This window comes from Dermacentor silvarum, chromosome 1 (genome assembly GCF_013339745.2).
Source record: "Dermacentor silvarum isolate Dsil-2018 chromosome 1, BIME_Dsil_1.4, whole genome shotgun sequence".
In the NCBI taxonomy this organism is placed as follows: domain Eukaryota; kingdom Metazoa; phylum Arthropoda; class Arachnida; order Ixodida; family Ixodidae; genus Dermacentor; species Dermacentor silvarum.
The window spans coordinates 310083684-310227862 of NC_051154.1; positions in this window are offsets into that span (position 1 = coordinate 310083684).

Sequence of the window (144179 nt, forward strand, 5' to 3'; positions counted from 1 at the left end):
ACAAAGGGTGGTAGGTTGTTCTAAATATTTTGCCATATAGCAATTTGTTGCTCGCGAGAAAAAGATCTAACGCAGCGGTAAACCTGAAAAGTACAACCTTACAGTGTATTGAAGTGAATGCGTAATATGTTTGTTTGCGCGTTGCCACGAAGGTATAAAACGGTAGCTTTGTGTGTAGTAGATGGTGGTTTTCCTGCGTCGACCCCCATTTCATCATTGTTGCATGAGGCAAACAGTACTGTGTCACTGTTTATATATGCTGTGTGTGCTTTGTGTTTTTAAGCCAGCTTTGTGTTTTAATAAGGTTTCCTTATTGTTCAGAATTGCTGAAAATTTACTTGGAAACTTACTTTTTTTGCGCAGGTACAGCATTATACTGCTGGTGTTAGTGCACCACAGGTACATCCGTGTTGGAAGCCCGGGGAGGTGCCATCACGCGAGTGTATATGTAGATTCGGAAACTCAAAAACCTTGTTGAGAGTGCTCACTTCAAGACTCCTCCGGCAATCATTGAGGGCACTCGTGTTGCACCCGTCATATTGTGCGATCAGGTATTTCCCTTGACGCAGAACCTCATGAAGCCATATGCAAATCCTCAAGATGGAACACCACAACAAGTATTTAACTACAATCTCTCAAGAACAAGTAGAATAGTAGAGAACGCGTTTGGAAGAATGAAAGCCCTTTTTCGGTTTGTTGCAAAAAGAACAGAATGCCGCCTGCCTAACTCGAGGAGAGCAATCAGGGCTTCTTGCATTTTGCACAACATCTGCGAGGAGTTTCGGGACAATGTCGAGCAACCATGGGAGCAGGAAGCACAACAACTTGCCGCTCTCTATGTACAGCCTTTTCACAACACACAAGCTCACACAGAAGTGGGTAAAGAAACAAGGACTGCATTCGCAAAATACTTTTCGAAGCGAGCTCCTCATTCCTCGGGAGCAGGTTCGGATCTTTGAAATGTAAACATGCATTTAGATATTTGCCATAGCTAGTGTGGTTGTGCACAATAAAACATGCATGAAATTCCTCTTGATGTATTCACAGTTCATTTATTCGCCAGCTTCTCCAGCACAGACAGCAATCTTTCCTCTATGCTAGCTATCTGCTTGAACACCTTGAGCAGTTCTTCTCTGAGCTGCAGCTCCCTATCTTTCCTCGGTTCCGAGGAAATACGAAGCTGGCGCTGCTCGTCCAGCAGCTGCATCACGAGGGTGGACGGAGTCGGTTGCCGCTTCCGTTTTTTTGTTGCTGGATTTTGACAGCTGTCATCCAATCCAGTGTCAGGGTGGGGGGGATGGCAGAGAAGAGTACCGCGCCTCAGGTGGCGATGCGCATGGTGTGGGGCAGCATGCCATTTAAGGGAGAGGTGACGGGCACCCGTCACTTGACTGGTTACCTTGCATGGGGGCCCCCTTGCTATTGCTTCAAGGATCTGCAAAACACAAGAAATGCACATTGTTTTGCATTCGGTTAACTGCACCAGTGTATGTGCTAACATATAGCAAGATTTAATTGCTTTTAAAGTATTATTTAAATTAAGCTGAAGTGGCACAGTATTTCCTATATAAACTGACATCAAATGAAGTAAGTTTTGTTTTGTGCCCAATTATTTCAGTAATTCGCCCAAAAGTTGTGTTGTGCCGGAAAAGGACAGATCACCAAACACCATTAGCTTCGACATGTGGTATATAAGCTCAGGATAAAAGGCAAGACACACACACACATGGTTTAGAAGAGTTTGAACCCCATTTAGATTTTTTACAGCACATGCCCACCTGCTTGATTCTCCGACTGCAGTACACCTAAAATTTAAAAAATGCACTTTTTGGTATTCAGCGTTCATCCGGTCTCATCTTTCTTGTCCCGCTTTATTTCACGCTGTTTGTAATAATGAAAATGTAGCAACTAGGTCAAGTTCAGACGATGAAATCACAGTCACACTGACAGTGAAAGTTGCATATAACACGTTTCTTTTTTGTGCAGTTTATTTTAACGGCAACGAAAAATCAATATGAACAAAAATAAATCTTGAATTGATCGACATAACTACCCGCTGAAGGGTATAAATCACGAAAGGTACTAGCACACTCACCACCTCTGCCGGGGATGTTTGGCTGCAACTACTTTCTTGGGCCAGTGTTTGGTCGTGAAGTGGCAGTGTGCCCAAAAAACGATGTATGTCCCAATAATAGGGCCAACTTATGGCCCCCGAGCCAGTCCCGGTTTCTTTTCGCTTGATGAGCCTGCAAGCAAAAGTAGGCAGGGAATACACACGTTTCCCACGCGAGATCTGAAATGCGTTGCCGGATTAAGGACAAAAACAGAGCCGACAGATGCACAGGAGAGCGTAAATAGACGCTTTGTGCAAACGGAGTAGAAGTAGCGGGTCAGAGAGAACCCGGAGCCTGTTCTGAATGTAGTAAACAAAGCAGAGAGAGAAAATACTGCCTAAGTCATCGTGTCTCTCAATGCCGGTACTCTAAATGCTCTAAAAGCGATAGCAACATGCACACTGGTGTTCTTTCTTTTTTCTGGGGTTTTACGTGCCAAAAACGGTTCTGGTTATGAGGCACGCCGTATTGGAGGGCTCCGGATTAATTTGGACCACCTGGGGTTCTTTAACGTGTGCTATAACGTAAGCACACGGGTGTTTTTGCATTTCGCCTCCATCTAAATGCGGCTGCCGCAGCCGGGATTCGATCCCGCGTCCTCATGCACACTGGTGTGAAGCGCAGTTTAATCCAACACCGTGCAGACAGAGTGAGCTCAATGCGGAGCGGAGTCCCCTATGACGTCGGCCGTTTCCAGGCAAGATAACTGCGAACTGCCCATAAATTTCACCTTAGGCGACGCTTGGGGGCATCTATCCAAACCTTCCTCAAAGTTAAAAAAAAACTGATTATGTGGGTGCAGCGGTCCCTGAAAGCGCTCCCAAAGAACCAGTGGCAAGCAAACAAAGGCTGTCATAGACGGCTGTAGTCGCCGCGAAAGAGCGTCCCACAATAAACAATATGCATGACAGCACACGAATGAGGCAAGATGATGTGTTTGAGAAATGTTTGAAGGCTTACCTGTATTTGTTTCCTAGATTTTCTATCTTTTTCTTCACCTCCTTCGTACTCTTGTCAAAACCTAACGCTTGTTGGTTCTCCGCGATCGCAGCACACACCTTCAAATTGCGCTTCGCATGGCGTAGGTCCGGCAAGTGTTCCTCCCAGAGGCGTATGGCTGCCCTCGTTTCTGCGTCAGACCACGTTGTGTTCGAGGCACTGCTAGAGTCCATTGCACATGGCGGGGCTGATAGGCTAGCCTACACTGCCTACACATGTGCAACGAAGTAAACATCATGGCATGCGCGGCCATGTGCTCTGGATGTATGGATGGATGGATGAGGCTGAACCCTTTAAATCGGGTGGTGGCATACGCCACCTAGCCATGGCTATTAACATATTTTGTACTTTGTGGTGGGTGAAGTTTCACCCCTGCCTTGATTTTAGCCACCAATCAGATAACCTCCGTTTGGTTATTTCTACCCGCTTAAAGTCTATTTTGCCTTCACTGTCCCTAAACCCCAATGCTTTTAAAAAAACAGCCCCGTTGCTTTGCACTGTAGGGTTAAGCCCTTTACAGAAAAGTATGAGGTGTTCAGCCGTTTCCTCTTCTTCTCCACACGCACCGCACAACGTGCCTATACCTTGGTACTTGACTCGGTACATCTTAGTCCGCAATACTCCCGTACTGGCTTCAAACAACAAAGAGCTTCCTCTAGAATTATCATAGCTGTTTTCTTTGGCAATTTCTTGCTTGAAAGTTCTGTATGTTCCCAGTGCTGATTTAGTCTGCATCCCTGTTTTCCACAGACCCCTCTTACTTCTTTAACCTTTTTCTTAACCGCTGTTTCCTGGTTTGCACCCCTCCTGCAGTCCAAATATTTGATTGACAATTTTCTGGTCAGCTTCCTCCATTTTGTGTCAACATTCCTCATGTACAAATAACTGAAAACTCTCCTTGCCCAACGCTTTTCTGCCATTTCTCTAAATCGCTCCTCAAATTCTATCTTGCTGCTGGCTTCCCTGCCCTCGAATGACGTCCATCCCATGTTACCCTGTACCCCCTGATTTGGTGTATTTCCGTGTGCTCCCAGAGCAAGTCCACCTACCCCTCGCTGCTTAACTTCAAACCTTGCTCGAACCTCTGATCTCATGCACAGGACCACATTGCCGAAAGTCAAACTAGGGACCATCACCCCTTTCCAAATCCCTCTCACCACTTCGTACCTATTGTAATTCCACAGTGCCCTATTTTTCATTACAGCTGCATTTCTGCTACCTTTAGCCGTTACATATTTTTCATGGTCCGTTAGGTACTCAGCCCCATTGTTTATCCACACTCCAAGATACTTGTACTTATCCACCACCTCCAGCGTAACCTCCTATATCCTATGCTCGCTGCCCTGATTATCATTAAAAATCATGACTGCCGATTTTTCTTTACTAAAGTTCAAACGGCTCTGGCATGGCCCCAGCACGCCCCCAGCGGCCGTAGCCGTCAACAGCCTGAGAGCGAGAACACTAAACTAGTAATTTTTGTTGTAAAGTACTTTTTAATACGTATTAGTATTCCTAATAATGAAAAATGCTTTAAAAAAGAGAACTGACTTGGATTTCGATATTAGTTTATTTGTTTATGAGCCCCTGCTGCCGAGACTACGCACTTCGGCGGAGCGAAGTGTGTTTGGCGAACGCACTTGCCAGCGAGTGCGCTTTGCAGCAAGTGTCACTACGCGTGCCGGTGTAAAAGCTTGCGAATGACACTTGGAGCGAAGTGCACTCGCTCAAAGTGCACTTAAGTTGTCCCGTGTGACAGGGGTATTAGCAAACAGTTGTAGCAGTGACAGCAATATGACTCGGACAGATGCCTTCAATATGGCGCCGCATCGGTAGCTTCGTCAGACCTCCGACAGATGGCAGCAATTTCGCATAAAGCCTATATAAGGTGCTTTAGTGCCGTTAAGTTTGCGCAGATTCGTTTTTTTAGAAATGAAGGCATGGGATGCATAACGCAAAGCTATTTCCATTAGTTTCCATTAGTTTCATACACAAACATACTGCGCTCGTGGTGTCGTGTGTGTTTTCCTTCTTGTGTCTTCGTTTTCTTGCGCAGTTTATAAAACTTCTAAAAGCTTTGTTTGACATTCGTGGTGATTTTCTTTCGTTCTTTCTCGCTTTCTTTTTCTGACCTTCGTGGTAATTTTCTATTTCTGTTTCTCTCTCTCTCCTCTTTCTCTTGGTCTTTCTTTCTCTATTTATTTATTTCTCTCTCTATCTTTCCTTCTTTCTCTCTCTCTCTTTCTTTCTCTCCTTCTCTCTTTTTCGTCCCTGGCATGTGCCAATGAGCTTGGACCCTTTCTGCACTATCGCCAGGATCGGCCCACTTTGGCGGAAGTTTTTTGCTGGGCACACGAAACAACAATTCGTTGGTAGAGGTATATAGCTTCGCTATAATACTGTGGCGGCGCTGCGATAGAAGTGGATTGGGCCGCATCAAGGTCGCACCGTTGGAAAGTACTGGCGATACTGCTCGGCAGGGTCATTCGTACTACTTCGCGCGCCGGTACTTGCGTTCAGACCGCTCAAATGATGTTCATAATTGCATATGACATGTATTTATGCCTTAAGACTTGCTTTCTTTCTCTTCCTTTCTTTCTTTTCTTTCCCTTCCATTCTTTCTCTTCGTCCTTTCTTTCTCCTTTCTTCCTTTCTTTCTCTTCTTTCTTTTATTTATTTTTTAATGCCGCTCGGTCATCTTTTTTCGGTCTCGGGCCGGGTTTGGTTCAAGCTCGGGCCTAAAGTAAAGGGGTGGTGGGCCGAGCCAGGCGGGTAACGTAGATTATTTCCGGGCCCGGGCCAGGCCCGGGTCTCGCCGTAAAATTTTTGTCGCGCTCGGGCGGCCAGCCCAACGTAAAAACGGGCCCGGGCCGGGCCCGTGCAGTGCTTTAATAGGGGCTATGGCGTTGCGCTACGAAGCTCGAGAGCGCCGAATCGAATCCCGGCCACGGTGGCCGCGTTTCGATGGGGATGAAATGCAAAAAAAAAAAAATACGTGTACCATGCGTTGAGTGCATGTTAAAAAGCCCCTGGTGGTGAAAATTATTCCGGAGTACCGCACTACGGCGTGACTTATAATCAAATTGTGCTTTTGGTACGTAAAACCTTCGAATTTGATTTTTCTTACAGTGGAGCGTGAGATAGGTGAACTTGTCGACGCGCACGGTACCGTGTACTTATCCGAATACTTGGTCAGGGATTCTTTACTTAACCATTCGTAAAGCGCCGTGTTGAAGACAAATGGTTCACATTAAGACGCAGACTTGAAATGCTCAACAATGGGCGGTTAGCACGGGAAGCCTCAGCATGGAGTCGACGGGGCTGGAGTCATGACGGAGTCACGTCCCCTTGTCAAAACGTCTGCTGGCGTGCTGAGGTTTGCTTCTTTCGTCAGCTGTCGGTCTATATAGTATATCTTACAAATGTCAGATATACTCAAGCGGAATAATCCCCGACCAGTCATGTCAGTCGACATGCCGGCTAGCGTAGGTGAAATTAGCGCTTTTTAAATAGAAATGTGAGAATCATTGAGAATGATTGTGAAATTGTTATGAGTTTCATATTCTGAACGAAGGAAAAGGGAGATGAAACAAGGCGAATGCTAGAGAAAAGTGACGGAGGGCCCACCGCCACCGTAACTCGATCATAGGTGTCGCACGCATCATGGGAAGGTTAGTGCGGCGGCGACCGACGCGAAATTTTCCTTTTCTTTCTCTTTCATTCGTCTTCTTCTCTCTCTTAATAATGCAAAACGTATCCCAAGTTAACCCTCATTCATATTTATTGCTGTATTTCATGTAATAAAAGAGCTAATTTCCTCTGTGCTTTCCATGGCTTCGTTGTCTATTAGCTTCATATGAGTCGTATGGTTGTTAAAATCAATTCCCTCGGTTCCCTTGATCCTCCTCGCACAGTAGGTAGCGTGGAGGTATAATGATTGACTCCGAGGAACAAAGTTAGGTGTGTGTGGCAATGTTCTTTCTTGCTTGAGGTCTCGCAGTTGCTGCGAGACCGTGCGGTAGACCACATAGTAGACCGGACAGAACTCACAAGTCCAAGACCGCGCGATTATGGTGTCCACTGCCTTCTGTCTTGTTTGTCTTCTCCTGTAACAGCACAAATATGCATAATCTTTTTTTTCCCCTCGTTCTGCGTGGAATGCAAGGAGGCACTTGTAACCCGAGCTGTTCTGCTGATTTAGCCGAGGGCCAATGAGATAATGACGCTAAACAAGGAAATCACGCAAAACGGTGGCATGAAACGACTTATCAGAACCAGCTTCCATAGTTTCAACTACTTCCGCCATTTGTGAGTGACAGGCTGGCGTCCGTAGCTTGCAGCGCCCAAAAACTATTTCCAGTAGCACTGGTTTCTTGCACGTGCACTGCGATCACTTGGCAATTTCACAAGCTCGGCTTTTTTTTTTTTTTCCCTTGAAGGTTGACACTGCATGCGACCTCCTTTAGTGCGAAGCATCTTTTTATAAACTATTTTTCTATCCTCAGATAATTCTTACAAAGCACACAAATCATACATCGCAGACTCAGTGGCCCGAGGTTGAGAGGAGCAATTCGACCAACCTTTACTCCGCACAGTGCTCTTACAAGGAAAATAAACAAATTTCATGCAGATTTATGTAAATAGACATAGATATGTAATATGTAAGCAAGGAAATGAAGCCATGAACAATAACACCCATCTCACATGAAGTAGACAAAATAAAACGACCAAAACAACCGTGGCGGCGAGCCTGCGAGTAATTTACTCTCACGATCAAACATTGCAGTGGCCGAGACTACATCGGGGACCGAGTGTTGTTGCAGCAAGCAGCAGCTGTCGGACGCATTCTGTATTTCTTTCACCGCATGTTACTCTGGTGTAAACACCATATCTTCTTTGTATGGATCTATGTTTAGGCGTCGTACACCAGTAGATCGCTTGTGCACCACTGTCCGGCACGCTGTACCCATCAGCGACCGGCTACAAAGGGAGGACCGATGGAATGTTTACAGTCTGCCCGCCCTGTGACGAGTTGAATTTCAATGGAAGCTTCTTTTTTTGCGCGCCGTGTGCAAACCTATTTTCTGCATTTTCTGACCTATAGAAACCAGAAGCTCAGAAAATCACTTCCCTACATCCGCGACCGCTTTCGCGGCTTTAGTTTCTTTTTTCTCTGTATACTTGTGCGGACTTATGTCGACTGGTATGTGCGAATGAATGCGTATGCCTGCGTCATGTTGTATATCTGCATTTTGTTTAGGAACCGGATACGCTAGAGTGAACGCAGGTGCGCGGTTTGAGGAATTATGACCCAATTTCTGGTGACCCTCTTGGGAATGATTAAAACTGCGTCGAAGTTGGCGCGGTGTGGTAAGAATCTGAAAACCTATGTGAATAACAAAAAATCGGAACACAGCATACCATAAATTCTTCACATGCGTCTACATACAAGCTGCTACTGAACAGTTTGTGAAAAAATCGCATCAAAGATAACAGCTCAGCAAGTAATGGTTCAACAGCTCATGTTTGGCGTAACTTTAGCTTTACTTGGAAATTGCAAGGGCGGGCATCTGCGCTTTCCAAAAGGCCCGCAAGACGTTATATGAACACTTTTTCTAAATGAGTGAGTATTATCATGCCTACCCCTACCCATGTCTATCCGGCTGTGTGGCCTGGATACGAGCCACACGCGAGGCTATGTGCGTCGCCAGAGTAGGAGACGTTATGAGTCACACACCGAGCGTCGCACACACCGAGCGTCGCAGCAGTTGAGATGGATCATATAGGAAAAGACCCCACTCAGTAGAAGATACAGAACGTAGCGGTCACGGTGGTAGAATAGGAGAGGTGGCTAAACGAGCCCCGCAAGCGCGTCGTCTAACCTCTCGAGTTTTTACAACGATCGCGAGGGGGCGATAGGGGTTTTATGGGCTCAAAGACACGCAGCGCAAGCTTTTGCTGCGTTGTATAAGGTCGGTTATTATCGCAAATTTTTGTGGCTCGAAAACGTTGTTTATGTTTTCAATAGATTGTATAGGCTACCCGCCGGGGTGGCTTAGTCAGCTAAGGCGTTGCGCTGCTGAGCCCGAGGTCGCGGGATTGAATCCCGGCCCCGGCGGCCGCATTTCGATGGAGGCGAAATGCAAAAACGCCCGTGTGCTTGCGTTGTAGTGCACGTTAAAGAACCCCAGGTGGTCGAAATTATTCCGGAGCCCTCCACTACGGCGTGCCTTATAATCAGAACGGGTTTTGGCACGTAAAATCCCAGAAAGAAGAAGATTGTATAGGCTGTCTGCCGGCCTTTCCCACAAAAAAGAAGGTATCAGGATCTATGCAGCTTAAAAAAGTTGTCGCAGTTTCACCTGAAAGGCGAAGCATCAATTGCGATAGCAAATTTGTAGAGAGCTATACGGAGTAATGATAGTAGCTTTATCAGCTGTATAAACTTGGACATGCAGCAGCACCGGCAACATGCAGAACTGTTGTCGACGCCTTCGGCGTTTTGCCCGCATTCGCACAAATCGCGTGCGGGTTTGGTGACTGATGCCGAAGCCTCTGATATAAATAGGCACTTGGTGCCGCCGCTAAACGTCGCCTCCCTTCCCTCCCCCCCCCCTCCCCCCATGGCTTTTCTCGCGTCGGAAGAAGGCGCGTTTGCTCTACATATATGGTGATTGTAAAGGAGGAAAGAGACGCCTACTTCTGCCGCCCTTAAGGGAGCGCGGCGCAGAACGCGCGTTTGTTCTCCGCCGTGGGTTCACTCCCCGTGAAAGCGCGCGTCCCTCGCGCCCTTTCACGCTCACATACAGCGTTCGGTGCGCGGCGACGATTTCATCTTCATTGACGTCATACGGAACCTCACGGCGACGGCGACGCCGACGGCAGAAATCTGCTTTGGTGTGTCCATATAATTGCTATCGCAATAAAATTTCTAATCGGCGCGGGTAATCTGCACAAGACTGACACATATCGCCGATCGCAAGGGACGCGCGTGTATTTTTATGGAAGCGTGAAAAATCTTGCCAGCGAGTGTACAACATAAAAAAATATTTGGTTTTTCACGTCATTGTGGTTAGCATTGGACTTATGGACGTAGTTGATTTATGATCACCTGGCTGTAACTATATTTCACTGTTGCGCGGTCACCAATTGTTTAATTACTGTTCAGCTCCCTTCAGGCGCCGTTCAGGCACCTTCGCCAGTAGCATCAGATGGCGAATGCAAACATGCACGCGCCTACGAAATGCTAGAGACTGCAAACGACGGGAGTAGACGCTGTTCTATCTACACAGAGCGGCGCCGCCGCGCTTGCGTGTTCGCGGCCGACTTTGGCCGGCCACTCTCAGCAACAAGGAACAGAAACGGCGTGAAACACGCCCGTTGTAGACGCGGCGCAGTGGACTTCACTTGGGATGTACACTGCAGACAGATCGCGCGCGCTGAAGCTTCTACAAGGAATATTCCGGTGGCGCAGAAAGCGTCGATGAACTTTGATTTTTAAATCAACCCGTCCTCCCAGTGATTTAATCTTTCAGTGACGTGCTTGGAAACTGACGATTTCTCAACCCAACGTTTTTCATTAATAGTAATATTAACACTAATATATATATATATATATATATATATATATATATATATATATATATTGGTGGTTAGCACGGCAGTAGTAGTTTTTGAAAGAAAATGAATACTGTTTCTGCATAAAGGAGTGTTTACTGATATTCTAATGAGGAAGGAGAAACCAATGTACTCAATCGCCAACACATAAAAAAAGATATTCGTTGCAAGCGTGATGCATTTGTAAATGACGCATTAGTCACCGTATTGTTCTCAGAACCAATTTGTTCCTTCAATATAAAGAAATAAAACAATCAAATAAACAGGGAATACACGACGCGTCTGAAGTCACGCTGCATTCGTAAATCCGCGCGAAAAGTCCGTTTTAAGCGACGGTAACTATTAAGTGGTATTGAAGACCTCCCTGGTGTACGGCTGTACGACGCAAAGCTTTGTCTCGAAAGTAGGAGACGTAAAAATACAGTTTGAATGCTCGCGACGCCCGCCGACTACGTGCTTTCAAGCACAGCGGAGCGGAGAAGTCAGCCCAGACTACCCCTGCTGCCACCTCACGCAAGGCGGCGGCAACTCGAGAGCTGTCGCGTCATGCGCGGCGCATTGGCAGAGCGGCACCGTTTGGCTACCTCTCCTATTCTACCACCGTGGTAGCGGTCAATAGATAGAATCCAAGCCTCAAATAAGTTAGCGTCTTAAACAAAATAGATGGCAGGGCGATTAAGTAGTGTACAAATTTATGCACCGCGAAAGCTCGGCTGATGAGGGAAGCTGGAACAGAACACCAACGTTTACGTTAAACTGTAGGTGTTGTTGGTTTTATTTGATAGGAACCGTATTTATGAGAAGTTTATCACTAAAGGAACACAACCAAATGAGCAAACACGTAGTCAAAATGGCAAAAGGTCAAAACAGGCGTTTAAAAATACAGCTCGTGCTGGGTGAGCACGTGTGCTTGACAAATTGAGAAGTTCCTTTTTGTGGGTTAAGTGGCACGCTTAAATCGTCTAATAAGTGCCGAAAAGCATAATTGATGGCAACAGCAGTCCCATTATCCCGTCGTTGCTAACGTGATGTTTCTATAGCTATGTAATCACTGATTACATATCACGATAGTGTCGTCGGTGCGAATTCTGGGCGTTACCCTGCAGGAGAATGGCAAAAACGACTTAACAGTCACACATCTCACCAAAAAAGCTGAAGCAGTCATTCACCTCACCCGACGCATCGCTATAGACACGCGGGACTCACAGAAGAGAGCTTACTACGCATCTTTCACGCGTTCTTAATGTGCCACGTTCACTACGTTGCCTGCGCTCACCCGTGGAAGCAAAGGCAATGAAAGTAAAGTGGACAACCTCATCCGAAAATTCACGAAACGAATACTTGGTCTACCCATGACGGCAAGCACGCAGCGCCTGCTAGGCCTTGGTTTACACAATACGTTCAAAGAAATCACAGAATCACAAAGAATGTCGCAGCTCATACGCCTGTCCTCGACAGCTGCAAGCCGGGAACTCCTCTCACACATGTCTTCCTATCCCAACTCAAGTCAATGATCCAACACCACTACCGCAACACTTTCGTGCTAAAATCACAGTACTACCCTTCCCCAGGAATATGCACCCGGTGCATAATCATACTCGAAGAAGGGCACGCGCTCAAGCCTTACTGAAAGCGGCCACCCTACACGCGACAGACGTGGCTGTCGTAGATGCCGCTAAATACGCAGAGAAACCCTACTTTGCGGCTGTGGCGGTCGCCCCTGACAGGACAGCCCTTAATGCTCTTACCATACAAACAAAGAAAAAGCCTGCGAGGCCGAACAAGTAGCCATTGCCCTTGCTCTAGCCCTCCCTCAGCGCGACACAATATTTACCGACTCCAAACCCGCTGCACTGGCATACCGCCGCGGTACACTATGCCAGGCGGCCTTAAGCATTCTAGCATCCACTCAAATAAACGTAGACAAGCACATCGCCTGGTTCCCGGGCATGAAGACCTCAGTGTTCAACCAGGGGTCTCCAACGGTAATGAGCTGGCCCATAACCTCGCGCGAGATCTTACGCGCCGCGCGGGCACGCGGGCCGGCTCACCGGCCGGGAGCCCCAACACGCACCCGCAGCCACTCCTCTCCTATCACGAGATTTGCTCGCACTATAAGTTATCGAGAAAGGAATCCCCTCACCTCACCCAACACTAAATAAAGCACAACAATTAACGCTTAGATTGCTGCAAACGCACGCCCTATATATGCAGCAAATACCTCCCAGATATAAGGCCAGAATGTCCTAAATGCCAAAATCCAAAGTGCGACTTAGATCACAGGCTGTGGCAGTGTCCCGCGCTAAACGGTTGCTTCGGGTCTCCTGCCACCGAGGACGACTGGATCAAACACCTCAGGAGCCCCGACAGGGCCCTTCAACACCAGGCCGTCCAGAAGGCCCAACAGGTGGCTGGCGAGCTCCGACTCCCAGTCCCCACATAGGCGGAGCCACCTGGCCGGCCCCCGTAAGGGGTGCCCAGGCCCCTTCAGGACATTTAATAAAGTAAATTTTTTCTCTCTCTCTCTTTCATTATTTCGCTAGCGAGGCACGTGCATCGCTTACAGACGCAATTTTGGGTGGTTTTTTATCCCCGAGAGAAAGTTCTACAGATTTACCATCGGATAACTTTGAGCGGTGATTTCGACACCAGTTAGCATTGTGCTATGGGGGTTTGTAGGGAGCCTTCACAGACACGCCGTATGAATTCTCCTGAGCGGTTTGACTTTGCAACAGCACTACAAATTTTTGCCCAATGACACAGAATGCGCGAGCTGATTACAGTGCAAGCCCTCAGAGCGAGCACCAATCGCTAATGATTTAGAAGCAATCGCTTCGCTGCTGACCCAGCCATGGACGATGTTGCGCCAACAACCTTCTTATTTATAGAGGAACGCGATGCTTCCCCGAACCGTGCGCTCATACTTGATAGTTAAAAAATTACCAAAAGCAGGGAATCCTGCGCAATCCTTCAGACACTGACTTAGTTTATTCACCGAATAAGTGTTACCTCACCAATTTTTACATCAATGGCACATTTACTTTTCAATTAATGATTAAAAGACTTTATTGAAATTTTTGTCAACTGTTGTGTTTCGTTTTTACTTTCAAATGAAGCGACTTAATGGACATCCTCTTGTTTATATATGTCTTCGCATTTCAACGTTTCCCACTTTTACCACTGTCGATGCCGAATGCAGGTCACTGTCGCTGCGCGGTTCATGCTCATCGTGCCCGTATGGCCCGTACGCATGGACGAGAAAGCGACCCTGAAACAAGCGTTCTTATTCGAGAAGCTTGCACGTTGAAACCTCTCCATTACCGCGTTTTTCGTTGGGCTATAACAGGGTACGTGTAGCAAGAGCCATTAACAGCTATTTGTTGCAGGCTGTGTCTCAGTTCTCAGCAGTGTGGTTCTTCCGAGATGCGGCACTCTAAACAAAATGTGGATCGCATGCGATAAAAAAAGAAAGAGAGAGAGAGAGAACTCCCAGTATTTGCAAATACTGGGAGTTCTCTCTCTCTTTCTTAATTTTAGCTTCGAAGTGCCGTTCAGGTTGTCGAGGAAACTATTCGACTGAATAAAACCGCTCTAAACAGCGGAGGACGGTATCGAGCGGCCACCCCGACACGTAGTAACCGCAAAAAAAGAAAACCGTACCAGGAGCCATTGAGGAGACGCGTAAAAGGGTCGTAAAACGGAAAGGTCTAATGGCCGCGTAAAGTGCACGTGCCAGACCGAGTGTTAGGCTTGCGACAAATTACTTTGGTTACGTTCAACGTATCCCTGTCTGCGCACACGAACCACAAGTAGCCACGCACGACACATTTGGTACGTTTGCCGCATACGTGCATTTTTTACCAGCTTTCAACACTTCGGCACGTACGCGACACTTCAAGAATTGCGGAATTTAGTATTTCCAATGTTTGAACCACATTTCATTCCACCGTCGCGGCTTAATTCCGGCAGCCTTGCAAACTATTCATCGTCTCAAGCGCATACATGTAAGCGGCGAGCTCCGCAGTGAACCGAAACCTTTTATACCGTAGCGGAAAACACGTTGTTGCTCACGCAGGACACTGTTGAAGGCCTCGTTCGGCACGGCAGTGGGATCACGCGCATGGATACTGTGGTGGAAATGACGGCTGCCTTGGCCTTATATATCGAGTGGGTATTTGGTTCACGGCTGCACGTTAAAAAAATCGTGGACCAAAAATGAAAAGGTTTAAAAGGTTTGAGGTTTTTTTAAACCTTTTCATATATGGGTCGGCGTTTGTCCGTTTTCCTTTGCGTAATGCCTCCTCCCGAGCAGACGAATTATCGTCAAACCATCGCTTTCATTTTACGGCATGTTTGGGTGCCATTTTTTGAACCCGGAGGAAAGTGAAATGAAGAAGCCGCGTGTGACTGAGTTTTCTTCAAAGCGCTGCCGTTTAATGTGTGTTGACACCTTTTGATGTTGCACGCTCTAAAAAAAATTTTACACTCTATGGAGCTCATGTTGTCTGCCAATAGTGATCATCATCACCCTTCCTTTATTTAACGCTATGCCTGCGCTCGCTACTTTCCTGTCAGGAATGCTAAAATGTCATGCTTATGGCCTAATACACGCATGTCTTTTGTGAACTGAAGGTGTACTGAGCGCGCAGAGTGAAAGGAAGAAGAGCTAAATGAGGATTATTGTCAGCGACAAGATGTGCCCCAAAGGGTGCACATTTTCCCTAAAGCTTGCAGTTGACGTTGATAAAGCGAGCTTGGAACTTTAGCTTGAAACTTAAGGTTATCTGCTTCATAATGCTGAAATGAATTGAGCTAATGCGTAAGTACCCTTGTCTAAACACGTCAACACAGATTGTACACAAGTGCTGGTAGTCGAAGAATCAATGCATGCCAGATTTAATTTATTTAACTGCGTCAAGATGAGAAGATAGGCTACTGATCGAAGAGCCCGCTATACCAAACTCACAGTTAAAAACTATACCCCGCAATCTGAACTCATGACAGAAATAAGAGGCGAGAGTGAATATTATATTAAGGCCGAAGCAAAGTCAGGAGCCTTCAGTGTAAACCGAACATTGCGTTAGTGTCTCCAGGGCTGCTTTGGAGCCTGAGTTGATGACACTGTATTTAGTGCATGCACACCCGACCATAGATGTCTCAGTTTGAAGAATGCCAAATAATTCTGCTTTTGTATATTATGTGTTGTGAGAGAGATAGTAACTTATTTGCATTTTTTTTTTCGTGATGTGTCCGCGAACATAAACGTGCCGGTCTGTGGTAGTAGGCTCATATGCGGGATCGTAAGAAATTTCGCCGCCGAAGGATGAGTCGAGAGATGATTTTCCTGTCCAAAACTTCGAACATCTCTGAAGGCGTGCTTAGCCACCAAGGAGAATGGTTTATGTCTGGTCGCAGGATATTATGCCCTCGGGAAATTGAATTGCCTTTGACTACTTCTCTGTGGGGCTCCCTAAGAGGTTGCCTTTGCGGCATTTGAACCCACCCACAATTTTACGTTGTGAACCAGTTGCAGGGAAACATGTGCACTAAATACACCCAAAAGATGTTCCGTAATTCGTCCACAACCGGAACGACAATTCAGCTCCGGAGTACGCAGTCATCTGTCTTTGGATACATATGAACGGTCAGCTTCGAAGATATATATATATATATATATATATATATATATATAGATAGAGAGAGAGAGAGAGAGAGAAACATTGCTGATAAGGTAAAATCAGACTATGGCTAAAACTATTTATCTTTAGCCAGCTGCTCAGCGCTCAGGTAAAGGTAGAAGAAGCCATAAGAATATTAAAGGAATGTCGGGGATGACGTTTGTGATAGAGAAAGTTACTTGCACATCAGTGACAAAAAAAAAACCCGTCAGACTCAAGTAGCTCATATTCTCTAGAGGTAAGCGTAATTGATTGTTCCCTTAAAAATAAATAAAGTAAAGAAATGAAAAGGAAGGGGGAAAATTATTCTGACCGCATTGTTACTGTTTATAGCGCACTCTGCTGGTACCTGAACGGTAGTCAGCAGTGGGGGAGGGGAGCAAAAGGTAAGGGATAGAGGATGGGATAGAGTAAAGAAGAGCACTACGTGCATATATACAACAGAGCAACTGGGTAAACGTTTATCCATAGTTCGCTTGTGGAGTGACATCCTCAAGAGAGATTGTCACCGGGCCCGCACATCGGCACGTTAGGCCCGACATCTGGAGGAAGTCATACAGTGTTTCCTGAGCTGCCTTCCGCGCACGCCTGGGACTGCATGGTCATGAGAGCGCCTTCGTGCATTTGGCCGGTAGCCCGTGCGCGGGCTTGCAGCTCAATGGTTCCTCCCGCAATGGCTCAAAAGCACTGCACCACAGTAGCGGTTGTTATAGGGTCTCCACTTCACCACATTTGTTGCGCTTGTCCGCAGCGGCGAGACCGAGGCGTTTCCAGCGCGCTTGCGTCCACAGGCATCCGACACGCAACCGTGTAGCAACCCCGCCTGTTGCTCCCGTGAAATACTCCGTGCGATGATCACGGTCATCTTCTGCGCGCTAGCGATATGACATAGACCAAACGCTGCTATTTATATTTAAACACCCTGCGTGTTCTAAATATTGAGTCTTAATGACGCTTTAGATTCCATATTTCCTTATAGCATCCGGTCACCACTCTTACTACGCCAGCTTTATGTGTGACCACGGTGGAAGAAATACACTACAGGTGTTGACACTCGCCGCCCGCCGCGGCGGAGAGCGCGGACAGATCGTGTTCGCTGTAGCCAAGCCCCATCGCTCCCTGCGCCGCAGCGCCTCGCCCGCCCCCTCCCCACGCACACAGCTGCGGCCCGCGCATGTGCCATAGCCACGGTGTAGCCACGCCCCATCGGCCCCTGAGCCGCAGCGCCCCCCCTCCCGCCACACAGCTGCGGCCCGCGCATGTCCCATAGCCACGATGTAGCCACGCCCCATCGGCCCCTGAGCCGCAGCGCCCCCCCTCCCGCCACACAGCTGCGGCCCGCGCATGTCCCATAGCCACGGTGTAGCCACGCCCCATCGGCCCCTGAGCCGCAGCGCCCCCCCTCCCGCCACACAGCTGCGGCCCGCACATGTGCCATAGCCACGGTGTAGCCACGCCCCATTGGCCCCTGGGCCGCAGCGCCCCCCCTCCCGCCACACAGCTGCGGCCCGCGCATGTCCCATAGCCACGGTGTAGCCACGCCCCATCGGCCCCTGAGCCGCAGCGCCCCCCCTCCCGCCACACAGCTGCGGCCCGCGCATGTCCCATAGCCACGGTGTAGCCACGCCCCATCGGCCCCTGAGCCGCAGCGCCCCCCCCTCCCGCCACACAGCTGCGGCCCGCGCATGTGCCATAGCCACGGTGTAGCCACGCCCCATCGGCCCCTGAGCCGCAGCGCCCCCCCTCCCGCCACACAGCTGCGGCCCGCGCATGTCCCATAGCCACGGTGTAGCCACGCCCCATCGGCCCCTGAGCCGCAGCGCCCCCCCTCCCGCCACACAGCTGCGGCCCGCACATGTGCCATAGCCACGGTGTAGCCACGCCCCATTGGCCCCTGGGCCGCAGCGCCCCCCCCCCACACACACAGCTGCGGCCCGCACATGTGCCATAGCCACGGTGTAGCCACGCCCCATCGGCCCCTGAGCCGCAGCGCCTCCCCCCCCCCACACACACAGGTGCGGCCCGCGCATGTGCCACAGCCACGGTGTAGCCACGCCCCATTGGCCCCTGAGCCGCAGCGCCCCCCCCCCACACACACAGCTGCGGCCCGCACATGTGCCATAGCCATGGTGTAGCCACGCCCCATCGGCCCCTGAGCCGCAGAGCCTCCCCCCCCCCACACACACAGCTGCGGCCCACACATGTGCCATAGCCACGGTGTAGCCACGCCCCATTGGCCCCTGGGCCGCAGCGCCCCCCCACACACACACAGCTGCGGCCCGCACATGTGCCATAGCCACGGTGTAGCCACGCCCCATTGGCCCCTGAGCCGCAGCGCCTCCCCCCCCCCACACACACACAGCTGCGGCCCGCGCATGTGCCACAGCCACGGTGTAGCCACGCCCCATCGGCCCCTGAGCCGCAGCGCTCCCCCCCCCCCCCACACACACACAGCTGCGGCCCGCGCATGTCCCATAGCCACGGTGTAGCCACGCCCCATCGGCCCCTGAGCCGCAGCTGCGTGGGGGGCGGGGGGGAGGGGCGCTGCGGGTCAGGGGCCGATGGGGCGTGGCTACAGCGAACAGGATCTGTCCGCGCCGTTGGGCGGAGTGTATTTCTTACACCGTGAGTGTGACTGAGATATACGTCTATCGTAATCTTTGTCGGTGGTGCAAAATGGAATCATGTGAGAGATAAATGAATGCACAGTCAGCCATAATAGTCTACGGAACACGAGTGCCAAGACAAATGTCAACTTCTGGTAAAGGGTCTCACACCAGGCCCCACAGAAAATTTTGTTTATAAATTGGAAGTTGGTCGCATATAGTGAGGCTTCTACCGCGAGAATTTTTCAAGGTTGTTTATTAGAGTACATAGGAGGAATTGAACTGTCGCGTTGCCATGCGGCCAGGAGGCGAGCTTCACTGTCAACATATACACTATCTTCGTTTCCTTCCGAGTAAAGTTCACAAGCAACATTCCTTCCCTGCCTTATTCTATGCTAGAGCCGATGGGCCGCGTCATGTTCACGTCACGGGCACCGCCTGTTTTTCTTCTTTTCGTTCTTCGCAGCGCGGCGCACTTCAAGTGGTGGTCTGGCGCGCTCCGCATATGATTATTTACCAAAGTCACGTGCCAAAATCGGTGACCTTGCAGGCAGTGCGTCAGACGTAGTCACGTTTATGCGTGTTACCTTGATTCCCCGGCAGAAAGCGCGGCTTGCTAGGGAGGAAGAGCGCGCAGGCTTTCATTTGAAATTTCTGCATTTTCGTGCCGTGGATCGATATGATACCTTGCAGACACGATCGTCAGCGCATGATCTACGCATCAAGCTTTTTTTTAACAATGAAAAAACCTAGTGAGGGGCCTTTTGAGGCATGGGCGTCTAATTTAATGAATCACTGAGCAGGTCGCAGAAAGTAGTGATGACTGAAATTCGGAATTCAAGGCTTTGTGCCCAGGCTTCACAGCAGTTCATGTGGGACGCGAATCTAATGTCCCGTAATCTTCAGCGGGGGGTGGGGGGAGCAGGGGGGGGGGGGGGCTGCACGTAGTAGGTAAAGTCCTGACCTACAGTCCACGTTAAAAAATTTGCGGGCACCAGGATTTAAACAAAAAGTGGTATCTCCAAGCAATTTGCGACCGTACGGCCAGTGATACTGCACAATATACTGTTTGCATATACTAGCTAGTACAGACTGGAGATCCGAATACGCCGCTACGAAAATATTAGGATATTTCTCGGATCCCGCGTCACGGGAGCTTTCGACGCGGACTGTAATTCTGCAAAGTCGCACCAGTTCATTATCACTGCTGAACATCATTCTTCTCGGCAGGAAAGTGGGATGTAAAGTTTACTTAGAATTTTTTTGGTAAGAAAAAATTTACGCAAGCTGAAAAAAAAATAGGGACAAAAAGTTGTTGCTCTTGGATTCTCTCGTGTCTTTCGTAAGCAACAAGCTTGCGCGTTGGACAATGATGTAAGGTTTGCCGCGTGGCGCGGCATATTTTATTTATAAAAAAAAAGATAGTGTACAAGTTCTCTCATCTAACGCTTTTTCTTGGGTATATAAAGGATACGCGGGAGACATTGCCTGTGCTACTTTGCGTTTTTCGTGTGCTTTTCCCAGTGCCTCTGCCCAAGATTGCGGGAATACAAGCATAAGCAGAGTGCTGATTTCGCTGCTTCAATTCTTATTTGGCAGACAATTATGTGGCGAATACAAACCGTAGTATAGAATTAGTAAATGCGATATTGCCTGCAGGCCGATGCATCGCAGTTCCATAGCCCTGTCGCAGAAGCAGCAGGGAGGGAAAGCTGTTTTGCTAAGAAGATTCCAGTTACAAATGAGGAAAAGGATTTCTTTCTGGCGTTCCTGTTTTCATTGTGCGTCCACAACTGTTTTCGTTATGTACTGCCGAGATTTCTGCCAGAGTTAAAATAGCCATGCAATCTTATTAGTCGCAAGGGTTGAGTTTCTCAAAAGCGCATTCCGTTAAGTGCGTCGGATCACGTTCCCTAGGAAGGTGAATGGGGACGAGTGGCATTTAGCCTCCGCTAATGAATGTGCCAGCAATATCGCTGTCACCTACCGCAGCGGCTTAGGAGAAATGGCATTCTGCTGCTGAGTACGTGATCATGGTTTCGATTGCTGGTAGCAGCGGTCGCATTCCGACGGGAGTGCAAAGCAAAAATGCTCGCGTACAGTGATTTGGGTACACGTAAACTACCGAAGGTTTTGAATATTACTTCGAAGCCCTGCACTATACGGCGTCCGTCATAGGGTTTAATTAACGTCCCGAAGCGCCGTGTAGCTTCGGCACGTTAATTAAACCCCAGAATGTAATTACCTACATAGTTTTGTCGGCGCGAAGGATTTTAACTTTTTTAACCTGCAGCAAGTCTCCGTCGATTCCATAGGTCAGCGTGTGGCTACACATAAAATATCACCCAAATATGGTTGCAGATTTGAAGAAAAAATAAACTTTATTGAAAGAGCCCGCAGTTTGGTTTTGGTGGCCTCAGGTGGCGGCTCGAAATCCTTGGACTCGGGCGGCATCTTCGGCTTGCCGGACGGCCCAGAGCTGGTCTTCCAGCTCCGAACTTTTCAGGGCCACCTCCCAGCGGCGGCGACGCCGACGGAGAAGGTCCCCGGCGGCCCCCGCAGCCAGGGCGACGCCGGGAAGGAGCGAGCTCGAGGCTTCCTGTAATCTGGTAACGCCTGTCGTTATGGGCGCGTCGCGAACGGCGGCGGTTTCGGTACCGTTGTTGCCGGCACATTCCCAGAGCATGTGTCGCAGCGTATCTCTGTGTCCACACGCTTTACACGCATCAGTCGGGTATAAGCTCGGGTAACAGTGGCGTAAGATGGCCGGGCTAGGGTAACTGTGTGTTTGCAGTAAGCGTAAGGTTACGGCCTCGTTCCTGTTTAACCTAACATGCGGTGGCGGGAATTTGCGTCTTTCGAGTCCGTAGTGTTGGGCGAGGTCTCTGAACGTGGTCAGAAGATCACCCCACAGCCATTGTGATTGTTGTTGTTGCTGCGTGTCTGTCGTAGTGATTGAAGAAATGTATTTGTTGTGCGTTATGCTTGATATGTTTATTAGAGGCTCCTGGTCTTATAAATTTGTAGCGCGTGTTAAAAATAAACAACACATTTGCTTCTAAACGAATGTGTCAAACATTCGATTGTTATACGTATAAATGTATTCTTTTGAAACATACAAAATTGTGTTTGTAAACATTTGTTCACTTGGTTACGTTTAAGTTGCTGAATTTCTTTGCATTTTAAAGAGCGGGTGGCTCAACTACTTGCCATAGAAGGCGAGTGGGACAGCATCTACTGCAGCACAAAATTTGGGATACACTTTTTCACTGTATCTATTAAACACGTTCATTTACTGCTGAAGGAGTTATAAGCTTGACACTGGGTTTTTCTGTACCCTTCGGCCCAATTTCACCGTCCTTTCGTCAGGCCACCTCCTCATGCTCAGTTACAATATGACTTGCAAAAAAAAAAAAACCTTTCGCCCACCATCAGACACTGAACTCTCATCTCAGTGGCACACAATAGAACGCGCTAACCACTTAGCAACATCGCAACTGTTTTTCTTTATTACACGGAACACCTCAAATGCAGACATCAGAAAATATGAATAAAAAAGAATAGTGCATCTTAAACAGAAAATGCCTAAAAACCAGGCAAGCATGCGCATGAATTTAGTACCACCATCAAATGTTTCGGATGCTCCTGAGCAGCGTACTCCTGGCTGCGAACTCCAGGAAAAATGATCAAGTATATCTCAGACTATCGGCATGTCTATCGCACATTCTCATCCGCCAGAGGCTATGCTGATCGATGAGTGTAATCGTATTGTAAGTAAATTCACCGACATTTTTTAAAAGCCTAATAACAAAACGATTACGCGGCGATCTCCATGTTTATCTTTAGTGTTCGCTGCAGGATCTCCTAAAACAACGCAGTGTCTCGACAATCTACGAAACAATGACCAATTCTTTCAGATTAAGGACACTGGCTGCAATTTGTTGACCGTGGAACAAAACAAGCACGTGCTCGATCCTAACTACATTTTAGCCGGAAGTGTTAATTAATGCATTTAAAAATGTTTTTGTCCAAGGAGTATTACGCATACGGCGGACTCACTTAAGTCTATGCTGATGACGACATTGCGCGTGGGGTGTACGACAGAGGAGAGCCAGAAATAGCACTTTCATGGATGCATGAGTGATCGCTTTGCGGTAAGCACTTTAAATAAATGCCCGTCTAAATTGCACTTTAGGAAATTTAACCATTCAAACTATTTCATTAGGAAAACCCTAAGTTCTACTGGTAGTGTTTTGACAGTCCATGACACAACTACTTCCGGTGGGTGTTTGACCTATACGATACTGTAGCATTTCACACAGAGATTGGTTTCGACAATGAGAAAGATAAACAAGCGGTAGAGAATTTTCTTGACAAGGAGGTGGCCAAGTCCCCGGTTAGCGTTTGGCAAGTCCCAGCGCAAAATTTCTCACGCCTCTAGACTCACAGTGGGAGCTCCAGATGAACGTGCATAAATATCTGTGCATCTCTTGCAAGCGCAGCCGTGAACCATATATATAATACCCGAAGGATGCACACCCATTATCAAAAGTATTCAGACCAAGGGTTATGCAAAAAAAAACGAATTTTCTCGATGCATTGGCATGTAGCTTGAGACTGAGGACGGCAGTTGTGACTTGGCCTTGGGAACATCGCAATGAATTCGTCGATTCTAGTTGGTCTGGTTGAGTTCCCAAGAAATTATATTTTTTTATTGTGATAAGTAATTATAGTGACATTTGTATCCACTTATTCTTTTTTCGTGGTCGGCATTTCACCCGCTAACAACTTAACGCTATCTCTCAGCGCAAGACACGTCGGCATTATTTGGAACTTACTCGAATGGTATCGTTGAGTCTACCTGATGTGTATGTTCTTGGGGCACCTTGTTTAATCAGATTGGATATGAGACACGAGTTGTGTCGTACTTTCTGGAAGGCACGCGGGTAGCAGCGATTGAGCCAGCGGGTGGACAGTGGGGCTAGTTTCGGTATTGGCAATAAAGCGTCGCCATGACACTGGTAGCTAAAGGAAAATTCAGTAACTTTTGCATATGTGGCTGTATCTTTTCACTCTACATAGCAATAAAGTCAAGTGATGCAATTATATGTATAAATAAAATGTGTTTGGGGCTATTTTCTTTTTTGACATGTTATATATTTATTTAGTCGTTTAGTTGTTGCGCCAACAGGTGGCGCTATCGCTCTTATCGCTTCGGCTGCCATTCCGTTCGTCTGCTCCTGCCGTTCTCTGCACCTCAGCACACGTGCACGCCATTGCCTTCAACTGTGCGCCAAGGTCGATCCACATAGGTGGCGAAGCTTCGGGCGAAAATCGGTTCAGAACCAATTGTCACCGACATCAGCAAGGGTGGTTATGGGAGCAGCGATTGAAGCGCGACTATGTTTGGAGGGAATAAACACTGGGAAAGAAAAAAGCGTTTTTTAATTAAAGCGAGACGCAGTTAGATTCATTCAACAAAAATGAAATTTCAAATCCATTTTATATGCATTTCGAGAAAAGAAGATACAACTATATTTTACTTGATCATTATCAATAAATACCTTTTTTCAGCACCCACCATGAGATCGCCCATCGATAGCGGCGGGCGTTGACGCCGCTATTACTTGCAATGCAATGTAGCGCTTGGAGTGCGTGGAAAGGCGCGCTCGTAAATTTCCCCTGTTACAATACGCCCCCCTCAAATGTTGTGTTCTTTTGAATTCTGAGTTAGGTGACGCGGGTAGTTTTATTGTTTCTTAACGTGTCCACTGCAAAGTAGTGAGTTGCGACCATCAGATACTTGTTTACTTTAGTTGTTTTCGTGCGACAGCGCTGCCGACGGGCTTGGCGTCCGACGAAAGGACGAGCACTCTACGCAATCTACGCCCAAAGCGTTCATCGGCCTACATACAAGAAAGTATGTTCTGTGCAGCGATGCGATTTCGACACCCGTACGGCTGACCTTTTCTTGCATCGCTTTCCGCGCTGAAAGTTCGGAACGCCCATCAAGTCGAATAGCGGGGCATTTGAATATACAGCTCTGCCTCCGAAAACAAATTTCGCGCCAATGAGAACAAAATGACGTCACTTTTGTTTTTAACGGATATGACGTCAAATTATTTTTTCTTCCGCCGGAAGTGTTCCCTCCTCACACAGATGGCGCTAAGCCCCATGAACCGCCGATAAGCCGCCATGTTTTGAACGTATGGGCTTCTATGGAAGCTTCGCTACCATGTGTATTTACCTTGTGTGCGTTGCCACATTTCGTTTCTGTATCGGCCAGTGCTCCAGCGATGAATGAAGAACCGAAGAAAGGCCACAAGATGTTCTGTGCGGTGGGCCAACACGGGAAGGGACCGCAAGGCCCATTTTTTCCGCTTCTAAGAGAATGAAAGGTAAGCACGCTTTTCATGCAGTTGTTATGTAGCGAACAGCCGCTAATCTTATCGAAACGGCTGTAAGACGAAAGGAAGGGTATGCCGTATGCGGTACATTTCTCTGTGGTGTGTAAACACATTGAAGCTACCTATCGACAGCAGCTCCTGAGACGATGGGAGTGCTAGCAGACCCGCTGACGGAAATTGCGTTTCGTTATATCTCGGCGACTGCTGTTCGTTTATGAAATAAAAAAAAAACTGAAAAATTACCTTTCCTGAAGATGCTTGAATGTTTGCTGCACGAACGAGGGTGTCACGTTAGAGAACATTGTGCTTGCCTGTTCTTGGTTAGACATTGCAAGTCGCCTAGAGCTTCACAAGGTGTGGAAAGCAATTGAAGGAACGAACCCCAGGTGGTCAAAATTAATCCGGAGCCTTCCACTACGGCGTGCCTCATAATCAGAACTGGTTTTGGCACGTAAAACCCCACAAAGAAGAAGGAAATTGAAGGAGCGCTGCGCTAGTGCAGAAACCAGTGCAATCGCTGTTTTCTTCGCGTTGGCTGCTACTGCACAGGGTGCATTTTCCGTTACGCAGCGAAATGTTGTGTGTCGCCCCCCCCCCCCCCCCAAAAAAAAAAAAAAAAAAAAAACTAAGAACACCTGTTTGTCTGTTCTACATCGAATATTCATCTGCGATGTGCGATGTTCACGGTTAACTGAAAACTAAACAGACGAGCAAATTTTGTTCAGAACGAGCGAATCAGATTGTACATGAGGCATTCTGACGTGTCAAGTCGCGCTGGCGCGCAATGCGTAAGAAGGTGCTTACATCGGTGCTTAGCGAGCCACGCGCTCCGCTGTTTCCGCAAGGTATTGTTCCCCTTGTGCAAAACAAGTTCTCCTAGAGTAGGAAATGCTCATAGACCGTTGACCAGTGGCTTACAACTTTTGGAAGATCGTCTTCCAGTAATAGGCATTCTGGAACAAATTGTTGAACAAATTAATCCGTCTGTGCCTTATTCACGAGTGAATGAGAAATTCAAGGATCAAGATAATTTAGCTGTAAGAAAGGATCAGTGTTTTCAGACAGCTGTTGCGTAAGCAGCATTATCAAAGCCCGTTACTTCAATACAGTAGCAGCACCATTCTCTGAGTCAAAGATATTCTGACCGTGGTTACACCCGTCACTGGCACAAAAAGCGATTCGTGCATTAGTACAGTATTTCAAGTGCACCGGTTTAAGAGACCGCTTATATTGTCCCTGTGCATCATTCCACTAAGTACTCTGTCTCTCTCTTTCCTGTTTTTATTCCCCTTTCCCTTACCTTTAGTGTAGGGTAGCAAACCGGACGGTCGTCTATCCTTTCCTCTCCTTGCTCTCTCTCTCAGTTAAAATAAGAATTCTCATTGTTAAACTTTTGTGACATACTTTTACCATAAATCCCACAACAAAATATAATAACAGTTGACATACCTCAAATGAAAGCACTGCTTTGCGGAAAGAGGGCCGAAATTTGTTCCTGCATTTGCGTTGTGTGTAAGCATAAAACTTATTACTTCCATTTGTTTTCCAGAGCACAGCTCCAGCATGGACAAATGCACCTCGTCAGTGTTAGGTATGCCAAATGTGCTGTCTTGAGTCTTTGAACTGGTCTGGCTCAATCAGGGGCGTAGCCAGGGGGGGGGGGGTTGGGGGGGTTCAACTCCCCCCCCCCCCGAAATTTTTTCCGCACCCCCCCCCCCTCACTTACCTATCCTTTGTTCTCGTCGCTTCGCGCTGACATAATTCATGAAACCGGTGCTACTATCACAATTTCATTCCTGGCCGCTTCCGTTTGGGTTGGTAATTTACAGCGAATCATGTCTGCATATATGGAAAAAACTGTCACGGTGTTTGTCAAGGCTTTGACACTCTGTGAAGTTTTGGGCGAGAATGTGGCGGCCGCATTCTGAAGCAACAAATGCGCAACAAATGAAGCAATAAATGCGGCAGCGGCATTTTATAGATGATGGCGAAAACGCTCGAGGCCCGTTTACTTAGATTTAGGTGGACGTTAAACACCCCCGGTGGTCGAAATATCCGGTATACATTTCCGCCGCTTCCCTTCAGGTGCCGGTTAGGCCGCGCTCGCGCAGGCTACGTTCACACTTGGTCTCGAAGCTGTCGGAAGCGGCAAAATCTTGCAAAAACCCGCTCGCCTAGGCGTCAAAACAGGCAGAAAAACAGGCTGCGAGCCAAATCGGTCTCGGGCCAATTTCTTTGCCATGGCGAAGCGGAAACGCGGCGAAAAGTCGTTCTGCTCGTCCGGAAGCTACACTAGCATGTAAACAACGGTCGTAAAATTGAACACCAAAGTGTAGGCTGTAATGCTGATCGACGCGATCAAGAACGAGCCCTTGCTCTACGACAAGAGTGGCACTAAAACGTACTGTCAGCAATACTCGCGATAGCATTCAACGTCGCGCGACCGGAGGTGCGGCAACGAAGCCTTGGCGTGACGCAACTTCTCGCGCTTTGCAAAAGCGCGAGAAGTTTCACCACCGCCGTTTCCGAGGTGTCCGCGTCTTCCGTTTATTCATTGTCCATTTCTAGAAAACAAGTTGGTAGAAGTATAAAAGCCATTTCTTCTTCCACTTCCACGGCAGACAATAGTTAGGCAGATTCCTCGTTGGCGCTCCATAATTCCCCTCGCACGTGTACGGTATGTTGCAGAAGTCGCGGGGTGCTTTTCTCGTCGTGACGATAGATTGGGAGCGTAGGTCTCACGTAGGACGCGCAGGCTTTGGCGAGCCCCAACACAAGGGCCAGCCCGGGTTTTAGCTGTGGTGTTCCCGTTGCCCCTTTGGTGTCCTGGAGGCGCCGACAATACGAAATGATGAAATGTTATTACAACTTGTAAATAAAAGCTATTAAAGAAATATTATCCCGCCTAGGCACCAACCTGTGACTCAGCGCTACCGCGCCCGTGTGAGGAGAATTACAGAACGCCAACGAGGAATTTACCGAAGGTCGCAGATGACACGCGAATGTTGCGTAATATGATCACTTTTGATGACGGTACGTGGGTCAAAGACTGAACATACCGCTCGAAATAATGCGATAATGAGCGCCACCACGCCGACAAACGTACGCAGACGAGATGGATCTGGACGAAAACGCAGCAGCGCCGCGGCGGTAGCAAAACAAATGTGAACAACTTGGACAGGCGCGGAAAAAATTTTCCTGCCACTTTGGCCTTTCCGCCCGCTTGCCGCTTCCCAAGTGTGAACGTAGGCTTAGTCTGCGCGAGAAACGTCTCTTGTTTGCGATTGCGCCCCTACGGAAGGCTGGTAATTACTGTTGTGTTGTTGAATCCCAAACCAGCAATTACGGAAGGCTGATAGTTGCTGTTTTGTTGTGGAATCCCAAACCAGCAATGTACACACGAAGGGGTTGATAACAGCAGTGAAATTCCACTGATTCGCAACAGAATGCACGAAACAGACAGCCAACAAGCATGAATTACTATTGTGCGCAGTACAGCGTAAGTAAACTCATTTTGCAGGCGTTGACAGTTCTCGTCGGAGTTCACGCGTCCTGAGAAATTGATTATGTGCACTATGCACTGAACAAGACCGGAGTTCATTCCTGCATCACTAGTACACCAATCAGTCGAGATTCTGTGAGGTATAAGGCCGCTTCCTGTTTGCACCGGCGTAAGTGAAGCAGAAATGAGTTGCACGTACGCACTACTTAAAATGCGTACACATGCCATATCTATGCTGTGCGGTGAAATAATGTGTACAATTCTGAATCTGTAGACGTAAAGGCAAATGACGGCTGCACGCTCGCACACAGCGGAAGACACAGCGGCCCATGCACTTGCCGCAGGAAATGAAACCCTCTCGTGTGAGGGAGCAGGGCGACGAAAGCTTCGAAAAAAAAAGCCTTACGCGTGTTTGCGCGTATTTAAGTTTTCTAGCTCAAAGACACATCGAACAAGCTATTGCTATGGGAGTAATAGCCTGGTCACACGTGCATTTTCACGCGTATAGCCGTCCTTGACTTGTGAAACGCACTTCGCCCCGACGAGGACGACGCCATCTACGCTTAACGGAAATTAACAATTAATGATGTCTTCTCCGATCGCACGGGTCGTCTCAAAGATGCGTTTTCGAAGACTGGTCCATTCAGTGGCGCGATGAGAGACCGTTGCTCCAAACGCCCACTGTACCTGTCGTACTTACTGTATTTACTGAGCTTAGTTTACTTTTTCCTTAATTTCTTCACAAGCACACGCACAATCGAGGGGGGGGGGGGGTCCCATGTCTGTGATATACATGTATAGAGTCTGCTTAAAGTACCAATATTTATTATCGATCACGTGACGTAGAGGAAAGCAGAAGCTTCCCCCCCCCCCCCGGTCGGGCCGGTGATCGCCCCCCCCCCTCCCCCCCCGAAGAAAATTCCTGGCTACGCCCATGCGCTCAATGATATATTTTTTTTCATGAGTAATCACAGGTAACTGTTGCGGCATACGATTTGCGTTGGCAGGATTGTCTCATGCAAAGTAAAACATGACTTTTGCTGTTCAGAAATTGTAAGAAGCTTTGGATAATGTATAGGCGCCTATGGAATGTGCAGTGTGTAGTGTAGATTGGAGATACTTAGGTCTGCACTATCATGTCATGTATTGTATCTCTTTTTGTTTTTCTAGCAAAAGTTGCTGATAAAATTGCGGAGTCAAGCACATTTCACTGCCTGTTATTCTCCTTCCGAAACGCAGTAGCAGCTATTAGATCTTGCCTTTGAGTGCGGGAGTTGGCCGACGTTGAGGAGGATGTTGAGAACTGAGGGTTTATTTACATTATTTACAGTAATAAAGCAAAGTAATGAACAGTCATAAAGTCATCGATTGCGGGCAGCAAATCGGACGCTGCGGCCCGTGGCAAGAACAACCGTCTCTTCTCCCTGTCTCTCGATTTAACCCCTTTGGTCTATCGGGGTCACGTCACTTTTGGCCAATCGTTGAGCCAGCTCAGGTGTCATCATTTTCCTCCAATTGTAGGCGCCCGTGCAAGTGTCGTCACATTCGGCCAATTGGGAGGCTCTAAGGGCTCCATTGTCCGATGGTTGACTTGCCTCCGGCGTTGCCTCCTCGCTTGGAAGTGCTCAGCTGGAGGAGACGTGTTGTTCGCGAACGACCTTCCAGAGCTGCAAAACAGCTTTGCTCGGAACCAAGGTCAACTACTTGGAACTAAAGGGAACCATACCAGTCTCCCGTTGCACTTTCGGGAAGAGCCAAGCAGGGGGGGGGGGGGGGACAATAGCTCAACGTGCGGCGCATGAGGTGGGGGTCGCCAACCTGTCTGACGGGTCCGGTAACGTGGTAGACGTGCCCCGGCGCACCATAATTGGAATGCGACGGCGATTGGATGTGGTCGGGGAACTTGAAAGGAAACTGAACAGGTTTCCGAAAAATCGAGTTATAAGAACCATTTGGTACTTTTGAACACCCTGAACACGAAAATCGACAAGAAATTTGACATGGCGCAACCAAAAACGCGTTATAGCAAAAAAAAACTTCGAGCTGCGACTGGGCAGCACGCGGCGAATCCGGCTCGCATCGATGATTGGTGGAGCGCACCGTGACGCCAATCCATGGGTCCACGAGAGCGCGCCGCAACGTGACAGCTTCTCACCAGGTACAGCGACATTTCAGTCGCTGAGTAGAACTTGTTGCTGGGCGAGTTGGTTGACAACTGAGGAAAGCATGGTTGCGCGAACAGGAAAAGAAAGACATGGAAAGAAAAGTAGGAAACGATAGGTCAGGCGCTGAACATTTGTATATGAGATACCGCTGAAATGTGGGAAGTCCTACGTGGGCTAAACGGGAAGATGTGTCAATGACCGGGCACGGGAGCATGAATTGTCAATCATAAACATAGGTAATGCGCACTTACCTGCGCATTGCATGGTTTGCTTTGCCGGCACATGTAAGTCACTACTGCGTGACATTAAGATAATTGGCAAGAGTGGTGACACGTTAGCTAGAGAACTTTTGGAGGCCTATCACATAAAAGAGAGAGGCACGAGTTGTATTAGTGATACGTCTGTTTTTCTGTTTGACAACGAGATGCAGCTGCTAAAAACGTCACTGTAATCGCCTTAGACGACACTGACACGCGCATGCGCATTTGTTCACTCCCTCTTGCTCTGCTGTAAGATTAAAACAGTTGAAGTTCAGTGCCTGACCTATCGTTTCCTACTTTTCTTTCCACGTCTTTCTTTTCCTGTTCGCGCAACCATGCTTCCTCAGTTTCAGTCGCTTTTATGGATAATTTTGATCACTTAGGGGTGATTGGCGTGACACCATACGCGTTTGAACCAGTGGCCCGACAACGAGAAACACCTACGCCAAAAGCGAGCGCGATCGCCAGCGCAGAAGTTGAAATGGAGCCCGCCGGATCCGAATACCTAATTGCGATATTCACCAGCGTTCGAAGTATCGCCTTTCGAACTATACCATGCTATATAGCCTTAGCAGTCAGAGTGAGATTGTATTATTTGATACAGGGTGTCCTTATAACAGAGAATACGGAGAGACTCGTTTTGTACACAGTGCATTTTACGGTTGCTGGTTTGCAAGTAATAAAGTGCGACTGCCGAAGTTCCCTGAAGGTACACATCACATAGAAATTATTATATTTGCAATATAATTTAATTCAGTGTAATATTAGGTCGAAAGATGCATTCTGCTGTGCTGTGACCGCAACAAACAATGCGTGCAATCATTGCGTTATTCGATCTTGCAGCCAATGCGGAGACGCACTGTCAGCACAATGTATTTTGCAGTTACCAAGTTACTAAGATAACAGTACAAGGTGCAGACGTGCCAGAAGAATATACGCCGCCCGGAAGTGAATTTTTCCTATTTTTGCAATATAGCTATGTTGTTTTGTGACCCACAGTGCTAGAAGCAGCGTTCGTCGCCCCGACGGCGTGCTTGGGCTGCTTGCAATGTCGTGCGGGAATTTGACGAAAAACAAAAAAGTGTGCCACTGCACATTGTTATGCATATCTAGGCGGTTTACTGTAGTTCTATTTTATGCTTTTCGGCCCTCGATTTCCGGTTGTGTTGAAACGATCAGAGGTAAAAGCCCACTCCTGTCGCTTCACGCTTTTGAACAATCCGCTGCTTTCAGTGATGAAACATCAAGTGATGTAAGCACTCATTAGGCGTATGGGCACTTAGGTATCCGAGTGCGGCCGGATGCCTGGGGTGACACCGAAACTTTATTTTAGGTGTCATTTCTACCTGACGTATATTTCTGTTGCGACAAGTGTTCCTGCATGCACTGCAGTGCAATGGAAATAGAAGAAGAATGTTTGTGCTGCCAGGACTAAGTAAACGAAATTCTTGCAAGACAGAGAAAGAACAGTGTATCACAGAAGCAAAAAAGATTCAAGGATGTCTGTTTGAATAAAGCCGTGCTTGAAGTGGCCCTTGCCCAGCAGATTGACCACAGGTCACAGAAAAGAGAACACGGTTACACAAACAGGTAAGCAGCCTTGCGGTACTTTAATATTAGGAAATCACAGCATATTTATTTCTGCAGGCAATTGAGATTCGCTGCATGTTGCCAGTTTGTTTGGATGACGTGGAAGAGGCTCGGCAGGCACCACAGACGCATCCTGCCTAGTTGTGTTCTGTGTGCCATTCACAAGAAATATCCATCGAAGAATGGAGTGTACACGGGATTCAGGCATTTCTGAGCATTTACACAAGTAAGTACACAAATATTTATTAAACATCACGTAGTTACATTACCATAGTGAATATTTGTATTAGCACATTCATCAAAAACACCTCCAGCAACAAATGATTTCTAGGAAGAACCATTTATGAATAACAAAAGAAAGTGAAAAGTAATTTCTGACACAGCAAATCAAGAGCAACCATCAACATTCATATCATGTGATCAATCGAATATTATACTGAACACCTGAATTCTTGAACACTGAATACCTGAATTCTCAGTGAACTCTTGAAAAAATGTTTTCACTCCTTGTACCTTCCAAGTATGTGAGCACATTAGTAGTGTTAAATTTTGGCTCTGCTGACTTCCTGTTTCATGGAGGTGTTTACTGCAGCGCTATTGTTCATAATTATTCATAAGAAAGTGACTGTTATGGCTCATACAAAAAATATAACACAACATACAATAGAGTATTTGCACTTCACATCAGATGTATGTTAATCGCTCAGCATTCACCATTCACTTCAACACACTCTCTTCACATAAAAGTTTGCTGTTCAATAAGTTCACAGTTCACACACTTGTTCCTGCACATTAATTGGTTACACCGTGGCATGTTCTCTTGAATCTTGTCAGTCTTTTCTTTACTAGTTCTTTCTTTGCCACTTTTGCGAAAGCGCTGCGCAGTGGAGGTGGTGCCTTTGCAATCTTGAACACTGACAGCTGCTTGCTGCCCATTATAACAGCATCCAGTAGCCGCTCAACATAGCTAAAAAAATTGGCATGCTGCTGTACATATGAAACATTCTGCAACATACGATACGTGGTTCCCTCTTTTACAGGACAGGCAACTGGTGTACCTCCTGTCAGTTTTCGAAATTTGACACGCCACCTAAGAGTACCAGCCTTCGTTGATGCCTGCTCTCTTCTGCTGTTCTCGTTGTAGTGTCAGGCAAATAGTCACATGCAACTTGTTCATTAAGAAAAAGGAATTAAAAAGTATTCACCTTGATTTCATTCCTTCGTACGAGTATTGGCAATACTTTGGATCAAAGTGCAAAATCAGTCCATGCAATGTTTCCAAACCATATGTTCGGAATCGCGTTGCCAGCTGTGGCATGTCTCTGAGAAGTTGCTTTGATGCAGCAGTAACCTTGAGCTGTTTGAATGACTTTTACTCTAAAACAGATATGAAATGGCATTAAATTTTTCGCGAGAGAAATAGCATGAGCAACAAGATTTTTAACTGCTTGAAATATTTAGGATATCATGTCTCAAGTTTAGAGGTATTTTAAGCTAAGTAAAATACTGTAAATTGTAAGATGCTCGGTTATATCAATATAATTGTGGTCACTTAGTTAAAACTGAATTAGAAAGCTCTGTGTGCAGTACCTTCATATGCTCTTACACTTCCATCTTTTAATACACCACCACTCCACTGTGGCTGCTAAACGTTTAAGCCAAAAATACGAGCATCTTGCACAAATGTTAGCATATACAATGAACAGACTGCAATGCAATGAGCAGCTTTAACGACTGTGCCGCTGAACTAACCTAGTTTTTTCATAATTCTCTATGATGATGTTGAAGTGTAATAACAGCCAACATACTCTCGCTGAGCCATGCGCTTGGCTCTATATCACCATGTCACATTTAGGAAGTAATTCATTCTCATGACTATGAATGTCTTGAATGTGATTCAAAATTGAGATACATTTTGGAACAATGGAATCTTTGTTGCCATCACTGGATGATGCAGACCAGTACAGATGATTCACAATGCTTTTTGTCCATATAGTACTAAGTACTCACAGACAGCCTTCTTGGATGCAGCAATAAGTTTCCTGTTTTTTCCTGAAAAAAAAGTAGGTAATAGTTTATATGCACCTTTTAACTATCAGTGCATAAAAATACTTCGGCGAAATGCAGTTTATGCTACACAGTACCTTTTGCGATGTGCCAGACATCAAACTCATGAATGATCTGATTTTTCCTTGCGAATGAAGCACTTGATCTGGGCATGTCTGTCAGTTACAATTGACTCCACTCTGATGTCTTTACTTTCCAAGAAAGTGGTGCACCGCTTCAGACTCTCCAGTTCCATTTTGCCGCTTCCACATACTTCATTACACTGAAAATAGTGGCATTAAAATGTGTTGTCCTTGCTTGCATAACAAAAGCAGATCACAATAAACAAATCACCTTTGAAATTTGTGAAGCCATAATAAACAAACAAACCTGCACAAGCTCAAAGTGAAGGATCTTATTTTCCTCAACGTCCAGCAGAGAGTAGGGGCGAAACTTGGCGCTGAATCCGGGCGAGTCGGCACGGCCATCACCAGCAAGCTTTACTCGTTGGGCTTGTGCTACTTGCAAAATCAGTTGCTGCTCCTCTTTCCAAACCTAGTAAAATGTTTCAGATTAGAAATCAGAGTAGAAAGTGAGTGTAAAATTTTAGTGTATGAGAACCTTTACTTATTTTGTCAACAGCAGGCCAGAGGTGAGCAGACTGCAGTTTGAAGAATGTTCTTTCACTTACAACCTGTACACCAATTGAGGTCAACATCCTGAGTGTTTCTGTTGAATTGTTTCCCGAGAATAGTATGGCAGCACAGAGGTGGAGATTCAGAAGAGGCTATTGCTTTACCACAGCCTAGTTAGTAAAGTAATACTTGTGCTCAGCAGAACATTCCATCCATACCTCTACAAGTGTTCCTTGGGAAGGACGATTCTACGTGCATGGTGCCAGACATTTAAAACAGGTGAGAAAGAGCTGCCTCAATTGTTGCTCTTGGACAAAAAAATTTTCTGCTGTTGCTTTTCTTCAAAATAAATCCCACTCTCAGTGTCAACTTCGGCATCTTCCAGCCTAAAGAACAAATTTTAGGAGAAATTTTGAAGCTATAATGGCTAACATTTTATACCAACTCTCACAAAGTATCAGGAATCAAGAATTTATCAAGCTGATTAGATGTCTAACCTGTCAGTGTTATACTCACTCTTATGAAGGATTGTACTCGTGTTCATCTTCCATTATAATGGGGTCATCATCATCACTGAATTCATCACATTGAGCAGCTTCCTCCCAACGTGTTGCTTGTTGGCTGCATTGTGTTGCAGCATCCACCATATAAATGCCAACCTGGATGCATGAGAGAGAGAGAGAGAGGAAAACATTTATTGAGCACAAATGACGGCGTCTTCTCAGACGTCGGACGGGGTGGTTCCCTGGTTTCGGGACCCATATACGACCAGCAGCTCCTGGCCCCTAACCGCCAGCGCGAGCTGAATAGACAGGGCGGGGCTGGACCGTAAGGTCTCCCATCGCTCATGGGGTAGGGTAGTGGGGACGGAGGGGGGAGGGGGGGTATAGGGGATTTGAGTCAAGTGCACTCCATCAGGATGTGTGCGAGGGTGCCTGTGTTTTTGCAAAATGGACAAATGTGCTCTTCGGTTCTGGGTAGAATTTATTCACCACGGCACGGTGGGTAAGTGAACCAGCCTGAATGCACCTGATGATTGATTGTTGTTCCCTGCTCAGGGGGTGGTGCGGCTCGGGGAAGGTGCGCCGATCCTCCTATACTCGGAGGTAATCTCTCTTTACGTGAGCACCGGGTTTGTGGTGTCGGCATCCTGCCCTGCCCGGAGGGTCATTGCTCGGGCATGGTAATCGGCTATGACGTTGCCGGCTAGCTCTGTGTGGGCCGGCACCCCTACTGAAAAGGATTATTAGATGTGTAGAACATATGCAAAGTGAATGGACGTGTCATATATTGTTCACTAAATTCAAACAAAACTGCTGAATTATTCAATTATTTTTAGTGTAAGATGTTAGCGCATAAATATAAGAATACATAATAGCTTTAGACATACCAACAAAAACAGATTGAGGCTTTGTTTGCGTAGCACGTGTTGACAGATTTTTCTTTTCATTTGCTTGTGATGCTTTGTGGCGTGTTGGTAATCGCACTTGAACAATCTGTGAATCTGTGACAAGGCCAGACTCGCACGTTGGCTCTGGTGATCTTTCTACAGTTTGTCCAAACTCACCAGCCGGATCCGGTGCTGCCTCATTAGTCGGCTTTGCTGTGGAGTCATCCTGAAATAAATTGGCTTGTGTTGGTAAAGTGATAATGCTGAGGATTATTTCTGGGAGAAGAAATGGAAAAGCCTATCACATAATCTTTTCTGCTGCATTGACTTGGTCCTGGTGTATGCCCAACAGTTGCATCTCCAGAAAGCAACGGTCCAAGAATCTGAAACATTGTACGAAAAGATGAGTTACTGACACATACACAACAGGGACACATGGTAATCATTAAAATAAATGCTTTTTATAAGTTTAAAAATCTAGTGAAGCCATTGATTAACCCTATAGTATGTGTATTACAACTGCGACTTTTGTAATTGCCATCAATGTTGCTCAAACCTATTATGTACTTGTTTATGTAGGTTCATTTGGGACCCTTAAACAATATTGTTGGCCCAGGAAGATGTTTATGTGAATCTATGTCATTGAAATTGAATATACACTTGAATAGTGCGAAATCGGCCTGTGCAGTGCTGAAGAGAAATGTAAGAACATTTTCAGCTTCATAACCATTTCATTTATTGATTTTTTATATTAACTCTTGCCAAAAGATTTAGTGATCAATAGTGACATGTGTACTTGACACGTGTACCGTTATATCACGTGAAGATAGTGAAGAAATATATACAACGGCCAAGTTGTCGCACTTTATTTCCGGCAACTGCCAGCTTTACATGGTCTTGCCTACGGAGGTGTCAACGACCACTTTTGATCACGATCAAGCCCGATCTGGATCAAAATTATCGACTGCAATTGGTTCCCTCTAGCAGTTTGAGCAAAGATGCCAATCACGACCGAGAAATTCGATCCGGATCGGGCATCATCGAGATAAAAAGTGGGCCATGTGACACCTGTATAATACTCGCAACGCCCATTCTGAGGCCATAGTCACAATTTTGGGTGACACACTCGCATGGCGAGTCGCGCGTCTGGGCCGCATTCACGAAACTTGTCCGTGTAAATTTAGGCGGTCAGTCACAGCCTCGGTTATCGTCTCCACAACCTCAAATAGCATGCGACGGACCGCCGACCACTGAGGACGCGCTCTTTGTTGTATAAATCAGAGATGTTCCACAAAATACAGGCCCACATTCGGAACTCTTCGGGGAAAGCATCGCCAACGACAGAAGCGAGGAGATTCAAGTAACAGGATGAGAAACAGACGGCGATTACCCAGGAAAACAAAGTGCAGTTTTTCTACATGCGGCATAAGCCCCAACATTCGACATCTTACCTCATGCTTTCGTCTCTTCGCGAAGGCTGTTCTCGGTGGCGGTGATCCATTCCGTTTTTGACCGAAGATCGATGGCACCACGCCTGTCCTTAGTCGAGAAGATTTCACCGGAATTCCCATTGCACGCATCAGCGATAAACTCTGATGGTAATCACTGTCCCGAAAATGTTTTGAACAGAGAAGAGTGGTTTTTAAAGGCTTTAAATTACTTCGTTTCACCGCTGCGATCCACTGAGCAGCTTGTTTTTTTCTGCCGCGGGAAATTGTGAAAGATAACGTCGTTTCGGCCGCCGGTGCTCGTACAGCCGTAAGCAGCGCAAAAGGATGGCATGGTGACACTGTATGCTTCTTAGACGGAGTTCTTGCGGTAACAGTCCTTTGAAACGTAAACCAGAAACGCAGGGTGGAGATCTTGATCATTTGCGATAAAGGCCACGGATACAGCACGACTGACGCGCAAAACCTGCACACGCTTTCCGCGCGGGCGCCTGGGATCCTTATGTTGACGTCATTTCCGCTAGCTTTCCACTTCCGCCGCCGCCGCGGGCTGACTCCGCGAGCCGCGGTGGGCGGAGCATAGATGCGATTTTAATTCTTAATTACGCCGCCGCTACTTGTATGATCTAAAAACAAAACTTCGTACCGGGGATTTGAAGTGTCTGCGCTCCAGAAAAACGTCATTTTTTAGAAATCTAAAGCCTGTTCAGTTTCCCTTTGAGTGATGCCAGGAAAAGGGTCCGTATCCGACACCACGCGCTTTGGTATTCTGGCTCACGTATCCTAACGAAATAGGGTAAAATTTCAGCAAACACAGATGTGCTGCTGGCGTTTATTCAACACATGAACCACACGCGCAAAAGGGAATTATCATTACAAAAAAAGAGGCTGAAAATGACAGCTGTTAGAATACTGCACACTGTAGTAGCTAACGGAACTCGTGTTAGTTTGCTCTTGCTGTCTGCCGAGAAAATCGCACACTCGTCGCGTGCATTGCAGATAAGCGGGTTGGCCACCTCCCCCTCGAGCATCAGCAAAACCGTTGCCATAACAGCAGGCGTATTTCTTTTTTTCTCAGAAGCATGGCCTACCAAGCACCAGGGTAGAAACTGGCACTCGTGACGCAATTCCCATTTATCTGGGTGTATACCAGCTGACGTAGCCGTGATTAAGCTGGAACCTTCGACGAATCAGACGACGCGCTTGACCCGCAAATCGGATTTTCGACGATCGCCGACTTTGCTGGCCGCTATCCTTGTGCTTTGAGGGTTTCTTGTTTTGCTGGGCGCAAGTTAGCCCATTAAAGTGTTAAACTTCCAACTCGTACATCTGACACTGCGTCGTTCTTCACCGTCGCTACAACTAGACAATAGGGCCCATCGGCAAATTTCCGCCGTGATCTTCTGTATCAAATTCAAGTGCGATAAGATCCTAACGCGCCCCACGGCGCCGTATGCTGTAGATGCGAGATAATGATTGAGAGGGTGAGCTGAGAAGGCTTGATGCGCGCCGCCTTCCCGCTCACCCATTGCTGTGCACGAAAGGTGGGGGGGAGTGAGGCAGGCAAGCTAAAGCCCCTATATATAAATATATAGGGGCTTTAAGGCAAGCGGGAGTCGCCAATTCTGAACGCAGCCGCGCGCGTCTTACCTTGGCGTTAATCTGCAGCGGTACACTCTTAGCACGGTAACGTTTATGTTAACCTATAATTGCGAGTAACTTATAAAATAAAGGTTACGGGGTGACTAAAAAATTTGATCTTTGTGTTTTCGTGAATTTCCGTCGCGGCTAGAGGTTACATGTGCCGAAGCGTCTATTTTAAAGGTTACTGCAACGCCAAATGTCTTGTAACCTTTAGGTTGTAACCTCTAAACGTGTTGGCATTCGTGGCTTAGGGGACCTACAGTATGGATTGGAAGTTTACTTAATATTGTGTCGTATTGCGATCCTGATTTGGTGTTTTTAGCCGGGACTAACCTATACGATATGTTGTGCGGCCGAGGGAATGAGGCAGGTTGGACTAAATTAATATTTTATTGACACCAGTGGAGATCTTTGGTTTCACAATGTAAAAAAGAAATATAAATCTTGCACGAGCGTATGCTCAAGAGAGACACCAGCAATTCATTCGTCACTGATCTCTACTGCATACGTGCCATTATAATCTAAAAGGAAGCAACAGAAACAGTGAACATACTTCCGAGAATATTGTGGCAAACGATGTTGTGGCTTGAATTATCACTACAGTTCAATGTGATAGAAAGCTCCCCGCTGCCGCTGCACGCATTTTAGGCTGTGGCATAAAACATAGACTTGTGTACCTGCACAAAAACTAAAAGCGGATGCATTATGGTGATTGAATGTATACTTGTACCCAATATTATTTTTTATTATTTCCTTGTGTATCAATGTTCCCTATATTCGCGTTTGTTTTATATTCTCCTGAAACGCGACACCCACTAACAGCGGGCGCACACTGAAGGTCGCACGTGGGCGCACGCTAGAGTACTGTAAAATCTCGACGACCGACAGAGTCAAAGCGTACAGCAGGTCGAATAACTAATCTGCAGGGCGAGAAAGATGCTTCGTAATCAGACTTACTTGTACACTGCAACTGAGGCCACAGCGCTTTCTTTTTCTTCTTTTCTTTCTTTTTGTATTTTTGACGTATTAGAGGGAGTGGTTCCTAAATTACAGCAAATGTTGGGTTCATTAGGGAACGCTAGACACGCACCAATTTTGCCCAATCACTAACACGCGAGAAAGACGCCGTTTCATTCACATGACAGCGGCCGACAGCCGCTCCAGTAAGGTCTCGTAGAGAGATGAACGTGCGCTCGCGGTGGGAGGCCACAATGGCGGCCGGCCAAATGAGCAGGGAGAAAACATACAAATACAAACGAAGAGCAACATCCTGAAACATTAGAGTACTAGCGTCTTAATATATATATGGTCCTGTGATACTTTGACGGAACTATAGTTTGATTATTATTTTTAGTTGCCCTAGATGCGGGGCGTAATCAAACGCGCTTCAGCTTCAGCCAAACATGAGCGCTGTCATATCTCCTTCGCATTGCGCAGTTCTCGCGATGCATGCCGGGAAGAGTATCGCCGGTGGTGTCATTTTGAAACGGTCGTGTCGCGCTTTGTTTCGTCGCTTTAAGCACGTTTTTCCGCTCTCGGATTTGGTGGCGTGCGCTTACCAAGCGTGTTGCGTGTCTGAGTCACTCGTGACGGGTGGTACAGTTACTATAAAGACTCCTAAAGGCGCGCGCGCCGCTGAAAATAAGCCATGACGCCGGGCGTGGAGCAGCGACATGTTTGGCGTGCTGCGTGGCCGCTGCGACGAGACGCAGTGCCGATGGCCAATGGTAAATGTTCTTCGCTTACCTGAGAGTGGTGAGCATCGTTTGTGTTGTGACTGCTGTAATGAATGCCGAAGACAGCAATAAATGTGACCTAGGCAAGCAATGCTTCCTGTTCAACTATTTATTTGCTGGTGTGTGTCTGTCGTAAATTTCACCGTCAATTCATACTCATGCTCGCACTGTTCAGTTTTATTTAAGTAAACTACTTGCTCGTTTCATAAACACTGTTGATTAATATTTTTTATCACTATCAGTCACCGTGTTGGTTATTCTTAAATTTTAAGTTTATGTGGCACTCTTGTGCGGACGCACAACATTGACCTCATGCACGGAACTGGTGTTTTGTGCTGATATTCAGTTTGCAATCACTTGACATTGCGTTTTGACTGTGAAACTGTCCCATTATTGTGGTGTTGTCTTTTGTACTTGTACTGGAAAGGAGCACGAACTGACTTGAGAATTTATTTTTGTTCACTTTTTTATTCTTTAATTTTTATTGTTACCGACATTTCCTAGACAGAAGAGTATATTCACCTTAGGCGTGTTTAATTATTTGTTCTGTGGTAGTTTTTCATCTGTTTGTGGTTTATTTATGTCTCTTTCATTACATGGTAATAGCTGTTGTTTGCAGGGGACGCTAACAAGTAACTATGAGATTGTAAGATTACTTTTTTGTCGTTGTAGGCTCCACTACACAGCAAGGAGATCGGAAAATTAGCAACTGACATATTAGCACCAAAGAGACATGATTGTGCTCGCAACAGGGATGAGATCGTCCTCCTCGTGGAAGTCTAAAACTTATATGTATTTATATTTGAACATATTGTACACGAACCTTCAACATTTCTCTTTTTTTTGCGCCATTCCTCGTGATGGCGTTGAAATTTGTGTTGCCAGGGAGCGCGGTACTCAGAGGTTTTTTCATTATTGCTTCATGGCCGTGAAGAAGAAAACAGACCAAGGCAAAATGTAATTTTGCTTGTGAAGGGAAAGCTTTGAGTTACCTTGTTTTGTATATGCAAATAAAGTAATCATGACATTTTCACTAAATGTTTTGTGTCAGCTTTCCTTCTCACAGCTGCTACTCACATCATTACCAGAATGTGGGTGCTGCTCTATAATTGAAATGTGCCGCCTTTTCAGATATACTTTCCACATGTGCAAAATATAATTATTAGAAATCTCACTATCATGGGATGACGACATGATACTTTTTGCAAAAAAATTTCAACATGGCCCGCAGGAAAGAAATATGTTGTGGGACGAACCTGTATACGATGCATTCACCTATACAAAAGCAACATACTGTGTATTTCATCAATTATTTTGTGTCTTGCACATTTAATGCAAAATTACCTGCTTATTTCAATAGGTACAACTGTCTTGATGCATCGTGCATTATACTAATTCCTGGAAGCTGCCTTGTGTAAATGACCTGCGCTGTAAAATAGCAAGGTGGCAAAGGTTTACACGTTGTTAAGCAGTCTGTCCTTGAATATTAAAAAAAGATAATTTGAGACGAAATGTTGATTTCTGCGGAACAAGTTTTATAGTCATCGCAACGGAATTTCAGCAATAATCATTAGTACGAATATAACCAATGTTTGACTGATTAGCATGTAAATAAACAATCGTGCTTAATGGCAGAGCTGGTCAATCAGCACTCCATATCCGGTTGCTGCAAGCATTCTGCCACAGAATAGTCTCAAAAACACATACTTCGAACATGCCATAAAATACATTGCTGTTCCAGTTGAGATATTTACAGAATTTTGCTGCAAACATGCCATAAAATGCATTGCTGATCTAGCTGAGATATTTGCATAATTTTGCTGCAGGTTGTGCAGAAAGAATAACTGAAACAGCAACGCACTTCATTGCAGATTCAATTTCTCTACATTGGTGCCAGGTACAGTTATGGCAAATCGGTATTCTTTCAGTACTGGCTGCCTTCAATATGCAATTACATGTCCCCAAAGAAATGAAAAAAGCTAATTAGTAAAATTTTGTCTCCAAATGTATTGATTATCGTGCATATGCTGTCTGTCGTCGCTATGAAGTTTTCACAGCAATAAAATGTCATTTTGTCTCTAGTCCTGAATATTTTTTAGTTTTTGACAATGAGTCATGTCCAAGAAATTAGGGCATAACGCCTGCGGCCATTTTTAGGAACCTTTTTTTGTAATCTTTCGTATAGGCATCCAGTCTTGCACGTTACTGTGCATCTTGCAAAATTCATGTGTATGTGCAGAAGGACGCGCGGGTTGTCACCCGCGCGTCCTTCTGCACATGCACATGAATTTTGCACATTGCTCTTTCGGCCACCCATTGAATTTCACTGCAAGGCACTAGCGTAACTCACTGAGCAGCGTTTTCAGAAAAATTGTATTTCGTAAGATCAGCCGAAGTTCAACAACTTTCCGTTAGCTACGTCGAAAGGATACCTTTTTGCGATAACAGAAGCTTTTATAACACTTAGTCGTAATTTCCCTGCTGAGTTATAGCAGTGCTTTAACCTTGACCAACGCGCTAATATAACGCAGCAGAGAAGTTATGACTAAGTGCCTTAAATGCCTATATTTTCTGAAGCGAGTATCCTCCTGACGTTGGCAACCGAAAGTTGTCAAAATTCAGCCGATCAGTTGAAGTAGGATTTTTATGAAGTTCTGCTCAGTGAGTTACACTAGTGCATTGCGGTGAAATTTGGTGGTTGGCCGAAGAACTAATGTCCTAAATTCATGGACATGTGCCGAAGGACGCACGTGTGAAGCCTTGCAAGACTGTATGTCTACACTAAAGGTGTCATACATAAAGGATACGTGTACCTATGCTAAAGGTTACTATATAGTAACCTTTAGTATAGGACACGTAGTCTTTTATTTTATAGGTGCACAAAATTGTGAGAATATTCCCCTTTATTAAACGTTACTTAAGTAAAGGTTACAATTTTATGTCTAAGTTATAGGTTACAAATTTGTGAGAGTATGCCCTTTATTAAAGGTTACTTAAATAAAGGTTACTGTGTAACTTTTCTTATAGGTGCACAAATTTGTGAGAATATACCACTTTAGTAAACGTTACCGTGCTAAGAGTGTAACGTAGACCACCCCGAGCCGAGATGCCGTGTGGCTTTGTGTGCTCTGTGTTCTCGCGCGCCTGGTGTTGTAGTTCGTGTAATCTATAGTTTCGGAGACGAACCTCAAGCTAGAAGCAGCATGAAGCGTTCGCTCGCCGATGCTGCCACTTTTCATCACGCCAATGTTTTGACAGCGAGTGCCCGCGATCATCGAGTGAGACCACTTCATGTTTCGTGCTCGCGTGACACAGCGTTTGTTATTTAGTTAGTAAGCAAATATTCACTGCAATTTACGTGCTACATAAAAGTGCTTTTCCGAGCGTACGTGAAATAAGCCCGCGAATACACACAATATTGCCGCGCGACTGGCCGCTCGAGACACTTTGCGTGTATTCACGGGCACCTTTCACCCGCGGAAAAACTTTTATGTAGCACGTATTGAGCAACAGAAAGTTGTATCGGGAGTTTTTCATGTTGCTCTACAATTTCTTCATGGACACTTTTCATCTAATTATAATACTTGAGAAGTTCAATAAATAATTAAAACTCTATAATATGTAAGCCCGTCGAAACTCTCCGAGCAACGCCCACTCGCATGCATCGCATTCTAGCGAAACACGAGGAACCATCGGAAATCATTGTTACACCACGAAAGACACTTTTCATCTAAATATAATACTTGAGAAGTTCAATAAATAATTAAAACTAATTATGTAATTAGGCGGAATACTAAAGTTCATCAGAGTATCTCCAAGCGACGGCAAACAACATTGCCTCGGTTCTGTACAGCTACGTGGCATTTGCATATTTTTAAAGTCTGGCTAAAGTTACGCGGGACACCCTGTATAAGCCAATTCGTCATATGTAGTACGTATATTGTCTCCAGCGCTGCGAGCGCCAGCGTGCAAGGCGACTGCCATCCTCCTCTTTCGCAGCCGTTGCATGAGAAGGCGGTAGGATCATATGAGGGCTGTCCTTCCCAAACGCTCCACCAGAGCAAGGAAAACTTCTGACGACCCAAAGCTCTGGTGTGACAGCACATGCATCTTACCGGCACCTTTGTATTGGCTGTGGAAGTGCGACCATGCCTTACCGCCAGCCACTGATCACGAAAAAAAAGCCAAAGAGCCAAATGATCCTATTCGCTTTAAAAGGGCCGAACGCCTTCAAAGAGAGGGTATACTAGTGATTTTGAAAACCTTTGCCAGCACGCCGTCCCGACATAGTTTAAACACGGAGCGAAGTCCATCGGAAGTTCCTTGTTGGATGCTGTTTTCGCGCTCCTTGCCTGTGAGTTGCTCGCGTGAGTTTCTGCAAAGCATGTCCTCGCAGGTGCAATTTCTACGCCTCCGCTACTGACACAAGAAAGCCCATGAAAGCTGAACACCGTGATAAACAATAAGAGCAAATGATACTCCGGTCGCACGGTGAACGTCCGACGCTGCCCGCTCCTGGGCCCGCTGTGAAACCTAATACAAAGTTGGTGAATGAGGTTAGCTTGCGATGAACGAAAATCCCTGCTCAGCGAGGTGGTATAGGACACGTCGATACACTGTGAGCTTCAGAAAATATTGCTTCCTCTGAATAAGTTGAGAATGCTAGCCCAGAGGAAATTGCGGTGTAGTGCGCGATAGGGCTGCAAACAATATTGATTGAAGCCAAGGAGAGGCACGAGGCATCCCTCAGACTAAAGGAGATTGGAGAATTTGGAATAACGGTTACGAAAGGTGCGTTTGCTTTATAATATGTAAGCCTGTCGAAACCCACCGAGCAACGCCCACTCGCATGCATCAGATTCTAGCGAAACACGAGGAACCATCGGAAATCATTGTTACACCACGAAAGATTTAATTATTTGCGATAGGTGCTCCATGGCATGATGGTATGCATGCCGTGGCCAAAGCATATAGTGTAGTCAGATGCCTGAACGAAAGCATATGCTATAAAGAGCCCGGCACGTATCCCAAAATCGAGCTCTTTTTTATCTGAAGATTCTACGCGTGCATGTAAAATAGCTTTTTTTCTGCCGTTAGGTGTTTCTCACATACCCCGCCACCGTGAGACACTACCACCCATCTCGATTGGTCTTATTCTATAAAAGCTTGTATCTACCCGCCGCGGTGGCTTAGTCAGCTAAGGCGTTGCGCTGCTGAGCACGAGATCGCGGCATCGAATCCCGGCCGCGGCGGCCGCATTTCGATGGAGGCAAAATGCAAAAACGCCCGTGTGCTTGCGTTGTAGTGCACGTGAAAGAACCCCAGGTGGTCAAAATTAATCCGGAGCCCTCCACTACGGCATGCCTCATAATCAGAACTGGTTTTGGCACGTAAAACCCCAGAAAGAAGAAAAGCTTGTATCTATTTTTCATCTTCACATTCTTCTTCTTCTTATCATTATTATTTCCTTCACGTTATTTTCATGAATTGCACCAGGAGAATCTGTCTGCTGATCCCACAGGCAACGCGATATGGTCGTTGCTTCTACAGGGACAAGCGTAACAGAATGCCATGGTCACACTACGCGGAGTATTCGTTTTCTTGCCAATCATGCTTGTGAAAGCCAACACGCAATACACAATGCGTGTAACGTCAGTTTCTAACACAAAGGGGAAGAAAAGAAGGCATTTTTACGGCTCAAGAAACGCCATTCGTGTAGCTGCATTATTTAGCCAGTGTGAAGACTCTACTGGGAAATTCACCGCAAGGCAAACAAGCTGTAACTTCTCTGCAACGCCTAGACGAAGACCTCCCGAAATTCTTTAAATATATTTCACAGAGCGGAAATTTATTAATCCTCACAGAAAGGAAACCTACAAAAGAATAAAAATAGATCTGAGCGCAGCAGACATTAACAAATCATTAACGAATGTTCACATTCATTGCATTCTACCGGTACTAACATATGGGGCAGAAACTTGGAGTTAAAGAAAGAAGCCTGAGAATAAGTTAAGGTCCATGCAATGTGCAACTAAAGGAATTAGGCGATATGCTAAGAGACACGAAGAAAGGGGCGTGGATTAGAAAACAAATGGTGGTAGACGATATTCTAGTTGATAATCAGAAAAAGAAATGGATCTGGGCCGGTCATGTAGTGCGTAGGGTAGATAACAGGTGGACCATCACAGTTACAGAATGGGTGCCAATGAAGACAAGCGCATTCGAGGATGGCATAGAATTAGGTGGTATGATGAAATTGGGAAATTTGCAGGCATAAGATGCGGAGAGCAGACGCAAGACAGGGGTAAAGGAAGATCTCGGGGAGATGTCTTTGTCCTGCGGTGGACAGAAATAAGCCGATGATAATGCTCTCGCAGAGCGACGTCAAGCGAGAGTTTCAGTCTACGAGAACAATAGGCCGCGGGTAATGACATATATTACGACGCGAGCCCGGGGCGGCTAATGCATTCCGGGAGACGCTAATGAAGACGCCCCAAGCGGCGACATGGGCTGGTCAGGGCGTGGGCAGCTAAATATTAACAAGCCGCGGAGGACCTTGTCCGAAAGATGTATCGCCTGTGATTACACGTCGACCCGCGTGTTCCCTGACTCGTGCGTGGGTGCGTCTTGTCAGAAACAGCAGAGCACCGAAGGGAGGATCATGAGCGCGCCTTCAGGTTGCGCGCTGAAGGAAAGGTGCGCGTACGAGCGCGCCCATGAGAGCGTCTATGCGCTGTGCAATTTAGGCGATTTAGCGTCTATGCGATTTACTCGCACGAAAGTGCGAGTAAATCTGTGCTCCATTGTCTAGGGACGGCGACGTCTTTAAACAACACCGGAGGCTCTCCTGCAGCAATGTCATGGAACTTACGGAGACAAGAATACTGTAAATGCGAATGAATGTTTCGAAGGTCCCTCCTTGAGACTGTTGCCGAGTTTTCGTTGCTGGACCGGTGGCCACGACACCAGGTGGACGCAATTGGCAGCTGTTAGCTTACAATAAACTTGCTAATTATTCTCGTTTATGATGTGGCAGTGCAAGGAAACGCAGGCGAGAAATGAAAAGACGACATTAGCGCTGTCTATCAAGGGAAGTTTGAATAGAAGCTCAACACATTTATATAAAATCAGAAAAAAAAATGAGCTGTAACAAATCTAAATAAGAGGCTATGAAACACACACACGTTCCAATACGTTAGGTTACTTGAGTACGGTGCGCAACCACATGAGCGGCAATGAGTTGTCAAATGAAAGGAGCTATAGGGGTCCATTTTAATAAGTTGCAGTGCTCTATAAGGTGAACATTGATGCAGCGGTCAGCCTGGCAAATTTAAATTTTACAAGAAAGCGGCACCTTGTAAATGACGTCGACAAAACAGCGCGTACCGCTAGATGCCTATGTAACTGAACATCAATACGCCCTGATTATTTCCTCCGCCCCCGACCTTTGTAAGTGCGCAGTCGCCCAAATGTTGCCACCTTTTTACTTGAGGAAAAGAAACTTCAATGTCATATACCTGTTGCTTATGGTGAACGTGCGCAAAACCAAGTTCAAGTGCGGAATCATAATATGTTTGCACTTCACAGGGCTGTAACAAGTCTAAAACGGCTCTTTCGCACAGGAAGGCGTTGCCAGCCACGCGTAAAATAAATGATGCAGATCCCACGCACTGTGGGAACCGGTGTAGGCGATGCTTTAGTGAAGCTGCAACACAAAACTGGGTGTCACGATAAAAGACGTCCAATTAATTTCGGCGTCGAACACGTCCTGTAACCGTCCTCAGCCACGGCGGCGGACCTTGAAGAGCAAGACGAAATTGTATTTAGCATTAAAGCGTGTTGAAACCCAAAGCACGTCGTACTGGACCTTCCAGAAAAAGAGAAGTTTATTAAGACTAGTCTGCAAAACTGAGAACTTTGTGTGTTCTCGGACACTTCAAAGCACTTGTGTTTGCACATGCAACTGTACACATGTGCCTTTCTTGTAGGTTCCTGGACTCGTGTACAGAACTTTAAGTTAATGCTGACTGACTGTTTTTTGTGACAATATTATGCCGCATTTTGCTACGAAGCTTGTAACAATATGTTTTTTACTAAGCGACGAGCACCAGCCGGCGTACTAGCCGGCACCAACCTCTCCTACTAAACTACGTCAAAAAAAAAGACACACTTAGTCAGGTTACGTAGCATTAAAAATGTCTAGAAATGCGGCCACTACATGAACAGCTAGTTCAATAAAAAAACATTTCGACAGTCTGCCTGAACACTTATTCGTACCAGACAAAGAAATTTACGTGCGTGGTCGTTTGCAATGTATACACCTGCCACAGGCGCCAAGGCTCTTCCCGCCGGGTCAGTCGGTTAGTATGAGCAAAGAAATGTGGCCGCTCTGCAACTCAAAGGAACACTAACGAGAAAAACAACTTGAGCTGCATGAGTAAATTACACCTATTAATTGTGTTATTACAATTATTGTTGTATTATATGTCTTTTTAAAAATGCTTAATAAGACAGAAATGACGCGAAAACAAAATGCGGCCGGCGACGCGCTCGTCAAGTTTCCGCACCAGCTCGTCGTGACGTCATGGATTTTCACGGCATCTGCTTCGGCGCAGTTGATTTCTTAAAATTAGTTATAGATGCGATACGTTGTGCTCAGCGAAAGACTGAACTTAGCAAGTTTTGAGAGAGAGAAAAAGGTAAAGGAAAGACAGGGAGGTTAACCAGAGGTTATCTCCGGTTGGCTACCCTGTACCGGGGGAGGGGTAAATGGATGCGAAAGGAGAGAGAGAAAAAAAGTAAGTAAAAATAAAGAATAAGAAAGGAAGGAAAGAAAAGAAAATCACACATACGCACAAAACAGAACTGTTTCTGGGGGCACTGTCACGCAGTCTGCGAAGGCGTTCTCGTGTTGCATAGTGTGAACGTTCCATCCTACGTAACACAGTGCAGAGTCACAATTTGTCACTTAGTCCGGTGTCTTTCAAGTAACGCAGCAGTGCCTTTAGGGCGGCTCGCGCCGTTGTTTGTGTAGGCCAGTTTACAAGAGCTGCTCTCTGCGGGTTGAAATGAGGGCACTCACAAAGAATGTGTGCGATTGTTTCATTACACCCGCAGAATTCACATAGTGGGCTATTGGCCATTCCGATAAGAAAGGAGTACGCATTTGAAAATGCTACTCCAAGCCATAGACGGACTAGAAGTGTGCAGTCCCGTCGTGGAAGGTTGAACGGAATACGGAGCTGTAAATTAGGGTCCAGGGCATGAAGGCGTGCACTTGTGAAATCGGATGAATTCCATTGCATCAAGGTTAGTTCACGCGCAAGCGCGGAAAGTTTTTTCGCTGCGTCAGCTCTCGAAAGAGGAATGGCAACGCAGTTGACACCGTCATGGGCAGATCGGGCCGCTGCGTCCGCTCGATCATTACCATGTATGCCACAGTGACTAGGCAACCACTGATATATTATAGCGTGCCCTTCATCAACTATGCGATGGTGTACTTGTCTTATCTCTGCGACGAGCTGCTCATGTGATCCATGGCGCAGTGCTGAGAGTAAACTCTGGAGGGCTGCCTTGGAGTCACAGAAGATTGACCACTGGATGGGGTGGTTCTTCCAGAATGAAATGAAGAGCCGCACGGAGGGCTACCAGTTCAGCAGCTGTTGTTGATGAGATATGTGACGTCTTTAGCTGTATCTTGACAGACCTTGCTGAAATCACCACTGCGGCAGCTGAACTTGCAGGTGTGACTGAGCCATCGACATAAACATGCACGCGGCCACTTTGAACCTCATGTAAAAGTCCTAACGTGGCCTGTTTCAGGGCAAATGACGGCATGTGAGCTTTCTTCGTGATTCCTGGGATGGTGAGGCGTATGTAAGGTTTGTGCAGGCACCATAACGGTGAGGATGGTCTTTCTGCAGGCATGTAGTTCGATGGCAACGAGGTACGATTGGCAGTAATTATACGACTGAAAGTTGTGTGTGGCCTTTCTGTAAGTAAAGATGCAAGATGGTGGGAAGGTAGTCGGGCAACGTGCCGAATATACGCCCTGAGAGCGTCGGTGGCTAAGTACGTTGATATTGGGTGATCTCGCGCTATGACAATCGTTGCCGCCGTAGACGCACACTTCGGAAGACCGAGACACGTCCTTAGAGCTTGAGCTTGTAGTCCCTGGAGTACAGGAAGGTTTGTTTTGCAATTGTTGCCTAGCACCGGGAGGCTGTATCTTGCGAAACCGAGGAACAAGGCATTATAAAGCTGCAGCATTGCCGCATCGATGTGCCCTATCATGATTTTCCACCGAGGAATTTGAGGCGGTGTGTTATGGTCGTTAACCTCTTCTTTAGGTATGAAACGTGCGGGCTCCATGATAGGTCGTGGTCGATAATTACCCCTAAAAAGCGGTGTTTCCGTGCGTTTGCCATTGTTTGCCCATTGACACTTACAGAGTAAGGCCTCATTGCCTTCCGAGTGAATGTAACAAGGCAGCATTTCTCTGAAGACAGCTCTAAGTTCTGTTTTCACAAGTGCAGTGATGTTAACGTAGCTGCCTTTTGTAGCCTTGCTCGTACCTGCAGTCGTGTTACAGCAGACGCCCAGATGCAGATATTGTCAGCATAGATTGATACTCCAACAGTGTTGGGCAAGCATCTGACTAGGCCAATGAGCACTAAGTTGAATAGTGTCGGGCTCAACATCCCACCTTGTGGTATTCCACGGAATGTTTAGTGGTGGGTCGTGGCGCCATCTTCGGTCATCACGAAGAAATGTCTGTCGGTCAGATAGCTGCATAGCCACTGAAATGTGCGGCCACCAATTCCGGCTTCAATCAGTGCCTCTGTAATGGCATAATGTGCTACGTTAACGTAGGCGCCTTTTATGTCAAGGAACAATGCCGCAGTGAGTCGTTTCATACGTTTTTGATGTTGAACAAATGTAACCAAATCGATGACATTATCTATGGATGGGCACCCACGCCGGAAGGCAGCCATAGCATCTGGGTACACATTGTAACTCTCCAGGTACCATTCCAGGCGCGTCAAAACCATTCTTTCCATTATTTTTCCGATGCAGCTGGCCAGAACGATGGCGCGGTACGATGACCAATCTAATTGTGATTTACCTGGTTTGAGAAGTGGTACCAAGCGGCTGCATTTCCATTCACGTGGAACCACACCGTTGCGCTAAGACTCGTTGTAATGGTTTAGCAGCATGAGTTGCGCCTTCTGGCCAAGATTGCCGAGCGCCGTATAGGTAACGCCGTCTGGCCCAGGTGACGAAGAGCACCTGCAAGTCGCCAGGGCCGCTTCAAGCTCCTCAATCGCAAACATGACATCCATCCGGGAGTCCCGAGACGCAGGAGTGACGCATGGTCTAAGTGCACATTGGGGCTGCAAGCCAGCAAGTCTTGAACAAATTTCTTCAGCAATCTCAATCTCCCTGCAACCTTGGCGCAAAACGAGAGATTTGAAAGGAACACGCTGTTGCGGTGATATGCGAAGTCCACGCACGGACCTCCATATCTGAGACAAGCGCTGACGTGGATCCAACGACTCACATAATCGTTTCCATTTTTGAGAATGGGAGCGTATCGATGCGCCGCTGAATCTTCTTTTGCATTCGCCTTGCCTCTCTGAGATCGTGGATGGATTTAGTTCTCCTGTATCCTGTTCGACGGCGTTCTTTCAGCCCGCCGTCGAATCGCTCGTAATCGCTGCAATTCGGCTTCAAATTCTTCATATTTCGGGAAAGGCTGAAAACTGCCCGTAGTCTCTTTCATGGCTTTTTGAATTTCGTGTTCCAGGCTAGAATGATTTCCTTCCTGACATACTTCCTCCATGTGTGACCGAAACGCTGACCAGTTAATTCGTTGGAGAGTCGTGGAGGAGTATTTAAATACTCCCTTGATCTTCAGATACGTGGGAATATGGTCGCTGCCATGTGATTCAATGTGTGAGAACCATTGCACTTTTCTTTCAAGACGCCGAGAGATCAGGGTCAAATCTAGGCAGCTGCTGTATGTATTTCCTCTTAAATATGTTGGACTACCATCGTTGAGGCAATAAAGGTCGTGCTGTGTTGCAATGGGCTTGGCAGCACCGGAGAGACAAGAATGCTAAACCCTGTCTTGCTGTTTCCACAGGTGCTGCTGCTGCTTCGTTCGGCTACACAACAGGCCGATAACGGCTTTACTCCGCCGGAACATGCTGCTTGGTGTTTGGACGTGCGCAAGTTTCATGAAATCTACGGATCTACGGAACGGGCAATTGTCGCCGAAGGTGCATGGATAGCGAAAGCCCTAGGATCATCGACATCAACCCAGGGGGCGGTTTCTTCGAGCCAGGATGCTATCTGTGCCGTCAGTGGGCTTGGCAGCACCGGAGAGACAAGAATGCTAAACCCTGTCTTGCTGTTTGCACAGGTTGGTGTGAAACGTTACTCTGACTCTATTCGAGATGACTGTCGTTGTCTTGTAGTGCTGCCGAGCCCACAGGCAATCAGTGTACTTGTTGCCGATTGTTGGGAGGTCATATTGTTGTTACTAGCGTGTAGTGGAGACGTGGAAACAAACCCTGGCCCTGAAACGCAGGAGCTGCTCTTGCAGCTGATAGAGGGGCAAAGGGAAATCAAAGCAGAAATAGCAGAAATGAAACAAAAAATTGTTAGTGCCGAAATGGCTTTGTCCCATATACCTGCACTGGTAAAAAGGGTAGAGGTGACTGAAACAGAACTATTAACTCTGCGATCCACTGTGGCGAAACTGATAAAAAAGGTTGACCAAATAGAGAATCACAGTAGAAGTAATAATATTGTAATCATAGGCATTCCAGATGCGCAGAATGAGACAGAGCAAACTTTGAAGCAGGAGGTTGTAGTGGGAATTCTGCAGGGAAAACTGAATCTATCAGTTACAAGTGTCGAACGTATACATCGAATTGGAAAACCTTCTTCAAACGGACCAAGACCCATCATTCTGCGCCTGGGAAGCCTCACAGAAAAAAAAGGACGTACTACGCAATCGCAATAAGCTCAAGGGCACGAATATTTTCATCAATGAGGACTTTTCGCATGATGTAAGAAGGAAAAGACAATGCCTGTGGAACAGCGCATTAGAAAACAGAAAAAGAAAAGAGAAGGTTGCACTTCTGTATGATAAAATGAAGATAAACGGAGTGATGTACGCATGGGATGAAGCCACAAACCAACGCTATCGGGTGACTGACAGCCCGTCTAATACAGCTGCAAGAACCACTGCTTCCTTAAATGACTGACATGCGCATCCAGGCAAGCTTCGGCTACTGAACGTCAATGCCCGTAGCCTTGTTAATAAGGCTTTAGACCTGGAGCACGTTTTCTTTGAGCATCACCCAGATATTGTATTTGTAACAGAAACGTGGCTACATGACGGCGTCCGAGATTGTGAAATATGCCCTCCGGGATATAACGTGATCAGAAATGACCGCAGTAGCAGGGGTGGGGGCGTTGCCATCTTTCTGGAATGCAGCCTCAAATACACGGTCCTTTACAAACCGTCTGACATTGAAGCAATATGTTGCAAAATTCTTGGCCGCCCCGACTTGATTGTGGGGTGCGTATATCGCGCTCCGGGAAGTACTGCCGCCAGTATTGATGCACTGAATAAGAAACTGCATGACTTACGCGTTCAGAACAAAAACGTTATCATAGCGGGGGATTTTAATGTTCCAGACGTTGAATGAGTCGAAATGGAAACGGGTACGCGAGACCGTGATGCAGGCGCAGCAATTATAGATATGTGCTTTTCACATGGGCTTACACAAGTAGTACGGGACTTTACTAGGGTCTGCGGTAATAGCAAATCTGTTCTTGACCTCTTCTTTTTAAGCCATAGCATTGTATCGAGATACTATAGAGTTGATATTCTGCCCGGGATCTCGGATCACTCGATTGTAAGACTGTCTTTAAATATAGGTTCCTTTTCAAGGGTCCCTAGACATGTTTCATATTACAGACAGTTCAACGAAGCTGATGATACTTCAATAATAGATGAACTGGCCTTTTGTTTTGAGAAGTTTCAAAAATTTAGTCAAGATGAATCTGCGCATATCGATGAGTTGTGGTTAAACTTTAAGAGAACGGTTCACAAATGTATAAGCCGCTATGTTCCTCTCAAATGTAAATCAAAACGGGTGCACAGCCCATGGATTACGAGAGAGATCACACAACTGAAAAGAAAAGTGGCAAGGCGTAGGGCACTTTATAAGCGTACACGCGATTCCGCTGTTCATGATGACATGTCAAACTTAAGTAAACAGTTAAAATTAATGATGAAGGAATCTAAGGACAAGTATTATGGTGTCACTATGGATACATTTCTACGCGAATCACCTCAAAAGTTTTGGAGGCACCTGGCTCCAACTAAGAAGGCAGTCACTAAAATATGCACAGAACAGGGACCTATTGAGGATAAATGTGATATAGCAGATGCCTTCAATGACTTTTTTGCTAGTGTCTTCACCAATGATGATGGAAAGCAGTCAAAATTTGAGGTACACCAACAGCTTCCAGTTGCAGAGGAATTGCGGTTAACATATGAAGGAGTATTAAATTTGCTGCTGAACCTAAATACAAAGAAATCGGCAGGTCCTGATGAGATACCAAATATGTTTTTAAAGAGGTATGCTGAATGGACTGCGAAGTACCTCTTCATTATCTTCACGAAGTCACTACGGTCAGGTACACTTCCTGAAGAATGGAAAATGAGTAAAGTTATACCCGTATTTAAAGACGGTGACACCACGTCTACTGCCAATTATAGGCCCATTGCGCTAACGTCAGGCTGCTGTAAAGTGTTAGAACATATTGTTTCTAAGTATATCCGGCTGTTTTTGTCACAGAACAAAATTCTTAGTAACTATCAACATGGGTTTCGCGAGGGCTTGTCAACCGTTACACAATTACTAGAAAGTGTTCACGATTTTAGTAAAGTTATTGATGGCAAGGGACCAATAGATCTGATCTTTCTCGACTTCAAGAAGGCCTTTGATAAGGTTAATCATAGAAAACTGTTAATTAAATTAAAGACTATTTTAGGAGATACAGATGTAGTCAAATGGGTGGAAGACTTTCTTACTGATCGCCGACAGTTCGTCAGTATTGATGAAAATAGGTCCGGGGTCTGTGATGTAAGATCAGGGGTGCCTCAAGGTTCAGTTCTTGGGCCTGTGTTGTTCCTGGTATACATTAACGACCTGATCGAAGAATCGGCCACAGTTACAGCGAGGTTATTCGCAGATGACTGTGTCATATATACAGAGGTGAAATCTATTAGTGACCAGATACTCTTAAATAACTTCTTAGGAAAAGTTCAACAATGGTGCGACATGTGGCAGATGTCTCTTAACCCAGCAAAGACAGTATGTATGACCGTCACACACAAACATGAACCTCTGTCATTCACATACACTCTACAAGGTGATCCACTTCATCGCGTAACAGAGTACAAATATCTGGGAATTTTAATAACATCTGACCTTAGCTGGACACCACACATTAAAAAAGTAGTAGGGAAAGCCAACCAGAGATTAGGTTATATTCGACGTGTCCTTAAACTGGCTTCTCCAGCGACGAAACTGACTGCTTATAAGGTGCTCGTGCGCCCAATATTAGAATATGCATGTGAAGTGTGGGATCCGTATTGTAAAGATTCAGTGTCAAAACTAGAGCAAGTTCAAAGACGTGCATTGCGGTTTATTTATTCACGATACCGTCGGCAAGACGCCGTAACACCACTTTAGGCGAGGGCAAACCTGCCCCTACTTAATGTCAGGAGGAAGGAGAAACGACTTAGCTTTTTCTATTTAATCATTAATGAGCTGCTACTTGTTGATAAGTCTCGCTACATAAATGAATCTAAGACCCGCATAGTGCGAAATAAACATAGTAGGCACGTTAAGGAAAATAGATTTCACAAGAATTGCTACAAATACTCATTCTTCCTTTCCACAGCACGTGACTGTAATTGTCTCCCTGCAAACATTGTAAACGCAGGGACTGGTGAGCAGTTTTCTGCACTTGTGTCCGAATATTTTCAACAATAGGGCGTATATCACTGTATCGCTGTATTCTATTGTTCCGTTGACTGCTTGCTGTATGTTGATGTATTGTTACCACTCCTGTCTTCGTCCTGATGTGGACCGACAGTATCTGTAAATAAAATAAAAATAAAAAGATGCAAGCCTCTTTCCCCTAGAGTCCATCTTCAAACTCCCCCAAAGCGGATGGTGAGCATTAAAATCTCCGGTGAGGATCGTAGGGCCGGGTGTCCTGGATAACACGTCGTGCAGTCGTTTAGAGTCGAAGCGACTTGAAGGAGCAATGTAGGCCGTGACGAGAGTGAACGTAAGATCCTTCGTCTTTATGATTAAACAAACGAACTGGTTGGTATCGTGAGGTGGGATTGGGTGCAACACGTATGTCACTTCACATCTAATATATACAATGACCTTGCTCACATCACCACAGGTAGAGGACATGAATGCTTCATATCCAGCAATGCGGATGACCTATTGAACGTTCGGTTCACAAATTCCGAGGATGGGAAAACGGTTTTCGAAGACAAGGTGTCTAAAATCTGAAATTCTTGATTTGAGGCCCTGGGCATTCCACTGCAATAGAGACGCTTTCTTGACTTCCTTGTGGAATGGCAGCGAGGAGCGGGTCATAGTGCTATACGAAGCTTTCAAGCACTGGAGTCAACGTGTCCAGTACTTGCAGAGCGCTGCGAGCAGCCGGAGTGTCCATGTTTGTCAGTAGTAGACGCATGACATTCGTGAGCGACTTCAACATAGCAATCACTTGCGAATCCTTGTCTTGCATGTGGTAAACTGCAGCGACGTTGAACTGCAAGTGGCCAGTCATGTGGTGTGGCTCTGGTGTTTGGCATGTCTTCGGCAGCGCTGGCCACTCCTCACTCGATGAGGTATCAACAGCATGGCTGCTTTTTCCGCTGACATTCGTGCTCTTATTAGAGACAGATGGAGCAGGATGTGGCGCTGCAGGACGAGTCATCTCCCTCGAACCTGAAGAGGACTTCGTGGACTTTCCTTTTCGGGAGCGATGTCGCCTTATTGCAGCAGAAGCATCTCTCTGTGATGATCCGTCTCTGGCCATTTTCCTCAAGATTTCCCGCTCTTTCTTTAAGCATGGACAGTCTTTTTGAGGATGCAGCGTGTGACCCTTGACAATTTGTGCACTTGGGCTCCGTTGCACGGCATGTTTGAGCGTCGTGTTGTCCAGAACATCTTGGGCAAACCGTTGAATTTCGGCAGACAGCCCTCACGTGTCCAAGTCTTTGACATCTTCTGCACTGAAATGGTTTTGGTACGAAAGGCCGTGCCACATGAGGAAAGTATCTGACCTTTACGTGTGATGGTAGGCAGCCACCTTTAAAGACGAGCTTTACACAAGCTCGAGTTGCCAAGGCGCCGAGCTTGCAGTAAGGCAATACCATCTGTCGCAGGTTTGATTAAAATGGGCAAGTCGCTGTCGCTTATCGATGTATCAATATCGTAAACCACACCAGCCGTGGTTTCGTAGTCCTGCGGAACGACGTAGTGGACATTAATGTTGCCCAGGAGCTTTACGGCCATCAAAGCATTGATTGCGCTTCGGTTGTGAACATCAATAGCCAGGACATTCTTTCGATTATTAATCCTGATATCTATAATCTCTCCTGGGACAAGAGCCTCCAGAGAAGCGGAAACCGCTTGTCGATTAAGGTGGTTGAGGTTGTCCACAGGCCTGTCAGGCATAAAGAGAAGTGTGTGCGCCGATGGCCTTCGCTGTGGCAGGACAGTTGACTTACTTGACGAAGACCGTTCGCTGATGTTTCTTCTCTTGGCCTTCCGGTGTACCACTCTCTCGAAGCCTTCATCATCTGAGGCGTCATCGCTTGAGCAGGAGTACAACACAGTGTCCTCACTGCCGGCTTGACTTGGAGGGCAGTTTCTCTTCCTCGGGCCGGTTCCTGACGTGGTAGTAACGTCCTGTCGGCGTTCTATTGACTCCACTTCCATTGCCGTAGCAATGGGAGCGGCGTCTCCCATTAGACCACGGGTAATAACCAAAAATACTGCAGCGCGAAGGAACACTGATCTGTACAAGAATCACTTCCAAGTTTTGAGAATATTTACTGAGCCACAACGGGCCAAATATGAAAAATACCTTAAATGTAGTAGTAGCTGTTTGTAGTTGCAGTGTGAAAAGTACTGTGATCTTTATGTTCCACATGGCAACGCAATAAATGCAGCACCTTGACAGCATTTCCATAAGACAGTGCTGCATTTGTAAAATTCGGCGGCGGGGTGCCACGCCGCGAGAGAGGGTTCCGTTCGCTACCCACAGCTCTTACTCTTGGGAAGAAGAGAAGAACATCTTTATTCAAGCATAATATACGACAAAGTGGTTGACAGTATCATCTGGATCCTTAGCCTATGTGGCTAGTTTTGGATGCATACCATAAACGTCAACATAAATTGCAATACAAAGCAAAAATAAAAAGTAGGTAATCCTATATACACGTTTTAAACTGATATTTTAATGATGGAATAGCATATGGAAGTTTTCTTATTAGCTGGATATTTCATTCCAGATTTTTGCACCAACAAATGATAGGGAACTTTGACCGTATACATTATGAGCTTTCGGCAAGTTGAATTTATTATGCTCAGCTTGTCTAGTGTCCTCTGTAGGCCTGATAAATATTGATGAGAGATCTGGCTTGTTCGTGGTTAGTATTCTGTCTATTAGTATGGCTGTGTTATAGTCCCGAGCTTGGATAAGTGGCATTATATTTAACTGTGCAAAAGGTTGTGCAGAGGGCGCGTCCTTAGTGGCCGATACAATTATTCTCACCGCACGTTTCTGAATTTTGATTAAAGGATCAATGTACGAGGCGTAGGTGAAACCTACGCACTTCCTTCCGCACTTCGTTTTCTCAGCAGCTGGCGCGTGAGAACGAAATAGGAATGGAAGGAGGGCCGCGAACACCTTGATCGCGATTTTGTAGCGATGCCTTCCCCTCAATTCTAGGCTGCTCTAATCATCCACCGTTCAGTCGGCTGATCCCATTGATAACGCGGCCGGAGCGTCGCTCTGACCACAGAAGCGCGAAAAGTTCGCAAAGGAATAGCATCGGGAGAGTTCGCTGGTGGTTAGCAAGTGTCACGTGGTCTGATACTAGCTGGACGATAAGTAATGCGGATCGTGCCATGCCGCTATGCATGGTGTTATCTCCATACCACGTAGTCATGTCGTTCTACGTCTTGCGTTTGCCATTTCGTTTCAGCGATGACTGTTCTGTAGCTGTTTGAGATAGGGACTTCGGGAGTCGCGCCTAATCTGTGATTCTGCAGGTATGTAGATTTTCATAATTTGCGTCATTTACACTGTTTAATCTGCAAGTGAAGAGCGTGGAACATGTGTATATTGTGCGACACAAACAAGAACGAACATCTGCGCGTTCAGGGTCAGTGTGCAATAACCGAAGAATGTGCGCTTCGGTAGTTCACTTCGTGGGGCTGTTTATTCATGCCCCAAATTTTATGGCGTTAGAGCGGCAAAGCTTAGAGTTAGGCCAGCGTGTAATGAACGTTTGTGTGACGAGATTGGTCGTGCCCCTGAGGGCGAAAACCTCTGGTACGTGCCCGCTTCTGGCACTGGTGACACGGACAGAGACCCGAAATGTTCTGCGCATGTTGACGTCGGTCTAACGCGAAATGAGTTTTGTGACTAGCTGGCGCGGAACGTACCGTGCACGCTGAATTGAGTAGAGCAGAAAATTTGTTAATGATGCTGTTTGTGTTGATGAGTGCAGTCGAATAGGCTTCTGTGTGTAAATTTAGGTCCTATGTATTTACACGTGGCAAATGAGTAATAGGTGGCTGTGCTGCTCTTGCACTTATTCTGTACTGAGAAGCACTGTTGTCACTTGTTGGAGTCGAGTAGCTTTTCGTGCGCAAGGTGCACTTTTGAGTTGGACACGCCTGTTTTGGTTACGCCTGTCCCTTTAGAGATACCAACGCTTGGGGAAAGACTGTACCGTGTGTTTATTTCGTTGTTGTGAAAGTGCCTTATAAGTTCCACAAAACAATTTATTTGTGAGATTAAACTTGCCGTTGTTCACGTATGTGTTTGTTAATATTTAACTTAAAGCCACCTTGCTCAACGCAAACACCTTCGTACAGCTGATACAAGTTTGCGGATTTAAAGATGAAATTATCCTATCATATAGATTTTGTGGTTGCAGTAAACTTTAAAGAAATGTAATTATCCACCACGGCTTCTAGAAGTGTGAGTACCAATAATCGCTCTTGTGCCGTACTCTCTAAGAATGAAACAATATGAATATTTAAATGTTTTATAGGTATTTTACTCCTTAGTCTTTAATAAAATGAGACAGCATTACATATGGACATATATGTACTTTAGAAAGCTTCTGTATGAATGGTGTGTTCCTCTGAAGAGAACAGACGTTTTCTGTAAGAATGACAAGACATATGGCATATAGAATGGCATAACAATTCTCAACTCTGCCGCCTTATGTGCTACGGGAAATCCAGAACTGCTAAACCGAATCTATTTTTAATCTCAAAAGCAGTCAAATATTTGTTGGGATTCGATGCTTCGATGCCAGTTTAACACTGCTGAGTAAGTTCAATGACCGAAGCAGTCAGTAACCTATAGACGGTTAATGCAGGGTGGCCAGTATAACAGGTCATTATATATTTTCCTTAATATATTATTTTTCGATATTTAGTATTCACGGACGTTTTGGGGATCAATCCTGATCGTGGTAGCAAGAACAAAAAAATAAAGATCGAAGCAAACAAGCCGGTCGTTAACCTTGTTGAAAAAAATTATGGAATCCCACTGGAACGTACAGGTAAGTATTTAAGTACGCGTGCTGCTTGAACTTACGATGCATAATAATGTCATGTTGTAGTGACGGTGAAGAGCCAGTCACTAAGAAAAATTGTAAGTCACGAAACTACCTCTTTATTAGGTGAACCTGTGCCCAAAAAGACAAGTTACCCTCAAAGCACAACGCTAGCGGCGGGCACAGTCAGCGATAGACGAAATCTGACTGTCCAATACATGCCTCAAGAACCTACCAGGGTAATCGCTGCCGCTAGCGTAAGTTCTAGAATGTACACCGTTATTCACGTCATGCACGCAATTTGAATACACAAGGCTCGGCGACAACATAGGCAACGCATAGAACCAGCAATACCATTTGAGAAACTTCCGATACAAAAAGGCCCGTCTTGCGCTGGGCGATTGCTTTGAATTCTGGGGTTTTACGTGCCAAAACCACGACTTGAATATGAGGCGTGCCGTCGTGGGGGACTCCGGATAATTTTGAACACCAGGAAATCTTTAACGTGCCCCCAATGCACAGGACACTGGCGTTTTTGCATTTCACCTGCTGTGCACAAAGTCCGGGATTTTCCCACGCAAGAGGCCGCGTTTCGACCATAAAGCTCGCCTACGTGCATAGCGTTTGACGCCAGCGCTTCCCGGTAAGCATTACGGTTACATAACCTGCAGTTGTCGGGTAGTGTGAGAAGCAGTCGGGGATCTTTGTATGTTTTAGCAATGTAGTGAGTTGGGCGAGTTGGTGCCTCTTTGTGTGTTATCGCCTTCCAGTCTTAAAGGCGAAGCTGAACGTCCTCCAAATTTTCTCACCTGCCCCGAACTCCTAAGTTGTATCATTTTGCGTATTCCGTGCAAGATCACCAGAGAACAGAGACCTTTTCATGTTAGTGCCTGTCATCACAAACACTCAACCGTTCACAGCATACAGAGTCTTCATAGCGCTTATTTTCATGATCTCGATATTTTTCATAACGCGCTGTCATTGTTCTTTTTCGAGGTTTGCGTTGTTGTGTCATAGTTTCACGAAAGTTGTTCAACTGATTTTCTCTTCCTTTTCTTTTGTGTTTACCTAGCACTTTGTTATATGTATACTCTTTTCAAAATTCTCCTTTTATTATTTGTTTTCTTTTATGTACAGTGCGTTCAACACTTAAGGAAAAACTCGGAGCGCCTCGCAACCTCAGTGTAAAACAGACTGTACATATTCCCCCGAAGTTTGTTTCGTGTTCTTTCTTTTTTAATGTATGCATACGCCAGCACTCAGACCTTAGAGTTGTCCTTTGGCACTGTAAATAAATGATTACTGTTTGATTGATTAAATTATAATTTTATTGATTATTATTATTGTTCTTAGTAATATATTCCTATGTCTTATTTTCTCTCGTAGGCTTACACTATATTTATTCTTTATGCGCTGCGTTCTCTTAATTTACGATCTTCTGAAACACATAAAACCCGAAATTGTTGTGTTCTGCATGCCTTTGGCGCGTTTGCTTGCTGTTTATTGCCGTTATGCTTCAGTGTTCTTTGGCTGCGTAATGAATTCTTATCTTGGTGCCTGCGCTGCATCGTCACATATGAACCCGCAACATCTTGCAATGTTTTTTGCAATGCAGGTTCGTGAACCCCTACTTCCTATTAGCTAAGAAGTGCAGGAATTACTTGCTGTTGCCGTTACTGAACCGGCATTGCTGCTATGTTACTGCCGTCGAGTGCCCTCAAGCTATAAGCTCGCTGTGACTGCTTTTGTCGGGTGACGTTGCGACTAATCATGGTCCCGATACCGCTCTCTTTGAGTTGCAGAAAGGTCCCACAAAACATTTTACAGTAATTGCTGAAGTAGAAGGCTTAAAATATCAAATTCTAACAGCCGAATAAATTTTATCCGATTTAAATAAAAATGTGACCAACCTTAAAAAGCATAACCAAGTTCTGTTGTTTCTTCAAGTCACGATAAAAGCTATCAAAGCTGGCACAACCACAACGGCACGTCTAACATATGAATTAGAATCTCGATTGAATGAAGCTGGAAACTGGTCCCATCGAAACAACTTGATTTTCTATGGCATTGCAGATCCTAACCCATTGGAACTTTATGCAGAAACGGAACAACTAATCATACGCCAATGCCATGACCACTTGGCTATAAACATTGAACCAAAAAAACTCGAGCATCCGCATTGCCTTGGCCGTCACAGGTCTGGGCAACGTCGGTCAATAATAGTCATATTTGAATTCCACAGAACTAAAAACATTATCTTGTCTATTAGCCGGAAGCTCAAAGGCACAACTTCACTGGCGAATATTTTTCGCACCATGCTCAAAACGCAGGGAAGCAGTTGGTCACCTTTGCTAAAGAAAATCCGGCTCCATTTTTACAATATAAAACTTTGCACACCGGCTCAAAGCGCATTAATTAAGAACCTTTTCACCCCACATCTCCCAGGACCGGAACCACCTTTCCGGATCAGTCACGTCGACTGTTCATTATTGCCTGTTTCATAATATTTCAGACACGAGTGTATTACTGTATAACTAACCAAGTATGTATTCACGTCGTTTTCCGGTAATCGCTTGACTTTCTTGTTGTTCCAGCTTGAATTGGTACTTTCTCTTCGTTTTACCTTGCATTGTATTAACAGAACACAGCCTGTATCGTGTGTTTTTCAGAATAATGCGCTCCCCTCTGTAATGCCTCTGGACCTGTGGGTAATAAAAATAAATAAATATAATGTAAACTGTAAAAGAAATCGCATAACTACCAAATTGTCATAAAACGTGACCACCTGTCTTAATTAGAAAGAAGGTACTATTTTTTCCTTCCTTGTAATCTACGCAAATATACGGACTTTCCTACCCAAGCGTGAAGTCGTGTCTAACCTCGTGACGTAATCCGAAAACAGCCTACTCATATTAACGAAAACTTGGCCAGCACATAACTTATCAGACTTCGAAGTTCTTGTTGACGCACGTAGTTTTCATGTTTGCCGCGAAGACCACAATATCGCCCGAGAAAGCGGTCGTCTGATCGCAGCCAGTAAGCTCCTTAAATGGTCTGTTGTCAAAATTCATCCTAACCTATAAATTTTATAGTTAATTAATCAAGCTCCGCCACTAGCCGCCATATTACGTGTTTGCTACATACTACCGCATCACAACCCACAGTTTTCTGGAGAACTAAACAATATTTTAAAACACCTTACTTGTGATCCCCCGAATGTCAAAATCCCTCGGTTTGGTAACTAATTTTAGAGGTACTGATGCGGAAATATAACTTCAACAACTAGCCCAACCAATATTAAGGCCATTCTTGACATCTGTCTAAACTACAATCTATCACTTTTGGCAGCGCAGTCAACTCGTGTTGCACATGATTTTGCTAATATTTTCTACCTTATATTCGCCGCGGAAAGACGACGCCAGTGGCGTTGGTGGGTTCGTCCTGCTCTGCAAGAGCGCGAGAAGCTAGGTCACGCCTCCTCCATTGTGAGGTCACGTTGTCCTTGTGCTTCACGTGGTGCTTGTCGAAAAGGACGGGGTGGTTACGCACCAATTCGATGAGCATTTCCGATGTCGCGGTGGGCCTTGAAGACTGCGACATGACGAGAGCGTCGGACTAGGCCACCATCTTTCGAATTTCGGACTAGCGCTTCGACTGGTCCGCGGTGAGGGAATCTGGCGGCAGCTTCCGCAGAAATCGGTCCAGGACCGATCGGCGCGGAAAGAGCTATTCTGGTGGATCGCGCCGCCGCCAAATTGGGTTCCGCGCTGCTCCAGACGCCGAATTTCTCAATGGGAATGCGCCCGAAGGCCGGCGGCCAAACCGTAGCTGTTCATCGCCGATCAAGCCGGGCTTGATATTGCCAGCCGCCCGCCGGAAGCGGCGAACGCCTAGGCGGACAGCGCGGACCAATCAGGGCTCGACTGCATCCGCCTTCCGGCCCACCGCACTTCTAGCAGCACTGAATTTATGGCGGCAGCGGCCTGGCGTTGGCGGCCTGTTTTTCGTTGCTTTGTGTGAGGCATGACGAAGGCACGACGCCGTGTCGCCGCACCGGCGTTCGCCGCCGAAAATTCGTCAGGAAGGTTCACTCCATGTCGGTCGGCCTTTACTCGGGAGCGTCCCCACGAGATTCTATGGCAGTCGGCCAAGGTAGCATGGCGTCACGGATCGAAGTGCACCTGCCTTATATGCTATCTTATACCTGTGTCACACGATAACGCAAAAACTCTTTTACGCAAGCGGTCTTTTAACAAGTTGAAAGACTTTTGAATGAAGAGGTGTTGCGCAGCAGACACACTGCGCCGACGATCTCCTTTTAGTGTTTCCTTCTGGACAGGCTACCGAAAGCGAGGAGCTAGCGTTCGAAACAATATCGGCCAAAAAAACATATATCTCGAAATATACAGTGAAAACTTATTGTTAACACGTTTTTAATATAAAATTAACACAAGAAAGGGTAATATAAAGATTTATTGTATTAGTTTAGAGAGCGTCATAACGTGACATCCCCAGCCCCTTCGACCTGCTTACGAGAGTACAGAAGAAGATGAGAATTACAGGGATTACTACACCTTCTGCGAGACATAAAATTATTTTTATGATGAGCCTAGGCGACAGAAAATTACACATTCGCTTATTTTCTTTAATATATGATAATTTCTGGTGCCCACTGGTGCCGAGGCTACTGCTTTTCGACCGTAAAGGAGATCGGCGAACTCCTCTTCCAGAAAAGACCGCTTCTGAAAAAGAGATCGCTTGTTGTCGTTTGCCTGCGGGCGAAACTCTTTTTCGGGAGAAGTCTTTTTGCTCAAAAGACTTTCGAGTGCCCGTGTGACAGGGGTATAAAAGGCGTTGGCTAAGCGTCTCAACGCGCTCGCTTGCCCGCGAGTAGTTCATAACTCGAAGGGCCGCTTTGCGGCATTGAATTGGACATTAATGTTTTCACATTCACAACTCATAAAAAGCACTTAGCTGTCCCGGGATTTTTCTCAGTCTATTTTTGGCGCTGGAAATTTTGCTGCCGCCCGTGTGCACGTTGGCAAACACGGGCGGGCAGCAGCAGCAGCTGGCGCCGTCAAGGTCGCCAACCGCTGCAGAATCTTCTTCACGCTTTCCGCCGCATCTGCTCTCTCTTTTGGCTTCTCGCTCACGCAACAGATCTGATGGTGTGCTGCACTGCCCATTGTTGCTAGGCCCAGCGCGTAGCGCGTGGTGGCAGCATCTTGCTCAGCGAGCGCCTTTCGGAGCACGCGCTTTGCAGCGCTTAAGCGAGCCACTTCGTGAATAGTTTCTGACGACAGGTAAAGGAAGAAGGGTGATGATGATCGAACCTTATCGACACAAAGTTTTTTCGTCGCCTTCCTTGCTGGTGGTCTTCTCAGTCCAAGATGTCATGTGACCTGGCCCCCTGCCTCTCCTTGTTCACCAGCTGACGCTGCTCATCTGGATTGAGGCTGGTGAACTGGCTCTCCCACTGCTACGGTGTCCAGTTGGGGATAGAGGGATGATGAAAAAATTATGGTAGAAACCATCCTCGATGATTATCTAAGCGAAGGCGGAGCATTTGTGAAACTCAATGATGCAGCTGCATATGTGTTCTTAAGCAACATATAATTTTGCGTTTTCGAACCAAGCACCGAGTCGCCTTCATTGCCTTTCGCCTTCTTCCCCTACTGCAATTGCTGCTGTCCTCGTTGGCACCAGAGGAGGTGGTGCCACGTTGTGGGGCCGCGAGCACACCATCTCCTCCGAGTGAGGGGACTGCGCATTAATTTTGACGACCTGGAATCCTTCGCTCTGTACCTAAAATTAAATAAACGAGAGTTTTCTTTCTCATTATTTTCTTTTGCTTACGTCGGAAGGTCACCGCGACGGGTAATCGAGTAGGCGAGCGTTTTGATATGACGTTTTGAAAACGCCATATTTTGATTGAGTCATGTAATGGCGAAGTTAGTTTTCCGAATTACGTCAAAAAATGTGTGCACCATGCAGTGCATGCAGTACAGTGTATCTCTTAACGGTTCTGCTTATAGTTTAAGGCACAAGTTAAAGCATTGGCGAATAAATTTTCCGCACAGTGTTAAAAACACAAGGAAGCATTTTGTCACCTTTGCTAAAGAAAATCCGGCTCAATTTTTTTACGGTATAAAACTTTGCACACTGGCTCAAAACGCAATGTTTTCGACGAATCAAGAACTTTTTACCCCACACCTCGCAGGACTGGAACCACCTTCCTGGATCAGTCACGTAAACGGTACATTGCTCCCAATTTCATAATATTTCAGACACGAGTGTATTACTGTGCAACTTACCAAGTATGCATTCATGTCGTTTTCCGGTAATCGCTGGATTTTCTTGTTGTTCCAGCGAAGCTCTCAGCCGAATATTAAAAAAAGAAGGCCTCAAAGTAGCGCACAAACCGATAAACACTTTGAATATCCTCATTCCTAAACCAAAAGACTATCCATCAAAAGAAAAGCTCTAGGCATCGTCTATAGGATCAGGTGTGCCGACTGTCCGGCGTCGTACATCGGGGAAACCAAAAATCTAAAAGAAAGAATCAGACAACATGAAAATGACGTCAGAAGATTCAACCGAATACGCCGCGCCGTCGCCGAACATTCCGAAGACGCCGACCACAATATTGCTTTCCAAGAAACCCAAATCCTTCAAACAGAGACAAACTGGCAAAAAAGGCTACTACTGGAGTCATGGCACATTCAGAATACGGCGGGTAATATAAACCGGGTGAAGGGCATCCTTCCTTCTTTGTATGCTCATGGCCTTCCAGACGCGACGAAGAGAAGAAAGGACCCCCCGCTCTAGGTCACCAACACCAAAACATCTCGTCCCCCTTCCCCCCGCCCCTCGTCAACGGCATTCCCACGAGTAAAGGGCCCCCAGCATGGGTCAACCCAGCCGACCAGCAACGCCGCAGCCCCCCCCCCCCCCCCCCCCCGCCTACCACCTCTTTCGTCTGTCAAGGACAGGTGCCCTGTCAAGTGTTTCCCCACCTTACGCTCCCCCCCCCCCTTCCTCTCCTTTCTTGCGATGGACCTTTTAAAAGCGGCGCACCGCCACCTCCGAAGAATACCCCTGAAGAAGGAGCCGAATTGGCTCCGAAACGACAGGCTAATAAATTCCCTTATTTGGTTGGAGTCAATCTCTACGTCTTTGATATGACGTGCAGTGAATAGCACTGGAGAGATTGTGTCTCCTTGCCTGACCCCTGTCTTCATAGGTAACTTTCTACTTTTCTTGTGGAGAACCAAGGTTCCAGTAACCCACGCAAATTCTGAAAGGTAATTAATCCTCAAGCTGCAAACCATGCCACATTTACTGACGAGTTGGGTAAAGTTCTTGCAGAGGTAGAATGTGTTGAAATGTTTAAAAACACATTTTATTCTCTCTTTGTAAAAGAAATAAACACGCCTTATAATTTTTTTCAACGAAGAATATTTTGTCCATGGCTGCTATTAATTTTCATGCTGATGGAATCTCATCTGCCATTGAAAACCTGAGGACTCTGAAAACAACTCTTAAGTGTTAAAAACAACTATGCAGATCCAACGCATACGTTTGAATCCACGTGAACCGAAGTTTTACTGAATCGTAAATGAACTACTTTACGGCTAAGCGTGATTCGTACAATTTTGTTTAATTTTATGCTATGCAACGTGTAATATCATGGAAACGTTTATGTTCATCGAAGTATACCCAGCGATGTCACAAGGGTGAACGCGATGTATGATGCTTGTCGAGAGAAGAATGGTAATGACAGGTGTATGCACATAAAAGTAGGACACGTATCAAACAGGATTTAGGGATTATGTAGCTCTTGTGTCACAGTGGGACATACCCATTCTCGCGCACTGGCCAAGAATCAGCTCACTACGAGTGGCACATACAGAATGGCTAAATGAAAGACAGTGACGTGGATAAAAAAGAACCGTGAAATGTATTTCCCTATTCCAGTAACGGAGTGCTATGCTTTGCGAATGCCTGTGAGGCGACTATATCTTGAGGTTTTCAGTAGGAAGTTAACGGTGGAGCTCTTTAAGCCGGCCGTTAGTCCGTCCGTTGTCGGGAAAAATGTGGGCCGATCCTGGCAGTAGTGCAGAAAGAGTCCTAGCGCAATGGCACATACGCCTGTGAACTAGCTGAAGCTGAGCCTGGCTAAGTCTAGCGAAGCATGGTTGCGACTACTAAGCTTATCCAGTCATCGATAGCCAATCGATAGCCAATCAATAGCTAATCGATAATCGATCAATAATCAATAAACTCCGGAAAATGCTGGGAATGATTTGGTATTGACTCAGCCTAGCCCAAATAGGTGGCCAATACCTTGCGACAGCCAATCGATAGCCAATCAATAGCTAATCGATAATTGATGAATAATCAATAAATTACGGGAAATGCTGGGGATGACTTGGTAGTGCTTTGCCTAGCCCAATAGCCAGGACTATATCCAGGTGAACATCAGCTCCGCTGTCTCTTATAGCGTTGCGCCTCCAGTGCAAACTACGCTAATTTTATTTTCATAAGAGAGCATTAAATGGCCCATTGAGCGAAAAAGCCGGCATCTGTAGCAGCGAAATGGCACCTGAATTCCCAATGGCTGCGACGGCACGTCATGTGCGCGCCCCGACGGTGCAGAACGGGCGAAAGGGCACACCACTGATCTCCACTATAATTAGAGTACAGATCAGTGGGGCACGCTTGCTACCGCGCTGGCTTAGCAGGTGTTGCGTGAGGGGAAAGGGCGTCACCGCGACGCCACTTCACCCTCGCTCTCGAAAGCCCGTGTTATCCGCGCGTTCCTTCTCAGCGCAAGCTCTCGCCTGAGTTCTAACTTCGCATCGGTAATCACGATAAAGAAATTAATGTATAAAATAAACACAGTAAATTCACAAGGAACAACGTTGGCGGCAGTGACTTTCGAACCTACGACTCCACGCTCAGAAGCCGACTGTTTACCCACTGGGCTAAAAGTGCTTCCTAGATTGCAGGCCTATGTACTCTGCTTTATTTAGGACAACATGCTAGTTGGACCAGCATTTCCATTGGAAAGACCAGCATGACTAAAGTGGTGACGTCAAAATCACCGCGGCTTAAGGCCGACCCACATGGAGTGGTATTCCGCTGAAAAAGCGGTAGCCGGCGGTTAAACCGTAGCTGTCCACCGACGATCAAGCCGGGCTTGATATTGTCAGCCGGCGGCCAGCCGTCCGCCGGAAGCGGCGAACGCCAGGCGGGCAGTGCGGACCAATCAGGGCTCGACTGCATCCGACTTCCGGCCCGCCGCACTTCTAGCAACACTGAATTGATGGCGGCAGCGGCCTGGCGTTGGCCGCCTGTTTTTCTTTGCCTTTGTGTGAGACATGACGAAGGCACGACGCCGTGTCGCCGCACCGGCGCTCACCGCCGAAAATTCGTTAGCAAAGTTCACTCCATGTGGGTCGGCCTTTACTCGGGAGCATCCCCACGAGATTCTATGACAGTCGGCCAAGGTAGCATGGCGTCACGGATCGAAGTGCACCTGCCTTATATGCTATCTAAAAGGCGTTGGCCAAGCGTCTCAACGCGCTCGCTTGCCCGCGAGGAGTTCATAACTCGAAGGACCGCTAAGCGGCATTGAATTGGAGATTAATGTTTTCACATTCCCAACTCATAAAAAGCACTTAGGTGTCACCGGATTATTCTCAGTCTATTTTTGGCGTTGGAAATTTTGCTGCCGCCCGTGTGCACGTTGGCAAACACGGGCGGGCAGCAGCAGCAGCTGGCGCCGTCAAGGTCGCCAACCGCTGCAGAATCTTCTTCATGCTTTCCGCCGCATCTGCTCTCCCTTTTGGCTTCTCGCTCACGCAACAGATCTGATGGTGTGCTGCACTACCCATTGTTGCTAGGCCCAGCGCATAGCGCGTGGTGGCAGCATCTTGCTCAGCGAGCGGCTTTCGGAACACGCGCTTTGCAGCGCTTATGTGAGCCACTTTGTGAACAGTTTCTGACGACAGCTAAAGGAAGAAGGATGATGATGATCGAACTTTATCGAAACGAAGTTTTTTGGTCGCGTTCCTTGTTGGTGGTCTTCTCAGTCCAAGAAGCCATGTGACCTGGCCCCCTGCATCTCCTTGTTCACCAGCTGAGGCTGCTCATTTGGATTGAGGCTGGTGAACTGGCTCTCCCACTGCTACGGTGTGCAGTTGGGGATAGAGGGATGATGAAAAAAATTATGGTAGAAACCATCCTCGATGATTATCTAAGACAAGGCGAAGCATTTTATTTTTTATTATTTGTATGTTTATTTATACAGTACTACAGGCCTTGCACAGGTCCAAGCAAGGTGTGTACATAATCATTTGAACCCGCCGTGGTTGCTCAGTGGCTATGGTGTTGGGCTGCTGAGCACGAGGTCGCGGGATCGAATCCCGGCCATGGCGGCGGCATTTCGATGGGGGCGAAATGCGAAAGCACCCGTGTACTTAGATTTAGGTGCACGTTAAAGAACCCCAGGTGGTCCAAATTTCCAGAGTCCCCCATTACGGCGTGCCTCATAATCAGCTTGTGGTTCTGGCCCGTAAAACCCCACAATTTAATTTTTTAAATAAATCATTTGAATAAACAGAAGAAAAAAAGTTGCACATGCCAATCGGTAGTAGGCACAATTGGGGACGGTATCAAGTTCCAGTCGTTAATAGTGCGTGGAAAAAAAGAATACTTGAACACCTCTGTACGTGCAAAATATGGGTTTAAAGTGCAGGGTTGGTGGTGCCGGGTGTGTCTAGTTGTTAAGTGTTTAATATATATTGATGGCTCAATAACTTATTTATTGCTAATAAGTACCGAAAGAAAGTCAAGGTGCAGTTTTTTTCTTCGTAAAGCAAGTAACTGTACATCATTTGTTAGCATAAGTTCCATGGGAGAATCATACTGCGAAAATTTAGAAAAATAAATCGAGCTGCTTTTCTCTGTATTCTTTCGAGCTTTTTAATGTTAACTTTAGTATAGGAATCCCAGACAATACATGCATACTCAAGTGTAGGCTACCCGTCGTGGTTGCTCAGTGGCTGCGGTGTTGGGCTGCTGAGCACGAGGTCACGGGATTGAATCCCGGCCATGGCGGCCGCATTTCGATGGGGCCGAAATGCGAAAACACCCGTGCACTTAGATTTAGGTGCACGTTAAAGAACCCCAGGTGGTCCAAATTTCCGGAGTCCCCCACTACGGCGTGCCTCATAATCAGATCGTGGTTTTGGCACGTGAAACTCCATAATTTTTAAGTATAGGCCGAATAAAGGATATGTAGCACAGAAGTTTTAAACTAGCCGGGGCGTTTCTTAATTTGTGCCGGAGTAGACAGAGTTTACGAAAGGCTGATGCACATACGTTGTCAATATGAATGTTCCATGACAGATTGTTAGTAATGGTGACTCCCAAATATTTGTAGTTAGTAACCTCTTTTAAGTCTGACGAACCTAGCTTATAAATGTACTTCAGTGGGTTCTTCCTGCGTGCAATTCGTAAGATGAGACTTTTTTTCCGTATTAAGGAGCATTCCCCATATATTGCACCAATCTGAAATGTTCTTTAAGTTCTTAAGTTCAAGTTGATCGTCAGGGAAGTTATATATTTGTACAAAACATAGTCGTCAGCAAATAGTCTGATATTATTGTTTGAGTCAACTGCATTTACAAGATAATTATTGTACAAAAGGAAAAGTAACGGTCCGAGTACACTACCTTGCGGTACACCCGTTTTCACGGGTAGACAGTCCGACTGTTGCCCGTCGATCATAACATACTGTTTACGACTTCAGAAGTAATGAGTAATCCAATGTATGAAGATAGGTGGAAGCATTGCATTTTTATTTTTGTTACGAGTGAATCATGAGGTACACGGTCGAATGCGTTGCTGAAATCTAAAAGAATCTTGTCTACTTGTCGGTTAGGGCCAAGAGAAGACGCTAGAGAGTGAATCACCGTAATTAACTGGCTTACCGTTGTGCATCCTTTTCTCAAATCATGTTGGTGCGGCGTTAAAGTTGAGTTTTTCTCGAGAAACTGGTTAATTTGTTTAGCGATGATATGTTCAATTAATTTACAAGAAGATATTATGGACATAGGACGATAATTTTGTACAAGTTTCTGAAAGTCAAAGACGCAACTGCATATGTGTTCTTGAGCAACGTATAATTTTGTGTTTTCCAACCAAGCACCAAGTCACCTTCACTGCCTTCCGCCTTCTTCACCTACTGTCATTGCTGCTGTTCTCCTTGGCACCAGATGAGGTGGTGCCACGTTGTGGGACAGCGGGCACACCATCTCCTCCGAGTGAGGTGACTACGAATTAATTTTGACGACTTGGCGTCCTTCGCCATGTACGTAAAATTAAATAAACGAGAGTTTTCTTTCACTGTATTGTCTTTTGCTTACGTCCGAAGGTCACCGTGACCGGTAATCGAACAGGCGACCTCGCGCTCAATATAAGAACGCCATACTTTGATTACGAGTCACGTATTGTCGAAGATAGTTTTCCGAATCACGTCGAAAATTGTGTGCACCTCGTGCTGGAGAGCGTCTCTTAGCAGCTGTGCTTAGATTTCATTATTATTATTAATTATGCGACAGCTTCCAATGGCCCATTGAGCAAAAAACTATGGGGGCCCCTAACCTTGTCTGATGTGTAAATGCGAGAGCATTATTAAGAAGAGCATTACTCGTCGAATGAGTCTGTCGCTGAGTTATGTCGCTGAGTTTACTGTCGAATTGTTGCAGAGTTTGTTGAGGCGAATTGTTAGTGTGCGGCGTTAAATTGGACATTAATGCTGTGGCATTCACACCTCATAAGAAGTGCTTAGGTGTCCTCGGATTTTTTTTTTTTGTTACGCGCAGCACAGGTAAGCATACATTGTAAGGATACAAGGGTTATATCAGTCCGTTCGCTGGTACTTTCATTCGGTGCACATAAAAGCTTTGTATATATGAGGAGAATTTTTAAATGCGTAAGCATTTGACCACTATAAGAATTTAATGTTGGGATTTGACTCTTTTCGATTTGAAACACTTCATTTGATGCGGTATTGGCCCGAAAAGTGTTAAAAAACAACTTTAAAAAATGGTCCAATGTGATTCCAGTAAAAAAATTACGGGCAGCTTCACACTAGTGGTGTGAAGACTGGGCAAACAGCGAAGCTGGCGACCCCATCTAGCTTTATCTCACTTCGGCCAAGTTTTTGCGAGGTTGTGCTTCCAGACTCGGCCACGTTTTGCGCAAGATCTTCCCGGAATCATCAACAGCCCAAGGAGCAACGTAACACTCGGTCATTAAAGTATCTGGACGCTCCTGAACGCTCAGACGCTTTTGCTCAGTTTCGTGGGCTCGTAACTCCGTATCTTCTGCGAATCGCCGACGTTTCGCCACCACTTCAGCGGCGCGATACTCAGGATCGGACCAAAGTTGTCTGACTCGCTCTCGAGTAGCGGCACGGCGGATATCGCGCCACGCTTCCTCTTCTTAGGCCGCCCCATTTTCGCGGCGATGTGCTTGGCGCGGAGACGGCGGGGCTTTTGTGTCGCCGCAGTGGCAGCCCCCGGAAGGCGGTTGCTAGTTTCGGTTTCAAAGAACATGCGTGCTCCTAGTGGTTGCCGGACATCCTCAGTTATTTTTTTTTTCATTTTTCTTTTTGCGAATTCTAAATCGGGCGAGCTTGCCCAACGCCACCTAGATAGCACAAGCCCTACGCACTCCGATCATGACGTCATGCTACCTGACCCGACTGCCATATAATCTAATGGGGATGCTCCTGCGCAAGCAACAGTGATTTTGACGTCACCGCTTTTGTCACGGCAGCCTTGGCAATGGAAATTTTGGGCCAGGTAACAGGACGTCATAGATCGGAGTGTGTAGGCCTGTGCTATCTAGGTGGTGTTTGCTTGCCTCCGCTCACTCTTGCCACTCGCTCAGCGATTTCACAAGTCGGATCGCGTTCGGTCACCTGCTTCCGTTGTCATCTCAAGTATGAAGATGGGAAAGATAAGACAGATAAGCTTGATCAAGCGTGCAAGGAACGAAAGACGCAGGAAACCAGGCCAACCAAGCGTTAGACGAAGATGGCTAAATCGCGGCATGGCATGTCTTGTGTGGCTGTGTGGTGTTATAACACCGAGATTCCAAGTTTTGCGAAGTTTTTCATGTTTCCTAACGACCACAGGCAAACCCAAGTATTTCACTCTATTTCCTGAGCAGGAATTCATTTTGCATGAGTAAACCAGTTCTGTGCAAGCCTGATTGGACTTACATAGAGAATTGTCGCTCGACTCATTCGTCATGACGGCAGCCCATCTGCTGCCGGTGAAATACTTGTAATGAAGGGCTTGAGTGCGTGTTTTTTGGGCTATACATTTTGTTCACTCTTTGTCGACATGCACAGCCAACGTTAAAAAAGGAAAAGAAAGAAAGGTGCAGCCGTGGTGGCTAATAATTTTCGCATTGGTTTGGATCTTCTAGAATCTATATTCGCTCACTATGTACAGATTTCCGTTTTGAATGAAAATTGCTTCTGTAGATTGTCACTTTCGCACTGCGTGGAGGTCAGTCTTTTTTCAGTACCGAATGTGTGAGTAAAAACAAAAGCGTTCAACTTTTACTTGTGTTGAGTTTTGGATGGCCGAGAAATCGGCTAGATTTAGTTCATCCACTTCACAACACACGAACAAAATTAACGATTGATGCTGCCAGGAAATTATTTTCTTTATGCTACCTCCCCCCCCCCCCCCCACTATATCTGTGGACTAGTTTAGAGAGCGCAAAAAAAAAAACATATATTGAGCTCAAATGACGGCGTCTTCTTAGACGTCGGACGGGGTGGTTCCCTCGTTTCGGGACCCATATATGGCCAGCAGCTCCTGGCCCCTAGCCGCCAGCGCGAGCTGGATCGACAGGGCGGGGCGGGACCGTAAGGTCTCACATCGCTCATGGGGTGGGGTAGTGGGGGACGGAGGGGGGATGGGGGGTATAGGGGATTTGAGTGAAGTGCACTCCATCAGGATGTGTGCGAGGGTGCCTGTGTTGTTTGTGCAAAATGGACAAATGTTCTCTTCGGTTTCTGAGTGGAATTTATTAATCGGGGCAGGGTGGGTAAGTGAACCCGCCTTAATGCGCCTGATGATTGTTTGTTGTTCCCAGCTCAGGATGCGGTGCGGCTCGGGGAAGGTGCGCCGATACTCCCTATACTCGGAGGTAATTCTCTGTACGTGAGCACCGGGTTGGTGGTGTCGGCGTCCTGCTCTGGCGGGAGGGTCATCGCTCGGTCATGGTAATCGGCTATGACGTTGCCGGCTACCTCTGTGTGGGCAGGCACCCATACGAGCTCTACGGCTCGCTCCGGTGCCCTTTTCTTCGTTAATATCGCGGCTGCCTCTCAGGAGATCACCCCTTTCCTGTAGCCGCCGTAAGCTCTTTTGGAGTTGGTAAACACTACCCTGGCACCCGGTTGGACGAGCGCCAGGGCTATGGCCACTTCCTCTGCTGTCGCTGACTCTCTGGTGTTGACTGCAGCGTTGTTTATCAACCGTTCCCCGTCGGTTACCACCGCCGCTGCTTTGCTGCTGCCCTTGACGAGGGACGCATCCACGTATAGGACTCCCTCAACCGCTGCATTTTGGAATTTTTCGCCTGAGCTCTGCCTTCTCTCCTGCCATCATTTTTCTCCGGCGTCATGTTTCGGCGTAAGGGCTTGGTGGTGATTGTCGTCATCCATTAAGTTGGTACCTCTTCATTCAGATGTACCTCTTGATTGTTGCTCTCTCCTTGCGCCACCTTATCTTATCCAGCACCGCGCGGCCATGATTTGTGTGGACTCAGGCGGAGTCGCTGGTTAGACAGGTGGGCTTCTATGAGTTCGTCGACTGTGTTGTGTACCTCCATGGCTTGAAGGCGCTTGGTCGACGAATAGATAGGTAGGCCGAAGGCTTTCTTTGTGGCCTTTCTGATGATTGTATCGAGTGTATTCTTTTGAGTCCTGTCTAGATTGAGATACGGGGCCGAATATCTTATTCTGAATGTTATGAATGCCTGCTGTAGTCTGAGGGCATCGTCTTCCTTCAGTCCTCTGTTTCTAGTTGAAACCCTTCTCAGCATGGCTAAGATCTTCTCCGCGCTGGTCTTCATCTTGGCGATGGTGGCGTGTGCTTTGCCATTGTCTTGTATTAGGAGTCCGAGAATTCTACATGTGTCCGTCGGCTTGACTGTGGTGCCTGTCAATTTGGATGCAGATGTCTGGTGGGGGCTGCTTACAGGGCTTTCCTGGTTCGATTACGAGGAGTTCCGACTTCTGCGGTGCGCAGCTGAGTCCACAGGTCTTCGCAGAGGTGGAGCTAAGCCGTGACGTCACTCCGCCGACCCACAGGATATATAGCTCCGCGGCGCCACCACCAGGGGACGGAAACTTCCTATACCTCCCTTGGGACACTCGGTCCCAAGGGAGTGGTTACCAGGGTAGTGGTTACCGACTCCAAAAGAGCTTACGGCGGCTACAGGAAAGGGCTGATCTTCTCAGAGGCAGCCGCGATATTAACGAAGAAAAGGGCACCGGAGCGAGCTCCTCCCTCACGTCCCCCCACGGCCTTTCGCGCGACGAAAGAAGTCGCGTTTGCTCGCTATATATGATGATTGTAAAGGAGGAAAGAGACGCTTAATTCTGCAGCCCTTCAGGGAGCACGCCATTCAGGTCATGCAGGCCATTAAATCCTTGAATATCAACGGACGACCGCACCCGGTCAATGCGTACGTTACGGCAGGAGAAGATACGACGCGGGGAGTAATCCACGGAATTGAGCCCCACACCCCTTCTGATGTGCTGCGATCGAATCTACGTATTCGAACCTAGGGGCTAGAGTTGATCGACGAAAGAATGCTGGGCGACTCACAAAGTGCTTTGCTAACCTTCTACGGCAGCCAAGTGCCAAGGTGTTTTTATTACTTCAGGGGTGAAAAACTATGCATCCCATACCGAAATGCGGTACAATTCTGCCGTATCTGTGGCATCGTGGGACACCGCACCGACGTGTGTCTACAGCCCGACAAGCAGGTGTGTCGCTAGTGCGGGTGCGGGAGCCTGCCGATGGGCATGCGTGCACACCCAAGTGCGCAATTTGTGGGGGTGATCATCCAACGGGTGACCACACATGTCCCAAAAGTATAAAGCCGGTGAAGCCAAGATCAACACCGCAGCCCAAGAAAACAACCAAGACCAAGCTACAGTGGTTCGCCAGCGAAGACGAGGATTTCGACCTGGAGTTCCGTCCGAGGACGGATTATCGCAGCCGCTCCAGGACCCGCTCGCCATCGCGGAGCCGAGCTTGGTCCGGACAGCCGGGCCAGAGGAAACGGTCGGCATCCCAACCCAAGGTGCCCCTGCAGCATCAACAGCCGACAAGCAAGACGGAGGCCCCTAGAAGCAAGTCGCCAGGGGCCCCACTGGCATCGAGCACCCCTCAAAATCATCAGGTGAGCTGGGCACAAGTCGTATCTTCCACTGCCAAATCCAAGAATACACAAACACCAATAACACAAAACCCTGATTATAAAATAATAGTCGAGGAAAACAAAGCACTTCGTAAGAGTTTAGCCGAGCTACGAGCCGCCGAGTTTGAAGCGTTTAAGAGCATGGTAAATAACGGCAAATCACAGCAACCAATACAAATTGCGGAACACACTTCCAAAGCACCGCAGACACCACTGCAACATAGTGCCACCTCCAGTGCTCCATCGGTAACGCTCGAACAGTTAGCACAAAACATGCAGCTAATGTTCGCAGAGTTACACAAACTCAAGCGAACAGTGGAGGATGCACAAACAAAAGCAGCAGCCGCCCCCCAAAAAAGGGTCAGCCAGAGCCCGGGAGCTCCTACCCGGACACCGAAAGCCGCAGATCACACCGATAGTGATACTACTATCCATGGCTTACACTACAAACAACAGAAAGACCGGACACATTGAAATTTGGCAATGGAAGTGCTGCATGCTACGCAAGAAATTGGCTAACTTCACTCACTATGCATAATCGGCGCCAATCCCTCCAGACGTTATCTGTATTCAGGAGGTAGGAAAACACAAGCAAGAACTCAAAGGATACGAGCTTTAAGCTCACCCGTATCCCCCTCAAGTGCCCACCTTTGCCAAGAAGGATGTCGCGATTAGCATACAGTATTTTGGGGTGGGGGGGGGGTAGCTATCCAGCATCAGATAATCACGGTTTGGCCACAGAAAAGAGGCAAACCGAAAACAATTATTGTTAACATTTATAGCCCTCCCAGAGAGAAACAGGCGGATTTCGAAAACGTGGTGGCCACCGCGATGCGACTCGTTCAAGGTAGGGACAAAGTCATATTGTTAGGAGACTTTAACGCCCATCACTCAAACTGGGGCTACAGTAGAGACAATCTCAAGGGCATCTTGTTAGCGGACCTCGTAGAGTGCTACGGACTTTTCCAACTAACCCAACCGGATCTCCCCACGCGAATCGGAAACAGCGTGTCCAAGGACACCTCCCCGGACCTCACGTTCACCAACAACGAAAGTGAGACGCGATGACGAACCTAGGTGAGAACCTAGGAAGCGACCACTATATTTTAAGCATATCGGTTAATGCAGCCAAGATTCGAAGAGCTATTGGCAAGGCAAGGCTATCCGACTGGACCAAATTCCGCGAAAAACAAAAAACGATCGGAAGCATAACAGACATGGGAGACTGGGCTGAGCGGATCAGAGTTATCCACGCTGGGGTCGCGAAAACAATTGAGATGACAACGGAGACTCCAGCCGTAGACGGTCACCTCTTGCATCTCTGGGAAGCCAGGAGAGGTTTCACAAAAAGATGGAAAAGGCAGAAGCTTAATCGTAAACTTAGGATTCGCATAGCTCTGCTAGCACAGGAAGCTAACGAATACGCACGAAAGTTAACCGACAGCAATTGGCGTCAGTTTAGCGACTCACTTCGGGACACGTTGACTACAAAGAAAACATGGCACATTCTTCGGAGTATGATTGACCCGGGAGGAACAAAAACAGCCACGAACCGCACAGTCAAGCTTCTGGAAAAAGAGTTTGAAGGCAGGGAAGCCGACATGATAGAAAAAATTAAACATATATATGTAGGAACAGCCCCAACCGGGTAATCCACCAAGTCCGTTTTCAAAGGACAGGACCAACCAGACCTTGACGCCCCCCTAACCTTTGAGGAGGTTTACGCGGCGGCACATTCCTTCAGGAAAAACACCGCCCCAGGGGTCGATCAGGTCACGAATGCAATGATTCGCAATCTAAGTGACGAGACGCTGAGGAGTTTGACCGAATTCTTTAACAACACGGTCTGGACCGAGGACGGCGTACTTCCCAAAGAATGGAAGGAAGCCAAAATAATCCTGATTCCTAAACCGGGCAAGCACCGTAACATCAACAACCTTCGACCCATATCATTAACGTCATGCGCAGGGAAACTGTTTGAAAAGGTTGTGTAGGTTCGGCTCTCGAATCACCTAGAACTAAACAACTTGTTCCCCTCCAACATGTTCGGTGTCCGACCCAACGTGTCGGCGCAGGACGTTTTTCTGCTACTAAAGAACGAGGTCCTGCACCACAACAGAGGTTCGGACGATAAATTTGTATTGGCATTGGACATCAAAAAGGCCTTCGACACCATCTCCCACCACACTATTTTGCAAGGACTGCAAGCGGTAAACTGCGGAGCACGAATTTATACCTACGTGCGCTCGTTCCTCAGTGACCGCACGGCTACAATCGGACTAGGCTCCACGAGGTCGGACACCTTCAGCTGTCCCGACAGAGGCACCCCTCAGGGAGCTATAGTCTCTCCACTGCTATTTAATGTGGGGATGAGAAAGCTAGCCCTGGAGCTAGATAAACACCCGAATCTCGGCTGTGCGATATGCTGATGACTTCACGCTTTGGGCTCACCAGGGGTCCTACGGGGACAAGCAAGACACTCTCCAAAAGGCTATAGATGCAGTTAAAAAATACACGAGGGCGGCGGACATGGCGTGCGCACCCGAGAAATCAGAACTGATTCGGGTGCGTGCGAAATATGCAAGAAAGAAAGACTGGGTGCCAATCAATCTGACTCTCGACGGGGCGCTGATTCGAGAAGTGGAGACACTCAGAATATTGGGGATGTGGATACAGCAGAACGCTGGAACAACACACACCCTTCAAAAAGTAAAGGCGGCCACAGGAAACGTTGCCAGGATGATACAGAGAGTGGCAAAAAGCAGAGAAGACCTAACTGAAGGAGAGACCATAAGCCTTGTCCACGCATCGTAATCAGCCGGATCACATACGCCCTTCCGTATCAGGCCTTGCCGAACCCAGAGACAATACAGGCAAACACGATAATCAGAAAAGACTTCAAAGCCGCCCGTGGTCTTCCCGAATGCGCTTGCACAGACAGATTCGAGGGACTAGGCCTGCACAATACTTTTGACGAGTACGCAGTCGCGCCGTTATATGCTCAGAAAGAACGACTTTGTTCTTCTACTCAGGGCAGGGAAGTATTGGCGAGGTTAGGCTTTACACTGAGGCCACAGTATTGCGGAGAGGAGACGGCACAGATAGACCGCAATGTTCGATCGCACATCGCGGTGGCCCCAATTCCCAAAAACATGCGCCCCAAGTACCATCCCGGACGACGCAGAGCAAGAGCAAAGACTCTTCACAAACGTTTTGGCATGGGATTGGGAGGGTATTACACGGATGCTAGTCGAACCAGCTCCGACACGTTCACCGTAATCTCTACGTGTCAGAACAACGTTACAACGGCATCCTTCAAAACCTCCTCGGCATGCGTGGCAGAGGCTGCAGCCATTGCCTTGGCTATTCAGGACGCCGAGCGCCAAACAAATTCGGCTGTCATATTATCCGACTCACAAGCAGCTTGCCGCCTGTTTCTAAATGGGATGGCACCCCAGTCAATAATCAAAATTTTGGGCAATCGACCAGAAGGGCACCACACTATCATATGGTGTCCAGCACCCGAGGGACCGGCAGGGAACGCGAGGGCAGACCGTATTGCTCGAGGATTAAACGTCCGAGCAACGACAGGGCCCAGCGACGACCTTCCACCGAATCATCGTTACATCCTTGTACAGCAAAGGCAGCAGCGGAGACGTTTTGGACATCCTCCCTCGAATTTGAACAGCCAACAGGAGAGGGACTGGCGTCGTATTCAGACGAATACATACCCCAACGTGCACCACCTACACAGAATACACCCCACGAGGTTCATTGACGAGTGCCCGTGGTGCACAGAAATACCCAGACTAAAACACATCACATGGGAGTGTCCCAAGAGGCCTACGCACATAGACAGCCCAATAATACTGAAACATCCACTCATGAGGAATAGGAAGTGGAAGGCATGGCTTGCTGACGAGGGCCGGGAGAGCCAACTGGCTCTTCTGGAACAAGCCCAGCGAGTAGCTCGTGCCAGTGGAGCCCTGGAATAGGGGCCCCAATCAGCGTGCCTTCTTTTATTTATTTATTTTCAATAAAGTTTTTACTCATTCACTCAGGGAGCACGGCACAGAACGCGCGTTTGCTCTCCGCCGTGCGTTCGCTCCCCGTGAAAGCAAGTGTGGCCCTAAACGTAACCACAAGTTAGGAATTTCAAAGCGGCTATTTTCACGAAATGACGAAATGTAACATTTCAACGGCGAATATTGATTGTTAACAGCGGTTTGCTGTATAAATATTTCTAATTATCATTGCTTGGCGCTGGTGCGTACGAGCGATGCCCCAGTGACTAAAAAAAACAGGAACTTGCAAGGTAAACGCGACAGAAAGAATGCGCTTCCTAAACACGGCACACTTCAGTGGGTTCTGGTACTTGATTTGGCCAATGTCGCCGCGCTCCAGCGGACCTGCAAGATAGCACGAACACAGCCCGCTTGCATGCGAAGTGAGAAAGGAGGTATTCTGCAGCAGGTATCCTCTTCCCAGGTACGCGCCCTCTCCCTCTCCCTTTTGACCTCATCAGTGACGTCATGGAGGTATTGTTCTGTTTGTGAATTATTTACAGTAGGATATCCGGCAACCACCATTGGTGGACGCGGCGCTGCCGCCGCGTATCCGCATGGGATCGAGTGTCCCAAGGGAGGTATAGGAAGTTTCCGGCTCCTGGTGGCGGAGCCGCGGAACTATATCCTGTGGATCGGCGGAGGGACGTCACGGCTTAGCTCCACCACTGCGCAGCCGCGGCAACCACTATACACGGTGCGGTGACGTCACGGCTCGGCAAAGCTAAGGCGAAGCGATGCGGCACGTGCGATGACGTCACGGCTCACGCAGCTGTGGCGAGGCTCGACGCGGTCGGCGCAGCTGGCGCGAAGCGTTGTTATGCGACGCCATAGTGACGTCATCACCAGGTGGAGGTTTTGAGGCGTACACTCGACGGACCATCCTCGAGCTCAAACACATTCGCTAGCTCACAGGGGTATGCGCCATTACGCTTTGGCGCTTTCTGCATTACCACCAAGATCGGGCCACATTCCGCCGTTACACCTGACGGCAAACGCCTAGGTTAAACAGCTTCGCACTTGAAAATGTTGTCACAGTTTCTCCCGAAAGGCGAAGCATCAATTGCGATAGCAAATTAATAGAGAGCTATACGGAGTAAGGATAGTAGTTTTATCAGCTGTATAAACTTGTACATGCAGGAGCACCAGCAACGTGCAGAACTGTTGTGGACGCCGTCGGCGATTTGCCCGCGTTCGCACCCAACGCGCGCGGCTTTGGTGACTGTTGCCGGTGCCTCTGTGGGCGGCTCGGAGGTTTTCCACGAGATCTGAACGGGACACTCGGCGAGCAGTGTCGAAGTCTTTAGCACCTTCTCGATTCGCAACGTTTTTATATAAATACGCATTTGGTGCCGCAGCTAAACGTCCGCCTCCCCTCCCTCCCTCACGTCCCCCCATGGCCTTTCGCATGACGAGAGAAGTCTCGTTTGCTCTATGTATATGGTGATTGTAAAGGAGGAAAGAGACGCCTAATTCTGCAGCCCTACAGGGAGCACGGCGCAGAACGCGCGTTTGCTCTCCGCCGTGCGTTCGCTCCCCATGAAAGCACGCGTCCCTCGCGCCATTTCACTTGCACATACAGCATACGGCGCGCGGCGACGATTTCATCGCCGTTGACGTCATACGGAACCTCACGGCGACGGTGACGCCGACGGCAGAAATCCGCTTTGGAGTGTCCATATAATTGCCATCGCAATAAAATTCATTAGGCGATCAGGGGCACTGCTTTGCTTAATAAACACTGGGAATAAGATTTGGAGAGAGCAAGTTTGTCTGCTGGAAAGCAGAAATGGAGCCGTGTTTATAATTTCTCATGGATCTTTTTCTGGAAAACGATTGAAGGCTACAACAAAAAGAACAATGCTTGCAACGAGACTGCCATATTTCCCCGAGCGCATTGTGTGGAAAGCGCTTTCGTATTTGGCGAGTGGATTTGTCTAATTTTTATGCGTACACTAGCAGGATCTGACTCATTCTTTACAAATTGCGATCTTCACACATGGTTCGCTTGTTTTATTAGACTTATTTGGTTATGATACTTTTTATATGAAGGTTGCCTAGTTTTTCTTGTCATTACAGCTCTATCTCACATAATCTTGGTTTGTGGATTTGGCTCAGTTAAAAAAAACTCCTCGGATATCCACGAATGTATCCGCCGAGATAGCAACCAACCCAGCAGCACCCAGAAATCAGAAAGCCGCGCCAAACCAGAGCCCGTGCGCAAAGAAAGCTTCGCTTTAACATCGAGCAGCAGTGCACAACGCTGGGCTGGTTGTTGTTGGATGGCTTCTGAACTGTGAACGTGAATGTGAAACAACGCAGTAGGAATAGACCGATCTACCGACCGATCTGGGCATGCGCCGGTTTTCCGGAAGTAGCACTGCCACCATCTTGGTTGTAGTCAACTGGTCAACCACACCACTGCAGTCCGGGCTCGTTCAGAACTGCGCACGAGACTCCCAGGCATCTCTGCGACTCCACCACCGAGAAACATTCGTCATGTATTTTAAGAAATTACATCGGCTGTTCATTGCAGCATGCGAGGCGAACGTTGAAAAGTGCCTGCTGCTCTTTCATTTCGGTTGTTACGCGCTGATTACGCGTTGAATATCGTATTTGCTCGAGCTTTGTATGTAGTACAGCCGCAATCTTTCTGAGGGTGAACACGGGAACGCGTGGCCTTCTGAGCTCACAGGGTGGTTCAGCGGCGGCATGCGCAGTGTGTCCGGCGTGCGCAAATTCTCCCGCCGCGCGCATTGCGTCACGCAAGCAAGTGCGTGTCGTCTGCTGCGCGCGTACCGCAATAAGGTAGCCGTACGGTTCGGGATGAGTGAGGATGTTGAACTTCTCATTACGCTCCTCACGATGCATCAATAAACTTGAAAATATATGTAATGTTTTGTGGGCGTTCTCAAGATCATTGTTGATCTGTAGCCAGGCCACACATGCCCATGACACTTGTGGGCGTATTTAAAAAGCGCCTTCCGTCTTTGAGGAGCGTATACATATATATATTTGCACATTACCGCATCTGTCAGAACAGCAACTTAATTTCAGCATGGCCCGCGTTCCCGAAGAAGAGAGGCGGAAAATCGTACAATATTCGCTCAAGGTATGTTCACAGCGCTCCATCGGTGCTCTCGTGCACAGGCCGCTGAAGACCGTCAGCAGGATTATTCAGGCATTCAGCAAGGAAGGCCGACTCTGTGATGTCCCACACAGGCGTCGACCAAAGGCAACGACGGAGGATGAAGCCGCGCTTATGGTAGCTGCTGTCGTCGAGAATTCGTTCCCAGTCCGCGAGGCAAGTGAGGGAGCAGCTAGATGTGGACGCTTCCCTTGCTACGGTCCGGTGACGCCTCCGAAGTGCTGGACTGCGAAATTCTGTAGCTGCATGAAAGCCAGTCGTCATTGCTTCGAACAAGAAGTCACGTCTCCAGTTTACCGAAGCACACGCCTCATGGATCGCAGATGACTGGGGCCGAGTGATCTTCTCGAATGAGTCGACTTTAACAACTCGGCAAGACCAACGGATGCGAGTTTGGCGAACCAGAGGCACACGGTAAGAAACTTTTCTTAATCCACGTTTGATTTTGCGAAAGATGGTCAAAAATACGATTTCCATGCAGTTACAAGCCAGCCAATGTGCAGGGAGTCGCCGCGAGTAGCCGAAAGTGCGTGAACGTGTGGGGCGCGGTGTCAAGGCATGGTCTCGGGCCACTGCATTGCATAGAAGGTGCCCTTACATCGCAGTGATACTGCACAGAAATTTTGGACAATGTGTTGCTTCCCTACGCCCACAGCGTCTTTCCCGATGCCGACTTTATGTTTCAACATGACCTGGCGCCGGTTCACACGGTAAAAGTTGTCAAGGAACATATAGAAAATCGCAGAATCAGCATGCTTTTCTGGCCGGCCAAAGGCGCTGACATGAACATCTGAGAAAATATATGGGGGTACATCAAAGCAGCCATGGTGCGAAAACTTCTCCGCCCGACGACTGGGGACGAGCTGTGGGCAGCCGTTCGACAAGAATGGGAGGACCTTCGAGCGCATCATGACTTTGTGCCAGCGCTGTACGCGTCACTGCCCTCTAGAATGGCAGGAGTTGTTTCCGCAAAGGGTTGTATGACAAAATACTAACATCTTTAAAGAGAAAATTATTCCCGCTTACTAATACTACTTCTAAACGGATCAGTCTTTTGTTGAACTTGCACCAAATAAAAGTTCGGATGTTTGTGTTCCCTTGTCTGTTCATTGTACGATAAAAACACAGCAGAAGGAAAACTAAACAAATTGAAAAGTTGAAGTAATTACAATAATGCCAAGCATAAGAAGCACAACGTTCTGGATTAAAAGCATCAAAATCGTAGTGTCTGTCATAATTTGGTTTCTATTGAGGGGAAAAAACTGCTAGCAGACGACACGCGCTCTACGATGACGTAATGCGCACGAAAGGAGCCTACCCTCGCCGAGCATGCGCGCAGATATTGTGGCTGCCGTCTGACGGCGCTTGTGATATTGAAAGTCACGCGCTCCCGTGTTCACCCTCAAAAAGATTGCGACTGTACATGCTGAGGTACGCGGTCGTTTTGTGTTACTATTTTTGCACACGTGCATCTCGGTGACTGCAACGCTATGTTTGCTTAGCGACGGACATAACAGGATTTGTATAGCTGTTGCAGACAGGTTTGAAATGCGGCGCCAAAACTATCGTGCCCCAATGATGCTTACCTACATGGGTTTCGCCCACGACTTGCAGACTTCGGTAACAGCGATATCTAAAAGTGTAGGGCCCGTATTCACAAACGTAATATAAGTAGAGCGTCAATAAGTGCGGGAAAAGTACAAGTGTTAGGTAAGTTTTAGGAGAGTACTTCAAAAACGACACTTAAGTATCACTTTCGAAAGTAACACTTTTCGGGTCAATTATGTCGTCTGGTGTCGAGGATACATAAATAATTTACGTGTACGATCGGTTCAATCGTAAGTCTTTTTTTATATAGCAGAGAGAGAGAGATAGAGATAAACATTTATTTGGACCATCGAGGTCGTTGATCTTGAGGACGAGTGGGTGGCGTCCTCATTCCAGGACTACACTGGCCATGGATGCTCGACGTACTTGCTGGACGAGAACTTCTTGTCCCGCCAGGGTATCGCCGGTCAGCTGTACCTCCCACCGCTAAAATGACGTGCTAGGCGTCTTTAAGAGTTGAGGTTTGCCTCCGCACCCCCACGAGATGTGAAAGAGCGTAGGGCGTGTGTCGCCGCACCAGGGGCAGATGCCGCGATAGACACAGAGAGAGGTTTTTTTGAAGAAAGGCAGAGAGGTCGGCTTGAGCGTTAGTTTGCTCTGGCCTGCTACTCTACACTGGGAAAGGGTGGGGGGGATAAAAAGAGCGATGAATGATGATATGATAAGGAGGTGCGTATATACATGTCCATCACGTTGAGGTCATACTAGACTCGTGCATCGAGTCCAGTGGCTTGAAGGAAGGCTATAGTCGCTTCGATGACCACAGCTGCGCTGTTGGCGTGAGACCAAGGACCTCATACAATCTGGTCAGATATTGGTCTTTTAGTCACTCGTTGAAGGGCCCATTCATACTTGCGACTAGGCGAGGTCGCGCGACCGATTGCGACTGGCGACCAGAAAGCTACTCAAGACGAACGATGTTCACACTGACAAATGCGACCGACGAGTCGCTAAACCGAAATGTCTCGCGATATGCCGTTCACGTCTGCTTGAAATGTCATCACCACGTAAAATAAGCGTCAGCGTGTACGGACGTCATGTTCCTTTGCATCTGATTGGTTCAGCTGTTCTGCGACTGCGGTCGCGCGACTGAAAAATCGAGCAGTGAGCGACTGGCCCGAAACGGTCGCATTTCGAGAAAAACGACCATTTGCGACTACTTGCGACTGCAGGGTCGCTTTGCGACTAACTTGGTCGCGCGACCTCGCCTAGTCTTAAGTATATGAATGGGCCCGAATAGTAGAAATGAGGCTCTGCCGTTCTCGCGCGTACGCTGGGCATGATCAAAATATGTGCTCAAGTGTTTCTGGCACTTGGCAGTGATCGCAGTTGGGACCAGTGTCACTGCAGCCGATGATATGCGTATAACGCCTCATGAGTGCAACACTAAGACGAATCTTATTGAATGTGTAACTAGCAATGCGAGCCACTTGCTTGGTTATTTGCGTCGTAATTTTTCCACTGTCCAATCTCCCGTCATTGCGGCAGGAGCGTCTCCCCCCACGTCATCACTTGGTTCCCGGCCCACATGGGGCCTCAGGCCTCGACCGTCGTTCCCAACGCCAACGAGCTGGCCCACGCCCGCGCGCGCGAACTCACCCACCGCGCCGGGGAAACGCCGCTCGAGGGCGCGGACGCCGGGTTCCGCAAGGACTCGCTCCACACGTTTAACGAGATTTCAAAGCACTATCAGCTCGGCAGGAGGGTCTATCCCCCGCCCCACGCCAAGCTCTCCAGGCCTCAGTCTTCCACCCTTCGCATGCTGCAGACCGGGTCCTATCCCAGTCTAGCCAGGGTCAGCAGGTACGCGGACTCGTTCGAGCCCGATTGTCTGGATTGCGGCGATGCCTTCTGCACTTTAGAACACATGCTCTGGCGGTGTACCTCGTTACGGGACCACGATAATCTCACCACAGAAGAAGAGTGGGTGGAGGCGCTCAAGAGCTCCGACCTCACCGCTCAGCTACGGGCTGTCCAGAGGGCCCACGACGCAGCGGTCAGGCACGGCCTGCCCGTCCCAACGTGGGAGCGGCCCGCGGTGGCTCCTCCCCCGTAAGGGGTTCTCGGAGTCGCTCCTCAGGACCTAAAATAAAGTTCACTGCCTGCCTGCCTGCCTGCCCATCTCCCGTTAAGTTAATGCTTTACAAAACCCTCGGACGCTCAAAATTAGAGTATGCATGCGCCATATGGGACCCTAGTCAAACATCCCTCATAATTACCCCTGAAGCAGTTCAGAATCGCGCCGCGCGTTTCATCCTGTCAAACTACTCCCGTCATTCTAGCGTAACGTCCATGAAAAGAACATTAAATTTACCGGACCTTTCCCTCCGTCGCAAGTGCTCCCGCCTGAATCTTTTTCATAAAATATACCATTACAATAAAGTGTTGAAACTCCCTCTATTTTCACCGCCTTGCTACGTTTGAGCTGGAACCGATCATCTTTTCAAAGTTAGCTTGCCATTGTGTCGCCCTAACTCATATCATGATTCTTTCGTCCCAAGAACAAGCACTGCATGAACCACCTTCCCTCCTCCATTGCTGCCATTACAGATACAGAACGTTTCAAGATCGCCTTGGAAAATGGTTTGTAACTCATTATCTGTTATTTCACTGCATACGTTTGTAATCATACCACTCCTTTCTGTAGTGCCTTCGGGCCTTAAAAGTATTCATAATAATAATAATAATAATAATAATAATAATAATAATAATAATAATAATAATAATAATAATAATAATAATAATATAATAATAATAATAATCCGGTGTCACATACTTGTTATGCTCCTCTGCAGTTTATGATACATGCGGAATTTCATTTCTGGGTCCCATTTGTGCGGTCGCCTGTGTCGTCGATTTGATTGGTCCAGTACTCAAGTGTAGAGTTCCGCATAACGCACCGAAGCAGGAGATTCGTGTCTGTTCGTGAAAACGCAATGCTTACTTCTGGCGCATCATTTACAGCTATTTTAGCTTCAGCGTCTGCTTTTTCGTTTCCTATCACGCCACAGTGTGCAGGTATCGACTGAAAGGTGGCCGCTTTTGGTCGCAATGTCGAGAAGCTCTGCGATCTCTAGAGCTTAAATATAATAAGGGCCTTGTCTCATATGTTTGTGGGTATATTTTGCTATATCTGTGTAGGTTTGGTAATGCGTTTGGATAAGTCTGAGAGCTACTGCCTCTTCAGTGCTCAGCGTTTTGTGAGGGGGAGGATAAATCCTGCGGTGGAGTGGCTGGACCTCGAGTCGGTCGCAGTAATTGGATGGCAGGGGCACGAAGGTAAAGGGTGGGGATTAATGAGACGATTGGTTTTGCCCCGCTCGGTTGATTAGCACTCGAGCTAAGGCGTTCGCCCTTTCGTTCCCCTCTAGTCCCGCGTGGCCCGGCGTCCACGTGATTTGATGGGATTGTTGCAGCCTCCGGCCTAGAATCTGAGCCGCCAGCAACGGTGTTCGTCCGTTCGTAAAGTTACGGCTGGCCTGTTGCGAGTTGGTAACGACATGAACCTCCCTGCCCACCCTGTCATGTTGTTTTATTACTAGCGCCGCGGCTATGGTCTCAGCCGCAGCTGGGGTCTCTGGCCTGACGGAGGCCGCATGCAAGGGTCAAGGAGTTGTCTCTTCTGTTCACGGCGGCTACCACCAAGATGCCCCCTGCAGGGTACGCCGCCACGTCCACGTACATTACGTACGGGTCACCCTTGAATTGTCGGCGCTGTCGGCGCTGTCTCTGATGATGGCATCGACTTGGTCGCGTTTGTTTAGCGAGTGGTAGTGATACGGCATGCTATACGTTACTCTTCTGATCCCCAGAGCTTGGACGAGGCGGAGCGTTTCCTCTTCTCGCATGGCCTTGCGGCTTCTTGTTATTCGTTTGATAATCCGCGAGATCTGGTTGATGGCGGATCTTAGGGTTTGGATGTTGTAGGAGGCTTTCAGGTTGCTCTTGATCCAAAAACCCAGAATCCTAGTCTTATTGCTTTCTGTGATCTTCTGGCCCTCTAGGTAGAGTTCGATAGGGCCAGGGGACTTGTAGATTCCTCCTCCATGCACCCGGATCACCTCGGACTTCTCGGGCGCGCAACGCCCGGTCGCTGCCGCAACGCTTGCTGCTGTAAATCTCTCCACGGTCGTCGCGGCCTCCTGAAGGGTCGCCTCTTTTCGCGCGAGGGAGCCCTTGGTGGCCCAAAGCATGATGTCGTCTGCGTATAGGCGTAACCTAGGTCCGGGATCTTCCGCAGCTCTTTGGTCAGCGCTAGCATCGTGACGTTGAAGAGAATCGGGGAGAGTATCGCCCCTTGCGGCGTTCCTTTGTTCGGCACGTCGATCTTATCCAACCGAGTCTGGCCTATTCCGATGGTTGCGTCCGGCCAGTCAGCAACGATTTAACGTAATTAAAGATGCGCTCCCCGCAGCTGATGTCGGTCAGTCCTTTGAGAATGGCCTAGTGAGAGATGTTATCGAAGGCCCCTTTCAGGTCGAGTGCGAGGAGGAGGTGTTCTTCTCCCTTCGGGATGCCCTTGAGAACTTCTTTCTTTAGGATTAGGAAAGCATCTTGCGCAGAAAGTCCCGGCCTGAAGCCAAGCATGGTGTGCGGGAAGAGGTCACCTTCCTCTATGTAGTTTTGGAGGCGGGCTCCGATGAGCCTCTCGTACAGCTTGCCGAGGCACGAAGTCAGAGAATGGGACGCAGGGCGCCGATCGCGGGCTTCTTGCCGGGTTTGGGAATCGTCACGATTTCCGCGTGTTTCCTATCGTTCGGTACGTGGCCCTTGCTCCAGAGTTCCTCGTTTAGATATTCGGACAAGTCCAGGATGTGCATCGGGCTCAGGTTTCTTATAATGGCATTGGTGATTTTGTCAGCCACGGGAGCAGTGTTGCACTGTGAGGCTCGTGCCGCGGCATACACCTCTTCCTCCGTGATCGGAGCGTCCAGTTCTGGTCTTGGTTCCCCTTCGAATTTTAGGAGGCAGGGTCGTATGGCGTCGCTACCCAGGTATCTGGTTTTTATGGTGTCAATCATATCCTGGTGTGGTAGGAGAACGACCTATAATCGGTGTGCGGGGCCGAGAGATGAAATGCGCGGGCTTTTCCGTGCTTGTGTTCGGCGTGCGGGGCCGAAAAGAGCGGGAGTGAGCGTCGCTGGTGCGCGTGGTCGGTGCGCGTGTCGGGAGAGACCATCTAGAACGACGGGGCAGCCAGGCTGACAGAACGGGCAGTGCAGCGAGATGGAGCGGACCGAACGCCGGCCCACGTCCCGGCATCCCGGTCCTGCACTGTGAACTGGGCGCCGCCCCGGCTTCTACCATCGTCGCGGGTCCTGTTGAGCTGGGCCTCGTTCCCGCTCGCACGACCGCTGCCGTGCTGCCGGGCTCGGGCCACGACCCAGAGCCCCCTGGTCCTGTTCCACAAAACCGGGCGTCGCCCCGGCTTCTACCATCGACGCGGGTCCTGCGGAGCTGGGCCTCGTTCCCGCTCGCACGACCGCTGCCGTGTTCCAGGCTCGGGCTACGACCCAGAGCCCTGGTCCTGTTCTCCGAACCGGGCGCCGCCCCGGCTTTCGCCCACTGCTGTGCTGGGCTTCGCCCCGGCTCTCATCCCACCGCTACGGTACCGAGCTCGGGCTATAACCCAGAGCTAACGCTCCGGAACCAGGCTACGTCCTGGAGCCACCCTGAGCTTCAACCGCCGCCAGTACTCACCGCCGTCAGAGCAAGACCGCCGAGCCGTCGCCACGAGGCCGGACTCCTGTTTAGAATTGTGAGTGCTCGCGCGTGACACTTATCCAGCTTATATGTCATGTTCATGTTCCCGTATTCGTCCCATGTGCCGTTCGTGTCATAAATACGTCTCTTTGTGTCTATGGTTGCCTTCTTGTGCGTCTGGCTGACCTGCGCCCACACATAATCATCACAATTTTGGCGAGCCTGCCAGGATCGGCTTTAACATCTTGCCGACAGTTAGACGCACGGGAGGAAACCATGGATATTGAGAGACTGTACGCGATCGGCAAAGACATGGGCTTAGCTGGCGCCGCTCTTCGCGAGTGGATTGACGCGCAACGCGCGACAGAAAGGGAACTTCGCGCCCAAGCTCGTAAAGATCAGCGCGTGAACTTTGAGCTCGAAGAAAAACGGCTACAAGCCGAGGAACGCGTTTTACTGCTGAAGCTCAAGCTTCAAGAACAGACAACCAGTTTGAACGTGCGACTACCGGTGAGCAACCTCAAACTAATTGAGGAAGAAAGGATACGCGTCGAGGCTGTTCGACTAGCGGAACCTGCTGCAGCTAAGCAAGATTACGAAGAGAGGAAGCAGCCCCAAGAGAAAGAACTCAAGATGCTGCGAGAAGAACTGCATGACATAAGAAAGATGCCAGAAGAAGTTGGCAGATTAGATAGCGGCCGAGTCGGCGTAGAGGTGAAGCTCACCATTGAGGAGCCCTTGATGCAGACTGAGCAGGTTAAGAGGATGGCTGACATCCCAATAGAGGTTTGCATAAACGAGGAGCAGATGACAGCAGAGAAAAAAGTAGATTCACCTCACAACGATAGTGAATCGGTAATCGAAAATGATTTCAGGGATCGCCAGGCACCAGACATAACGAGACAATTAGATTCCGAGAAACAGAGCAACGAGAAAGCCGGCAGATACCCGAATCGGCCCAGACGTAAGGCAACGTGTAAGCGTGGCAAGAACTTGTACAGGAGGTTAAAAGCAAGACGGCGTAAGAAAACGCGTGTGCTGAATAAGAAGTGCTTTTCGATGAGGCAGAAAATGACGTCGGTGTTTAACCAGGACCATTCAGAGTGGTACAGGAAATCCGCAGACGTAGGAGCGAGAAGGCACCAGAAAGAAAGTAGGCAAGCATGGGAGTTCCGAAAAAGGCGAAAAAAAAAGTGCATATGCAACGGGTAGAATAAAAAGGAATGATATTTAGGAATGCCCTCGGACAATTGAAAGGTCAGTTTTCACAAATGTCTGCAGAGAACAAGTTTATTTATGTAGAGTGTTTGGAACATTGAAATAGTCAACATTGCGAACAGTGCAGTGCATTATGTGGTGTAAAGTTAAATTACCGGACAACAGAAAAGAATTCAGTGACGAACGGACGAACTGCGCACTCTGTGTTGTGTGTTACTCATATTTAGTCGACGCATCCTACATCACCACCGCGTCGTTCTTGAACAGGGGGGAAGTGTGGTAGGAGAACGACCTATAATCGGTGTGCGGGGCCGAGAGATGAAATGCGCGGGCTTTTCCGTGCTTGTGTTCGGCGTGCGGGGCCGAAAAGAGCGGGAGTGAGCGTCGCTGGTGCGCGTGGTCGGTGCGCGTGTCGGGAGAGACCATCTAGAACGACGGGGCAGCCAGGCTGACAGAACGGGCAGTGCAGCGAGATGGAGCGGACCGAACGCCGGCCCACGTCCCGGCATCCCGGTCCTGCACTGTGAACTGGGCGCCGCCCCGGCTTCTACCATCGTCGCGGGTCCTGTTGAGCTGGGCCTCGTTCCCGCTCGCACGACCGCTGCCGTGCTGCCGGGCTCGGGCCACGACCCAGAGCCCCCTGGTCCTGTTCCACAAAACCGGGCGTCGCCCCGGCTTCTACCATCGACGCGGGTCCTGCGGAGCTGGGCCTCGTTCCCGCTCGCACGACCGCTGCCGTGTTCCAGGCTCGGGCTACGACCCAGAGCCCTGGTCCTGTTCTCCGAACCGGGCGCCGCCCCGGCTTTCGCCCACTGCTGTGCTGGGCTTCGCCCCGGCTCTCATCCCACCGCTACGGTACCGAGCTCGGGCTATAACCCAGAGCTAACGCTCCGGAACCAGGCTACGTCCTGGAGCCACCCTGAGCTTCAACCGCCGCCAGTACTCACCGCCGTCAGAGCAAGACCGCCGAGCCGTCGCCACGAGGCCGGACTCCTGTTTAGAATTGTGAGTGCTCGCGCGTGACACTTATCCAGCTTATATGTCATGTTCATGTTCCCGTATTCGTCCCATGTGCCGTTCGTGTCATAAATACGTCTCTTTGTGTCTATGGTTGCCTTCTTGTGCGTCTGGCTGACCTGCGCCCACACATAATCATCACACCTGGTCATTCCCGGGGAATTTGTGAGCGCTTTCCTGAAGCGTCCGACTGGTTGTCGATTTGGCATTGTCGGACTCAATCAGGCAACGTAGGATGGCCCACATCTTTGCCATACTCAGCAGTGATGTCAGGTACCACGCAATAGTGACGGACTGTGACTGACGATGTGTGTGCTGTGCTGTGTGCTCTCTCTCTCTCCTCCCCATCTTTCATTCCCCCTCATCCCGCTCCCATGTGTAGGGTAGCAAACCGGTTGTGCTGAACTGGTTAACCTCCCTGCCTTTCCTTCTCCACTCTTTCCTTCCTTCCTTGCCATACTCAGGGTACCCTTGAGCGAGGTGCAAAACTGTACCCAATTTTGCTGCGCCAGCTCGGTCGCGTAATCTGTGGCTTCTTCTGTTATATGCGCGATTCGTAGACGGAGTTTCCGGTTTAACCGCTGTCGCTCCCACCGTTTGAGGAGGCCCTCACGGGCTTCCCACAGGTGTAAGAGCCGGCGGTCGACTTCGGGCGTCTCGACCGTGCGCTGGATGGTTTTGGTGGTTTGGATGTGGGCGTCTCGGATGTGCTGCATCGATTCCGCTATGTCCGTTATACCGCTTTCGGGCGGGGGGTACTGCCTGTACGCCTGCCCGTCCGTGAGCCTAATTTCTCCAATTATTCTATTGAGTTTCGGGGTGGACACCGAGATGCTGAGGATGTAGTGATCGCTGCCCAGTGTTTCGCCCAGGTGCGTCCATGAGTATTCCCTTATATTTTTGACAAATGACCGGTCCGGAAACGTATCTCGACTAACACTGTTGCCTACTCGCGTTGGTTGGAGGAGGTTGCTTATCAATTCGAGGCCCGTTTGGTCAACCGCATCGATGAGCGACCTCCCCTTCTACGTGTCTGGTTGGTAGCCCGAAGCCGTGTGTCTATGCAACACGAGAACGCCTTCGCAGGCTGCGTGACAGAGCCTACAGACACAGTTCTGTTTTTTTGTGTGTGTGTGTGATTTTTTTCTTTACTTTTTTTACTTATTTTTTTCTCTCTCCTGTCGCATCCCTTTACCCCTCCCCCGGTACAGGGTAGCTAACCGGAGATAATCTCTGGTTAACCTTCCTGTCTTTCCTTTACCTTTTTTTCTCTCTCTCCTGTGTTCGTACATGCAGTTATTCACAAAATGCGCGGTCATTCCGACATAAAAACGCCAAAAGGAAATAAGATTCTTCGGCACCGCATCGCACAGGCAGTGAGGAAACAGCTGCCTACGCTTTTTTTAGGAAATTGATTTTTATCATTGTTTCTTGATTGGCTTTTATTGTATAGGTTGCTTTGCTTGTCTGGAGCAGTAAGCAAAGCTCCTGTGTTGCTAACGACCTTCTTTAGGTTGCGAGATGCCCTTGTGCACGTGTGGAATTACCCCACCATTATGCTGCGAGCGCCTCTCAGGCTCAACAACCCCAGGATTATTATTTTTGAGCTTAGAGTTGAGGGACCCGGAGATAGTCATTAAGAGCACGCATGGGCACCCTGCTGCACACTTCACCGCTTTGCCTGGGAAGCATAGCTTGTTCACACCTGATGAACACAAGACCTGCTAAGGGCCACTTACATCTATGCGTTGCAGTACCCCGCTTAATTATCTTAGAAGCAGCAGAAATGTATAATTAACAAAAAACATTTGCGAAAGTGGGCGGCATGCTACCAGCATATGGGGATTTCGGAGTAAGCAACTCTAAATCTAAAACCGTTAACATACCTACTCAAGAAAATCTGGTATGATAGTACGATAAAAAATCACAAAAAAGAGTAAAATGCATATATAATCAGTTTGATTGTGCTCATCTGTCGAAGCTCGGCTAAAAGACAACGGTTCTAACCAATTAGTAAAACGACTTAAAATAGGGACGATGAAAACGCCCATACAGACACAATTTCTTTCAACGAAGCACTTGTTACTTCATCATCATCATCAGCCTATATTTATGCCTATTTTACTGATGGACGAAAGCCTCTACCTGCGATCTCCAATTACCCCTGTCTTGCACTAGCTGATTGCAACTTTCGCCTGCAGATTTCCTAATTTCATCACCCCACCTAGTTTTCTGCCGCCCTCGACTGTGCTTCCCTTCTCTTGGCACCCATTCCGTAACTCTAATGGGCACCGTTTATCTACCCTACGCTTTACATGGCCTACCCAGGTCCATTTATTTTTCTTAATGTCAACTAAAAAATCCGTTATGCCCGTTTGTTCTCTGAACCACACCACTGTCTTTCTGTCTCTTAATGTTACGCTTAACATTTTTCGTGCCATCGCTCTTTGTGCAGTCCTTAACTTGTTGTCGAGCTTCTTTGTTAGCCTCCAAGTTACTGCCCCATATGTTAGCACCGGTAGAATGCAATGATTGTGCACTTTTTTTTTCGACGACAGTGGCAGGCTCCCAGTCAGGATTTGGCAATGCTTGCCGTATGCACTCCAATCCAATTTTATTCTGTAAATTTCCTTCTCGTGATCAGGGTCCCCTGTGAGTAACTGACCTAGATAAACGGTACTCCATTACAGACTCTAGAGGCTGACGGGCGATCCTGAATTCTTGTTCTCTTGCCAGACTGTTGAACATTGTCTTCTGCATATTAATCGTGAACCCCACTCTTACACTTTCTCAGTTAAGGTCCTCAAGCATTTGTTGTAATTTGTAACTTATGTAATTTGTTAATTGTTACTTATGTCTTATTTATTAAGGTCTCCGCATGCATTACGAAATCCAAGAGCTGTAGTTTAATCTCTACATTGGCTGACTCCCGCACAAGCATGAGCTTGAGGCAGAGAGTAGCACAAGTTTTTGATGACCTGAGAAAAGTGCCACACACCTACTCGGGCACACATCCCGGAGATAGGCAATAAGCGTACCTGTCGTGTTGATCTCGTAAAGGTCCTCGACATCAAGATGGTACGAAAGCTTTTGCAACAACACTCCCACTTGTCGTTGTCCAGGGCCGGTATTTTGTATCGATGCGTTATGCTTTATTCTATACTAGGGCGCTATGGCATAAACTGATTCCAAACTATTTTGATTCCAATTTCTGCGATCAGCCTCCACGATTGGTCAAAACATTTTCGGGCCACTCCCAACTTCGCCTTTCTGTCACGCGACGTCAGGAAAACCGTGATAGCTCCCCATCTGATATAACGTGTAGACACTGATTATGCATGATTAAACCACACAAAAGGAAAATAATTATTCCTGATTCGACGGCTTTTCACCATTAGCCCTCTGCTATTGGTCCATTGTTTTCAGGCTATGCCCACTTCGCCTTTCTGTCACGCGACCTCACAAAACCGCGAAAACTCACACGTCAAAGTAATGTGTATGCGAAAAAAAATGCATTATTATGCCGAACAACACTGAAAATTTTTCTGAATAGCCACAGACTGCCCCGTTCCGAAAGGAATAGAAGATGGCTGCCCGCCGATCGCTTATTCCCTCGCTACTCGCGCCTGCTTGTGAGCATGTATTTATTTGTACATGATAACCCTTTTTGCGTGGCAGTAAAACGTTATTGAGCCCTTTCGGCATGCATACGACATCACTCTGCCAAGTCTTCCTTGCTCAGGATTCGTTTTAGCGGCATTCTTATCCTTCCTTTGTACGCCGCCGCGATTTTCGACCACCCAAAACAAGCTAAGTAAGGCGAAACGGACCAATCGGAGAAGCCGGCACCACCCTCCTCATGCGGTTATCTATTTTCACTGTGCTGGCTCCACCCCATGGAAACCCTCTCCACTAGAGCGTGCTCCTTGCCTCTTGTCAGCCAATTACATAAGAAAAACCGCTGAGTGTAGACAATGTTATTGGTTTTGAAAGCGAACAAACGTGACCTCCGGCCTATAAACGAGAAGAGTGCAAGGTAGATATACCTGGTAGCGAAGCTTCCATAGAAGCCCATACGTTCAAAACATGGCGGTTCATCGGCGGTTCATGGGACTATAGTGCCTAGAATATACTGGCTAGTGTGCCGACCACCCGCTCTTTTGAATGGAGGAGCGTGGCATCGTCTGCAATGAATGCCCACGGTGGCCGACAGGGGTCGCAGCTATACAGGTGGGTGCAGATTCCGCGTGTTGTCTGCTTGGCTGGAGCAGTTTCGCAGTGGTTGCATCGATTTCTGTGTTTGCGTTTTCAGTGTCATTGTGGTGTTGCGCGTTTGTTCTTGCGCCATAAAAGCTTCAAGTGAGTTTGTGGTTGTCTGCCCCCGTGTCTGTGAGTGGGAGGGCTATGTGACGGCGGTGAAAGAATGTTGAAACCACAGCGACAGTGAAGAGAGGACTTGCTTTGCGTGGTTGTGCTGGAGTAGTTACTGTCCGAGCGAAGGGCTTGTATTCTTGTTTACTGCACCATCTGATGGCACACGGCTCGCAGAATGGGAACGAAGGATAAAAAGAAACGACAAAACGCTGACGCCAACTGCTGCGGTGTGTGAAAAGTATTAAAAAGCCGTTTCATCGAACATGCATACGTTCACTATCATCGTGAACGGCGTTTTCAATGATCTTCGCCGCAATAAATCACGTCTGAAATCGATGCGATACGTAGGATATTCCATAAGTATTGTACACACCTTGTATCTCAAAGCAGAAAATTAAGAGATACAATATATATATATATATATATATATATATATATATATATATATGCGAAAGAACTTCCATCAAAGTGGCACAGGCGCACCCGGTGGGTGGCCTCCTTGTTCTGCCCAGCCGTTGAGAGCGCCGAATCGGAGAACTTCGAAGGATCTGGTATCCACCGCAAAGCTTCTGTATCAGAAGAGTGCACCCAACGCTGTAGTTTCAAAGCCGCGAGCGCTGACAGATTCCAAAAAGGTGGTTCACAACGACCGCAAACCACCAGGTAACGTTGCCAGATCTGTACTGCTATACTGAAATGAAATCTCTATCTCTATTCCAGTCGCGTGGATGAATCGTGCTATCTGGGCCAGTGGAATCATTAGCTTATGCCTATTGAGAAGGTGAAATAATAACTTAAAATAATTTACTTGCCACCTTTAGTTAAAGAAAATGGTAGTGTTCTGAATACTGTGATGAAGACAGAAGACAAAACAGGTCGCACAACTTGTGATGAGGTATAATACTTGATCAAGAAATTTGCCTTATTTACAGCTCCAGCTTGTTTATGGTCGACGCAGTTTAACGACTGCTTCAAAGAAACAGTACTATAGAGACATGGTTCTCGCTAGAAGAATGTTAGTTATAGCTCATGAAAAGAAGTACAATCTACGGGGAACATTGTACGTGTTTTCTGCATCTACCAAGCAGTTCTCATATACAATGCTACCATCTTTCTCGGCTCGCCTTCGCAAGCTTTCGTTCGCACCTACATATTCAGCGTGTGGCTACAATGTTATCGCACTTTGCTTTATATACGGAAAATCACGGCGACGGTGGAAATTCGCCTGTACTGTCCATACAATTGCTATCGCAAAAAAGCGAAAGTGCAGGAAAGCACGGAGAAAACGAAAAATCAAAAGGAGTAATTCCATATAGGAACATTCTGGCAAGTGAAGCAAAAGTTAGTATTTTGCCCTGAAAGAGCAGCTCTTGTTGCGCGACGTAAGTCGCATCACGGCATGCGATACAATGGCGAGTTTGTCAAACGTATGATGAACATGCGAAGCACATATACGAACATAATGGAAGAGAAGTCGTATATAGGGTGTTTTTTTTTATACAATCCAGATTTTTTTATAAAGAAGCTATATAAGAGCACCGAAATGGCGTTTTGCAGACGAGTTCCGATGCAAGGCGGAAATACATTGCCGCTAATAACGTGAGGATGAGAAGACGAATTGACAAAAATTTATTAATTACCTTTTTTATACAGTTGAACTGGCGAATATGAAGGCACTCACATTTTAACCCACCTTTTTTTTTACCTTGAAAGTCACATTTAATTGAAGGTATTTATCATCTAATTTCAAAGGTAAATTCAGGCTATCCACTGGAGCGCAGAAAAGGCGACCCTGTTGTCATATCAGACCGAAATGCTGTGACGACAAGCGCGAAAAAGTAGCAAAGCGAACGTCTCGGCTAGCTGTAGTCGCGGCAGCTACTGATGCGTCACATACGCTTTGCCTGGCAAGCGTCTGCGGCTGTGTGACGGGTTAGGATTTGCCGTGGCATGCTGTCATTCGAACTTCGCCGCACACTTCTTGAATATCTAGAATTAGGTGCGATTCTCCGGGTCTTTAAAAGATGGCTGTAGATGAAAATGTCACTGCGTCTAGCTAATTTGCCATTTAGACAACGGTCCCCAGACACGAATAACAAATGTAATCAAAATTTTCCTAATTAGTCTTCTGAAGCTCACGTTATTTGCGGCAACGTCCTCCTCGCCTATGAACTCGTCTGCTAAAACACCACTTTCGTTTCGTTCATTACTTTAGAAAAATAAAAATCTGCATTGTCTAAAAAAAGAAACATCCTACATATAGTGCAGTTTCACATGGCCATATAAATTAGGCATTCTTATTTTCTATTAGTAAAATGTCACCGAATAAGTATACTTTAAAAATTCTACGTTGCAATGAGCTGGACTGTCTTAGAAAACGAATGTAGTGCTTCCTTTTCCTGAATTGAACCACTGGAGGTTCGACACTCGAAACAGAGCTAGCTGGTACGTTAACTTAAACGCAGGCAGCAAGCAGTACATAAGCTTTCTTATAGTCAAAAGAAACCCTAAATTAGAGATCACCTGCCTACATGAGAAATTTACTGCCCCTACGGCTTTATAAATACAAAAAGCGCAGCAGCCTCCTTGTGATAACACGGCGGTCTATGAAGAGTGGGTGGCGCCGCGGCACACACCCGCACTGCAGCCCTCCTAGCGGCAGCCGCCGACATTCATTGCAAACGGTGCCACCCGGGAGGCCGCGGTCGGCACACTAGCCAGTATATTCTGGGCACTATAATGGGGCTTAGCGCCATCTGTGTGAGGAGGGAACACTTCCTGCGGAAGAAAAAATAATGTGACGTCATATGCGTTAAAAACAGAAGTGATGTCATTTTGTTCTCAAAGGCGCGAAATTTGTTTTTGGAGGCCGGCCATTACAGCTGTATATTCAAACGTCCCGCCATACGACTTGGTGGGCGTTCCGAGCTTTCAGCACGGAAAGCGAGGCAGGAAAAGGTCTGCCGTACGGGTGTCGGAATCGCATCCCTGCACTAAAGATACTTTCTTTGGAGGCCGACGAATGCTTTGGGTGTAGAATGCTCGTCTTTTCATCGGACGCGAAGCCCGTCGGCCAGCGCTGTCACACGAAAACAACTAAAGTGAACAAGTATCTGGCGGTTGGAACTTCCTGCTTTTGACTGAACAGGTTAAGAAACAATGAAACTACCCGCGTCACCAAATTTAGGCAAACGTCGATAAGCAAAACCACACAACATGTGAGGGGGGCGTATTGCAACAGGTGAGCGTTACGAGCGCGCCTTTCTGCACACTTCAAGAGCTGCATTGCATTGGAAGTGAAAGCGGCGTGAACGCCCGCCGCTATCGATGGGCGCTCTTGTGGTGGGCACTCAAAAAAGGTATTTGTTGATAATGATCAAGTGAAACAGAATTGTCACTTCTTTTCTCGCCATTCGTATATAAAATTGATTAGGAACTTTACTTTCGTTGAATGAATCTCTGTGTCTCTCTAATTATAAAACGCTTTTTTCTTTCCCAATGTTTGTTCCCTCCAAACATAGTCGCGCTTCAATCGCTGCTCCCATAACCACCCTTGCTGATGTCGGTGACAATTTGTTCAGAACCGCTTTTCGCCCGAAGCTTGGCGGAGGGGGGGGGGGGGGGCACTTCTACTCTGCCAACAACCGCGCTCGTCACTCGCCCGCACCGTCTCTTATCTCCACACGGCTCTGACCTTTATGCTCTGTGCATTCGCCGCTCAGTGTCCGTTGAAGCGATAGACCGCACGTACCTTCGCCCGCTGCGGCGTATGCGCTTGCTGCCAGCGTTTTGACAGTCGTTGTCTGCAATCATTCAGTGTGATCTATTCATGTTTGTTTGTGCGTGCTCACACCACGCTTGTTCATTCAGTTAGTAATAGTCGGTGCCACATTTTCCAACGCACGCTACATATGCAATGCTGCCCGGATCGGCAGTGCAGCACTACAGGTGTGTCCCTTTGCACGCGCTGCCCACGGGAAGCGCTTCTCATCAACACCACCGTTTCACGTGCGCCTTCTCGTGGTCATCGAGTCTCTCTTCATGTCGGTCTACTTACGCCGCAGCACACCTGCTTACTTAATCAGCTCATGTTTACTACAATTCATATTGCTACCAAAGCCGCTCACCTTACTTCGTATGACATTGCTGTGTTGCTATCCCATTCATTGCTTCGCCCTTAGGGCGAAACTGTGGCATTTTTTCACAAGACGCACATTACCACTGCCAAGTTCCATCGTGATACGCCCGAGTCCTGAAACTAAGACGACTAACAGAGATTTATGAATTCCCTATACGACATGTCTTATTACCCCACACATTTCGAGTTTTGCCCAAACAGCGCTTTTTACACGCCCACCATTTCACCCAATTTTTATTGCGCGAGCTCCTGAGATATTCTAATAACGGGAGAAAAAAAGGGTCCCGGATCCCCGGACCACGAAGAATTTTTCTTCAGCTTTCTTTCTGAGAAACCCGCATGGGTTTTCTTTCTAGCTTCTTGCTACAGTTTGGTGGATAACAATTTTTCCATTTCATGAACTTGACTCCACCTTGCGGGCTTCCGTAGAACTTAGTTGCCAAATAATAATAATAATAATAATAATAATAATAATAATAATAATAATAATAATAATAATAATAATAATAATAATAATAATAATAGGCTACGATTATAGATGCAGCGTGTCGAAAACGATGTTTTTGTGTTTTCTGGTTTAGAACAATATGTTTCAACGTTGGAGCAAAAAAATAGAATAAAAAGAAACAGTGGTACAGACCGCATATAACCGGTTTAAGTGTGGGTACATACACACCTGGAGACAAATAATTGGAAATGACAATAAGTATATATTGTACAAAGACCCTATTACTCGAATCAGCACAGTCAGCAAGTCGCTAAATTGAGACCCTCAGCGGCCTGTCGTTCCTAAACAGAAAAAAAAAACTGAAGAAAACAAGAAAAGGTACTTAAACGCTCGTAATTAACAAGCATTGTTCAAATGGTTTCTAAGTAGACATGTGAATTTTTCAGAAATTTCGAAGGCGTACAAATATGTTATTTCACCCGTAACGCAAAGCAGGACGCGATAGCTGGCGAAATCGTATTATGTTCAATACGCGTTTGTGGGGTGTTTGTTGGTGGAAAAATTCGCAGCTGGGTCATTCCACGCGAAACGTCCCAGACCCCAAAAGTGAGCATCGCCAATTATCTTGAAAAAAAAAAATTGGGCTAGTTGGTGCTTGTGTGAACAAAGTTTCTGAAAAATAGTTTTCTCGAAAGCAAAAAAAAAAAAAAAAAATGCGGAAGTACGCGCTCTTTGAAGTTTTCGTGAAGAAGCAAAAGTTGGTTGGAAGTAATTATTTTTCAATGAAGTGTGAAACTAACTACAATGACAAGTCTTTAGAATATTCTACTGGCGTGGTTATTTTATGTGACGTCACAGGTGAACATATATATATATATATATATATATATATATTAATTTTGTGCGTTTAATTGGCTCAGTAAAAAGAGAAAAAAACTGTGGGCTTTCAGAAATGTTTCAGCAGCTACAGACTGGAACGGCCTGCCCCATAACAACGCCTCCATCGCTTCATCATCTGCTTTCTAAGAACACGTAACTGATGATCTTCGATGTTAAATAAACTTCGCTGTTTGTTTTTCTTATTCGAAATGTAATCCCACTCTTTATGTAACACCCCCTGCAATGGGGTTCGTTAAGGAATAAAACTGAACTTAAATATTTTGCATAAACATTTTGGAAGTTTCCGCCCCAATAATGTTTAAATAATTTTTTCCGCTGCTATGGTTTATGTTAAAAATATTGCTCGACTATGAAATCAAGTACTTTTTCAGAAAATTATTTCCGAATATGCCAAGAAGTCACTTTCTGACGAAGTTCAGACCTAAATTAAGCATTAAGACGCTTCAGATAAAATTACGTGAGATTGTTCCTCATGCGCATCATCCTTTCAGATTGTGATCCTGAAAATTTAATTCGAGTAACTTTTGTATGAGGCGAGAAAACATTTTTTGAAGTCCACAACAAAGCTCACGGGTAGGCACTCTTGCACTGTGTCTTCACTGCAGAACACGTATGCGCCGCCGGCTATTGCTCCCATATGAACTATGGCATATTTGCCAAGCGAACGTGTGCTGTGTCACTTGACATCAGTATAAATGCATCGTAAACGGCGTACGTTCGGCAGTTCACCACTTATAAGTTTGGGGGCTCGTGGCATTCAAGCAGGCGAACGAGGCATAGATGTGACCTTTTCGCAGTGACAAATAGGGACTAACTTAAACTCATTCTGTCCTACGCGGAGGCAGAATAATAACACAGTCTTTTTTTCTCTGCTACTTCACACCAGAACAACAACTGCGCTTCGCGAGGCCCATGGACACAGACAGCAGACTACAGCCTGCAAACTGGACAGTTCTTGACATTGGTCTCCTACGCCACGGTTGGCGCGGAGTGTCGATGACACAGGTTCTTGGCATAGCCCTTAATCTGCTGGTCCGCAGAACTCACAAGATAGCAACAGAAAAACGTGTTTAAAAATATTATGGCTGCAACGCCAACGATGTTTAGGCGAACATTTTCTAAAAACGCAGAATTTCTTGCTTTTTTTACTAGGTCAATTAAACGCGGAAAATTACAAATGTATACACCTATGACGTCCCATAAAAGGACCCCACAAGTAGAATATTCCAAAACAAGATTTGTCATTGTATCTAGTTTCACACTTGATTTAAAAACATTTTCCTCCAACAAGCTTCTTCACTAAAACTTCAAACAGCGCGTAGGTCACCAAAATGTTTTTTTTTTCGATAAAAATAGTTTATTGAAAGCTTGTTCAGACAATCACCAACTAGCCCATGTTTTGCAAGAGAATTGACAATGGCCACTTTTGGGTTCTGGAATGTTTCGCGTCAAATTACCCAGCTGCGAGCAAGCAATCTCCTTTCAAGAGGTAAGATGAATGAATGAATGAATGAATGAATGAATGAATGAATTGACCACTTATTGACAGGATAGATGATTAGCTTAAGTGTCGGGAGTAAAGCCGAGTCTTTCTACTTGCCCACTGGAAGGCACTACATCAACAAACAAGTACGACTCACGCTTTTTTTTTTTTCGTTTTGAACTTCAGGAGTCTGTACTGCATCGAATACCAGAAGAAAAAGAAATCTGCGAGTCGTATTCGTTTACGGAAGTTGCGCCTTCCAGTGGGGAAATAGAAAGCGTCGGTTTTACTTGTTCCTTTTACTTATTTGGACTCGACCGCTGGTCTGTTCTAAAACAACCTGTAAGCTTCTTACTGGTGGATTTGTTAGACTTTTCTCAAATGTATACCATGGGCTGCCCATTAATAGGCATAACGTTCCCGTTGAAGAAAAGAAGACGACGTCAGCGCAATCCAGTAAGTTTTGAGGCAACAACAACATGAGAACAAGCGAGTTTTTAACAGTAATCCTAGCTTTACGTAAATTAGACCAAACGACTACAACAGCTGCTATTCTTACTGACTCCCTTTCTGTAAGCTCTTCCCTTACCGCCACTAATGATTCACACATTGTAAAACTCTTTCACTTGCTTAGTTCCTGCCCATGTGCAATGTGTTCATTTGAATTGGGTACCTGGTCATAAAGGTCTGCTTTTTAATGAAACTGCCGATTCACTGGCAGAGATCTCACTTTCCAGTCCTATTCTTCCTATTCTACCAGTCACAACACACATCACGGCGGCTAGATTTCGGATGCGATCAATTACAAAAGCCTTATCAAACCCAGTTCTGACTGATTCTCCAGATTATAAGCACCTGACGTTTCCCTGGCGTAGCGAATCCTGTAACACAAAGATGCTTGAGGTCTCTCTCACCAAATTACGTTGCCATATTCCCTCCCTAAATTTCTATTTACACAGGTCGGGTTTGGTTCCCTCCCCCCTCTGCTCGTTTTGTAATGCGGAAGAGACGATACATCACATTCTTCTATCTTGTCGCCGCTTTACTGCGGCAAGAAAACGATTGTTGGAAATACCTTTTCGAAGGCTTGGCCTGAAATTAACAGAACCTAATATTTTTTCGTTCGGGGAGTCCACTTTGGGATTCAGCCACAGGGATGCTTGCTTCGCTGTCCAAACGTTTCTTACAGAATCCAAACGGAATACCCTTCTAAATTCTATCTTTTTAGTACTTTTGTATGAAGTAATACTCATTCGATATGACTTTCCTGATTTACTTTAACATATAATTCTACGCTATGCAATACTAATTCCATAGATATTCGGAAATTTCTCCTTCATATAGATTTGGAATTATCCACCCGTTTCTTGGCCAATCCCTCACCGTGGGTAGGAGCCACATGCGTGATAGGCAACACCAACAACAACAACAAGCCGAGCGCTAGAAGGAGGCTAATGAAAACGCCATCATAGAAGGAGAACGAAAGGAAACGACACGAAGCCCCAGCGCTCAATCCTTGTCATCACACGTAGAAAAATAAAACTTATTTTAGGGCCGCCTCCGCAACTGGAAAGCTGGCGTGCTAGAACACGAAGGGGCTGACGCCTGCTCTATTCAGTACACCGATGCTTTACGGGCGTTATCTAGTGTCATGGCAGCTGCAGGCGGGATGAGGCTCTCCTGGATCAATCTTATTCTCCAGTGGCTGAGAGATAGGATCCTGGACTGCCAATCTGTTGGTGGTAACTTCGAATGAGCCCGGCACAACGAGGATTTCTTTCTATGTAAACTGTCTCGCAGAAGATTTTGAGAATCCTAGTGACTAACGGCAGTGGACACCGCTAGCACCATCAGACATCAAACAGCCACTGGACCATAACAGCTGTCGATGTAAAAATAAGAAAAAAAGGGGGGGGGGGGCAATAACGAAAACAACGACAAAACAATGAGTTGCCTGGACACATTTTCCGAAATAGACTGAAGCTATTTTTAATAGCGTTGTGAAAAGAGCTGCAAGCCACGATTCATGCAAGAATAAGTTTCCACCACGATGGAGAGATATTGTATAACAAGTAAATCAGTTCTTTACTAGCTCAGATATTCTTGGCAGCTTTTGAATTCTCACTTGCGGACTAGGAAACTGCACTTTTACTCTACTAGAACAAAGACGCCGGTGCACTAACTGCCTCCACGATTGCGGCAGTTTAGTGTTTCGGAGCAGCTTTTGTGGATGCAATGGCCTTGCTAGGGTGGTCAATTTTATGTTACCGGTTCGCCGCGGCGGAAGCCATTTCAAACGTATGAGCACCTTTACACGAACGTAACGCTGAAAAAGGAGTAGTCATAAGTAGACTGTTTTCTGTCATCCGCTTGCAACCAGTTCAGATTTCGCGCTGCTCATACTGGCAGTGCTTTTATAATTAAATGTAATCAAACGATCGGAGTTGTTGTGAATTATTTGCTAATGCATATTTTAGGTTTTCATGGCTCGGTTCCCAAACTGATGCGGCGTATTCGAGTTTTGAACGGATTAGTTATTTGTAAGGCAAGTGTATTACTTTCAAGGGTGCATCTGCCAAGTTCCTTCGACCAGTTTCCCAGAGCTTTATTAGCATTGTTAGTTACGTAATTATCGCGAACTATCCGGGTGAGTTGGTTGAAGTGTGAACGCCTAGTATTTGCTAGAACGCACAATTTCCAAGCGGGTGTTGTTATAAGGTAATGAGTTAACAATGCACAAAACAAGTTCCCAATTCAAGTTCACAAAGTATAACATAAGCCCAATGCAGCATTTGTAAAATAAAGAATGTAAAACATAGGTGCAATTACAATATCCCATACACCATAATATATACGAAAATAAAATGAACAACGAACATACAAGAGCTCTTCTCTGTGATCACGGGCTCTATGTGGCCACAAATGTCGCAAATATCCATGCGCATGTCTAAGTGTCGATAAGGTTAAAAAAGCTTCAGGATCTCCTAAATTATTTAGTAATATTTCACAATTATCTCATAACTTCATTGTTTCTTCAATGAAATCTACAAATGCATGTACCACCCGTATTTGTGACGTTTCTGCTTGCCGTGTACCCAATAGGTTTTCCAACGTCTGCGGTATTGTATCAAGAATTGTCCGTTTTCTTGAGAGCTTTTGGCGGCAGGCTGAATATTTGCCACAATGTAAGAGAAGGTGTTCTATATCTGCATCATATTCTTCACAGGAACAAATTGGGTTATTAGCTTTTTCTATCCTGTATACGAAGCACTTTGTGTAGGATGTACGAAGTCATATTTGATGTCTGATTAAAAAAAAAAACGAGTCAGAGCGCAAAGAACGGGACGTGCAAATTGAAACAGACGAAGCGTTGTATCAACCGTTTCGTCTATCTCAGTCTGCACGTCCGGCTCTTTGTGCTATCACTTGTTTTCTTCTTTTTTTTCAGACATGTTCCAACCAGCCCAAGTTAGTACTTTATCGTAATCTGTTTATTACTGTTTCTATACCACTCCAGACATTTATCGGTATGGTGAACATCATAAGTGGATCTATCGTGAGTAATATTGGACCTTGAGCCATTTTTTAAACCAAGGCTCTCTCGTAATTCGGGCGCAGATTTTGTAATCATCACGACGCGCATCTTTTTTTTTTTACTAAGCAAGAAGCCAAGTCTCATCTTTTTTTTTATGCCCCGCTTGCTAAAGCATCTAGCATGATTCCCTGCAATGCTACAATGATTTGGTATCAATTAGAGTACTATATCATACTGTTCCTCTTTGGCAATGATGTAAGCTTTTCGTATATAAAGCATCATTCTCTGCGAAAAAGCTGAAGCTTGTTAGAGAGACCAGTGATTCATGAAAATTGCTTAAAACTACCTACTGACGTGGTTCTATTTGTGAGCATATAGATTCATTGGAGAGTGAATCGCGTAAAGTTCTGCCGTGGTTAATGGTGTACTGTGAGACAATTTGTATGCCACATGCTCCGATGAACTGGCATCAAGAACGCTGCGGTAGAACTTTAGAAGGGTGGTTTGCTTGGCGAGTTGGTAATGCATCCTTGACCTATGCAGCGCGAAATAACATGGACGGAGGGAAAGAAAACACAGACACAGCCACAAAGTAAAGTGGGAGGAATTCCTCAGAAGCGACCACCACCACATCCAGCTCCAGGCAGTCCAGAGGGCCCACGACATCGCAACGGGGTTTCGCCTCCCGGTGCCATTGTGGGCGGAGCCACCGACTTGACCTGAGGGAGCCTTCGGCTCCCCCTGGCGACAGTTGCTCAGGACCAATTAAAGTTCTTGTCAGCGTCACAGCGCAGACTATTAACTGAGACTATCAACGAGACTATCAATGATCGTTCAAAGGCTGTCCGCATAGAGGCCAGTTTTGCAAGGCACCTTCAGTGACTCAAGCTTTCACGATTTCCTAAAGACCACTTGGCCTTCTTGGGCGAAAGGGTTCTGCAAAAGGTAAAGGTGGAAGCGAGAGGTTTGGAGCCTGACAGGAATAAAAAGAATATGCCGATTGCCAGCATTCCCATCTTCACGGTGTGTCACATCGGCTTAAAATATAACTAGAATCTGTCTTTTGGTGTAAGTTAATCAATAAAATTTACCCTGTGAAATTTGTATGTGCTAGGCTGCACCCATATTATGGTTACAAAATGCAGTTCACGGACCTGCTACAGCTTATTGTGTGACTATTTGTTTGCAAAACCCATTTTCAACTGTTTATATGGAGCACACAATAACTATAATAGGGGAGGGAAAACTGGCAGATACCATATTGTGACAAAATATATTAGGTTCACAAGTGCAATGCATGAGGGCTGTAAGAAGAAAGAACAATGATTTGAATCTCGCGGTGGTAGTTCCGAAGCATGAGAAATACATAACTGTTTAGATAAGTAGTTTTATTTCTGGGCATTCTTTGTTACTTTACAAGCGATAAATGCTGCGATGGAATACTACTTCCTGGAGCTCTTTATTTTTGCTGCGAACACCACTTATGAGCTATAGAGGAATGAGCTGAACGTGTCCAGTCTCATTTAAAATTACAATTCTCCTTAAAAAACAAAACTGCGCGGAGTTGTGGAAGTCGAACTAGCGCTTATGCGACTTCAAGATCCCTCATACGTATAAGGTATGAAACGGGCTGAACCTGTCAGCCAGAACGATGCGCATTAGGAAAGGAATTCCTTCGACGCGGTGTACGTGAAGACAGAGATGTAGAAAAAATTCACCGACGATTACGATACTGCCTAATGTGAAATTGGAGCGCAGCTGTATGCGTGTTTTCATTTTGCGATATATTGGCCGGCGCAGACAATCTGTTTCGTGCGGCACGTTGCAAACGGAGCGTAGTGTGGCGCGACTGCCTCGCTAATCGGGAGATCGCGAGAGGCAGCGCGTGGGTGACGCGTGGGCGAGATTCGCAGCAGCCGCCGCAGACAGACCTCCGCTCAAGCAGCACTTTGTTTCCATACAGACGACGTACGCTACTCTGGCGCCATCTCGTAGCCATCGTCATCGCAAAGCCTGTCTTGCGCGGCACTACGCTTTTCTTCTCACGCTTTCGCCATACCCTCCTCCTCCGCTTTCCTCCTCGCGCTCTCTTCGCTATCGCCGTCTTTCATCTCTCGCTCTTTCACCCTATGCTGTGCTCGTTCGCTCGGTTACGCTGCGGGCGCCGGCGCCGACGCTCGCCGCTGGAACGGCTGCCTCAGAGCAGCGCTCTAAAAAGGTGGGAGCTACATACGAGTGTAACGTGGTCTAGTTTTATGAATTGCTCAATAGATGGCGTTGTGTGTCCGTATATGTATGTATACCCATATATACATATATATGTATACGAATAGTATAACCGGAAGCCGACTTCCGCTTCCGGTTCCACTTCCGGTTCCGCTTCCGGAAGCCAGCTTCCGTCTTCCCGAGAACGCTTCCGGCGTTTTATGAAAAAAAATTCCGAAATGTTGTGTCCGTAGCGCGGAATCGAACCAGGGACCCCTCGCTTCCGAACGCGCGGCGCTAACCACTACGCCACGAAGCGCACATAGACACACGCACCACGATGGCAATAAATACCCAACATTAACGAAAGGCCGCGTTTCTAGCGCGTTTCTAACGCGTTTGTGCTAGCGCGTTACGGCCCGTGTAAGAAGCTGGTGTAAGACGCTGTGGCCTCTCCGCCTTACCTTCAACGCGTTTCGAACGCGCTGCCCAAGGCGGTGGCAAGTCAAGTTCAAGTCGAGGAGCGTTTATGAATACGGGGGGTATACCGAACAACAAGCTTGGCAAGCTATGCGCAGCAGTGGACAGGAAGGTAGAAGGTGAATGCCAAGGCATTCATGGGTGCACAATCAAGCACCGCGAAAGGTTGGTAGAGTGCGGCGAAGGAGTTGTGTATAACGTTCGTTATCTTGCGGAAAGTGGTATGTCGGGGAAGCGGTTCGTTGTATGAATACCAGAGTAATGGACCACAAAGCTTCTTTGAGGGGACAGCCATGTTCAAACTTATCTTTACATTGTTTCCACTGTTTCGTGAAACAAGAGTAATCTCCAGATTGAAAGACAAGGTGGCACGAGAAATAGAAGAGGCATCTTTTATAAGCAAATCTTGTGATACGCGTGTCGCGAAGACTTCCATTACGCTGCATGCCACAGAGTTTGATTACTTGGATGGCCACCACTAAGCGAGGTTGGAACTAAAAAGTTTTCTTCCTTACTTTTTCTTGGGACCACGTGTCAAACATCCACTAATGAGGAATAGGCAGTGGGAGGCATATCTGACGGATGAGGGCCTGGAGAGCCAATTGGCTCTTCTGTACCAAGCCCAGCAAGCCGCTCGGGCCAGTGGAGCCCTGGATAGGAGTTCCAACCATCGTGCCTTGTTTTATTTATTTTAAATAAGTTTTTACTCACTCAGCGCGTCTATATTATATACCTGTCTGTTTTTCTCATCAAACCCTCAGTTGATAGTCTGCGCTATGTCTGTGTTTTCTTTCCTTCCATCTATGTTAATTCGCGCTGCCTAAGTCAAGGTAGAACTTTCATCATTGCGTGATCCATCCGTACACACTTGAATGCAGTCTTGGTGAGCAGCGTAAATATGTGGCAATGTTAGAGATTTCGGTTCTGTTACCAGCAACTTGGATTTACGCACAATTCATGCCATCCTCTTCGTTACTGTAGTCCGTGTCGCGCCGTTAAATCCTTACATAGTAAGTGACAACAGGGCACCAATGGTGTCTAAACGAGCGTGTTGTTCTTTCACAGCTCGTATATAGGAATCCCCGCAGGACTCTATCCGTGCACCACATCGCCTTTCGCTAAAAAAAGATCTCAATATTTGTCTTCTATTTGCGGTATGTCAACTTCGCAATTAATATCTGCTGGATATTGCGAATGATCACGTAAACCCAACAACAGAAATGCTAAGGGAGGCTCACCTAAATAGAGAAAGGTATGTGCGAGGTTTTGTTTTGGTAGCTTGTGCGGGTTAAATGATCCACAGTCAACCTTCCTGTCGGATCTATAGTTCAGTCTACATACCGGTAGGATCGAAAGCGACCGCCTTATATAGCTAGGAAGCATTACTTTTTATCAGCAATCATTTAGTTCTCCGAAGACGCTAAGCACTAGACAGGAACCATTTCTGAATGCTTCGAAGTGCATTACTAACACGCCTGCCTCCCGACGAGCAACATTGGAAACCACAACCACGATGGCGCCACTGCTCAAATGACAGCAGCCCCATGTGCACTAAAGCTGATATCTAAAGCTGGATGAACAGGCAAAGCATGGATAAAAAGAGTCGGGTAAGGTATGGGATTTGATTTTACTAAAGCAGTTTATTCTTTTATACAGGTTTAGTAAAATAAATTGTAACATATCCTCACAGCTCTGGCTCACACAAAAAATAGCTTTTTTTTCTGGCTTAAGGTTCAGTTGGGGTTCGGCACACTGCAGCTGAATAGCTAGTTACTCCAGGGTTTTCATTTTAGTGTGAAAGAAATCAGATATTTAATTAAGTGAAGGTATCTCAATATACAGCGAGATTATATTCACTTCCACTTGCACGTGCACCACTATAGCCTTTTTCACTTGCCCGGGCAACCTTAATGCAAGTCCAGCTGCTGCTGAGATACTTGGGTTACGTCGATTCGGATAATATAGCAGAACGCAACACGAACCTGTAATGCAGAAAGCACACACGGCTGAATATAATGAGGTTACCGCGGCTAATGGTCCGTATACGAAGGAAAAAGAAAAAGTGGCATAAAGAATGTTATAACCACAGTATACGCGATAGGGGGGCTGTCACCATATAGGTTAGCAGCGAAGTGACAGAGTATGATATTTTTTAAACCGAAGAAACTGTTTTTGCCTCTTGGTTAATGGCATGGATCATGTGCTGATGTATACATCGCTATTGCCGTGTCTCGCTGGTGCTTGTATTAGTCCCTATTATGCAAGCTGATGTTTACGCGTAACTGATACATCGGTCTCACGAAAGCCTGCGCTTCGTTAACTCTGACGGCAGTGGTGAGTCAGAGTAAAGTGTCCTGATGAAACCGCCTTTATTGCAACATTGCGGGTTGTCTTGTACGATCATTCGGGCAGTTTGCGGTATATTCTATACTGTATACGTGTAATATATGCTTTGCCAACGCGGTGGGTTCTTCTTGAGTCCTGTGCGTGCGTTTTTGGTTGGCGGACATGGTTCACTTAGTTGCGCATCGAATACCGTTTAGCAGGCGCCACACAAAGCACTTGCACTCGGGCTCTCGCCGCTTCTTCGTGGTGTGGTTTTACACCATTACTAATAGGGAACAGCGCTATCCGCTTCTCGTTCCGGTGATCAACTGCCGCACATGCGCTGGCCGTCTTAACTCGTGTGCACTTTCCTTGCTGTGTTCGTGTTACGTTCTGCTGTTTTAAACTAGTCGAATTAAGTTCGCACTCTTCACGACGTGACTTGAGAAATTTGAAGGAAAGGCAAGAAAAGGATAAATAGCACAATCATTTGAGCCCCAAAATAGGGACGCATGCTTAATTGAGAATAATTCTCAGCGTGACCATCTGTTATCACATAATTCCGATATTCCCGGTGATCAAAGAAATAAAAAGAAAACGATCGTTGTGGCATTTATAGTGTTACAAAATACGCATATATGTAATCGGTATGTTTGAGTCTAGGTGAAGCTAAGCTTTAGTGAAACGGTAATTTGAATGCTTTACAACTAACCGTGATGCGTAAAATTTTGTTTACTTTCGTGGTATGCAACGTGTAATCTAGTAGACTGTTCATGATTATCTATAACCAGCCGTGGTTGCTTATTGGCTATGGTGTCGGGCTGTTAAGCACGAGGTCACGGGATCGAATCGTGGCCACGGTGGCGCCATTTCGATGGGAGTGAAATGCGAAACCACCCATGTATTTAGATTTAGATGCACGTTAAAGAACACCAGGGGATCCGAATTAATCCGGAGTTCTCCACTACGGCGTGCCTCATAATCAGATCGTGGTTTTGGTACGTAAAGCCCCATAATTTCAATTTCATGTCTATCTATACACCCCAAAGATCACAACTTTATTGTCATACAATTTTCATGCTTACGCTCTACACCTCTCACAAGCTATGCCGAAATGCGCACACCAAATGACGCGGATGCGCAGTGTGAGACGTCTACGCAGCCATGTAACGTGAACGAAGACGATGTTTCAGCTGGTCAAGGGAAGAATGGCGATGACAGGTGCATGCATCGAAAAGTACGACACGTATCAAGCAACACATAGGCATTCTGTACTTTTTGTGTCACAGTGAGACATGACCATCATTCTGGTGGATTCACAAAAAAAAAGAACAAAAAAAAAGAACGGGCACACACCCTGTGGCACATACCGAATGGTTTAATGAAAGACGATAAAGTAAATCAAAGAATCCGTAGAAGATTAGCCACTATTCCAAGCCAAACAACTGCCCGTAATGCACTGATAAAAAGTTAATTAATGAATTTGTGTTAATTAGTCTTTTCAGAGTAACTTAAGCAGCAGCAAAGTATTTCCGCCTCGCTGTAGAGCTCGTATGCGAAGACGACAGGTGTCTCACGTCATAGCTTTTTTTAAATAAAAATCTTTATTGTCCGAAAGAAAACGCGCTGTATATTTGCACATTTTGCTGCGCAGTCCAATTACATTTAATTTTTACTAGGTGGATCATGTTGAGGAGCTCACCAAATACGGGACGCATGTGTACCTGCTACGGGATCGCAATTTATGGCACGACATGCAAAACTCCGGAAGCAGGATTTCCCCCATATCTAACTTCTCTACAAGCCATTATGGCCGCGTTCACGCTAGTAATGCTGTTAAAGATGGGACGCGCGTTCTGATTACTTGGGCAGTGCGTGGAACGAAAGGTGCAAGGAATGATGCCACAAGCCCGTATATGTTGACACCTTATTTATGATTCAAGCCTGAGGTCACCATCTCGGTTACGTCCAGTCAAGTGTGTGGACAAGCACATAGCAGGTTTGGCACATCGTCTATTCTGCGGCCAATACGTACTGATTTCCTAATCAACCATTAGCAAAGGGTACGCGCCTCTTTACCGGACGGGACCAAGATCTCCCGACTTTAGCACCAAAAGCCAATAAGAAAAAAAGTTATCTCACGCCACGAAAGAACGCAGTGAAAGGCATGGCCGACGAGAAATGCCATCGGTGTATGGCAACCCCCAAGACTTGCACGTGTGATTAGCGTAGTTTCAAAAGTATACACGATGTTCCAGAGCCACTGCGGTGGTTTAGTGGCTCTGGATACCCGGTCGCAGCGGCCACGTTGCGATAGGTGTGGAATGTAATGACGCTCAGGTACCGTCCTTTGTATGCGTGTTAGAGACCCAGGCTTGTCAAAATAAATCCGTGGCGTCCCTCATATCCCACTGTGCAGTTTCGTGAAGTTAAACCCCACAATTTATAGTACCGTATTTACCCACATTATGCTCGAACGCCCTACATTGTCCCTCAAAAATTAGTGTTTTTTTTTTCCTCGAGTCGCACCCTCGAGAATTCCTGCAGCAACTGTCGTATGCTGGCTGCGACCGGTGATGTTGATAGCTCATGGCTTCCGAGCGCCGATTTAAGCGTCACGAACATTATCGGTGCGCACAGTACCACAATCCATTTCAATCCAAACCAGCCAAATCCATTCCAAAGTGGTGAAGTTTCTGCCACTGTGCGAAGTTTTCGATTTGCACGTGGTTAGCTAACGTCGGCATTATTTTTCTACATGTCGCTTCGCCATGGGGCGATACCGAAGCTACACGGCTGGTTTCCAGCTGAAGGTCGATGACAGTGGCGATGCAGATAGCGGTGACCAGAGACGTTAGTGTCGACAGCGACGCATATGTAGGGGCAGAGTTATTTTCTTTATTCGTTTAGTGACTCTAGATTCAGCTAGTGCCTGCAAATAAAGGACATGTGCAGATCCTGATTTTGTAACCTATACACTTATTACAAAATGCAAGTGCTGCTTGTATAGATACAGGTGAGTGATCGTCAGTGATAGAGCTGAGATCTGTTGCTACGTCGGCGATATCCACAGCGGACTTTCTATTCTTCTCTTAATATTTCTCTCCCTTTTTTCCTTCCCCCAGTGTAGGGTAGCCAACCGGGCTCAGTCCTGGTTAACCTCCCTGCCTTTCATTAATCATGTTCTCTCTCTCTCTCACACACACAGTGGTTATCGTGAGAGCCATGATTATAAAGCCACTTCATATTTAATTTTTTTATTTAGCAATTACAATGGTCTCCCGGAAAACTACCCCCGATTAATTATCGCACCCCCCAACTTCGCAATCATTCGAGAAATAAAGTGCGAGCAATATGCGAGCAAATAGGGTAGCACAAGCCCGATACACAAAATGCGACATCAGGGCGCATATCTTTGATACGGTACCATACAAAATAAATACCCGACTATTTAGTGAATATGTGCTTCTTTTTATTGTTTCAAGACAAAAAAATGGTTTTCGGGCATGCCGAGCTTTGCTCCGTATTGTACGTAGCGCAAGTTCCCAGCGCGAGCATATGGTGTTACGGCTCGCCTTTGTGACGAACATTGGTGTCACGCGACCAAGAACGATGCCCAGTTCTTCAGCCTATCACTCAGACAACGGCAACAATTTGCACGTTTTAGATGTCGAAAAGCCCTGCGAGTGTAAAACGCGAACTCGCATGTCCGCCAGTATCGTCGTCTGTGCGCACGTTTCTGCCCCTGTGCGCAGCCTTCGGCTATTCTTTCTGATGCACACTGACTAGGCCGGCACGGCGGCAGTGCGTCTGGGCAAGTCGACCGAGCACCGACAATCTCCATTCCCTCCCTCTCCTGGGCGAGAGTGTTCCTCTTAAGAGGCTTATTGATCCTTCGCCTTCGCTCTTCGTTACGAGAAGCTTGTCGCGCAGACCACTCTTTATGTAGCGATGTAATTAGACCTCTTGTTCTTCGCTACGGCGCCTTGTCTTTGCCTGGGCTCTCCCTCTACGTTAATAAACTCTGGTCAAGCTGTAGGCCGTTGGGCCAGCGCTACCCCTAGGGGCTTGTGAACCCCTTCGCAAAAATGGCCATGGATCATATCTCAATAACTAACAGTACACCAAGGGTCACATTTCATGCACATTCAATTTCGTCCAAACAGCGTAAAAAGATAACATTTATTACCTAAACATCTGCAAAATAAAAAAACCCTACATTTCCCAATTTATTAAAGGGGCCCTGAACCACTTTTTATCGAAGTAGAGAAATACATTTGAACTTAAACTACACTATTTCAGAAATACGTTGCCGGAAAAAGGTACTTCAATACGTTCCGCAGAAGCGGAGTTCTTCGCAATCAAAGGTCACCTATGATGCCCTGGCACGAATGCGTGTGGTCTGACCTTAAGTTTCGCGTGGTTCGAGGCTAGTTCAATGTTCGAAGCAAGTCCAATTTTGCGAGACCCGATGGCTACGACACCGATTAGCATTTTGGCCAAAGTTTTATTCCTACGCTCGCGGCCACGGCCGTGTGTGAGCAGACGGTATATAGTCAGCTTCTTCCAGAAGTACGTAATTATTATCGAAATTCGCACAGGTTATCGCTTGCTTCAGCCTGTTTATTAAACTTCGTCAATAAATGTACACAGTAACAGTAGGAAGACGCGCATTAATCCAAACACCCTTCTTGATTGGTGTCAGCTATTGGCCAATAGCATCCACGTATGGGAATATGCAATATGACGAATTATAGCACCCGAAAACGGTGAGGAGAACGCGGCTTCTATTGAAAAGAGAGTGTTTGAGAAAAAGGTGACTTTGCGCTCCACCTGCGAGCTCGATGCGCCTCGCACGACTGAGAAATTTTGCTTAGCTGTTCACAGCAGCGTATGCTATCCGCAGACTGCGTTTTTTCACCAACCCCGTGGGGTGGTTCAGGACCCCTTTAAAGAAATACTGTCACATACACTTTACAAGCTGTTAGGATTCTACCACGTGCTTCTTGCACGTATACAAGTACACAGAGAGATGACACTTACGTGTATGCAGATTGGCAAACACTGACAATATACCTTAACTCGAAAAAATGTGGTATCGCAATGCCGGACCCGGAGTAATCAACATCATCGGGATGTCATGGCACAGCAAGATTTCGTCACGTCGTGAAGCAACAGGGACATAGGTATTATGATGTTCATAATTTAACCCACGTATGCTGACCCATAGAAGAGATGTTCCACGTAATAAGCGCACCAGAAGAGGAACGTAGTGAATTTATAGTGGCGCTGCAGTCGCCTAGTCTTCGTGCTTGTGCCACTGATAAATTGGTTAGAGACTGTATTCCTGCCTAACTTTTGCGACCAGTTTAAATCGCACTTGGCAACATCTTGAGAAGCCGGCGCTGGCAACACAAAATATGATACTTGTTCAGAGGTTAGAGGTCACTGTCAGCAGCTGGTACGTTTTACTAATGTCGACAGCATGACATACAGTCCCGAAACAATAATCGGCATCTATCTTGCGTGCCTTTCGTTTGCGCACTCGGTGAGTTCAGGTCCCGAACGGCACGCGCGTTATCAGCGTGATGTATCTTCCTTGAAAAGTAGCAAGCGCAGAGTTTTCAGGAAAGGGAGCGCAATGCGAGACAGATTATCACTACTTGGGGACAGAATATGCCTGAAACTGTGCAACCATTTGTTTTTTCAAGTATATAGGGTTGCAAATTGCTTCCCTTAATTTTTTTTCCATGTGGAGATCGCGTCTAGTGAGCAAACTTGCGTACTGGGCTAATCTACATTTGCGGACGACAGATACGAGCAGGCGATGGTGATTTGGATGATGAAGTGATGTGTGGTGCACCCGCCGTGGTAGCACAGTGGCTATGTCGTTGCACTGCTGAACTCGAGGCCGCGGGTTCAGCCCGGGCCACGAAGGCCGCGTTTCAGTGGAGGCGAAATTCAAAAACGCTCGTGTCAAGTCCAGCAATCTGGGACATCGACTACGGCGGTGAAGCCGACCCTGGGGCGATGCGGTCGGCGTAACTCTATGGGCAGCATTTTTTAAAAATCGATTGCTGAGCAATGGCTCGTTTTTCGCGATTTGCACTTTAGGCACTCAATCCCGACAACGTTCTCACGCTATATGTCGAGTGTAGTTTAATTCCGCCGGCTAGATTTTTTTCCTCGGGCACTTTTGTAGACCCATTTAAAATGCATGGGGTGATTTTTAAAACGTCAATTACAGCACAGTAAAAACTAATCCGCTAATTGCACTCTAGTGGCACATACTGTAGGTCTTTCTATATGTGTAGGTTCAGTTTCGTTTTATTCCGCTGGCTGAATTTTTTTCCTGGGACGCTTTTGTTGGGCTACTATGCGGCAAAGCATCTCTACAGGGGCAAAAGATTCGTCCGCCGTTGAATTGATGGGAAAGAGCTTGTGGACCATGCTAAAAATGAACACGAATGTGCAGCTCTGATGCATATTTGCGCCCTGGCGTATAAGGAAAGATGATGGTGTCAGATTCTGCAAGAAGGAGCGGGCCAAATGGCTTTATGGAGTGCCATCCAAGCGCGAAGCCTGGTTGCGCGCCCCCCTTTTTCTCAAGTTTCGGTGCATGGTAAAGTGTTTCATTTGGTATTTAGAAAGGTAAGGTGCTTAGACAGATTTAGTATTAGGCAAATTTTTGACACAAGAGGACATCGCCAAATAGAGCACATGTTACGTGTGTTTGCGTGTTACTTGTTAGGTGTTTACTTAATTTGTTACGTGTGTTACGTGTGTTTAGTGCAATGTGCCGACAATGCGAAGGTTTGAATATTATCAGTGTAAAAACAGATTGAAAGGAAAAACTCATGATCTATAGTGCGCGTGACGGAACGAAATAAAGAGGAAAAGATAGTCTCCGTGTTACAGCGAAAATCAGCAGCTTCGTCTCGTTTAATAAACGATGCCATTTTAGTTTTAAATGCATAAGCATTTCTATGCCTACCAAATGAGAAATTTGTCCGTCCGTCACATAAGACGAATGCAATGGCTCATAACCACGTAAGGCAGAGGCTACAAGCGCTCAGCGAAGTGAACCGAACAGCGCATGCATTCATTGTGGTCACCCATACAATACACAGAACAGCACATGTTTCAATAAAGAACAAGTTAAAAACAAGCATCCGAACCATGAATAAAACATTGCATGCCCCCCTCAGCAATTGTAGTGGCAGTTTTGCAAGAGCTTCGCTGGACATCCAGGTTGATAAGGACCGATAATAGTTGACAACGGTCGGATCATGTTCGATAAGGTTGATAACGACCGATGAGGGTTGATAAGGTTTATGCTGGTCGAATCAAGTTTCATGACATTTATAATGACACCGGGCTGCGTGGCGATTGGCAAGTGGCACAATGCTTCCGCATACTTACACAACTCCCAGGGAAGTTTCCGCGTGGTTTCTTTTTTTCAGTTCGGACGTATAACTAAAATAATGCGTGCCTGTTAAGTGTACGCTAATCTCGCACGTTATACGTCAAGGTAAGGTTGTGAAGGTTTGAGAAAGTGAAGCCGGAACCGCTGAACTACACCGGGTCAATTGTTGTAGGGCCTGCTGTGAGCCACACGATTGCTTAGCTGCGCAAATAGGTAATCGCTTGACAATACTTCTCGGAGCCCCGCCTTGTCGGGAATATTTACTCTCGTAAGGTGACTCTTACAATGTCCTCGTAGCGCAACAAAACACTGGTCTGACAGTCGTTCGGACATGACTAACCTGATTCCGGGCTTTTAAATGCTGTCGCACCAAATCGCTTGGAAATACGAAGAAAACATACAATGGGTTTGTTTCTCCACAAACTCGGTCGTACTGTGGGGAAACAAGCTTCTAGTTTATGGCAGCGGTATTTCCCGTACACAACTTTTTTTTTATTATTGTGAACGCAATTATATGTACACGCCAGGCGCATTTACGCCGACGTCATCCGCGTCACCTTCGCTGTCGCCGCGATGTTCCGTGTGAAGTCCGAGTGCGATAACATCGCGGCCGGATGCCGTATGTTGCCGGTGCGAATGGAAGCGTGCCAGATTTATCTGAGAAGCCTGGTGGCTTAACCTCGAAGGTTATGAAAAAAGGCGCACAACAATGCCTCATGCAAGCACATCTCGCTGTGTATTGTGTGTATTACATGGACAAACAGTTGCACGCAGGGTAACGTTTAACATCAACTCACCACTCTCGCATTGCACTAAATGCTGAAGAAAATAAACATTCACTGTTAACACCACCGCGTACTATCGTCAGTCAAAGCAAACAGCAGAGAAGGCTTCGCTTACTCTGCTTCCCACACTGAGTCGGATCCATATAATTTTATTGCGATTGCAAATATATGGACACTCCAGGCACATTTCCACCGTCATCGTCGACGTGATGTTTCGTATAAAGTCCAAGAGCGATAACATCGTGGCCGCGCGTCGTATGGTGTGGGTAAAGTGAAAGGGTGAAAGGGTGAGCAGAGAATGGTTGCTCAATCTCGCGTGAGCAAGGGAGGAAGGCGGGCAAAACATGACAGCAGATCCACGAGGTGAATGATGATGAGTGGGCGAAGCTCCGGAGGGAATCATCGGATCTCCCGCTTAAGGGGACGCTAGCACAAACGCGTTAGAAACGTGCAGTACTCTCTAGTAAGGGGGAGCGGCCACAGCGTCTTACGCAGCCATTTACACATGCCGGAACGTGCACCGCGTTTGCCGACGCCATCACATGACTGCTGAGAGAGTATACCCCCCGTATTCATAAACGCTCCTCGACTTGAACTTGACTTGCCACCGCTTTGGGCAGCGCGTTCGAAACGCGTTGAAGGTAAGGTGGAGAGGCCACAGCGTCTTACACCAGCTTCTTACACGGGCCGTAACGCGCTAGCACAAACGCGTTAGAAACGCGCTAGAAACGCAGCCTTTCGTTAATGTTGGGTATTTATAGCCATCGTGGTGCGTTTATCCATGTCCGCTTCGTGGCGTAGTGGGCTAACGCCGCGCGCTCGGAAGCGAGGGGTCCCTGGTTCGATTCCGCGCTACGGACACAACTTCGAAATTTTTTTCTCATTTTTCTCAGACTGGTTACACACTACTACTACCACGACGGGGACGGAACGGGTGCCGCTATAAGGAGCTTCGCCCCTAAAAGCGCTCCGCCTTCCATCGCGCACAAGGCCGCAGGGAAAGTGGGGGACGCTTTACTCCCGTGGCGGCTACGTATGACGCGGCTGAGCACGGCCACGCGGCCCCGATCGAGAAAGCGATCTGCGCTGGGTACAAAGTCTAGGCGGGCCGATGGCTGGGACCCTATAACGTAAAACTATTCCTATCTGTCTTCCTTCCAATCTCCTGATGTCCAATTTACGTAACCGCCAACGCAGGCATCGGGCGGTGACTCGCAGCGTTGTTTGAGAAGGCTATTGAAACGCTCTCCTATTTTATAGGAGGTCACTGTTGTTTGCTTTCAGAAGCAATTGCATTGCCTAACTTGACATATATTTCTGGCCTGATTAGCTAACCAAGGGCGAGGAGCACGCAGAAGTGGAGGTAGTAAGGTGGGGCCGTGCTAGCGCAGTGAAAGTAGATAACCTGATGAGGAGGGTGTTGCCGGCGTCTGCGTTTGCCCTGCTTCTTCGTACTTAGCTTTCGGTGTCTGCTAGAAAATCACGCAGGCGTGCAGTGGAAACGTACCAATGCAGCTAAAACGAATCTTCAGTGAAGAAAATTTGACATAGCGATGTCGTTTACGTACCGAAAGGGCTCGACAACCATATAATGTCACGCAAAATTTTTAATATAGGCAAATAAATCCATTCTCTACGGCAGCTCCGACTAGCCAGTGCCAGAGCGATCGGCGGGTACCCACCTTCTATTCATGTTGGAACGGGGCAGTGTCCGGCTATTTAAAAAAATTAAGTTTTGATCGGCGTAATAATGCATCTTTAGTGCGTACACGCCACTTTGACGCAGTGATTTTTCACGGTTTTTGGACGTGAGGTGATAGACAGGCGAAGTGGGCGCAGCCCGAAAGACCTTTGACTAATTGCGGATGGCTGATGGTAAAAAGGTATTGAATCGAAAAATGATATTTTTCTGTTGTTCGTTCTCACATGCATAATTAGTGTGCACACGTCATATAAGAGTGAGCAGCTCTCGCGGTTTTAACAGCGGAGCTGTTTAAGCCGAGCGTTACTCCGTAACCGGCGAACAGAAATTGTGGGCCGATCCTGGCGGTAGTGCAGAAAGGGTCCAAGCGCAATGACACATACCTCTGTGAACTGGCGAAGCTGAGCCTGGTTAAGTCTAGCTATGAATGGTTGGGACTACTTAAGCTTAGTCTGTCATCGATAGACAATCGATAGTCAACCAGTAGCTAATCGATAATCGATAAATGATCAATAAATTCCGGAAAATGCTGGGGATGGCTTGGTAGTGCTTAGCCTAGCCCAAAAGCCAGGTCAAGCTAGGTGCCCATCAGCTCCGCTTTCTCTGTAGCATTGCGCCTCCCGTGCAAGCTACGGTAATATTTTTCCTTTACGTTGCGTGAAAGACAAGTAAAGTTGTGCAATCATGGAGGCCTGATTGCAAAAATAGAATAGAAGCAGTTTGGAATAGCTTTTCGTTAAAGCAACCCTGATGCCTCCGTGTGCGATGTATTCTCGGCGCAATTAGTTCGCGTTGAAGCTAGAAGTAGCACGATGGACAATTCGCTCTCTGTTGCTGCCGCTCTCCCCCACGCCATCGTTTTGACAGCGAGTGTCCGCGCTTATCGAGAGAGATGTGTTCGTGTGTGATTGTGCGCGCGTGACAACGTGCAGGTTAATTTAGTTAGTAAGCGAATGTTTACAGCAGTTTATGCAGCTGATAAAAGGACTAACCTTAGTTTGCACAGCTGTCTAATAAATTTCTGTCGCAATCAGTGATTCGCCTGTCGGGCGAAATTGACCTTATTATTGATAATATTGTAGTAAATATTATTATTACTTATTACGCTCAAGCCAGGCGCAATACACATACAAGTTTCGAATACAGGCGCCGTTCTGTCTTATTGCGACTGAGTGCCGATATCTTTTTTCGAGCAAATGGGGCACAGCGTGTCGTTTACAAAAAGCAGCTTGGTGTCTGCCACTGCGTATACAGTGGCATAGACATGTTGTAAATCCGGTTTTCTATTGGATGGCGCATATCAGCACGCCGAAAGAGAATTTCGGGTGGTGGGTCAATTCCTTGTTGGAAAAATGGATATATTCTCTCGCGCAAGCCGTAGCTTTAAAAGTGAATCCAAAGTACAAGTGCCCAAAAATGGTGGTATTAGGTAGTGTGCGCTCTTTCCCGTCTCTTGTTGTTTTCTTCCTGTTTGTTTTGGGCAGCGTCTCATTACATTAAAATAACGTCACTGTCTCGTTCGACGGAAACACCTAAACATTCTTGCAGTAGGTAGAGTCATCTGCGTTCGGCGTTCATAGAAGTAGTCCCCGTCCGAGGTGATCAAAAAGCACAGTGCTACTTCATCTTTCTTTTTCTTTTATTAAACGTGCGACATTTAACGGTAGTGCGCGCAGGCGAGTATTACAAGCTTTGGCGCTGTGGTTGTTTTTTGTTGAAAGTTGCACACGTGGCTCCACCCTCGTGCGGCCGACACATGGACTGTCAGGGTATGGTCATTTATCGGACAATGTCAGGGCTTCTACTTTGATTTCTCGCCAAAGAACCATCCCACCCCCCTAGTCGGTCAAATACCAGTTACAACCTTACCACAAACAATACAAATTGGCTTTGTGCTTTTGAAAGCGGATAGTGATAGTCTATCAACTCACTGTCTTTAGATCTTAGCAATTGGTTTCTTTCTAGCCCATGCTGCGCTAGAAAAAAGTCGGCAGAAATTTTTTTTTTGGTTACAATAAGCATTCTCAATATGAAGTTGTTAAAATTTTCGACAATATTCGTCTTTTCCCGCAATGCGACGTGTGTGGCGGCGCTGTGTAGAGCTTCGGGAAAAAAACGGTCACTCTCGTTAAAAGCTAAAAGCTTTTTGAGTGGCATGACACCATTTACACATCCTTACGTTGTCATTTTCTAGGCACATGAAGAATTTGTGCTCTCCAAATCAATTTTCAATGGTGTAAGTGCTGCATTGATTTGCTTCTTTTATTTAATGTACTAAGCTAGAAAATGCCGCTAGTCAGGCATAATAGAGCACAGAGAAAAGACACAACTGCACGCGGCATGGTCTTATCCTTACAATAAATGCTCTAACGAGACAGATCATGAATCCAACTACAAAATGATATATCGCACCAAAGGAATGAGGGAAAACCACTAGGACACACTAAGTTCGACAATCGTATTGTTAACAGGTGATTCAAGGATGACGCAAGGCGACAACTGTTGCATATGACGGCGTGCATACGACTAGACCATAAATAGAATAACATGACTTTAGTGAACTAAGAACCAATATGCAGGCCATGCGGTAAAACTTTATTATAGGAACACATTTTCAGCATTGTTCGTACAACTCAACGCTTGAAGCCTGTGTATATTTGTGGCGGTACGTATATGCTTTATTGCTGCTTGGCCCACTTTGGTTATTAGCCTGCATAACACCGTGACTAAATTTCGCCTCATCGCACGCACATTTAAGCCTCCTTGAAAACAGAACTAGGACGATTCAGTCACTGGAACAGTCTTTCATTTATTTATCACACAGTCCCATATTCGCTCGAGGAGGATTATAGCGGGGAGGATGCATACACGCATTAAAATTTTTTCAAGGTAACATTATAAGAAGTGATATCCAAACCTAACAAGATCTAAAACAGAGAAACAAAGCACCTGGGGCCGAATTAAGAAAGCTTTTCGATCGTAAGTGCTGCACCACGATTGGCTGACACCTGCTTCTGCGAACAGTTTTAGCGTGAGAACGTTCTTGTGAATTCGGCCCCAGTATGTAGCATACAGTAGTTACAATGAGCCTAAAAGAAACAGATATTGAAATTAAAGGCGTGTAAAATTGTTATACATTACCAGGAATTTGGTACATCGCCGAACAGCGCTTCTAGCGGCCGCCTCTGAAACATACGCGTTTTCTATGGGAGAGCGTCGTTTTTTCCAAATAACTGATCATAGAAGCCATCTTTTAAAATATTCCCGTGGAAATAGGCTCTAGGCGCTTAGCCCGAAATGTCATGCAAGTGGTACCATTACTTTAGGCAGAAAACCCGTTCCAAATTGCGGGCGAAGTTTCAAGTATGGGAGTCTATTGAAAAGCCAAAATTGTGGAGGCTTTTTGGCCAGTAAAAAGCAATTTGCGATGAACCTATTGCATCGATTGAGGTATTCCTGGGGATTTATCAACTTCAATGAATCAGCTTTCAGCTAGTTGCAGCAGCAGCTCTTGAAATGGCAAAGAAGTCGTTCCAAAATCGCAGTTTTCATAACAAGGTCGCGGAAGTTAGTGTGGTTCATACATAAACCTAGTTTTCGCCAACAGCAGCGCTTCGAAGCGTTAGCCGATAAAGGGACTTTAGCAGCCGAGCGTGTTGAGCGACAACAGATCAAGATCACTGATACCCCAACCGTGAGTTCGCAGGTTCGAAGCCAGCTGCGCCGCGCTTCTTCTTATCACTTTGTCGCTGCTTAGTTTGGCGGTTTTCCGCCAGATGGCATATTCCGAAATGCAAGTCGTTTGGTTTCGGTTCTTGTTTGGTTTATTTCCACTGTACCAACGTCTTCCTAAAAAATAGCTGGCTGGTTGCGAGAACATGCGAACGTGCTTCCAAACATCTTTTGCACTTTAGGTATATTGTATTTTGGAGAATAAACCCAGGTAACGTGTTTTGAAAGTTCATTTCTTTCTTAAAGCGAATATTTATGAAGACATTAATAAGAAATATTTTGCCTTTTCAGCTATGTCTTGGGAAAGGCGTGTTTGTGCGACTCTTGTGCGGCTTGAAACGTACCACAAAAATAAATAGCGTCCAGTGTTTGCAATTAAAAGACACAGAAGTAAAAAAGTTGGCTGCAGCCCCAGACGTAGCATTTTTACAAAGGAATACAGTTGAAGCTATTTGAATGAGTATATTTGCATTATATCAAAGCAGAATTTTTGCGCATACCTGATCTTCGGTGCAAATGAAGGCTGTCCGAATTATTGCACAAGCTTGTTTGCTTCGTACAAACCAGTACCTCGAAACAAACATTCTACCGTCAATATGCAGCGCACGTGTCTTATCATTTGAACCATTCCAATATACTTTCACCAGATTCCAGAAATACTAAAGGTCTTCATATCCTTTTACCCTTTTACCACAACTTACGCAGATGAGTTTTGGAAATTATGGGAAAAGACTTTGGGACGTGTTAATGCAGCCTGTCGTGTAAAAATAGAGAATGATTTCAATCACAGACCACACCCTTTTTGAGTTATGCCCACAAAGTTGTGCAAGAAGACACTGTTTTCGGCTACAATTACCGAAGTTGCCATATAGCATTCTGTTGTTGTGTTCTTGACTAACTCTATTGCTGAATCAGGTCACAGCACCATGATATAATTACTGATGCAATTCGTTAGTAATTCTGTGAGAATATTCTCCTACCCTAAATTTAACATGTTTGAACAATTGAAGAAACATGAGAAAGGACCGTGAGAGTTTGCAGAAATGTTCATTTATTAGAATCGTTTATGACCCATATCGGTACGGTCGTTTTGTCATGATCACGCTAGCGTGCACTGAGCATGCTGGCGTGATCATTTTGTCTACTGCCTATAAATAAAATACAAAAGTGTCGTTCCTTGTGCGTGAGTAGCACAATGGCAGCTGAACCTTTCATATGGTCCCACTAAGCCAAACCTTCCCTTTTCTGCCATGGTGCCAGAGGACATGTCAATTTCAAACTTGATTTTTGCCCTTTCAGTTTCCTAGAAAGCGTAGGGAGGTACACAAGACGAACAGGCGAAGTTTTGAAGTAGTCCTGAGATTTGAGTAAAATTTCATAGGCAATGTTATTATTCTTTATTTGTTTACAAATTTATTACACCTCGTTGGTGATAATAATGACGTACTACATAGTAGTCTAGTTCTTATACTTAATAAATCATGTCTGAGATGGCTGTCCTGAAAATTAACCAAGTGTAAGCATTTCATGACGTTGGCTGGAAGGCCATTCATTAAAAAAGTTGTGCGCAGAATAAAGAAAATACAGGTGTTGAATGGCACAGTCACCGTCAAACGTTTACGCGGCCGAGATTCTGCAAATAAGTTCATTTTCAACGCAGCTACGCCCACAGCCAGTAAAAGCATGCAACACTTTTCTTTACTCTAGACCAGCATACGCTGCAAATCCGAATACCACGATGCGTGCCTCAGGTGTAGAAATATATTTTTTCAGCTTCAGGCGTGCGAAAGCTTTGGACGCTTACTATACGTTCTGAAGGCCAGACTGCTTTTTAGCTTATACGTGATGACAAGCGCCGAGCTCTTGATGATGGAATATTGGAGCGTAGAATCGTAGAACTTGTGCAAGGTCAGGTGACTTCACGACGCAAACCTAGCGATAGAAGCTCAGCATGTTTTTTGTTTATTAACACATATGATAAATGAATAGTCAGAGTAAATTAATGTTACTGTCTGTTTCTGGACAGACTCGAGTGTAATGCATACGTTCTATATCTCTGAAGGTTCCATGCTAATTTCATACAGGGCATTCATATTCGAATTTTTGGTCTGTCTTACGCCTACCGAATCTTTAGCAATGACAAGAGGTAGGCAATTGCTTCTTGGGATGTAGCCGAGGCCATGATAGATGTGATTAGTTATGCGGTATATGTGAGTAGGCTGACTGGGATTATTACATGAAGTACGCCAACGTACCTAGGTTAAGTCACGGTGGAAAAGAGAGCCCTTTATTGTATATATTGTGACGTCTCGGTTGAAACGACGTTTATTAGGCCCGGGAGCTCGTCAGCGAACCAGCGCAGCACACAGGCGATGATGATGAACACATATACAGGCGAAGAGGAGGATAGGTAAAAGCGCGAGGATGATGATGATAACATACAGATGAGGAAGATGTGCGTAATAAACGCCCACAATATGTTGAAGTCATGTGAGAGTGTCTCTGCTAAAAAGTTATAAGTTTAATAATATCAGGACTGAATAGCCTTCTGTTAAGCTGTTGGTAAAAATACTGTGTACGAAGTTCTATCGTGGTTTAAACTGCAACGTTATCAGCGCTTCCAAAAGAAAGGGACTACAAGTCCATCTTTCTCGGGCGTTCATTTCACCTAGGTACCACCGCCTGACTCGTGACCTTTATATTTTGAAATCTGCCCCGGTGAAGTAAGTTACGTTGCGGAAAAAACTTAATACCCTTTCTAAAGAATGAACCATCACAGCTTCCCGACAAAGTGCGGTACGATGGCGCAAGTCGTCTTGTGTGATCACGATAAGAACGACAGTCCGTCGTTAAAAATGACTTGTCACTCCCCGGTTTTCTTTTTTTGTCAAGGACGCGACTAACCCGTAGAAGGGTAATCCTGAATTGGCATGATGCTAGCGACTTTTTTGATTCCGGACGAGCGCGTTCTTTGTGTGTAATTCAGGCGCCTGGCATCGAAAGGCTTACACCTTCAAACAACGAAAGGCTTTCAGTAACTTCGGTAGCTCCACAGAAAGCGCGGACAATCAGTCCAATTTCAGCAAAAGCGCTCTGAACCAAGACACATATTTGCGATAAAGGCTCTCCTATATTACCCATAGCGAGAAATGTATCCACAAATTACACCTCATTATCCCGATGTGTTTATGAGCCGCACTCTGCTGACTGTATTCCGTAGTATGACAAAAAATATACTTTGTGCAGTGTCAGTAGCCTAAACGTAAAACAGGAAAATGAAGTCATCACAAAGACTGTCACATATCATAAATTGCAAGAAAAAAATATGAAACTGTACTTCATAATACTCGCAATGCAAACTTCGATGCATGTGATTCATTTCAATTTCCTATCTGTTCCAACCCGCCGTGGTTGCTGAGTGGCTATGGTGTTGGGTTGCTGAGCACGAGTTCGCGGTATCGAATCCCGGCCACGGCGGCCGCATTTCGATGGGGGCGAAATGCGAAAACACCCGTGTACTTAGATTTAGGTGCACGGTAACGAACCCCAGATGGTCCAAATTATTCCGGCGTGCCTCCTATCTACGGCGTGCCTCCTAATCAGATCGTGGTTTTCGCACGTAAAAGTCAATAATTTAATTTAATTTTTAAAACCTAGATGTTGCTAATCATAGTGGTTAAGGGGAAATAAACATGCACTCTTAGCGCGCGCAGAAACTACGACGGTTTCTAGTGAGGGGAGCTTCGCGCCGTGACGCAGCAGACCCCTTCAAGCATTGACAGTGCCGCATGCTGCCGGCCTAAGTATAGGGCGGTGGGGGCAACTCGGATGTGGCGGGGGCTGCCGTTGCTACGCGAGGATAATTGGATGTGACGGACGTTTGCGCCGAAGATTAAAAAGATTGTTGATAATAAAGCGATAGCTGTGCACTATGACGTAGCCAAACATGGCGGGTTTTAACGGTGGATCATGAACGCTATCACAGAGAAGGTTTACTGCAAAGAGTTATATGGCAGGTAGAGGCGCGGTGGGGTTTAAAGAGATAGCTCTGTGGCGGCCGTGCGCAAAAAAAAATTGTACCTTAAGTATCCTTACCTGATTTGAATGCAAAAGCATTATGACTTCTCTTTGTCATTACCAATAAAGACTTCTTAAGTATTGCAACCTGTTTGCGATCCTTTCTTCGCTTTATTTTCTCTACGTTCATTAATCACCAGACCACAACCATTCAGAACTCATCGCCAAGTAGCTACGAGTATATTGTGATCCACTTTAATCCGTCTTAACCAAATTTATTCCATTCTAATGTAGTTTACTTCGCCTTAATTCACTTTATTCCACCTTAAGTCACCCTACTCTAACTTGTAACTTTAATTAACCTCACTCTAATTCACCTTATTTCACAATAACTACACATAATAAATACTAATTAACATTGTCATACCATTTACTATCTTCTCTATTACTACTGATTTCATTCAAGACGCTGATGACGTCACATTGACTTTTGATACCACTCGTTGTGGACGACGCCGGCTTTTCTGCCTCATGGCTCATGTAATGCTTTCGCATTAATGACTACTGTAGACGACAATGGTCCGTCTGTACGGCACAGAGTAAACAGCTTTCCCACTTTCGTTGCGATTTGCGCAGCCCCGGTGCGCGGCGTCCAGTCATGCTCAGATTTGCTGCAGATAGTTCTTGCGCGGCGACGAGGGCGAGCCTGTATACTGCTGGAGTGCACGCGATAGGAGTGAGACCGCTGCTCCGGCCTAAGCGGCCAGAAGTGCTTCCTGATGCCGTGATGGGAACGCGCCTTTGCCGATACGGATGGCACAAGAGCTGAAGCAAGTGGTATACCGGCGTTGTTTCCGCCATGTTCTCCGCTCTTTGCCGAATAGAACGACTTATATCACTTGTCACGGCGTGACGACGTTCGGCCAACGGCGGTTCCGGTGGCGCGAGGGAACGAGAGGCCCTGCGTATACAGGCGCACTATCCCTCACCAGTACACGGGAGCCCAAGCCCAGAGTCCACTAAAGTTTGCTTAAGAGATTTAATGGTGGAGATGTGGTTTATGGTAAATGAAAAAAAATAATAAGTACGATAAGTAAGCCCGAGAATGTTGATTCCACTGTCAATCTGCATCAAATCGACAGATTTAACACATGACAACTTTTCTATAATCGCAATGGAACATTCGCATCACTTATGCTAAAACACTGCGTTAGATCTCATGTAAAGCTTTAATTCTTGTTGTACTTCCTCTATAATAATTCATTAATAATATTGTGATAGTAGTAGCAGTAGGGGTAGTAGTAGCTGTAGTAGAAGTAGTAATTTTTATCGTTATCTTCGTTTTTACAAGCACGTGGAAATGATCAGTGGTTGTTGCTCAGCAAAAACGATAGGCAAGAGTTGACATGGAAGAAGTAGAAGAAACGAAACGGACGCAAGTTTGAAATGGAGACACTGGAGCACCTAAATCAATAAATGGCTATGATTACTTTGCTGTTTCTTGATCGGCTGCTATGGCACCACGGCTTCTTTTAGCGATGACTGGCAGAAAAGTAACGCAGTTCTGGGAGTGCAACGCTTTAGCGTTACAAATGTTTATGCTACCTCAATTTTCAACAGATGGAACACGGAATTAAAGGGCGGCAGCACAGGTTGTAGAAGTCAAGTAAATATAACGCTCAACGAGCGTGCCAACGACCGCTTACTCCTACCGTTAAGAGTATCAGATGCGTTTTATGAACTCGAAAAGCGAATTCGCCGTCACATGTTGGAAACAATGAAAACTCGGAAAGCGCCGGTGCGACATGGTCAGCAACATTAGCCACACCCGTATTAAGTACCTAATCATGCTGTGGATTCCCCAGGCTGTGAGACGGCTAAAAAAACATCTTCTTCTTTCTGGGGTTTTACGTGCCAAAACCAGTTCTGATTATAAGGCACGCCGTGGTGGAGGGCTCCGGATTAATTTTGACCACCTGGGGTTCTTTAACGTGCACTACAACGCAAGCAGACGGGTGTTTGCGCATTTCGCCTCCATGTAAATGCGGCCGCCGCAGACACCACGAGAAACAATTGCTTGACTTGTTTGCCCAGCGTAAAATACCGGTAGTTTTCGCTGACTGATTTTAACGACCCGAATCTGAACAGGGGGCAATGGGGGATGCCGTAGTCAAGAGTACGGAATAATCTTGACACACTAAAATACTAAATATGAACGTGACTGCCAGTTGGCAGCTGATAATTTTCTCCAAACATTTTCAGGAAGGGCGCCCGATGTGATCAATCAGCTGGACCAGGGCAGGCAAAGTAAAATAAGAGCAAACAGAAGAAAGTCAACAACCTATTATTGAGGCGGTTCTTTTTTGTGGACGACAAGGCCTGGCTCTCCGTGGCCATAGGGACAGTTTGTCACCTTTACTTGGGAGTGTCGAGAGTTGCGTGCATGCGCTACTCTAGATGGAGGAGAGACACGACTGGCGGCACAGCAAACGAGGATTTAATACATACAGAGACGGTGAACACACGCGACACACAACACTAAAGCCGAAAGTCAAAACTAAAATGCGCACTCAACAGAAAGTGCAAAACTAACTAAATGCAACACTACTAGAAGATAACCTATCTCTGTCTCGGAGCCTAACTCCGTCTTAGAGTCTCTGCGTCAGTCTTAGCGCTGCCTCGTCAAAGTCTGGCCACCTTGGCCCCGGCCTAACTGCGTCGTGAACAAAACGTGATCGTCTCTTACGGATCGTCTCGACGTTCTAGTCGCACACGTGTCGGGCTCGTCGGAAGCGTTGAGAGTGCCGTAGGTGCCGACGCCTCGCGTTGTCTCTTTATCGGCGGTGAGCTCGTCGGCTCGTCGGCGATGGCGTTCGGCGTTGCTTAGGCCCACCTGCCTAGGCCTAACCACGGGATGCGTCGCAACTTCTTCAGGAGTGCCGACGTGTCATCCCGAGGAGATTAGAACGTGCCGGTCTGCCACAGAAGGGGGATCCTCTCTGGGGTGCCTGGTCCTGCCGTGAGAAGCTGCAGCCCGTCCAGGAGCCTCGCCCGAACTTGCCGAGGTCGACGGCCACACCTTGGACGGCCAGCGTCGCGGACTCAACCAGACCCCCAAGTCTCCCGTCGCCAGAACATAGCTGGAGATGCGACCTTCCTGACCCGGTGCCACGTTGAAACTCCACGGACAGCGCCGTTCATCTCTCGACTACTCCTCGGTTCGTGCGCCTCGCGCGATCGCGCCGTTCCGAACACCAGGCATCGCGTGCTCCTCCTCTTTTTCGCGCCACAGGCGGCTTCTTACATGTGACACAGTGGTCCTATGGATTTAAGCAAATCCCCCCTGAAAATATTGGTATTTTCAGAGCGCTTCTTCATCTTCGAGCTGATTGAGGAGATACATATCTGAAGAACCATTTGGATGTTGCCCCAGTCGCATTTAAGCCCGGATGTACAAAACCAAATTATAGAAATTTGTGGTGAAATTATCAAAAAGAAAGCGTAGATGCAAAAGTAAATGGTGCAGGCTGCTCCTCCATATTTGCTGACGAAACAACGGATATTGCCGGTACCCAACAGTTTACTGTTTGTGCAAGTTACCTAAACAAGGATCTCTCATTGCGACTGCAGGTTCTATGTAAATGTGTAGAAACGGCTTCAGATTCTAGTCACCCTTCCAGTGACCACTTCAAGCGCAGATAGTATATATGTAACATGAGATTACTAAAAAACTACTTGCGCTCTACAATGTCTGAGGAACACATGGTTAGGCAGGCGCTTATATACGTCCAGAGAGACGTCGGCATGAACGTGTCCGAAGTCATTGACCACTTCACTAAACTTCGTCGCCGAGTGAAGTTTGTCCTTTAGATAGCGAAGCGGCAAAAATCAATGCAAGTAAAAGTTCTGTTCCTTCAGGTTCATAAACTCGTAATTATGAAAACGTATGACTGTTCATTAGCTAAAACCGCAGAAATTTTCGCCATTTATTCAAACAGTTAGCATCATGATCAAAATTATCGTGTGAAAACGAAAGTTACGAGGACATCAATAACCAATTTTTACCGACCTTGTTTATTGAACGCACGGCGCTCGCGGCGTTTCCCAACAAACACACTCGGATATTGGGTAATTTAACTTGCCGCATCATCTGTGGCTTTCGTTTGGTCTTTTTCCCTTTTAGCTACCCGCTTTTAGTTCTTTTCTGAACCGAAGCAATACCCTTCCTTAATTTTGGGTGCAGAAAATTTGTCGCCGCTCTGCAGGCAGTTAAATTACACATTTTAGTACTGATTTCTGCATTATTCCTCTATTATCTACCCATATGGTGCTGTCGCGACCACCGCATGGCCTAAGCACATATCACGAGTTACTTTCAGACATAGCGAAAAAGCTACCCACAACACACACGAAGACACGACAGACGCGGACGAGCGCTACTACTAACCGTTTATTTCAGTCAACAAACCGTCCCATTTATAATGTGAACCACGTACACCAGTGTCACGCCCCTTTCCCATGCGAGGTGATAAAAAGAAATCTAAAAAAGTTAACAATACTATCTGCATCAGGCAACAGAGTTCAAAGAGTTCGGCAACGTGCAAAAGAATTGACGCTTCGCTTATAGAAATATCTGAGTTCTTGTGGATGTAGAATGCTTCTAGAGCCACTCGAGCAGTGTAGTTTGTTGATTTGCCTAAGATAGTGGTCTCATAAAATCGTGCCTCGCAACCACACGTAATGATGTGGGCAACCAAATGTGCATACCTGTCCTCTCTTTTCTTAACTTTTAGCGCATGCTCCCTGAGCCGGTCGTTTATGCACCATTCGGTTTGGCCGATGTACACTTCCCGCACAACAAGGAGACAGAGTATACCACTGTTGTCGCACACCCCACGAAGCGGCTATCATGGCTGGTTTGGCAACCTCCTTTCCTGTCACCGCAAATTCGAGGGCAGAGCCTGGATTACTTATTAGGAGCCGTGAAGACCACAGGAATAAGATGTCTGTTCGCAACCTTCTTCAGGTTGTGCGAGACCTGATGCATATATGGCATGGCTACGGGTCTCGCCATCCATCGCTGGGTCTCAGCCCTTTCCCTTGCAGCTCTGTTCTTTACCCTCTGCAGGATAGACTCGGCCACCGCAACAACAAGCAACTCAGGGAATCCCGCTGCTAGTAGGCGACCATTCTGATTGTCAAAGCTATGCCGCATTGAATAATGCGGGCATGACTTACGGAGCGCAGCATCCAGACATTGTAATGCGATGCCCCTTTTTACTACTTTAGAGTGGACAGAGTCAAAAGGCAGGAGACACTTCTTAAACCGTGGGAGGTACTCTCAGCAAACCTGGCCTACACTAAATTTTAGCCTGAGATCCAGGAATTGTAACCCCTCAGTTCCAAGCAATTCATGAGTGAAACTCAAACCCTGCCCAGCTTGAATAAAAACATCTAAAATACTACCAGTGGCAGTGAAACCGTCCTCTTTGTTTAAAACAAATAAAAAGTCATCGACGTACCGAAACACTTTGAATACCTTCCCTCCATTAAAAGTCAAATCAAGCGCACTGTCAATATCAGCTAAAAATATGTCGCATAGAATCGAAGCCACGCAAGACCCAATACACACTGCTCTACGTTGCAGAAAAGGCTGCTCGTTAAAAACAATCAATGTTACACCAAGATAAAATTCTAAAAGCGTTAAATTATGAACCGACAAGCAAGCGGAGTTTTGGAAATCGCATTCGCCACTCTGTTCAATGCACTTCCTAACAGCAACTAAAAGCTTATCTTGAGGTACTGAATAAAACAAGTCCTCAACGTCGACAGACAAGCCATAATCTATACTCTCGTTGTGTTTCACATATTCAGTGACTTCTTCAGATTTCCTCACGCGGAAAGGATCAACAACCGTGAGTCACTTAAGGCTGTTCAGTAAAAACTGAGCAACATGCTTTTGCCAAGCCCCCCCCCCCCTTTCGCTAACAATGGTTCTGATAGGGACATCTACCTTATGCGTTTTTTGTAGAAAAGAAAACCTTCAGGCTGTTCCCTTTACTATTTCTAATAGCACTAGCACGAGCATTCAATTCCAAGTCCTTAAAAAATTTGATGAACTTAGTCTTAACCCTCACTGCACTTTTCTAAACAGCCACAAAGTTCTTGTCCACTGCCGCTTGGGCTTTTTCATTGAACATGCCTTTCGGCATCACAACAAATCCACCTTCCTTGTCAGCTTCTAGGAGAACCAAACTGTCCTGCCAAACTGAAAGTGACTATGTTAGACCAGCTAGCCCAACAGGCGGTCCTTCCGGAACATATCATGATTTCTGCGATCATAGTTTTGTTCTTGCCTGGATCGTCTGTCTTTCTATTCGTAGAGCTACTATGTGTGACTGCACAACATGTCTATTTGTCTTGTTTGACGCATTACATACAGTGACGTTTGCTTAAATACGTAGATTTATTGGAAACTTATACATATATTTAAACATCTTGTTGCGAGGCTTTGTGTATGCAAACAGTGCATTTTGTTTCCAGTGACACCTTTGTGCCCTTTATAAACTTGTATCTTCGCATTTGTATATTCCATTCTATTTTCGTATTTCTAATATACATCTTGCAGAACTCCTCCTTCTTACATGTACTCACTGTTGCAACTATATTATCAGTGTAATTACAATACACGACCGGTAACAACTGCTCATGCACAATCTATTTCAACGAAGGACAGCGTCATCGAGGTTTTTCCCTGGCCGTTGCATATGTACAGTCACGAGCAAACGTTTGTGGACCAAAGGTGTGGTATGATAAAACTTTATTACGGTCCCTCGGAACGCGCGTCAGCACGTAGCGGGCCGCTCCCACGTCGGTACAGGAAGGCCGAGCCTCTCTGCTGCCACGATTTTATTTTTTTTCCCTTCGCAGCCTGGGCATTCCGGCTGAAATCAAAAGCGCAAGCCTAGGTGTGCGTGTTGGATAAATACAACGTATTAAGCCAATTCGGGGCCGCGCAACTGCGCTTGAATATATTTAAATTTTTTGCTGATGCCATGGTCTCCAAACTTCTGCTCGCGACTCTACAAAAAAGTAAACAATGTTCGTGGATGACAAAGATTTATCAAAATATTTGTGCTCAACTTGTTCTTTTCATGGCCTTTACGTTTTTCACACCAGCTGTATGCACTGTTTTGCTGGTTTGGAACTAATATAGTTCTAAAGTTCGTGTGATATTTTCATTACTTATTAAATAGACAAAAAACGCGATAGCATTGATATCCGTTATTTCTTCCACAATTTTTGGGACATACGAATATATTCTTTTATGAAAAAATACATATTTTACTTGACAGTGGGTAGCATTCGGTAGTTTGTTTAAAGCCTATAATATACAATGACATTGGCAATGACAATGCAGTTATTATTGGTGTATTTGATTCCTCGACAAATTCTATGAGGAGGAGGCCACGCTGCAACGTGAGCCTCCCCTCTCCGAACAAAATTCCTGGCTATGCCATTGTGCAGTGAAGGAGGTCTTTGAACACTGACCAGTTACAGATGATTTTCTGCATTTACACCCGTCGCATACCAAGAGCTTAGAAAAGGTGTTCGGCTGAAATGTACCAAATTTTCTTTACAAAACCACTAATTTACTTTGTCCACAGGAACCTCCCTGAGAAAACCGACGTCAATCCGAGCATTTGTTGACGTGATTTTACTCTTTGTGGCGTCGGCCATTTTCGTTACGGCGCGGTTTCACCAAGGTCACCGCCAATGGCACCGAAAATATAGCCATGCACCTAAGGCTTTCGCCTTCGAAAAACGGAAATTCCGTGGCAGTGAACATAACTCAGCCAGGCACCTGCACGCAAATGCGCAAATGAACTCGCAAACTGAGGCCAACCGAGATTAAGGGAATCAATCATGCGACTGCATATCCTGAAACATGCGCTCATCACCACCATTTAGCAAGCTTACATTATTATTTTAGAATAAGCTTGCGAGAAATGAAACGAAAAAATGGCATTTTTGCTTTTTACATTCGATCGGACAAAAAGTTGGACGAGGAAAAGATGGACAGAAAAGGGGGGGGGGGGGCGGAAGCCGCTCCTTTAAGGTTCTGCATCTGCTTTCTCGAAGCAGGACTGAGCCTCTGAATGCTCTGAACGCCTATCAATAGCAGCAAAACTGCTGATTCACAGTAGACATGCTGGCCGCTCGTCTCATACGCGCGGCGGTTATCAGATCAGCCATTCCTGATTCGCGCTCGTCCGTGCTCGACGGTGTCAGCGGTCCCTTTCTTTTCCTTTTTTTTATTGTTAAAACGTGTGTTCTGTTGTCGTCCAGTACACTTCGTGCGTCATCGCGCGAATTTCGAATCTTAAAGGTCCGTACGCCACGTGGTGTAAAAGCTGTGAACTAAAGGCGATGTCCGGAATTGCTGGGGTTGGCTTCGATTTAGGTGTGCGTTAACGAACCTCAGGTGATGAAGTTATTCCGCAGTCCCCCATTACGGCGTGCTTCACAATGATATCGAGGGTTTGTCACGTAATAGCCCGGGATACAATTTAATATTGTGTGGTGTTATCGTCAAATCTTTGCTCTCACCACCGTGTATGACGTAAAGCTGTTTTGTCGTCGATTCTTCGCCCGCACCAATTATTTGTGAAGGCAACAAGTATCCCCAGGAATGCGAGACGTCATATGCGAAGAATGCGATCGTCAGCATATTGACTTACAAACTCCCCTGCTAAAATTTGTAAATTGCAATACGTACCGTAAGGTAACTAAGAAGAAGTAAATTCGTGATTTTTTGCCAATTATTCCATTACGCATTTCCATTTCTCGTGCGCGTAACGTCCGCCGCTTCGAGTTATCTAGCGATTTTTAAAGTTCTGTGTCGTCTAAAAAGAACACCCCATACAAAGACGAAGCGTTTGTAGCACACTCACAGGGCACGCTCGCGTCAGCTTTTTTTGCTTCCTGAATAGAAGACGCACACTCTTAAATGCAGTTGATCATTTTAGACGGCCCAATATGAAGACTCAAGGGGCAAGAAAGCCTTTAGAACTTTCGATTAGAAACGTATCTTTTTTTCTTTTAACAAGAGTGTTTTGGTCCAGTTCCTGGTCGTAAGTTCAGACTATTCCTGTGGAGGAATGATGACTATACATGGAACGAAACGATGAGATTCTAGCAACTATGTGAACTCGTGGGCCCAGTTTAGGGCCGAGCGGAAACGAAACGCGGTCCTATAGGGCCATCTTGTGAGCAGAGCAACGAAATTTAAGAAATAGAAACAACGAAAAAAGAACACGACAGGAAGCGACTGATCAACGGGAAGTCCTGAAACTTCTCAGTAGATGGACACATGCCGGAAGTTCTGCCGACTACGCTCTCTTCCGCAACTTTTTAGAGGAATTACTCTTTGGTTTTTACAAGTTAGAATTTCGGCAATCCCTCGCTAAGGTCGAGTGAAGGCTCACTTTTACGAGAGAAAGCATTAACCAAGAGTGGTTACAGAGACGACTTTCAAAGATGTGAAGCACTTGTTGGGCTTTACAGCTTAGGGTGACCAAGAGACAGGGA